We start from the raw sequence: 144179 nt of genomic DNA, 5'->3' as shown, positions 1-144179 counted from the left end.
GGTAATATACCGACGTCACATTGTTCTATGCATTAAATAAATAACTGATTGTTTTTGCTGTATTCATAAAATTACTCTGCTCTTGCATGTTGAGTACGTGAACAAGATAATTGTTGTAACGTGTGGAACTATACACTCCTGTAACGTTAATTTATGGTAATATGTTGTTCTAATCATTTCTCTATAGATGACTTTGGTAAGACATTTATATTTGTTGACTTAGAGTAAAACGATCAAAATAATTAAGAGGTGTTAAGTGTATAGCCATGCACATGAACTGAAGATTTCTTCGATGAAGTGAATGTTTTATATATCAGGAAACAGAGTTTGCGAATGTACCTACCCAGAAGATAACGGTTTGAAAAGAAAAGAACAAAGAATTTCTATTTAAAGTTATACAACTGAATAAGAATGGTTTGCAGATGATGGATGCGGGTTTACCGGCAATCAGTTCTATAAGATAATGCAGCCATCTCTGATTGAGGTGTCTTATCTGTGAGGATGTACCACAACGTGAGAAATATACCGACGTCACTTAATGCTTTCGACTTAAATGAACAGTCATATGTTCTGGCTGTATTAATTTCACTATACTCTGCTCTCGCGTGTTGAGTACTTAGACAATAGACTTGTTTTACCATAAAGAAATATAAACCTCAGTTTATGTTAAGTTAAGATAATATTTTGGATTTTTTCTTTCTATTGAAGCCTGGGGTAAGTTATTTTAATTTGAAGTTGTATAGTTAAGAAAGGCAATATAAACAAGTAAATTATCTAAAGTGATTCACAAAAAGTGAAGACTCCCTCGATTAAGTAAATGCTGCCAAAATGCAATTGTTAAACTAGGTCAATTTACAGACAAGCAATGGTAATGTCTTCATGGGATAAAACAATGTATGAGTTGTGCACATATATCTCCAATGTTAAAAAATATTCTTAGCCAACTATGAAGGTAGAGAGTGTAAAGCATACTACAGTTGAGCGATTAATCAAATAAAATAATCTGCTATAATAATCTCCTCATGTGAGGATTCACGACGACTGGGTTCAAATACAAATGTCACTTTATGCTTTGCACTGACTGAACAGTCAATTGTTCTGGCTGTACTCATAGCACTATACTCTGCTCTGGCATGTAGAGTACTTTAACAATAGACTTGCACTACCATCAAACAATATACATTTCCGTAACGTAAATTCACAATAATATTTTGAATTCTTTATGTCTCTCTATTGAAGTCGGAGGTAAGGAATTTAATTTAAAGTCGTACACAATATTAAGAAGTAAGATATCTATAGACATTAACATGAAGTGAAGAACCTCTTGATGAAGTAAATGCTGCCAAAATTGAATTGTTAAACTAAAGTTAGAACGGTGAGTAGACGATATGTGAGAGTATCCCGGAACTCATGCTCCACACGATAATGTATACACCTGTGAATAATGTTATCACCTATCTGTATGGATTCACGACGACGACGGTAATATACCGACGTCACTTAAAGTCTCAGTACGTGTTTGCCAAATTTAAACTTCGAACTTTCCAGCTTATTGCAATAAATGCTAAATGAAAATGACACCGTTCTATGCTATTTCCATATCAATATTCATCATTTTTATTGAGTTATCTGTCGTTAAACATTTTGAGCTGCATAAAATTCGCCAGATTTATTAACGAGTCCGTAGATTCTACAAACTTCAATCAAACTTTGCAAGCCCCGCCCAACACACCATGCGTCAATCAAATCTCTCTGTTTTGTTTACGACCGTTAGGCCTAGGAATACTTTCACTTTCATGGCTAGCCTATGATAGGTCCCTTCTCTTGAATAGTATCTTTCTTTCGGTCTTACCGATGTATCTTGCGAAATTGTGTCATTCTCTCCATTGTAATGAATGAACAGGTGTTTTCAGACGTTTCCTCCGTAGAATTGGGTCAAAAAAGTGAACGATACGAGTATATATAGGTTACATTTGTGTAATGAACATGCTGATATGGGCGGTCGCAGTGATTTTTACGGTAAATCGTTAGCACCATATAAGGGCAACATAAAATAAATGTCTTACTGTCGATTGCATCAGCTTTTCGACATTAAACCCAGACATTAAACCCAGACATTAAACCCAGGTCAGAGTGCATTTAGAATACGAAACATTGAATCTGCTTCGGAAGTTTGTTTTCCGAAATTCATCAGCAAACACGTATTGAGCCTTTAATTCTTTGCATTAAATAAATAGCTGAATGTTCTTGCTGTATTCATAAAGTTACTCTGCTCTTGCATGTTGAGTTCGTAAACAAGGGAATTTTTGTAACGTTTGGATATACACACTTCAATAACGTCAAGTTAAGATAATATTTTAAATTTTTGGTTTCTCTATAGACAACCTTGGTAAGACATTTTAATTTGTTGACTTAGATTGAAATGATCAAAATAATTAAGAAGTGAATACGTTTATAGACATTCACATGAAGTGTAGTACTCTTCGATAAAGTAAATGCTGCCAAAATGATTGCATTAACTAAGTCATACTATAAACAAACAGTGGAAACGTCTTTAAGTTATAAAAAGATATATGACTTTTGAACAAATAAACGAAAGTTTAATAAATCTTGTAAGCCAATTTGCAAATAGCGAGTAGAAAGTATACTACAGTTTAGTGAATAATCAAATGTAATAATCTGATAAAATAAGCGCAAATTTTAACGATAGTAACACATTTTACACATTTAAATGCATTTGGTAAGAGTCGTTCACTATTTCCCCCCACAAAATGTCATTTGGAAGGTCAGTGTGGATTCACGACTACGGAGATAATGTACCAGATCAGTTAATGCCTTTTTAGTTACTAATAAATCTCTCGCGAGCGTTGCTGGTGAGAAAAATAGTAAGCAAAGGTATTCTCATAAAACTTACAACTGAATAGCAATGGTTAAAATTACACAGGAGGTTCGTAGAATTCACAGCAATGATGCATAAACCTCTGATAAAACATAATGTTATCATGTGAGTTCACTGCGACGACCGATATTCACCAACGTCACTTTATGTTTTGCATTGAATGAATTGCTGATGGATGTAGCTGAAATCATACTAGTCGTCTCTGATCTCGTTTGTTGTTTTGTTATATGAAGTACACAGTACCTTCTTATTGTACGTTATTCAATTTTCCTATGTATTTTTCCATAAAAGATTCGGGTAAGATATTTCATTACTACATTGACAGGCCTTTAACACACCAGGTGCAGACATCGTAGATGAAGTTCGTGATCCCGAAAGTTACGAACCAGTCAATGACGTATATCCAAGCTGTGGAAAAGTCTTCTTGATAAAGATGAACGAATTTTGAATATGAAAACCAACATTTAAGATATTTATCTAAACAACTGACGAAAAATGGGTAAATGTTTCTATGAATAATGAAAAGTGCAAGACTAAAAGTTAGAGGCGATACTATACTCGCAGTTGGACAGCAGGCGATGAAATGCGACGTACTGGCTCCATCAGATCTAACCTAGTTCCTCTCGTATCATACATCACGATGAGGTTGATAATAAGAAATGAATCACACTCTAAAGTTATGTATCTGAATTGTTAAATGTCTTGATGCAAAATAGCGATAAAATAAACTTTACGTGGTGATTAAATGCAAAGTGGAATGAGATGGTTTTCACGGATGTAAAAACACACTCTCTGATTGAAGTTATGGTTATTATGTGGGTTCACTGCAATAGCGGATATGCACCCACATTACTTGATGGTATGCATTGAATGAATAGCCGATTGATCTCATACTTCTAGCATATCGATGACATTTACACAACGACGTCGGATATGCGACTATGTCAATTAGTGATTTGTATTACATTAATAGCTAACTGAGTTGGCTGTAATGCTAACTGTTTACTCTGTCCTCGAACGTTGATCACTTTAACCAGATAAATGTTGTAACAAACACAAGTATATATATCACTAACTTTACTTTCGGTTAATGAGGTTCTTCTTCTGTTTTCGATATCATTAAGTCATCGGTGAGAAATTTCATTTGAATTTATTAGTAAAACTATATCAGTAACTATGTTGACATACATTTAAATACACCAGCAATAAAGTTAATGCCGCCAAAGAATATAAATTAAAAATTGTATATATATATATATATATATATATATATATATATATATATATATATATATATATATATATATATATGTAAATATATATAAATAAATATATATATATATACATATATGTATATATATATATATATGTAAATATAAATAAATAAATAAATATATATATATATATATATATATATATATATATATATATAAATCATAGCATACTTATGTCACAGATCTATGACAGTATATTCCGTTATCGCATGTTGATTAGTATAACCAAAAAAAAAAGCACCCTCCATTATGTTAGTTTAACTAAATATTTTCTTCTTCTGTCCTCTCTTTAGAAATAGAATGTAAGACATTTCTTTTTTATCAAATCTACTTAAACAATTTGGGACATAAAAAGTATACGAATAATTAAATATACAGTGATTATCATACTATGGTTGTTTACAATAGCATATAATCTGTTTTAATGTCGGAACAGTAATAACGTAATTAGCTACGGATCACTAGTGGCAAGCAAGAAGATGGAATGGTAATATCAAAATAAAAAGTGCAAATATTACATCCAGTAGTGACAAACTCTGCATCCCGTTATCCACAATATTCATAATTTGACTGTAACGGGATCGAAAATAAGTGAATAAAGGAGTATCCTTTAAACGCGGTAAGAATGGTGATTATGTGATAGGTGAGATTAGATAAGTTCAACTTCCAAACGATTATGTATAATTTCTGATGAAAGTTACGATTATCACACGAGTTCACGTCGACGGCGATAATGCATCGACGTCACTTAATGCTTTGAATAAGCTGATTGATGTGGCTGTAATCATTACAGTGTATTCTGAAATCGCATGATGGTTACTTAACAACATAATTTTGGTGATATGAAAAAGTATACTTCTTCGTCTTCTTCTTCTTTTTCTTCTAATTCCTCTGTAAAAGTATATGGTAAGACATTAATATCATTTTGAATACTTACATTGAATAACAGTGGTACGGACGTGTACAGTCGTTTAGATGAAACTAAGAATACCATGCCAAAATGAGAGTAACAATCTAATCCAGTATTATCTGTATAAAAATTGTAAAATATTCTTGATGGGATGAAGTGATGGACTAACGTGAAATATATAAACCAAAAGTTAACAATCATTTCAGACAACTTGCAACCTAATGATTAGAATGTTTATCACAGCTCAATCAATAAATAAATATACAGTACAAGAATAAGTTTGAAAATGAAGAGCCTACCTAAGGCTGTGCGGTATAGTTGAAGACTGTCATGTTGACAAAAATAGTAACCACGTGACTTGACTTTAAAAATTTACGTTAACAACTTTCCTATGCTAACATACGGATGGCGGATATCCACTCACGTTACTTGATGTATTTAAAGGAATCAGCAGCTCTTTAAGTTAACTGTCCAAATAATATGCATAGTCAGATCTCTTATGCTGAGTACATGAGAACCGTAACATAATTAGGAAGTATACACTTCAGTAACATACAAAGTTCTTCTTTTGTTTCTCTATAACAGTTGACCGTAAGACATTCATTTTAGTTTAAATACGTATACACAATAGTGTTATAGATCTAAATGCATTCAAGATCCTGTCGCTCGAGTTAACGATGCAGCAATGACAGCGTGAAACAATGTCAGTCTAGAGAAAAACTTCTCCGTGAGATGAAAAGATGAACTATTTGAAATATATAATACCAAAACTTTCACAAAAAGTTCAGACAGCTTGTAAAATAATGAGTAAAATGTTTACTCACAGCTCAAGGAATGATTTGCTGAACAGTACAAGAGCAGCTTTGAAAGCGAATAGCATATTTGTAGCTGGGTGGTAGAGTTGTAGGCATTCAAAGTACTAGTGTCCTCAGATCTAGCAGCAACATTATCATATATCACGCCATATCATAGTATGATCTACTTCACTGTCATGACTACAGTCGCGGTCGTCAAATGTAACTGACAGAAGATGTAATATCCAAGTCAAACTAAAAACATGATATATCTTGATCCAGAGTTGTGATAATTAGAACTTGTCACGACGGTATTGTTGATAAAAGTAGTAACCACATGATCTGTCTTTAGAAATAAAATACAGTAATCGTATTGAATATGTTAAGTGAGAGCAATTGTGATACATCTATCATATCGGTTCACTGCGATGGCGGATATTCTCTCACATTACTTGATGTATTTAAATGAATGAACAGCTCTTTAAGTTTACTGTCCAATAAACCCATAGTCTGTTCTCTTATGTTGAGTACATTAGAACCGTTATAACATGAAGAAGTATACACTTCAGTAACATTAATTGACGTTAACAACTTTTCTTCTTCTTTTTTTCCTTTACCAGGTGACCGTAAGATATTTTATTTTAATTTAAATACGTGTACACAATAATGTTATAGACCAAAATGCAGACACAATCCTGTCGCTCGAGTTAGCGATGCAGCAATGACAGCGTGAAACTATGTCAGTCTAGAGAAAAACATGAACAACTTCTCCATGAGATGAAAAATGAACTATTTGAAATACATAAACCAAAACTTTCACAAAAAGTTCCGACAGCCTGTAAAATAATGATTAAAATGTTTACTCACAGATCAAGGAATAATTTGCTGAACATTACAAGAGCAACTTTGAAAGAGAATAGCATATTTGTAGCTGGCTGGTATAGTTGTAGGCATTCAGTGTACTAGCGTCATCAGATCTAGTAGCAACCTTATCATATATCACGCCATATCATAGTATGATCTATATACTTCACTGTCATGACTACAGTCACAGTCGTCAAATGTTACTGACTTCAGATGTGATTGAAAGGGAAAGAACGACACAGAAGATGCAATATCCAAGTCAAACTACAAAATTGATATATATTGATCCAGAGTTGTGATAATTAAAACTTGTCACGACGGTATTGTTGGTAAAAGTAGTAACCACATGGTCTGTCTTTAGATATAAAAAACAGTTAACGTATTGAATATGTTAAGTGAGAGCAATTGTCATACATCTATCATATCGGTTCACTGAGATGGCGGATATTCTCTCACGTTACTTGATGTATTTAAATGAATGAACAGCTGTTTAAGTTAACTGTCCAAGTAAACCCATAGTCTGATCTCTTATGTTGAGTACAAGAACCGTTATAACATAAAGAAGTATACACTTTAGTAACATTAAATTACGTTAACAACTTTTCTTCTTTTATTTTCTCTATAACAGCTGACCGTAAGACATTAATTTTTGTTTAAAAACGTATACACAATAGTGTTATAGACATAAATGCAATCAAGATCCTTACGCTCGATTTAACGATACAGCAATGAAAGCGTGAAACTATGTCAGTCTAGAGAAAAACATGAACAACTTCTCCATGAGATGAAAACATGAACTATTTGAAATACATAAAACCAAAACTTTCACAAAAAGTTCAGACAGCTTTTAAAATAATGATTAAAATGTTTACTCACAGATCAAGGAATAATTTGCTGAACAGTACAAAAGCAACTTTTGAAAGAGAATAGCATATTTGTAGCTGGCTGGTATAGTTGTAGGCATTCAGTGTACTAGCGTCATCAGATCTAGTAGCAACCTTATCATATATCACGCCATATCATAGTATGATCTATATACTTCACTGTCATGACTACAATCGCAGTCGTCAAATGTTACTGACTTCAGATGTGATTGAAAGGAAAAGAACGACAAAATAGATTAAATATCCAAGTCAAACTACAAAATTGATATATCTTGATCCAGAGTTGTAATAATTAGAACTTGTCACGACGGTATTGTTGATAAAAGTAGTAACCACATGATCTGTCTTTAGAAATAAAATACAGTAAACGTATTGAATATGTTAAGTGTGAGCAATTGTGATACATCTATCATATCGGTTCACTGCGATGGCGGATATTCCCTCACGTTACTTGATGTATTTAAATGAATTAACAGCTCTTTAAGTTGACTTTCCAAATAATCCCATAGTCAGATCTCTTATGTTGAGTACAAGAGAACCGTTATAACATAAAGAAGAATATAAACTTCAGTAACATTAAATTACGTTAACAACTTTTCTTCTTCTGTTTTCTCTTTAACAGTTTACAGTAAGACATTTTAATACGTATACACAATAGTGTTATAGACCTAAATGCAGACACGATCCTGTCGCTCGAGTTAACGATGCAGCAATGAAAGCGTGAAACTATGTCAGTCTAGAGAAAAAACATGAAAATCTTCTCCATGAGATGAAAAGATGAACTATTTGAAATATATAAAACAAAACTTTACAAAAAGTTCAGACAGCTTTTAAAATAATGATTAAAATGTTTACTCACAGATCAAGGAATAATTTGCTGAACAGTACAAGAGCAACTTTGAAAGAGAATAGCATATTTGTAGCTGGCTGGTATAGTTGTAGGCATTCAGTGTACTAGCGTCATCAGATCTAGTAGCAACCTTATCATATATCACGCCATATCATAGTATGATCTATATACTTCACTGTCATGACCACAGTCGCAGTCGTCAAATGTTACTGACTTCAGATGTGATTGAAAGGAAAAGAACGACAAAATAGATTAAATATCCAAGTCAAACTACAAAATTGATATATCTTGATCCAGAGTTGTAATAATTAGAACTTGTCACGACGGTATTGTTGATAAAAGTAGTAACCACATGATCTGTCTTTAGAAATAAAATACAGTAAACGTATTGAATATGTTAAGTGTGAGCAATTGTGATACATCTATCATATCGGTTCACTGCGATGGCGGATATTCCCTCACGTTACTTGATGTATTTAAATGAATTAACAGCTCTTTAAGTTGACTTTCCAAATAATCCCATAGTCAGATCTCTTATGTTGAGTACAAGAGAACCGTTATAACATAAAGAAGAATATAAACTTCAGTAACATTAAATTACGTTAACAACTTTTCTTCTTCTGTTTTCTCTTTAACAGTTTACAGTAAGACATTTTAATACGTATACACAATAGTGTTATAGACCTAAATGCAGACACGATCCTGTCGCTCGAGTTAACGATGCAGCAATGAAAGCGTGAAACTATGTCAGTCTAGAGAAAAAACATGAAAATCTTCTCCATGAGATGAAAAGATGAACTATTTGAAATATATAAAACAAAACTTTACAAAAAGTTCAGACAGCTTGTAAAATTGTGATTAAAATGTTTACTCACAGCTCAAGGAATGATTTGCTGAACAGTACAAGAGCAACTCTGAAAGAGGATAGCATATCTGAAGCTGGGTGGTAGACATAGGCGTAGGAGCCTCATTTGATTGGGGGGGGGGGGGTTGTAACGAATTGCCCGAAAAATATAACCAAAATTTTCGTGCGCTCCACGCGCGTTCCACATGTTAATGTGCATATCATAGACGCATTCTTCATTTATTACATCACATGCCAATAACATACAATCATTTTCCGTGTTATTACCCTTCCATATTGATTATAATTATTGGGGAAGTAGTTACAACAACAATAATAATAATAATAATATAAGTTTTACCAATGAAAAAGCACATTGCAAATGATTCTTCTTCAGTAGGTGCCAGTTGCGGAGCTAGGGGTATTGGTCACGGGGGAGAGAATGGTCTGTAGAGGTGCTTTCGACACTATTTAAGCGGAGCGCCACCACAGGTTGGCGCGGAGCGTACAGACATTTTTTAGTAAAGTTACTCCCTAGATCGCCGGAAATGACCCTTTCCAGGCCTTGCTAATTTGCAGATAAACGAAGAATAAATAGGTGTCATCGCCATTTTCAGAAAATTGCACCAACAAAATGTGACAAATGTCAATAGGTATTTGAGAGCGCAATAAAGAAGTCAATAATCGCGAATAAGTAAAACGTGGTAAAAAGCTGAAAAGGGCGCCAGCAGTCCATTTGAGTCCGTCAGGGGGGCATCCGCCCCCTCTGACTGTATGGACGCTCCGCCACTGGTAGGTGCCCGAAAAATTCTCAGCATGTTGCCCAAATTTGCACCAAAAAAATTGAAACACAGACTGCAAATTATTATTCTTTCAGTAGGTGCACGAAACACTTCTCAGCATATTGCCCAAATTTTCACCCAAAAAATTGAAAAACACATTGCAAATTATTATTCTTTCAGTAGGTGCTCAAAAAATTCTCAGCATATTGCCCGAATTTTCACCCAAAAATTGAAAAACACATTGCAAATTATTATTCTTTCAGTAGATGCCCGAAAAATTCTCAGCATGTTGCCGAATTTTCACCAAGAAAAAAATTAAAAACACGTTGCAAAATATTCTTCTTCCAGTAGGTGCCCGAAAATTTCTCAGCATATTGCCCGAATTTTCACCAAAAATTATGGTTGGGGGCTGCAGCCCCCCAGCTCCCCCTCCTACGCCTATGGTGGTAGAGATGTAGGCATTCAGCGTACGAGCGTCCTCAGATCTAGTAGCAACCTTATCATATGTCTCGCCGTATCGTAGTATAATCTACTTCACTGTCAAGACTACAGTCAGAGTCGTCAAATGTAAATAATACAGTAAACATATTTAATATGTTAAGTGTGAGCAACTATGATACATCTATCATATCGGTTTACTGCGATGGCGGATATTCATTCACGTTACTTGATGAATTTAAATGAATGAACAGCTCTTTAAGATGATTGTCCAAATAAACCCATAGTCAGATCTCTTATGTTTAGTACACGAGAACCGTTTTAATTTGAAGAAGTACACATTTCAGTAACATTTAATTACGTGAACAACTTTTCTTCTACTGTTTTCCCTTGAACAGTTTACGGTAAGATATTTTGTTTTAAGTTAAATACGTTTACACAATAGTGTTATAGACCTAACTGCAGACACAATCCTGTCGTCGCTCGAGTTAACGATGCAGCAATGACATAGTGAAACTATGTCAATCTAGAGAAAAAGATGAGAAACTTCTCCAGGAGATGAAAAGATGAACTATTTGAAATATATAAAACCAAAACTTTACAAACAGATCAGACAGCTTGTAATATATCGATTAAAATGTTTACTCAAAGATCAAGGAATAATTTGCTGAACAGTACAAGAGCAACTTTGAAAGATAATAGCATATTTGTAGCTGGCTGGTATAGTTCTAGGCTTTCAGCGTATTAGCGTCATCATATCTAGTAGCAACCTTATCATATATCACGCCATATCATAGTATGATCTACTCACTGTCATGACTACAGTCACAGTCGTCAAATGTAAATGACTTCATATGTGTTTAAAAGGAAAAGAACGACACAGAAGATGCAATATCCAAGTCAAACTACAAAATTGATATATTTTGATCCAGAGTTGTGATAATTAGAACTTGTCACGACGGTATTGTTGACAAAAGAAGTAACAACATGATTTGTCTTTAGAAATAAAATACAGTTAACGTATTGAATATGTTAAGTGAGAGCAATTGTCATACATCTATTACATCGGTTCACTGCGATGGCGGATATTCACTCACGTTACTTAATGTATGTAAATGAATGAACAGCTTTTTATGTTGACTGGCCAAATAAATGCAATGTCTGATCGGTTATTTTGAGTACAAGAGAACCGTTATAACATGAAGAATTACACTTTAGTAACATTAATTTACGTTAATATTTTTCTTCTGTTTTCTCTCCAACAGCTTTCGGTAAGACAAGACATTTCATTGTCCTTTCAAGGCATATACAGTACCGTTATTACATTAGCTAAAGACAAGACACTTTTGCTCAACTTATTGCTGCAACAATGAAAGCTTCAAACTAATTCATTCTACATACAAAAAAAGCAGTGGAACATTGATGAGGTGGAAGAGGGACAAGCTATGACTGTATATACTCAAGTTTACCACATCTCTTTAGAAAATACAGTCGGGTCATAATTTAATCAATTTTGGATGTCGTTAGTGGCAAAGAGACGGAAAGGAAGGTAATGTCCAAATTCAAAGAGCAGTAGTGACAAACTCTATATCCCGTTATCTACAGTAGGAATAAAATGGACTTTTAACGAACGTCACGGGAGTCAAATGTAGTAAACAAATGATTTTTCTTTAATGCTTTAATTTCTATGGATGCTGATTTCATGGATGCTGAGTGATGTGGCTGTATAATAATAGTATACAAAATTCCCATGTTCATTATTTTAATAAGAGCACTGTTGTAATATAAAGAAAAAACTTCTGTGGCATTTGTTAACTTTATCTTCTTCGTCTTTTGTTTTCTCCCTAACAGAAATTGGTAAGACATTTCATTTCAATCCGAACACCTTAAAGTATTTTGTGGTGGATGATTGCTTTTTGGCTAGTTGCTTAATATGTTCTGCATCTATAGGCGAAAACTTCATCCTCGTCAATTCTCATCTCCATATGTAATGTTTTCTTTTAATTTGTATGATTTGTTTTAAATGCATCCCTCAACAGCAAAATGAATATTTGTCATCATTACAGTATAGTTGAAAATGTCTTTGTTTTTCTTTACAATGTATCCACAGAGGAAAATACTATTCCTATAATAAAGATAAATTTTGATATACAGACTTCTAAGTACAGAGAGTCTTGACAGCTAAGCAAACATTCCAATTGTATCAGGTTTCTGATGAAATCAACAAGAAGATTATAAAAGCCTAGTAAAGTTTCGAAGAGAATTTGCCTAGATGATATCACAGACCTCCCTACTGTGATCCAACTTCCTGGAGTAGTCGAAGGTGTAGCCATGCAACATATTTACTCCGTTAAGCAAAGCAGAGTTGCCCTCATAGAAAATATATCACACAGTGATCACATGGTAATAACAAATAGATCCAATTGACAAGGGAATATAAGAACGTAGGTAACTGCAGATTTCTTGAGTTAGTAGCAAATAAACTGACAAACAAGGAAGTTCATGTCCAAATTAAACGTTCAGATAACAAAATACTCTATATCTCGTGATCCACAGTAGTGATAACTTGGATTTTGCATGACTAGAAATGTTGAAACAAGCGTAAACGACATCATCATCTTTAAATTGCAAGGGTCACGGATGATGAATAAATGAGATAGAAGAGTAGATGGTGTGACGGTTCCAATCGGTAATCCATATACCTACCGCATCTCTGCATGGATTAACTGCGATTTCATTGTTTGTAATAAAAGTATACTCTGATTTCGCATATTGAATTTTTTTAACAATAGATTTGTTACATAAATAAAGTACACTTCATTACGCTTTCATAACTTTTTTCCCTTCTTTTGTTTTCTACATGAAAGGATCGGGTAAGACATTTATTTTAATTTGAGGACTCGCAGCAAAACTATACTAGTAGTGAGATATTATTTTTAAGTAAACAGAAGAGCAATAGCGACGTATACTTACACCTCATGAAGTGAAGTCCCGGCCGATGAAGGCAATAGTACCGAAACTTCTAGAATATTTCACAGTGCAGACAAACAGTCGATAACTTTTCATTCGATGAATCATGAAAGTAATGACTCACAGTAAAATGCAAAAAACAACACTTATTAAACCAGGCGCCAGTTAAAGAAATATTCCAGTGGCTAATGTTAATTGTATGGAGAAGATATGTTTTTGGTGGTATTTTGTGAATGAATCTGGCAACAGAGGAGTGAATGATGTCATCTCGGCAATTCAGCTGGAAATATTTTTGCTTTCTTGAAGTCGTTAAACTCCCTTATACATAGTAGAAATGAATGTACACAAAACTTGCATTTTCATGCAACTCTGATAAGGAAAAAAACATGACAGCTAAGCAAACATGCCAATTGTATCAGGTTTCAAGGAAAAATCTACAAGAAGAGTATTATCGGAAAACAAAAATTTTGAAGAATATTTCACTTTTTGCCTTCATTGCAATCCTTTCCTGTGGAGAATCAATGACATAGGCAGTCAAAAATAGGTTACATTAAATAAACCAAAGTTTGGATTAGGGGAAATGAGATGGGGTTTCCAACGAATAGTATGGAACATTTCTCTTGTTCATGTAAATGTCACAGTGTTTGCCACCTGAATATCCCTTTAAAGAGAAGAGCTTTTCGTTATTTGTAAGGTAGTCGATATACTTATGTACTATGTTCTAATCTGGTAGGGTCCTTGTCCCAGCATATGCTAGTTAAGGGTCAATAAAAACACATGGATTCCCTTATATTCGGAACAGTAAGAAGTGAATTCACTGCAGATGTCTGTTGTGTCAAACAGAGAACACCAATGATATAGGCTACGTTGTTTGATCTAAAGTTGTGCCACTTAAGAAATATATACGGAGAGCCAAACGTTCCATAAATGTCGAAAAAGAAAGTGAAGTGTCCAAGTTAATATATATATGTCCAAATCGATATCAATATGTTACAATTCGATATCAACATGTTACAATTCCATATGAACATGTCGAAACATAATACAATACGTCATTGCGTCTATCAACATGTCAAATTCAACATCAGCATGTCGAAAACTTGTAACAGCATACCATTACTACATTGGTCATGTCAACATTGCTTGCTAGATACAATATTGACGTCGTGCTATAATTTTGGAACATCGGCGCGCGCCAACGTTTCGTTAATGCCCAAAACTGTATCAGTATGTCGAGATTTATATGAGAATGTCCAAAACTTGTGTCAGCATGTTGAGAGAAGGAAATAAAATATTCAAGCCAAGGGGATCACGTTGATGCCTTAGTGCAATTTTTAGACCCTTTGTTTCATCCTCTCTTCCTCATTATATAGTATTTGTTATAGTTAAGATTCATTTGGCTGTGACGGTAAAATAAAACATATTCTAGCACTTTGATTACTTTAACCGGCAGATGTACACTTATTTAGATTACTTTTAACAATACTTTAATGTTTTGTTCATCTCTTTCTCTTTCTGCTGTTTCTTCTCCTTTTTTACCTTTCGTCTCCATGTCCTCCTTTTCAATCGTCATCGTTTTTCTGTTGTTTCTAAAAGTCTTGGAAAATGGTGAGGCAATCTAGTTCAATTTTGAGATGATTAAGACAATTTTAAGTTTAATGAGCTATATCAGTAGCCCGATAATAATATAGTTGTTTATATAAAGTGACACCACTTCCGGGTGAAATATGTACAAGGGAGTGTTAGCTCAGTGGTTAACGCCGGTGCCTTTCAATCATAACGTCCCGAGTTCGAGTAACCCCAAGATTAACGTATGTCATCCAGTTATGCCGGCGTCAAACTGTCCCGAAGTTGACACCAGATGGACACACGATAAAGAAAATGTTCAAATTCGACTCTGATCGTAAAAACATCGGGCCATTCGTGATGGCATCTTAAGCCATCGCATGACCGCCGCTGGAGTTTTTCAGGCTCCGGCAGCAACTTCGTGAACGGTAGCAAAATCTTTGGCATGCCAAAACATTACCGGAAGACCATGCGAAGGTTCATTTTCGTGTTGAATTTTGTGTGTCCATTTTGCCCTTCGTAAGGCCATCGTGAGGGCATATTATCAAATCGTGTCATCTTCGTTTTAACTTCGTGTGATCATCGGTGCCATCTGGCATTTTCGCCTCACGAAGACAATACGAAGGAAACAAGAAGCTGCCCGATTGTCTTATGGAGGCAACACGACTACAGAGTTGTTGACAATTGACAATTCATAATCATGGACGTTAAAATATGAATCTAAGAGGCTGACTACGGTCAGCTTGAGGCTTTGATAAGCCAACAATGGCTTCTTCGCTAGTTCCTGCTTGCAGGAGGATCTAAAATACATACATACACACGTACATACACGCATACATACACGCATACATACATATACTACTAAAATTAACGTTAGATTCAATTCGCATACGGTAGTAGGGAAAACGAGATGTACAAGTCAGTTTTGTACGGCGATGAATTGTTTCCTTCAGCAATCACCTGAGTGAAATTAAAAAGTTATAGTAATGGAAATAGACATGCGTACTCATGATTGCAAAAGGGGTTTCTGGGAGTGTGAACGTTAGAAAGAGAAGCTATAAATGTTTATATGACTTTAAGAATGATAATGATACGAAAAAATAATGAGTAATATGCTCACTGAAGTTTAATGGATATTAAATACACAGGACTCATTTAACAATGCTCTGTTTGGAAATAATGACGTATTTGTAGATTGGCGACAGCCAATTAAGTTCAGCCTACACATCTTCGGATCCACTGCAGCAGGTAATAAAAATGGACCCACTTTACGTTCAGAGTCATAAGAACGTAATTTACTTCCGTGAGAGGTGATAAAAATCTGATCCCGAGCGTTTGAGTACATTTACTAAAAATATTTTTGTAACGTAGTCTATTACATTTGAGTAATGCAGTATAGTTTCAGTGACGGTTTTCCCCTTCTCCTCCTTTTTATCCTTACATTATTATAATATTATTTTCGCTATAGGAGTTGGTAAGACATATTATTTCAGTTGAGGGTTATAGCAAATGCTGCCTTTACAGACATGTGAAGTTAAGCGATTTTCAAATCTAAACTACGGTAGTGGTAAAATGTATTTATTGTGATCCAAAGATGTCTCGTGACTTATTGTTCAAATAAAAAAACGACGTCATCAAAATCACACAATTGTAGATGTTCATATAAATTTAAAGAATTATTGAATGTTAAAATGATTTAACATTTGTGAAAGAGGAACATAATGTTAACCCCTAAGTAATCAAACTTTCTTGAAATTCTAATATGGCGTTTACGAGATGGTCATGGAAGCTTATACATCTTGTACAAATTACACTAAAGCAAATATTTTTTCTTTAATTTTGTGACTTACAATTAACTGCTTGAGTATATGATTGTACTTTGAATTGACATTATAAAAGTTGTATTACTACTGTATTGAGAGTAGTACGAAGCTCTAGATAGGACATGGTTAAATAAATTATTACGTACGTACGTAGTAATACTACGTACGTACGTACGTACGTTCGTGATGTTTGTTACGTACGTACGTGATAAATAATTCGTACGTACGTGATATGTATTACTTACGTACATGATATGTATGACGTACGTACGTGATAATTACTACGTACGTACGTAATATTTATAACGTACATACGTGATAATATTACGTACGTACGTACATACATGGTATTATTACGTACGTACGTGGAAATAAGTACGTACGTAATAGTTACTACGTACGTACGTAATACTCACTACTGATAATTATAACGAATGTAAGCCTCAGTACAAACGTACGTGTTTTTATTTCGTCTTCATTTCAAAGATGGAGAGAGATGAACTTGTTCGTTTGTATTTTAGGCAGATGCATACCTGTAGTGTTAGTCTAACCCTAACGTACCTTGTCTGTCTCCGGCATTTTTTAGTCCGCGGCTCAATCGTATAACTAAGCTTGACTTCTGTAGTTGGATGATTGATACATGCAAGGTACAGCGAACGAGAAGTATAATTATATTATAATATAGTAAAACGTATATATATGCGCGTATCTTGCATGTAGGCCAATATTGAATTATCACATACGTACGCAATATAATTATTTTTCCTATGTCCTCTCTAGAGCTTCGTAGAGTAGAACAGTTATCAGACCTAGGTACATACATGATAAGAAACATAAAGAAAAACTGTTTACGTAGCCTTGCGCATCTGTGGACACCTGCTTTTTCAAATTCTACTGTTAGTACAATTTGCACTAATATATTTCGAGAACGGCATTACGGGATTGAGAAGCTATTTTGTTCTTGTTTGATGCATATAAAACATGATGTTAAATCAAATGATATTCATGTGTATATATATGGTTTAAGGACTATTCATCAATATACATTATTTGTTATAAAGATTGTTTTGACTGTGATGATAAAGTAATACATACGATAAACAATACTTTAACAAAAAGATGTAGACTTGAGTAAAATTACTACAAGTCCATGCCCCCCTCCCCCCCCCCACCCGTCTATCTTTTGTTCTTCCTTCTTCACCTCATCCAAGCTCTTCCTTTTCTACTTTTGCTTACAATACACTTAGACCTGTGTGAAGGTAAGAAAGTGTATTTTACTTTTTTAACACTTACGGTAAAACTATATTCAGTAGATACACGCAAAAGCTATTTCAGCCATTATGTTGATGCTCTATTCATATCCACATCTGGTACCGGTGTGTGCAGAACTCCGTGTAACAGATTTGGCGCCTTTGCGCTGGCTACAGCCAGCTTCTTATTAAAGAATTAAAGGAAAATTATTTAAAGAAGTCACATCAAACATTTGACTTAACTAACTGTTTACATTGTTAATCATAAGATGTTGGTTTTCAGTGTAGCTTTACTAGAATGTTGACCACGTAAACCATGTTAATCCTGGAACCATCGCTGTGTCCTTGTCCATCCCACTTCCTTCAATTCAGCATTAGTTTCAAACTGTTCAACAACGCAATGTTTGATTGGCATTGCAAAGCTTCTGATTTATATGACAGAGGGATGACTTTCCTGTTTAAATGCACATGTGGTACCTTCGAATGTGAAGGGGTGCACGCTGCAAGACGGATTAAAGTATAGTATCATTGTAGTGAACTCTCCATAAAACACACCATGATCATATCTCAGTCCTTATCAACCTCATTAATCCCTCCACATTTCTCCTTTATTAAACCATTGTAGGAAATGTATACAGTACTTACACATGTTTGAGTCTAACCCCAATGGCTGATGGTAAAATAACAATGACATTTGTATTGACACCAGACGTTAACTCCCTTGTCGAACCTTAAATGCAAGTAAGTCAGTAAGTAATAAGTACCAAACGGTTCAATGAAGTACACTTCTGTAAGGTTAGTTAACGTTATTTTCTCTTCTTTTTTTTCTGTATTCTCCATCAACATAAAGAACCGAGTGAGTCATTTTATCTTAAGTTGAAGACGTACAGTTAAATTGAATAAGTAGCAATGTATATATAGAAATTTACATGAAGTGGTCAAGTAAATGCTGCAAAAAATGACAATTGTAAATTAAGTCAATGAACAAACAAACAGGGAAACACCCATGTGTCTACGAAAGCCCATAAGTGCCATTCGAAATATATTTTAATTCATTCGAATACATTTTTAATTTGTTTGTTGCGAATTAATAATTCATTATAACGAATTAAAATTGGTTTCGAGTGACATTAATAACCATTAATGATGACAAATGAACTTCTTTAACTGTAACGGGTAAAAAAATAGTAAACAAAGGAATGGTAATAAAACTAGAGACGGAATTGATGTCACGTGAGTAAACTACAACGTCGGATATGCACTCACGTTTCCCAAATGACACGTATTGAATGAATATACATACTCTGGTGTCGCAAATTGAGAGTGTAGTTGTATGAAGTACACTTCTGTAACGTCAGATATGTTATTTTATATTCTTCAACTGTTGGTTCTATAAAAAGCCTCGGGTAACACTGTGTTCACATGGGAGAGCGTGCCCTATATTAGATCAACGAACGCGTTATCAGCAACGGGTAAACAAGAGCGGCAACGCATCAGCAGAAACTCAGCTAAGCTTCTATTTGAGAAATTTGTTTTGATAGGCAATATTTCTGAGCAGCTTATCTATTATTTGTGCTAATTGAATAAGAAATACGCTAGATAACGGTGTCAGTTCTGTTCCTCCCATCTCATTTCTCCTTGCCTTTGCCCCTTCTTATCAGACATAGTTTGTTACAATATCTATAATATATGTAAAATATCATGCAAACATTTTTTTCATATGAGGCTGCATAAACTGTTGACCCTTTCATGAATTTTGACCTTCACAAATATCAATACATTTATCATCAAAGTAATACCTTCTCATGAAACGGGAGACTTGTCGATGTTACATATCCTTAGATATAGTGGTCACAATAATATCAAGTGGTTTGTCCAACTCAGAATGGGTTACATACATCTTTCCGTTCTTGAAATAAGGTAGGCACAATGTTTTCACTGATTTATCCCGTTCAATTCAGATGACTATTGAACACCGATAAAACCAAAAAAAAGTCCCTGTCTATAATGGGAAACCAACATGCCAAGTATAAGGGTTGCCAATCGGACACACTTTTAGAGATATGGGTGTTACAAGAAGGCAGTGCCAACACACATACCAAAGATATGCACAGGGCCGTGTATATACGGCTCAGCAAATACGGTACATACTCACACATGCTATCATGAGTTCATCGGTTTGGATTGTCATTGATTCTATACTGTCACAAATTTATTACATACAATAGATCGTTGTACGTATTACTAGGGATAAGCTATGCCTTATTTCAAAAGCAAGAACCAACATTATGTACACTTCGTTGTTTTCATTCTTGTAATAATAGAACGAAAATTTAAAAATATTCCTCCGCTACTTCTGCTAAAATGTTATGGATTTCATGTTTGATGCATCTCATGAAAAACGTCGATTCAGTTACATGTCTTTTCTAAGCGTCCGTACCAACCTGTTTTTTCTACATTACTGTGCACTAAGTCTACGCTATATATAGATTAGTTAGATTAGTTAAATGGTGATAATAAAAACGGAATAAGGTTGTTTGCCGGTTTTAGACTATGACCTTTGGTCCTACATGGTCAAGCAACTAAAGGTTTTTTGTTGTTGTGTTGAACAATAAAGGATCAGCATTTAAGTGTAGTTCTTAGACCAAACTAGACCGGGTTCTTCACGGATGCTTCATTAGTATCATATAAGTTTTAGAACACCATAGTTAATCACAGTTGAGAGCTTAGTTCCTTAATGTCTCTTAGTTCCAAATGTAATGTACAAGCAAGTACCGTAATTTTGTACTATATCTTAAGTCGTGCTTAGACACTCTTTTGTGACAAGGGAATTGTATAACATTTTAGATAACTCGGATAATATAGTACCAGTGTTTGATACAATTGTACTTTTTCGCTTTGTCCATAATCTTCAATAATTTGACCAATTAGAGAACTCACGGAGTAAAAAAGAATTTTTGATTGAAGCAAATTATCACAGTCTGAATCATTCTTTCTGGACATGTTAATGTTGAAAATATTAATAATTTCTCTCATAACTTAGTTCTGCGATTTCCCCAATTAAATTATATGTAGTATGAGCTTGGAGTCATTAGGTCGCGGAAGTGGTAAAGGCACATATGTTGTCCATCTTGGGGAGGGGCCTAACTGGAGAGATCCTTGGGTAGGAGGGATTAGATGCAAAAGGGTGCTATCATCTTTGATATTCTAACTACGTCATTCTTGGTTCAAGTTTTTTTTTATTGTTTAGTACAAACCGATTTCAAAAATTCGGACTGGGAAAGTTCCTCCTGCTCCCTCTGCTCCTGTTAGGCTACATAGTAAAGTACATCAGAGATTCCGAGAAGGATAATATATATCATCTCATTGTGAAGGAAAAGAGAGGCATCAATCGTTAATAGTACGAGATATCACGAGATGCACAATACAATGTTAAAGTGCCGTGTGCAATGTAACCTTGCGGTTTTTTTTTATGACGAGCGCGTTATCCCATATGAACACAGTGTTTGATGGTTCATTTTAACTAGAATACCTACATTTAAATTTAAGCAATAAGTAAATATACAGACTATAGTACATGAAGTGATATCACACTTGATGGAGTTTAATTGATGCTTCAGAAAGGAAAACGTCAAACTAAGTCAATGTACAGAAAAATGGTGAAAAACTCTTCATGAAATGAAGAGATGCCCGTCTTTTGAATATCAAACTTGCGAAGTAATGAGTAAAATGTTTCTAATTATTTAATGAATAATTAACAGTACAATACTAAATCGGGCGCATCTTTGAAAATAGTGTAGCAAATTTGGTGCTTAACGACAGATGCATGAGTCAGCATACTCTCTTATAAGATTGAACAGGGTTCATAATCAGACTGCGTTTGGTAATAAAAGACGTATCCACTTTAATATCAATATAGAAAAAGAGTAAATAAATTGGAATGTCTCTTGTGTCAAGTGGACAGACGAAAATTAAACTTTAGTCCAAATCCAATGTTTTGTTGTGATACACTGCACTGATGTGTTTCAATCGCCTTTAAACACAAAATCAACTTCTCGCAACTGTAGCGAGTGAGAAAAATTGTAAACAAAAAAATTATCTTAAAACTTACAATTGAATAAGAATGGTGTAAATAGCAAAAAGATGGTCTATGAATTATGGGTTCCCAAGCAATGATGCATAAATCTCTGATAATTACTGATGTTATCACGTGAGTTCACTGCGACGACGGATATGCATCAACGTCACGCAATGCTTTGTATTGAATGAATGGCTGTTGAATGAAGGGATAATTGATGTAGCTGTAATCGTAACAGTCTACTCTGATCTCGCATGTTGATTACGTTATAAAAGAAATTTGTTGTATGAAGTACACAGTAATGTTCTTATATTACGTTATCCTATTTTCCTATGTCTGTTCCTCATAAAAGAAAGTAAGATACTAAGATACAAATTGTAGCAGTAGCTACATATACGGATTCGTACATGAAGTGAAGACATCGTCCGTGGAGTTCGTGATCCCACCACAATAGTTATAGCCTACATTAATTTAATTTAATAAACATTCTAACGCTGAAAAACTTTTCATGAGATGAAAGATTTTTAATGTTAAACAAGAAAGAACTGCTCTTTAACGTTACAGCTGTAACAGAATGTTGGGCAAATCGGTAATGGTTGGCAGATGGGTAAGATTGGTGAGCAAATAGCTGACAACAGACAAAATCAGGTTCCAAACGATAATGTACACACATCTGATTGCAATGACGGATATAACATATCTGTGGGTTCACGACAACGGCGTATATCCACCGATGTCACTAACTGCTTTTAAAAATGGAGAGATGTTTGATGTGACTGTATTCAAAACAGCATACTGTGATCCCGCAGTAGTCCCGAGTATTCTAGAAAAAATGGTTGTAACATAACGAAATATACACTTCAGGAAAGTTCTTTTACGTTAATAAATGTTCTCCTACTTTATTTTGGGGACTGACTGTTAAAAAATTTGAGCAAAATTACAGTGGAAAACGCTTCAGTAAACTCGGTTATATCATTTCATCTTAGTTTTATAAGTCATTGTTTTGCTTTCTTTGACGTATTCCGTAGTGCTTACTCAAACCATTTATTACGGTAAGTTGATCGTATTCTGTATTCTTTATTCACAAAGCTCTTTGCGGGAGCTTCGATCACTGATATTTATTTTATAAAAGCCAAATTAGACTAGATTTAGCAGGATATTGTTAAAATAAAAGTCATAACGTCATAACGGCATTTGCCACATTTCCGTCACAATACATTCATTGACATTCATTGTAGAGCATGCAAACAGAAATCTGATCCCACCCCTCCTATACCAGAACTTGAAACAGTGTTTTAATGACTCGTTTGGGGAACAATTATACCAATTCTGATCTATTTTCTACTTCGTTAATATGTTTACTCTCCATCTGGCTGTTGTTGCGGAGGTTTGGTCAATAAAACCTCCAGCCCGTTGGAACGTCTACAAAACATTTTGCCTTCACATGGGCAGTTTTCATGCCTTATTTTTGCCAAAGTTACTTTGCTTAAAGATCTGTTTTATTGGTACGCTATAGCTAGGAAAGTTGTGTGAATACGTATTCGACCTGCAATGGTCGTAAATAGACCACAGGCTATAAAATTAGCATGCATAGCTTCTTAAAACAATTAGGCTCTTTGTGTAAACACTGTGTAAGTATGTTCAGGTCTACAGTGTAGTTCATCATACAGCGTTCACACAAAGACCCTCATTACAAGAAAAAATATGTGGCAGACGTTGCAGACTAATTGGTAAAAAGAGGTCATTTTACGACCAAGGCAAGTCGATTACGTAATCTCAAGAATCTTTTCAATGATAGCGTGCTGTAGTTGGGTTCTATACAACATAGGCTACCTTTAAGTTAAATAGGAATGATGGGATGAGGATTCGAACTGCAATGGGTGTTATTATTATCTTTGTTTTTATTATTATTGTTATTATTTTGGGAGATGGGCACAAGGAATGAATGTAAGTTGTATACGAGGACTCACAGACGGAGGTTAGCAGGGTAACATAGAAAGAATATACGAATTTGCAAGCGAATACAATACTGTGATTTTTGTTTGCTAATATTTGTTACTATCTATACTTAAAAAAATTCTAATTAGTAGAATTACTGTTTTCAACATAGTGAAACATCTACTGACTTATTTTGTTTTGCCTTCCCCACTCATCCTGACCCTCCGACATCGCACTCTCTTTTAGTCTCAGTTGAGTGTAAATTTTCGTAATCAGTGCAACGTTTGTTTTATACCTTTCACTTTAGGCGGTTAGATGTGACTGACCATACAGCCTGCTTGACTCTGAATTACAACTACTAGTGCATACAGCATCGAATCGGAACTTTCATTTATCGAAATTATTATCATTTAGTTATATAGTACGGAAATAGTACATGGCCGAGTTATTGTGAATTGAATGGGATAAGCGGGTAGGGGCGGAGGAGGAGATAGTGATGGGTATAGGGTTAAATGTAAATATGAAACGGGTGTAATTGTTATGAAAGGTATACGAAGATTAAGATTAAGATTGAGATTGAGATTGGGAATAAGATTGAGATTGAGATTGAGATTGGGATTGAGATTGAGACTGAGATTGAGATTGAGATTGGGATTGAGATTGAGATTGAGATTGAGTGAGATTGAGATTGAGATTGAGATTGGGATTGAGATTGAGATTGAGATTGAGATTGAGATTGGGAATAAGATTGAGATTGAGATTGAGATTGGGAATGAGATTGGGATTGAGATTGAGATTGAGTGAGATTGAACTTGAGATTGGGAATAAGATTGAGATTAAGATTGAGATTGAGATGGGAATAAGATTGAGATTGAGATTGGGATTGAGATTGAGTGAGATTGAACTTGAGATTGGGAATAAGATTGAGATTAAGATTGAGATTGAGATGGGAATAAGATTGAGATTGAGATTGGGATTGAGATTGAGATTGAGATTGAGATTGAGATTGAGATTGGGATTGAGATTGAGATTGAGTGAGATTGAACTTGAGATTGGGAATAAGATTGAGATTAAGATTGAGATTGAGATGGGAATAAGATTGAGATTGAGATTGGGATTGAGATTGAGTGAGATTGAACTTGAGATTGGGAATAAGATTGAGATTAAGATTGAGATTGAGATGGGAATAAGATTGAGATTGAGATTGAGATTGAGATTGAGTGAGATTGAACTTGAGATTGGGAATAAGATTGAGATTGAGATTGAGACTGAGATTGAGATTGAGATTGAGATTGAGACTGAGATTGAGATTGAGATGGGAATAAGATTGAGATTGAGATTGGGATTGAGATTGAGATTGAGACTGAGACTGAGATTGAGATTGAGATTGAGATTGAGATTGTGATGGGAATAAGATTGGGATTGAGATTGAGATTGAGACTGAGACTGAGATTGAGATTGAGATTGAGATTGAGATGGGAATAAGATTGAGATTGGGATTGAGATTGAGATTGAGACTGAGATTGAGATTGGGATTGAGATTGAGATTGAGACTGAGATGGGAATAAGATTGAGATTGAGATTGGGATTGAGATTGAGATTGAGACTGAGATTGAGATTGAGATTGAGATTGGAATTGAGATTGAGATTGAGATTGAGATTAAGATTGAGATTGAGATTGAAAATGATTATGGTTCATGGTAAATGGTTAATGGTTACTGATTACTAATTACTGATTACTGGTTACGGGATAATGATTAATGATTAATGATGAATGATGAATGATTAATAATCAATGTTTATAATGTTTAGTGATGAATGGTTAATGATTACTGATTACTGATTAATGAATAATGATTACTGATTAATGAATAATGATTAATGATCAATGTTTATGATTAATGATTAATGATTAATGATTCAAGAGTAATGATTAATGATTAATGAATGATGATACATGGTTAATGATTAATGAATGATGATTAATGGTTAATGATTAGTGATTAATGATTAATGTTTAATGTTTAATGTTTAATGTTTAATGTTTAATGTTTAATGTTTAATGTTTAATGTTTAATGTTTAATGTTTAATGTTTAATGATTAATGATTAGTGATGAATGATTAATGATTCAAGATTAATGATTAATGAATGGTGATACATGGTTAATGATTAATGAATGATGATTAATGGTTAATGATTAATGATTAGTGATTAATGATTAATGATTAAAGATTAATGTTTAATGTTTAATGTTTAATGTTTAATGTTTAATGTTTAATGTTTAATGATTAATGATTAATGATTAGTGATGAATGATTAATGATTAATGGTTATTGGTTAATGATTAATGATCTTAGAATATTTACCGTAGTTATTTGTGTTTTTTCTTTAGTCTAATAAACTAGGCATCATGAATAACAATTAATGTCTTCTTTTGTTTTAATGAACGTTTCTTTTGGATACAAGAAATTGCACAAACTTGGTATTCCAAACGTCTGGCACAGGCTGAGTAAGTCACATTATAAACTTGGGGTAGGGGGTAAAGAGTTTTACCATAGAGGAGGGGAGCATCCGTCGGCGTAATAGTTTGCACCAGACAATGTGAAATGTGCCTATAGCATATAGCATAAGTGGATATATTCTTTCAAAATGTGGACTTCAAGCATCGCGAAACTGAAGAGCCGAAGAGCTATTAATGATACGCAAGATTGTTAAATATTAATGATACACACTCTTGTTTAAGTCGTGAGAAGGATTCGTGTTCCGTCGTTCTGTGACATGGTACATGGGTAAGTACAAATTAAGTTACTTTACTGTTAGAGTGTACATCAACTTATTTATTTTATGTTAGCTTGTAAAATATCAGTCTGTTTTCCTTTGTCTCTTTTCATAATTCTGTATTTATAGATTTTTTGTAGCTTATTATAGTGAAAAGTCAACAAACCGGAAGAAATTAACTTACGCTTTAGGGTAGGAGGCTATGGTAATTGTGAATGATCTGCAGAACAGGGTAGATATTAATGATGTAGTCTGGGTAAATATTAAAGATACTCATACAGAGGTAACAATGAAAGACACATTATTGTAATTATTGATGATACATAGGCTAGAGTAAACATTATCGCTTCAGTATGGGGTATATATTGATGAAAAACGGACTAGGGAAAATATTAATCATATAGTCCAAGTTAAAAAGTTATGCAACTTTTACCGTAAATATTGGAGAAAAAAATGAGAGATATGCAGGATGGGCAAAATTTAGGATAAAAACACTTAGGTGAACATTTATGTTACGCAGCCTTGAGTGAATATTAATAATGCACAAGTTGGATCAATATCACTTATAAAAAGCTACAAGTTTATATAACAATGATAAAACAAATACAAATAATTAATGTAGACGATGCACCTCAATGGAAACTATTTCAAAATTTAATTTTTATATTTTATTGAAATAAGCAATTAAGATTATAACTACTTGAATTGTCATTAGTTGAGATCTCTAAGCTTTTTAGAGGATTGACGATATCTGAAATAATTATTCAAAATATCTGAACTAAACGTCCACATATCTTTAAATTAATTCTAGATATCTGAAACTGAATTATCAGCTTGCACATAATTTATAGGCATGCAACCCTTATGTTTTAGAGCAAAAGCTAGTACCCAGTATGGTCTAACGATAGATTATGGTAAAGGTAAAAAAATTACTTTACCAAAGGGTTTTTCCATAAATATTTGTCATATATGCCAAGATACAATTTAAAATCCTACAGAAAAGTGCATGATACAATTCAGAATAACAACTTCAGCACCATGGTGTTTTCAAATGGAGCTATTTTATAGAAAATGGGATACTAATAGGTGAACGATATCTAAATTGGGTGTGGGTCATTGTTCAGTCATAACAATCCGCTCGAAAACGTTGACCATTGTCAGAAATAGAACTAAAATTAGAAAGCAGATAGAAGAGTTAAAATCTAAACAGTTAAGATAAGTACCATGACAGGCCAAGATCTCAGCTATCATGCATGTGGTTGGTAGGATATGCCAGTTTAAAACTTCTGTCAATATATATTTATATACATATATATATATATATATATATATATATATATATATATATATATATATATATATATATATATATAAATATATATATATATATATATATATATATATGTATATATATATATGTATATATATATGTGTGTGTATATATATATATATAAATAAATACATATATATATATATATATATATATATAGTAGCAAAAAGAAGTTTGGGTGATCTAAAGTGTTCCACATAGTAATTCAAACATAATAGTTGAGTAAATGTGTATAGACTGTAGTGCATCAGTGATTAATGATGTAAACAAGTAGTAGTAGTAGTGGTGAGTTGAGTTTCGTCTATCCGACATGCTCAGTGATTAACCTCTGCCACGTATCACGATCTTGCGCAAGATTTATTGCTTCCTCGAAATTGTTAATGTTAACGTCCTTAAATTGCGACATTATTTTTCCAAGCAAGGTAGTCACGGGCCTTCCTACTGGTTTAGCAGTATGTCTCATTGCTTCTCTTAAAGCAACCTATGCTGGAGCGTCCTCCTAGAGTCTTGCTACATGACCGAAAAATCTCAATCTTCTATGTGCGACTATGGATGACCAAGGTGTTTGGTTGGTTGCATTGTAGAGCTCATCGTTTGATAACCAAATGTTATTGGTCCATCTAATGTTGAGAATATTACGAAATAGTCTCCTTTGAAAAGTGTCAATTTTTGCGATCAAGATCCTTCGTTGTGCCCCACAGTTCGCAATTGTACAAAAAAAAAACTCTTTAACAAGCCTCGAAAATCCTAAGCTTAACGTTTCGGCTTATGTTTTTGCTTTTGAAAATACTTGACAGTGTGTTAAAAGCACCTTTGGTTATACCAATTCTTCGGTTAATATCTTCTTCGGTCCCCAGCGAGCTTCCAATAAATTTCCTTTTCTTGTGATTGAAAATTTTCACAGTTTTTGCGCAATTGATTTTCAGGTTCCTTGCTGCCAGTTTCTCAGATAATTTGTTCGTTGTTACGCATTCCAATACGGAGAAATGAATCCAAAATAGACAAGAAATACTCCACTCCCGCGGTAGGCTATAGTATAGGCTACTACAATATGACCGATAGGTCAAAAAAGTTTAAATTCAAAAACTGCACTCGACTAAATCAACGGAAATAATGAATCCAAACTGTTTTAAACACTAAAACAATAAACCTAGATACTAGAGTAAGCGCGACTTGATATGTTCACTAAAATGAGCAAAAACAAGCAAATTTCCGAAGAAAGATGATGCTGACAACACGCTACTCATGTCTTCCGAGTTATCTAAAGTGTTCCACATAGTAATTCAAACATAATAGATGAGTTAATGTGTATAGAATGTAGTGCATCAGTGATTAATGACGTAAACAAGTCAAAGGTTAAATATAAGCAGTTCGGCCATTTCGCATATACCGAAAACATTATCCACGTCACATTGAAACACACATACATCAGGCATATTAATTTGTCAAGTAGAAAACCACACAATTTTACATAAAAGCAAAGAAGATATTACTAGTATGCAACAAGTGTTTGTAAAGACAGATAAGGAACGGTGAATCTGTATGTATTTGTGAGTGTGTACATGTAAGGGGAGGGGGGGGGGTCTCTGTGTGTGTCCATGTCTAAACCTGACAAGTGGCGATATGGGACAAAAGAAATTCCTGTCACCAGTTACCAACCAATAGCGAACAATAGTCATGGTTTGTATAGATAGAGAGTTGTAGAAGAAAGGTAAATGACATCGCTTGTATAGCTAATCCAATAGAAAACAAGTTTTGTTGTGTATGTGTATGTGGGGGGAGGGGCGTCGTTTGTATATGTGTGGCAAGTATGGAAGCTGGTGGTGGTGGCAGGTTGAGGTGGTCACATCATTCAAATTTAATGGGGACATAGGTGATGATCTTTCATGGGCAAAACATCGATAGGAGGGCACACTTGACACAGTGTTTTAATTTTAGTCTATACTACGATGATTTTAATCCGCCAAGTAAATGATTTTCCGAAAGGTAGGGAGAAGAGATATTCGGGTGCCATTTCATTGAATTCACTAGAAATAATAATAAATAAAAATAAATATGACGTTTGGCAATATAATAATAATAAAATAGTACTTATATAGCGCGTTCATCAGCAACTCTGCTCGACGCGCTTTACAGGAATTGAAACAATTAATACACAGTAAACATTTCAAATACAGGAAACATTCAAAAGCAAATAATACAATTATATTATCTAAAAGGTATATACCATAAAAGTTATTAAAGGATAGAAAATACATTAAAGCTTTAGTATTACAAAAAATACTTGACAGGAATTGAAACAATTAATACACAGTAAACATTTAAAATACAGGAAACATTCAAATGCAAATAGTACAAAAATATCGCCTAAAAGGTATATACCATACAACTTTAAAGGATAGAAAAATACATTAAAGCTTTAGTGATACAAAAAATACTTTACAGGAATTGAAACAATACACAGTAAACATTTAAAATACAGGAAACATTCAAATGCAAATAGTACAAAAATATCGCCTAAAAGGTATGTACCATAAAACTTATAAAAGGATAGAAAAATACTTAAAGCTTTAGTGATACAAAAAATACTGTACAGTTTAAAAATCAAAGGCAATTCTGAAATAATATGTTTTCAGCGATGTTTTAAAACTGGCAATGCTTGCGCAGGTACGTATTGAATTTGGCAAGGCATTCCATGGCTTGGGCGCACACACTGAAAATACCTTGTCCCCAGTTTTTGTCTTTGTTTTCATTTCTTGAAGCAGCCCCTGCGATGATGAGCGTAATGATCGGCTGGGAACATAATGTGCCAGGAGATCGCCGAATTAGTCGGGCGAGGCCATGTAGAGCTTTATCAGTCAGAAGATTGTCAGAAGATTGATTTTGTACTTCACTCGGTACTCTACTGGAAGCCAATGTAAAGACCTGAGAATTGGCGTTATATGGTCTCTCCTCTTCACTCTGCAAACTACTAACAATGTTAACAATGTTAATATATGTTAAAGTGTTTGTAGTAAATGTGGTGGGAAATTTGAGAGCATTTGAAACCACCCTGCATGTATGACATATATATATATATATATATATATATATATATATATATATATATATATATATATATATATATGACAATTTTACAAAGAATAACCACTCTTTATAGGCGAGCCAAGTGATTTTACTGCTGTGAATGCGTGTAAATGTGGTCGAGTGGTACGGCGTTCGATTCCTACCTTCGCCTGATGAGTCCCAAAAGGACGAAACCGGTCGTGAAGTGGAAATTTTCTGGTGTGCATTCTTTATTTATTTACTATAATATATATATATATATATATATATATATATATATATATATATATACATCAATAGAAATAAATAGAAAAGCAACTAAACGTTATGTTACATAATATGAAATTATATAATACATGCAATATTTACAGCTTTGGAATAAACAAAGAGCAGATTTTGACATATGCTACATTTGATAGGCACCGCAAACACACAACTAGAACGTTATGGTACCATAGCAATGTGGGCCTAGCGGAAATGGAAATATATATATATAAAAAAGAGCGAATCTATTAACCTTACATTATTATTTAACTTAACCAAGGTAGACGTATTGAAGTTGTGATCAAATATCCATTTTCCTTTTTTTTTTATTTAATTTTTTATTATATTTGCTGGTATATTGCTTCACGCAAAGCTCGACCTATCTAAGATTCGGTTTTTTATTCCTCTTCGAAGATCTCCTTGGAAAATAAGTTCATAGCTGACATAAAATGTTATGTTTTTTATATATTTTATTATAATTATATCTTTTCAAGGAAGCAAATATTGCTTTATTGGAACCGTATTCAGATTTCAGGAAGTGGCTGACAATATTCGAGCTAAACTACACACGGCGTCAACTGTTGTTCATTTCCTTCTTGAGATACAGCATACATGTAGGGCTGGCACATAGTTTCATAGGATTTGTTTCTATATCGTTTTTGACGAGCTAGTCTATAGAACTAAGTCAGTATTTCAGCAAGCATACGACTGTGTTTAAGACAAGATGGTGCGAGTCCTTCTAATATAGTATGATAGATTGTGGGTTCAATATTATTTGGCCATGTTGCCTTTTCAACTCACGTAGGACAGTGCTCCCCTACTTAGGCCGTAAAGTATATGCACTTACCAATCCACCCTTCCCCCTCCTTCCTCTTCCAGATTCCATCCGATTCTGGTCTTTGCTGGGGTTGCAGCTACGGGTGTGTGTGGTTGTGTGTTTGCGTATACGTCTGAAGCACTTGCTTTGGTCCGCGACAACTCACCAAAGTGATGGATATTTGTCATACTGGCTGTGTAGATGTATTATGGTAGGTGAGCCCTATTGTTTTTCGCCATGATCTTATCAATAATAATGAGGTTATGGGGTCAAACGTAAAAATCTTTACAAACTTGGTATTCAGTTGTTGACCAATACCTGGTACATGTAGGCCTAAATGCATTGGGAACATATGGGCCCCAAAATTCCCGGCCCGTTTTTTGGCCGGGTGGACCCATATTTTTTTCTAACTCAAATGCATTAAGGGACACATTCTTTGGTCCCCAATTTTGGGACCCAATACTTTTAATAATTTTGTGAAGTCTATTCCATGAAATTGCGTAATGGCATACAAAACTTTAACATTCCACTAAGCAAGGACTCTTAGTGCCCGTTGGGCTCTTTTGAAAATAAACCCTTCTAGTTGGCTTCTCTTTTTGTAGTACAGCAGTGTTACGACCCGAAGTTAACATCAGATACTTTTTCAATAGGATTAAAGAGTTAAGCCTGCTAAGCATCGCATAAAGTTATCAAACTCACTTTGTTAGTTAAATGAGGAAGGACCCTAGATGACAGTACTATACATCGCAAGACCATCACAAGACCATAAAAGACATCACAGAGGACTTTGGAAGACCTTAGATGACACTAGAATACATCAAAGGACTCGGAAGGCATAATTGGACCATATGATACGTCAGAAGGCCCAAGTAGATCTCAAGAGATGTCAGTGTAATTGAGACCACATCACAGTCCTTAGCCAAAGGCTCTTATTGCAAAATTTAACATTCCTCAATATTTCAGAACGAATTTTGGGTGCAGAATCTCGGAGTCTCCGAAAGTACTTTCGCACACTTACGTGCACTTAAATCTGGCCTGTTCTGACACCTTTGAAAGTGTTGGCTTTGTTTGCTTGATTCAGTTTTCAAGTGAAAAAGATCGAAATTTTCTTTGCGTGATAACTTTCTAATACCAGTTTCTAATACCACTGGAATGTTTCTGTAAATTATCTTCGTGGAAAGTATGATATTACTTAGTTCTATAACTAAGTTAAATCTTTGTTGTTTATTGGGGGGTTCTTTACAGCAGTTAAATGATGGTCTAGCAAGATCCGGCCCATTGTAATTTATCCGTTGATCTATACGTAGACAACACTGGTACATCCACACAATAGATCAAAATATAAGGCAATTTAGAGGTAAAAGTTACTCCTGACGGAAATTTCCGAGCACCGCCTACACATCCTTTCGAAATTCTTTACCCGACGTTGTCAAGTTTCAAACGTAAGCATGCACGGGCGAAGAGGAATGCTTATACTGGAATACGATGCAATCTTTACCTTTTAGGGCATAACACGTCCAAGCTTTTTTTTTCAAGTTTATTGTACGAGTTTTGTTTAATTTTCAATGAAATTCAAATTTAATTTCCGAATAGTCTATTATTAGAAGTCTTATCTTATATGTCCAACAAAGCACAAAACACGCACTACATGACCGCACCTTCATTAAATCACAGTTTGTAAACAAAACACAAGTTGTAACATTTAATTGCGAGAGAAAGTTTTTATGTATATAAAGTATAATATGAAAGAAGTCTGAAAACTGACCGAGAAATTATAATAATTAATATGGAAAAGAGCGGCAAAGAATGTATTGGTCAGAAGCGGGACTCAAACTAGTCTTGTTCAACACCCTGTCATTCCGCGGTTATTTTGCCTGTTACAATTAATATGAGTGCGCCCTCACATCCTCCTTCGAAAATCTGTCAAAACCGCACCACAATTAGAGTAGTGTTCATCCGCTCGAAAAGTTAACCATTGTCAGAGAAAAGAGATAAAAGTACCTAAGGTAAAGCATGTTTTAAGCATGTTATCAATTAATGTCATCGTTTGTTCTGCCTTTACAGATGGTGTGGAAATGGGGAGGATCGAAGGGTTACATGTTGATATTACTCCGAGCGAGCAGACGGAAGGGTGGGGATTCAGTATGTTAAACTTGCTCCTCTTCTAGCTCAAATTCTAAGAGGTCATGATATGAAAAATGGAAGAGCCATGATATGCCAAGATATCAGCTATCATGTGGTGGGTAGGATATATCAGTTGAAAACTTCTAAAAACTATCTATGCTTTGGCAGGTCTTGAAAGTGACGAGTATAGTTTGAAAGTCAATGGAACAATTAATTGTGGTGCGAGACCTTTACAAGATCTTCATTTACCTTGTGTTCGTATCAACAACCTACGGTCCAGATAGTACCATTATTACCCCTAGCCTGCTTACACAAAGACGGATACATCGTTATATAATATTCACAGAAGGCATTAAGAAGAAAAAACTGTGAGAGGATAATTATTTTGACACAATACTTAAATCTGGTGAACGGCCTGGGAATAATTTGTCCCTACAACTCCTTCTTCGAAGAAGGATAAACCAGTGGTAGCCTAAACCCCACACAGGTCCTGACAGTATGTGAAGCACAGGTCTAACTTAGGCTAGCCTAGACCCATTGGTACGAGGATAGTATTACAGGCCCCTAAGTAATCTCAATAATTTGTATGATTTTTGCAACAAATAGTTGTATTATAAATCAATATTATAGAATATTATAAATTAATCTAAGAATCATAGTATACAAATGCCTGGTATGTGTGCATATTTGGTGTGTGTAGAATATTTGGAAAAGTTGAGAAGCTTCTAGAAGAGTTAGAACATTTGAGAAAAATTTAGATCATCTCAACACATTGGAACATGCTAGAACATTGAAGTGCTGCCAAGTGGACATCCCTTGTGCTATCTTTAGAACACTAGGTGAGGATTTCCTGGAAAGGTGAAGTGACCTTTTGGATTCGTTGAACTGAGCTGGAGCTAGGATGCTTCTAGAATGGATGGACATTGCAAGATCTTTCTGGACTTGTGGAAATGCTATGTAAGCACCTGATAGTTGGAGATCAAAATGTTTTAACCATCTTGGCTCCAGGAGTTTTATTACATCTCGCTCAAGTGAATTCTACAATTCCAGTGTGAGTAAATACTCTCTTAGTTTGACAGTGAAGTTATAGCTGTCTTTATATTAGTGGATTTGTCACAAGTTTACCGGCTTCGTAGTCGTCCATCGTTGTGTAGCCATCTTCGGTTCTGTGCCAGTCAGCACTACTTATTGTGGTCTCTGAGTTACCCAAGGTCAGGAATCCAAGGATAACCAAGCTGCAAGCACAACTTGGTCATTTATTAGTAGTCGACCTCTGAAGTGGAAGTCATCAAGTTGGGAGCTGGATTTCTTCAATATTGGACATTCGTCCGCCGACAAGTTTCGCCATTAATTGTATGCTGGAATAATCGCCAGGACTTTTTGTCACTGGACATATGCTGCAGCTCGCGTCGCGGCACACACCAGGTCGTGAGTAAATTATAGTGTAACTTATTAAATCTGTTTTATTGTAAACTGCTTAGATATTGATAAATGATCTTTGTTTGATTTTAATTACCTTGAGCACACAATTAAATAAATACTTATTGTTATATTTAAAGTTAAAAATTACACTGTATTGTTTAGTCATTTGAGTTGTGAACCCAAGAGGAGGTGTATTCTGGCCTTGATCAAGTTGATCGTAACAATATATATATATATATATATATATATATATATATATATATATATATATACATATAGATATATACCTCACCCGTATGATGTAATAATAACGAGAGCATCAATGACGCAGTATCTCAATACTGGAAGTTTTAATTTTGATTCCTAATTTCAAATCTTTGCTCTGTCTCTACAATTATCAATATCAATCATGGTACAACAAATATATAACTTGCATTTAAGCTACTTTGCCACGAATAGTCTCGGCAGGTTACACTTTATCCTGCTAGTCTTGCCTTTAGCGCTCATTGCCTGTTTGTCGAAAGAACGACGTTGCAAGGTTAAGTAATGTCATAGAACACCTAAGAACTTGTTTTTTATGTGGTATCCTTTAGCTTGGGTCAGACTCTGTTGGACTTTTTGGTCATATAGTTTGATGTCATTGACAACGGCCAAATTAGAAGAGGCGAACTCGACCATATTCTTGACGCCCGCCTTGAGAGCTAGGCCTATCGACCTACTGTATGTTACTGTAGACTGTAGTGGTGACTACCATCAAAACTGTGTCCACTGCCAAGTATCAAAACAACCCACGTTTTTCCATCTCAATTTTTCTGACATGAAGATTTCATGGATTTATGACTTGGAAAAAATAATGTAAAAGAAGATTACAAGTTTTTATTTGAAAGTGATGGGTGGCCTCCTCCTCCCCTAATAGCCACCTCAGTTCCTCTCCATTTTGTTATTTTATTTTAATTCTTTGTACATTTTATGTCAAACATCACAGGTTCAAAAGAAAGCTAAACATACTTCTTATAACCTTATACATCTTATATCCTTATAAATAAAACATAACCTTATACAATTTTTATAGTCTTATAAAAGTCGTGATGCTATGGCTGGCTCCTCTTTAATACGTACCCATCAAACAAACTTACCCTGGTCCTTCCTAGGAAAAGCTGTCTGAACATCAGTACAATGCTAATGTGGCTATCACTGAAAGCCTAAAATAGTAATAGGCCTAGGCTAGGCCTATATATATTTTTTAAATGCATTAGACCTAGGCCTAAGTAGCCTTCAAAAGTACAACGATGTGTAAACGTAATTATACAAAAATACATGAAGGGCAATCAAATGAAAAGCTACCGGAACACCAGTACTATCCTTAAATGTATGTTACAAAAACGAAGGCCTAATATTAATTAAATGCACTACGTAAAATTCAAAAGTACACAATGTGTATATGCATTTAGCATGCAATACACTACACCTGGCGTACCTAACTACAGTACAGAAAATTGGTCGCGAGGGTAGCCATTTTCGTATATCTAACATGTAGCTGTCATGAGTCATAGCCAATCTGCTACAAACCAGACTTGGAGGCGGGGCTTAATCATCAAAAACGGACCTTTTTACTAAAAGTAGGGGCGGCAGCTCAGTGTTGTTTTAAGAAAGAAAAATCATTTAAACATCAAATAAAGCAAATAAAAGCCATAAAATGTCATTTACAGCTGGTAAAATTTTTATTCATATCTACCTGTAAAAACAAATGGAAGTTTAAAATGTTAATAAAAAATATAATAAATAGGACCCTATCTTAGACGATACCACTGTTAAAAGACAATTTTATTCTATTCTCTTTCATGAAACATAAAACTGCAGATAACAAACTAATCGCTGAGAAGTAATATGTCACGTGCCCATAATAAACCATAGACATCGAATAATAATTAACAAATGAGCAGGAAAACGTGGGCAAAAGTTCCCTACAAACAAGTTTCGGAGCGTGTGCAAAAACGGTCTGCGACAATCGTTTTTCAGTCCGATTTGGACATAAATCGGTGAAAAAGTCATAGAATGAGATAAAATTCTCGAATAAAAAATAGTAACTTTTGTTGGTCTATATAATATATTCTTGCTCTGGAAATTCCAGAGAAAACAAGCTTTATATGAAGACGCTGAAAAATTTTTAAGAGAAGAGAGAGTCCCACTTACTGTTACAATATCTCTATACATGTAATGTATTGAGATAAAAAACTACTGCATTCCAGTAGCGTTGCAGTGTACGCTTGCCACTGAGGTATTCATCCCGTAGCCTTGTTATCCGTTGCTGCAGGGTGCGCCATTTTCTTCTCCTGTGGGGAGGTGCTTCCCCTCTCCCAGCACTAGCCACAGTGATCTCCAGCAGGTGCTGTTCATCCTTCATTTTCCGCAGGAACAGCCAAAGTGATGGGTGGGCCCGGCCTATGATGTTGTTCCATCTCTGATGGAATCCTGAAGAGAAGAAATCCGTATTATGATCCTGATTGACAGGGAAATCTAACCCATACTAGACAGTCGACTGTAGGGCAGGCAAGTAAGTGTAATAAGTGTGATAAGTCTATTCAATTATAAAATTACAAATATGTTTTCCCCTCATACCCAATGCATGTTAGCCGTGTATCACCGCTCAATGTAATAACAACCCTAAATGTAATACCCACCCTAAATGTTATAAAAATCAAAGCTAAATGTAATAGCTGACCCACCCTAAATGTAATCTGATTTAATGTTAATGCAAAGTCAAAACTTCTATCAACTGACCCTATCAATTCCAACTAGCTAACACATTACAGGACTCAAATCAGGAGCCTCAAAGAAAACTGTAGTTACATTTATCCGTGATTTTTGAAAATATCTCCAAAATTCTCTAAAGTACAGTCTCATTTGATTTTTTTTTCTTTTCTCCCGAATGCCTCAACCTACCCGCAAGATTTTTACATCTCTACAACCGTCACAAAAAAAAACTCTAGCAATTCAACACAGGCATTTAAATGGTATCGAATTTGGGTCAATCGCAATTATATATATTATAAATCACTCACCCTGTTGCAACTGAAGGGAAAAGAGCAATTGGTGTTTCAGTCCACCCAATGCCTAAAAAATAAAACTAGTGCTGCAGTCTACAGGCTCTTCACCCCCATAGGCCTTGTGAACTCTTCCAAATTTAGATACAAGGCACACATTCATGAGAAAAATGGGAATTGTACAAAAAAGGATGCCCATAGCTCAACAAACTCATCTCCCCCCTTGCATAGTAAATGTGTGTAGCTTAACTTTTTTGTACTTTTTTCATGTTACAGAATATCACTGTAGAACAACAGGAAGACCTGCCCATTCCTCCACCTCCCCTAGTAGCAGATGTTGGCACTACTGGTGAAGAACAACCAGCACCCCCCCCCACCACAAGAGACGCCCAGTGGTTCTATAAATATGCGGTTCATGGGGAAGGGGATGCAGCCCTGTACCTTCTCTGGCCCCACCCATGCCAACAATTATAGTTACCTTCAACATGGTTGTTTGTCCGTGTGTCATTGTCTCGATGGAAGACATTCCACAACTGGGCAGGAAAGTTTCCATTGTCGCTGATGTAGTTATTCTCCAGGTATTGAATGAACTGCTGCATTGCAGGGTAGCAAGCCACTAGGCATTGAGTGGAGTTGTTAGTCACCAATTCCCAGAAATTGAGCCTGACAAGGGCAAGTGGCAGGTAGCCGATGGCCATGAACTTCCTGATTCGCTTCCTCAGGCGTCGGCTCCGTCTGTATCTGCCAGCCAAGTCAAGCTGCAGGACCCTCCTCCATAGGCTTTGGCAGAAGCCAAAGTAGCAGCCCGATATAACAGCTTGTCTGAACTCAGTCTCATTGGCAGTAATCAGAGCCAGTTCAAAGTCTATCACAACTCGTCTTGGCCTCAGTCGATGGCCGGATACTTCCTCACTTTGGCTTTGACGTGTTGTAGGATTTGACGGTAGGCGCCAACAGTCCGCTCAGTCATAAGTCCCATAACGAATGAAAGTACTCGGCCATGGTAAAGCCCATAGATAGTGGAAAACTGGGTGTAAGGTGTAGGGCAGGTTTTGAATGTACCATCCATGTACAGTACCCTGCACTGCTGCAATTTTCGGTAGCTGCTATCAGTGCAGAAGACAAGTCGTTATCTTGCAGGCTCAAATACCGTCGACCTCCCCATGTCTCTGCTCATCCATCTGCAATCACCACTTCTTCCACAATATATGGAATTGGAGGGATAAGAAATGCCTTGCAGCGTTCCAACTGGGAGCGAACAGTGTTGAACATTGGCACATCGTCTATCGGCTCCTCTTGAACTACGGTGTTATACACCCTTCTTGTGGGCTGAGATGGATCGTCAGTTACAGCTGTCAGCATCCGACATGTTATTGCCCTAGTTTCGGTTAATTCATCCTCTGGGCCATGATTCATATGTTCTGGGACCTAGAAAAGAGACAGCTGACATGGATGTTGTGTTTATTGTGCCACAGGTCAATCTTTGAAATACTCCATACATTATTAACTAGAAAGTAAAGCAAATGCGTCATGAGTCTGCACAGAGTGCAAATAAATATCAGTTAATGCATCCGTTGAATGTTGGACTGACACATCATCCATAATTTGGGTAGAGTTTGTGCCTGATTCACATTCTTGGTTAGTTCTGCTTTGTTGCATTTGTTGTCGATTTGCTTTTTTTCTTTGCTGGTAACTCCTTTTCTTTGTTTATGGCATGACTGATGTTTTCTGTACCTTTACTATATAGGCCCCAGCCTACTTTTTATATATTTTGTCCAATATGGCAATATTGAAATTGAAAGTCTGATTGATATGCAACTTAAAAGGCTTGACTGATATAAATGTTAATAGGCCAATTGATATGGGAGTTGATAATGTAATTGATATATGCAAGTTGATAAAGTAGATTGATATGCAAGTTTATTGGCTGATTGATATGCAAGTTCATTCGCTAATTGATGTGCGGGTGTATCGATATGCAGGCTAACAAGCTGATTGATATGTGAGTTGAAAAGCTAATTCATATGCAGGCTAAGTGATATGCAGGCTAATTGATATGCACGATGATTGGTTGATTGATATGCAAATTGAAAAGCTGGTTGGTATGCAAGTTGATAGGCTGATTGATATGAAAGTTGATTGGTTGCTTGATATGTAAGTTGATTGGCTAATTGATATCCAAGCTAATTGATATATATGATATATATATATCGCTGATTAATATTCAGGCTTATTGATATGCAAGATCAAAAGCTGATTGACATGCAAGTGGATAGGTTGATTGATATGCAGGTTGTCTGACTAATTGATATGCAGGCAAATTTATATAAAAATTGATTGGTTGATTAATGTTCAAGCTAATTGATATGCAAGTTGAAAAGTTGATTTATATGGAAGTTGAAAAGCTGATGCAAATTCGGAGAATGGTTGACAATAAGACTAAGTAAGCTGGTAGTATGACTAGAGGTTCTTATGTCAAAGAGAAAAAGTAACAAATAACACAAAGTGAATAGGAGGCAATCATAGTCATTGATTGAAACTAAACAAACTTAGAGCAGAGTACAATGCTGGTTGACAATATTATAAGACTGATTACCGTATATGAACTGAGTCCATAGGCGTACGGGACCATTTCAGTTTGGGGGGCAGAACTTTTTGTGCCCGAAAGTTCCCGTGACACTATCTAAGCGGAGCGCCACCATCGGTTGGCGCGTAGCGTACAAGAAAATTTTTGGCACACAATGCCTCTCAGATTGCCGGAAACGGCACTTCTGAGGCCTTGCAAGTTGCATCTAAACATTCTTTATTTTATAATCTCACGTTTTAAAAATTTACACTTCCCCAAAAATTTGGTAAATTAGAAGAAGAAAAAATGGTAACATCACTTTGAAGGGGAAAAATTGGACAGTATATTTTTAAAGCTCCTATTTAGTTACCTTATTTATTACTTTAACACAGTACTCAGCTACCTCCGGAAAAACATACATTGTTCAACGACACATAGGCGGGATAATGTCACTGTGTCGGGTGAGAATTTGTCTCACAAAAAAGTATAAAATATAACAAAGAATATGATAAACCTGTACTTCTAGGCTTGTAGGCACTACCCCCCCCCCCCCACCATCCATGAAAAAGAAAATGTTTCTTATATACTCATGTTGGGGATGTCCAGGTCAAGGGTGGTGGAAGCACTTTTAATCTGGAGGAGGGGGCACCGACATCAAAAGGCACTTTGCAGAATATGGATTGGACTGATGCAGCTTTATATTTAGTACCCTTTATAACTCTTATTGTATTATCTTATTTGTGTATACACATCACTCCATTAACGCCCCCCCCCCCCCAAAGGAAAATATGCATACTAGCACTGCGATATCCAATGCGCAAATTGGGAAACAAGGAACAAGTTTTCTTTTGAGACAAAATGAGGTGAAATCATGCTAGTTGCTAATGTAGGAATCTTCCGAATTAGAGTTTTTTTCTTGTTAATATCCTAACAAATTTTTTCCATTCGAAATAGCTTTGAGTTTGACCCACAGAAATTCATTAAAAGTCACAGGCTTAGCCAGGATTTGCAAATTTGTCTGCACGACTATCTGAGCGGAGCGCCACCATCGGTTGGCGCGGAGCGTACTAGAAAATTTTTGGTTTTACAAACCCCTCAGATGGCCGGAAACGGCCCTTCCTGAGTGTTCATTCTGGTTCCCTGGCCTCTTGCTAACTTGAGGCACCTCAATTTTTATGTAGAAAAAAGGCACATTTTTAACCTGAGGAAAAGTGGGGGGGCACGTGCCCCCTGTGCCCCCGCCCCGGTTCCGCCGCCCTTGGTCCAGGTATACAATTGATTAATTAAAAAAAAAATGATTGTGCAAAAAGCGTGGTAGCCCAGATGAACTGCGCTTACGGTGGTGTTACACGGAAATATTCGGGCATCATAATGCTAAATAAAGAAAATCATGGAATTGTCGGGCAAAAATTTGAAAAGATTCCGGCAAGCTACTGCATATATTTCCAGAGCACAAGAAATTCGGGCAAAAGTCCTGAAAAATTCGGGCAGCCTAAAAAAAAATTATATATATATATATTTTTTTTTTCTCCTCTTAGGCTGCCCGAATTTTTCAGGACTTTTGCCCGAATTTCTTGTCCTCTGGAAATTTGGGGGGCAGTCTGCCCCCCCGGCCCCCCCCCCCCGCCTCGTACGCCTATGACTGAGTCAAGAGTGCAAAGACAACCAGGAAGTTCAACAGGAAACCTGAAAAGAAAAGATTACAAATAAGTGATAAATTGAAGTATTACTGGACTTGTTGTTGAACAGTGTTGAAATCATGTAATGTGTCACTGCTATTTTATTTTTTATGGCAATAAATTGTTAAATGGTGTTAAATCAGTTCTGAAACTGTTGAAATGCAACTGAAATTGTGGAAACAGATTATCGTACCAAGTTTTGAAAGAAATCGTAAATAACTTGGTAAAGCATTCCCTAATAGCCTTACTTGTGTTCAATTGTTAGACAGGCATAGAGGGTTGGGTTTATGTGATCAGAACAACTTTTAATATCTCTTATCACTTCCACATATTTGGGAAGTATTTTCACAATAAACCTCCATGCTGTATTTTATTTCTACTGTAAATGTTTGAGGAAGTTGAGCAACAGTTTGAATTATTGTGGGCTGCAAAAAGTTCATTTGTTTGTAGGTATATTGGTCATTGTCATTTCGAAATTCAATCAAATTGTATAAGTTTCCCCAAAATAAAGCAAACTGATGGTTATTGGGAGTTTCAAGTATTGTGGATGTCACATTTTGTGATTTGGTTCTGTTTTGAGAAACTGAAACAAACCCTCTATACCCCTTTAAAGAGGCATGCACTAATTGTGTCAGTTTACATTTGCAGAAACCAGGTAGCAATTTTTCGGATAAATTAGAACAAATTTATTCCATAATGACAGTATCGCACCATACTTGTGTTGACCCCTCAGTGTGAAGGGACAGTCCCCCAAAATGTTATATATATACAGCCTTCATGATATAGTGGCACTAGAGTACCTTACCATTTTAGGCCACTGAGGGTTAATTACAACTAGCGGGTGTAGTTGTATGTAATAATCGTTGCATCAATAACCATATAAAAACATGCTAGGGAATTCTGTTGATAGCTGAGACAATGCTGAGGGGAAGCCATATGGGGAATTCAGCTGTAAATTAATTGCTAGGTGTTTGCTAATATTTGTTTACATGTCAAAATGGGACCTATTGAGGGTGGGGGAGGGGAATGAGCAGGGAACTGGGAGACTGCGCCCGAGTATGTTTCCCATAGATCTTTTCTCTCTTTTTTCTTTTCCCTCATCAAAAACCCTAAGGTCAAATCTGTGTCTTGAAACTTTTGATATTTAGTTGGGCAATTAGCAGCAATATAATTTGAAGCAAATACACAGTCCAGAGGGTCTGCTAAATAAAGTTGATTGTTTACACAAGCCACTGTAGGCATACTGTCACAGTGACACATTTAATGTCTGGTATCCATCTACTGTCATTTGACTCACTTCTTTGGAACATTATCATACATCAGAAATATCATTTATAGTTTATACCCTAGTCTCCAGACAACAGAAGCTGCCAGGGCAAAATACCTTTGGAGATGGTAGTAGGTCAATCATTCAAGCCTGCAGGTAATGTTAAAAGCTTAATTAAGATTCCCTATTATATGAATGACTAAAAATGAGTTAGTTACAGTGTATTAAGAAGTAGAGTAAGAATTCTAATTTTTTCAGGGATGCAATTTCAAAACAAGAGCCCAAGGGCACTATGGTTCCTTGCTTGTAACTTGGAATATTTACAAGGGAGCAGCACTGTCCTAAAACATTATTGCCAAAAATATCACAAATCCACCATTGGTCCTTTTGAGAACCTGTTGAGGACCAGGTGGCTGATATGAGCAATAGTTGGCTCTTTCTACAGAACTCACAGAATCATCCTACTGTAACTGTACTTATTAAGAATTTTAACAAAACAAAACAAAACTGTGATCTCTAATAACTTCGTACACAAAGGTTGCAGAGGAGTCAACTTATGGAGAATTTAGATCGGAATATGGCCACGAAAATTCATATAATCAACTTGAAAGAAGCTAATACAGGTCAATGGAGGTCAACCTGAGGTCAAAGGTCACCCAAATGCAGGTCGACTATTGGATTACAATAGCGTAACTCTCATCCTTGATGGACATTTGGTTCTCAAGTTATTGCAAAAATACTAGTTTTTGACCCCTAATTGACCTTTGTTGGCCTTCGATCACATGACCGTTAAGTTTGGAAACGATCCCTTACCCCATTCACAGCTTGTCTCAAAATATTAACTGGGTCAGACTTTTGCACTGGGAGTTGTTGCATTTTTAATATTTTGCATTTTTTTATCCTAACTGACCTTTTGGAGACCTTTGCGGGCACCAAAAACGATACGGATCTTCCTCTCATTATGGGCTATCCACCCACTAAGTTTGGTCATGATACATCATTTCCTTATTGAGATATCAAGTACACAAGCCAAGTGTCACATATACACACACACATGCCAAGTTGAATGCATAGGTCCCTTGCTTTGCAAGGAACCAAAAATTCGTCGAGGCCTGACGTCACTAATACACAACCCGATCACTTCTTATCGATGAAGTGGTGTGTTGCAGGATTTTGTCAAGGCATTGGTACTACGGGCGAAGGTCATTAATTAAGTTTCGTAACACATCGGGAAGCGATTAGAAGGGTGAGGCGTACGCTTTCATGCAGATGGGACTCAAAAAGTGATGGGTCGTCCGCCACCCCCCCCCCCACCCCCGCCCATGATACGCCCTTGGATCCACTACATGATATTCACAGGAGATGTGCTCAATTCTCCTATCACATGCGTCCATACACACACACAGGTTATGATAGACCATATATAGTATATATATACAGTGAGAGGGAATATGGAAACGTCAAAAATTGAGTTGTCGTTGTAGGGGTAGGATGAGGCACAAGCCCCTTTCGAAATCTTTGATCCGTCACTGGCTACCCGGTGTATATAGTAGTGATCAGTTATATTTTATACAAGGATAAGCTAAATTGTGTACACCCTTTATAACAAAAAGTTGACTTTTGTATATATAGGTAATGCATAGATTCACAGTAAGATGTGAAGAACATCCTACCATTTTTGTTCATCCTTAGTCATCTGCTTTCCAAAGGGCCATCAAACAAGCTGTTGTTTTTCTGCAATGCTTTCAGGATCAGACAAACAAATTTGGTCTACAGCTCCCTCTATGTAATTGCCAATACTGTCTGTGAAATGGACCAAGATGTGTTTGTCCCCAGCAAATGATAACCGTTTAAAGCCTCTCACAGCTCACTCCCACAATGGCAACCTGTTCACATTGAACCTGAAGACCCTGACATTGTGGACTATCTTCTGGTTCAGAGTCAGCAGCAGTGATGCAGCAGTTACATCCTCTCTTCTGCTGTTTTGGTGAGAGAAATAGAAATCTGATTTTTTTGTCAGGTTTTGATTATTTTACAGAACCTATTGAGTTACATTAGTTCATATAGAATTGCTATTGATCCATGCCAGAAATCATAAACTATATATCTCACCATGTTGATGCTGCAGTGAGTTGTTGATTTATTTCTGAATAGTTTGAAGTATTTATATTCTTCATTTTATAATTTTATTACAATCAATTCAGCATTAGGCAACATTATCATTGTTGAATAGAACCAATGCAGTGTCTACCAACAACAGAACAGAGTTTTATACAGAGAATATTTAGTAGCAGAGATCAGGACAAAGGAAAGGAAATCACAATTATACAAACATAATAACGGAAACTGACATAGTTTTCAGTATCCATGATAGATACAAACTATTAAAATTCAATGTGAGGTTATTAAACTAGTACCTCAATGAAGCAAATTTTGTTTGATCACAACCAAGCATGTTTCCACATGATCATATCAAACTTGTCTTCTCACTTGTGCTCTCAACATCACTTTCTCCTTTATCATTAAGTCTCCCACACCCATTCGGTTTTCAGCACATTAGAAGTAGAATCACATGTATAAAATTGCCATTCAATGTACAAACCTGAGTTAAATTTGCCAGGATCATGTAAGTCACCTTCATGTCGTACTCCGCCCTGTGTATTTCGCGCACTGCTGTAGCCTAGGTTGAAGCGTACATACAATACACACCATACTGGATGCTTCAGATTTTCAGTGAGCAGGACACAATAATACACGACTATATGACTTTCATGTGACTGTAATGCATCAAGAACGAATCCAGACTTTGAAGAACTATATATATATTTAAAAGTCTTAAGCAGTGAATTGTGATAATGGGGTACCTGTAAGTTTCAAGGCTTTCAGCAATTGCAGGATTGAGTTGTGCTTCTTCTTATAAGTCTGTATCTGAAATATCATTCACATCAATGTAATCTTGGAGGTTTGACCTTAAAAACATAATAATGGAGAAGTATGAATTATAAATAGTTCATAAATAGATAATTAGTTCATAAATAGATAATTAGTTCATAAATAGATAGTAATGATATCAATGCACAAACAAAACAAGCAACTTTGTAAAACAATACCCATCAATGCATAGCTGTACATGCATTAAGGTTTCGATGATGCAATCAGCTGCATCTTTTAGGAATGTAATTGCTGAAGTGTGCCTTCTTATTAAAGATATCATGCCTACACAAATACCTCTGGAAAGAAAATACTTTAAATTTGACATATTATCAACATGAACCTAATATGCAGCTGATCTCAGACAGATTTAATACCTCTTATGTAAATGTCGAAAGGTTTTAAACGATCAGCCCACTCAAAATCACTAATTGTCCATTTTCCAAAACTGTATATAAGTCATAGTTGTTTTAAAGGGCCTCTCAAAGTTGCTCCCAACTACACATATCACATTGGAATATTTACTTGAAGAAATTAACAGATGGATACATCTTTATGGTGGCATAAATTAATCCCTTATTTGAAGAAGCATGAAAAGAGCAATGGAAATTGACTAGGAAATTACCAAGAAAATTGAACATAGCAGGTTACACTGAGCTGACAGGGTGGAATCCCAATCCAGCAGAAAATTCCTTGCCCTTTCATGCTTTTTTGGTTTGTTGATTAGTACCTGTATGAGACATCCTCGTCATCTTCATGATGTGTAGTGCCTGATGCAGGGTTGGATGGCAAAGATCTAATATTGGAGGAAGTAGTCTGATGACCAGATGTTGAAGCCATGCTAGTTGTGGATATAGTAGGGGTATGTGAAAGAGCTGTGGGACTGGGTGTAGATGATGGAATTATAAAAGCAGATGGTGAAGGTTGCAACGATGTGGTAGTCTATCTACAGGTATCTAGGATTTGACCTTCACTTATGGTTCTTGGTGTGTTTGATGAACCTGCCTCTGATAGGTTGGTCACATGTGACAAACTGTATGGATGGTCTACTGATGTCACCATGCTCACGGCTGTTGTCGTAGTTGGTGAGGTGCCAGCATTAGGATGAGTTGTGCCTAATGTGGGCTCATTATCTGTGGTCTGCAAACTAGATGTAAAATGAATACCGAGTAAAGAATGCATCTCATTGAATGACAGATAATGGAGATGAAATTTGACATTCAATAAAAGAATTTATTTGCATCACTGTGTGTGCAAGGTATAAAATACTGTTTGTTACAATTAAAGTAACTCAACAGTAAGACAACAACTGATGCAGTATATTTAAGGAGAAGTATTTGTTCCCAATTAATAGAGAAAGAATCTTACAATTGGTAGAATGCAACTTTAAATGCATATAAATGCATGCATATGGTGATTTTCTTGCTTTACAGAACAGCTCTATTTTGATAAGCTATTTAAATCAGAAACCTGCCAATCACATGTTGGAAATAGCACAGGCTGAAACAATTTTTAAATGAAAAGCTTAAAGACTTGTTGCATTTTAATGCATCACTGTTCAGGTTAGGCCAGTAATGGCAGTATGAAGAATAAGTAACAATTTAATAATTATCGTTAAGGCCATTTGGTGTCAGCATAATAAAAAACCGAAAGATGTCATCAGCCCTGTGCTCAGTTAACAGAACTGACAAGTAGGCATACTGTGTCAGTGTGATTCATGTAACCTTATTAAACACATGGCCGTATGGTATATGTTAATGGAAAATACTTAAGCTACAACATACACCAGTATCCAGTTGTTGTGGGGCTTTCTTTTCTCAACAGACCCATTTATCTATTGCATCTACCATAGCCTAGTACTACATTCCTGAGAAATTCACATCACAATATCAGTCTTAGGTTTGCCCAGAGACTCCCACTATTGCTAAATCTCACATTAAGTATTTGTAGAAAAAAGTATCAGGAGGGACAATCAAGTCCCCATCAAGGACCCGGTGGGAGAGAAATAAAATCGAAGATACAAAATATCAGACCCTAATACAATGCTTAATGTACTTGTCCAAAGCATTCCTCAACCCATTCACACCACTTGCAAAACAACTTTCTCAGGCAAACCATTCCATTCATAACCCTATGACTTATGCAGGAAAAAAGGTTATGCCGAATATTAATCCTACTTTGTAACTTCTGGAGTTTTAACTTTAAAGGGTGTGAAGACTTGCAAGCAATGGAAAGTTAACTTTTTCAGAGCGTGCGGTCTTCAATGCCTTTCAGACAATGACCGATGGTACAACTACTAATATTTGCAAACCTGACAAAGTCAGTGAAGCATAAATTGTCATTATATGTGTAGGTGTACTCTATTTAATTGTAGGATCTACCTGTATTACCATAGCCTATAGGCCTAATGATGTATAGTTGTGTGTCTGTAATCTAGCATAGCCACTACTGTGATGTGTGCTTTTCGTTTGGATGAGGCGTTTAATCAACAAGTGGAATGACAGGTTTTCAGCTAGGTTTCTATGCTTTTCAGGCGTGAAGATAAACATAAATGTCATTATCTTACGTATACTTTAATTCATTACCTGATATGCATTTCGTTCCTCGTATGTCTGTCAAAACTGACATTCTGAGTCGTTTCATTTGTTCGCAACGAGCACAGTGTGCAAATCTGCTATACTATTGTGTGGTATTATTCGTGTTTCGCGCAACTGGTAATGACATCTGGACCTATTATGATTCCCACGCACTGATCTGTGTTCCCACGGTTTACGTGTGACGTCACAAATCGCCAGTTGGCCAAACTCTCTGAAACCTACAGCCCGCCCTCTAAAAAATGTCCTAGTTGAGAGAATGGCCAAACTGTTCCTATTATTTCCTACGTCAGTCATACTTTGCAAAAATATACAATTTAGGAGGTTTGCGACAAGTTTGCTGTTCTTTCTGCTAGGAATTTTTTGCAAAGATTTTCACTCACAACAACGGTGAGATTGGAAGATAGAGGCTCTTTCAACCTTATATTTTCAGTGCGCATAACTGAGATCGCTTTGATTTAGGCAGTGCAATGGAGAAATAGCGATATTTTTCGCACAAACATCTGCAGCTAAAAGGCAAGATAAATAAATGGGAAAATAAACGAATCCTGTTAACAGAGTAGCGGTTCAAAGTAACAGTGAGGTACTGTATGGGCTTATGACTCTCGCACACCAAGTACTGTATTTTGGCAAAGATTTTCACTCAACCCAGTTGCAGTGGAAGATAGATGGTCTTTAAACCCTTATATAAATTATATAATTTAATAAAATAAATAAAACATTCAGCAACATTGGCTTTGTGCGCCTTCGCTGGGAAGGCTGCATACTTTCTCTTCCCAACGATGGCTTCGAATCTGTCGTAATAGGATGCGTCCACAGGTATTGTCGAGTTTGAACGAGCCGCACTTTCTCCTTTGGTTGTCAGTTTCGAGAATAATTTGGAAACTTCTGTGGCCTTAGACAACTGCTCTGGAGTTAATCTCAATCCCAAAGGTGGTGGTATTCTAATCCTCTACGTTTATGGGATCAAAGTATTCTGATGTTGCATCAAACTCAAACGGGTCGCAAAATATCATCATCTAATCCTGACAGTGCAACCGAGGCTCTGCATCCTGAATGTCACCATCCACAGCCCCTTTCTTTTTCAAGCTCCCGTACACTATGGTCGGCCTGGACGTAGATGCTCCCGTCTCTCCATTTCTCCTTTCCGGAACTCCTTTCATGCTCCCTTTCCCAAGACTTTTCATCGTTTGGGTTAAACGCACGGTGGTACTCCTATCGAGACAGAGGGGGAGGTGGGGGGGGGGTGGTAGGAAGCTTCCAAAAAGTGTGGGGCACAACATCAGAGGGGCACTTTCTCATTCCACAACCACCACTCGATTTGCTATAAACCGACACACACCGGCCATATCACTTAAATATATATGTGTTAGTATGCTATTAATACTATTATGCTGCACGTGAATAATTAAAATAATATATTAAACTTAACAAAGGCTTAAGATATCCAAAAGACAGTTCTTCAGGGAAACAGGCCGTTTCGGTCGAAGACGAACGGGGTGCTTCTCTCGGTAAGAGGAGATACCCCTTGGAATAAAGTTCTTGATGAATAGCTGGTTCATGAAGGGACATAATCTTTGGTCCCGAATTTGTGAGGCCATTTCGGCCCACATTTTTGGAGGCTCAATTTCTGGGAGCAAATATTATTTTCAGTGGGCTTGTTTGGGCCAAATATTCTTGGAACCATTGAGGCGCAAACGGTTAGTGGGTCCAAGTTTTTGGGAGGTCCAACATTTACAATTGCAACCATTCCACAACCATACACTGGATTGTATTCAAACTTGGAACAGAGTTGTTGGTTAATAGCTGGTACATGTAGGTCTAAATGTTTTGGGACCATCGGGGTCCAAAAAATTCTGGGTTCATTTTTAGGGACATGTGGTCATGAATATTTTAGGCTCATTTGGATTAAACATTGTGTTGGGCCCATTCTGAGAACCAAATCGTTTAAGCCAACATTTTCTGGACCCAATTTTGGATAGGGCCATTGGGCTCTAGTGTTAGCCTTTACTGGACTGTTGCAATGACTGATACACAACACAGATTGTAATATGATATATCATCAAACAAACGTTGAATATATGGCATATCAGGTAGCTTCCTGTACCCTACTGATATTGGTAGAGGTCAACGGCAGGGGCGTAGCGAGCGGGGGTGTGGGGGGGGTGTCACACCCCTGGTCAACGGTCTATTAAAGGGTGTGAAGACTCGCACACAAAGAAACGTCTAATGCCGGTAATTTGACCTAGTTTCTAATGAGGTGTAACAGAAGTGTTAAACACCCCCATCGATCCTAGAAAATACGCACACAGCTTGCTACCTTCGGTAAGTAGACACTAGTTTACATTCAGTAGATGCAGCTGCGGTCAATACCCACAGCACAGTGTACAAACAATACAGCGATGGACATCTCAGGTCCAGGTTAAGATAACACGGTATCACGTTTCATTACTATACTGTCTGCATTTTGTAGCGACACAAACAAAACGTCACTTGCAAGCAACGGAAAGTTAAATTTTTCAGATGGCCGCATGCGGTTTGGGGCGAGTCTTCAATGCCTTTAAAGATGGTAACTCAAACTTTAAGCTGCAATTAATCTGTGAATTCTCCAGTGGTACGATTCCCTTATGTGAATATTGGCCAAAAACAGTTCAGTTAATGAAGGGTCTCTTATAGGACTTCAACAAAACATACCATCACCCAGGAAATAAAATCTGCTTTGAGAGTTTTGCTTTAAACCTGCACTGAAACTAGTTATCTGTTTTCACTGTCTGAGCTATTCAAGGGTCAACAGGTTTGGGCAAAAAATTGCATCATGGGGTCAACATGTATTTCAATTTGGCCATTTACGTTGACATTTACTTTGTCTAAATTTCACATTGGAAGACTTGTTCTTTCTGGATATTCAAATATGTTGGAATAAAACTGACCGTTATATCCTTACCAGTGAATGAAATGGTTGATGTCCACAAGGGAGTGCTACAAATAAGAGCTGGAAATCTCTGATCTTTGCTGGCTCTCACTTAATTCTTGGAATGGCTGGCAAACCCACCCTGCCGGGATGTACCCTTATGCTAATAAAAAATAAAATATAAAAAATAGTTCCCGGTGACTGGACTGTTCCCCAGAGGAGGACAATTCCAATGGGGTATTACTCCTCTGGTCATCGGGATCTTAAACAAGGGCCCCCTCCCTCTGCCAGGGCTAAAGCCTCCTCCCAGTTTTATAAAATCTAAAGGATCTAGGGAACTTTTTAGATTCTGTTTAGCGTAGATTTTATGGATTATTTATTTAATTAAGAGGTCGTGGATAAAGGGATCAAGTAGGAGGGTGTTTTAAAAAAAATGTTGTTGATTTTTTTAGGATTTAAGGATTTTTTGTTACCCAAGACTAATGTAAGTTCTTCTCTCGATTTTAGCTATACTTCGAACGCTTATAGTCGCCGTGAATGAAGTTGAGGGCGTATGTCCTGCAACCTGAGCAGAGCCGTATCTCTATATACGGCTCTGAACCTGAGCAGAGCCGTATATAGAGACGGCTCTGAAGTCTGAACCTGTAGTATAATCAACACGCCTCTTTGAAGGTAGCAGCCACTAAGAGCAGACACTATCATGAGCCACTAAGAGAAAAGGACAGTAAGACATGACACACAGTACTATAACTGCGGTCGTGTGTGTTAGTTTTAACTGACGCTGCGGTCGAGTGTGTTGTTCAATTAGCAGGGGCGTATCCAGGGGGGGCGCAACAGGCGCGCGCCCCCCTATTGGCCGTCACCAAAAAAAAAAAAGTTTAGCAAAAAAAAAAAAAAAAAATTGATGACGACCTTTATGTGAGATGTCGGTGATCGCTCAACCCCCCCCCCCCCCTCCCGTATAATGCTTTATTTTTTGTTTGCCAAAAAAAGGTTCTGGTGAAGTTCGGCGGCATAATAGTTTTAGAAACATAGATGGTAATTGTGTTTGTATTATCACTATAAACACTAAGTGACATGCCAGCCATACTAAATTGTGCATTTTGTGTCCATATTTACTGGAAATGTTGCTTATTATTAAGGTCGAAAAATGGATCACATATGGCCATGGGCGGCGATCCTGGGTGGAGGGGGGATATATCCCCCCATGAAAATGGGTGGAGGGGATGTAATGCACCATATCCCCCCCCCCCCACCAAATGCCAGGGATAAGAATATTCTCATGCCTACATTTATGCATCTTCGTTAATGTACGGCTCTTTTTTAGCTTCATTTCTCGCCTACCATAAACGCAGTGCGATCTTTTCAAATAAAGCGTCTTTATAAAGCAAAAATAGTTGACTTTAGGCTTCATTGGCCCTATAACAACAAAATGTATTATTGCGCCCACGGTATTGATATAGTACATATATGCACCCTCATAGTATTCATATAGGCCCTATAGTAGGCCTACACACGTACATGTTCCCTCGAACAGCTGAGAATCTCATGTAACCAGGGTAATGCTTAATACACGTTTCACCTGGATGCCCTAGCAATCGGTACCTAGGAATGTAACTATGTGTAATTGTGTATTGCATGTGTATAGGCCTATAATAGCCTGCATGAGGCCATTTTCTTCATCGAATAATATAAAAGAGCTCTCGAACATTCTAACGTTGCGCCTGAAACAAGATTGACAGGGGCAATTTTCCCAAAATAACACCCGAAATTAAAAAAAAAAGTATTTTGGATCCTGATTATGAGATATTTCGGACATGACATCCCTATTTTAAAGTTGAGTATATGCCGCTTGGAAACCTCGGGAAGTGCCGTTTCCGGCCATCTAGAGGGTTTGTTAATCCCAAAATTTTCTTGTACGCTTCGCGCCAACTCATATGGTGGCGCTACGCTTAGATAGTCAACAAGGTCATATCCCCCCCCCCCCCCACTCGGAAGTACGGATCGCCGCCCATACATATGACACCATTTTGCATTTCAGCCCTTCTTCGAAAGCAAAAATTGTACACCCCTCCCCTTAGACCCATCCCCCAGGATGGCGATCATTCATGCCTGACGCCCCCCTATTGGAAAATCCTGGATACGCCCCTGATTAGTGCATAAATAAGAAAGTTTTTTTAAATTTTTTTTTTATGGAGCCTACTGAGATGTCCGGTTAGCACCACATTCAAGTAGAAAGGTTCCTCTTCCACGTGGTATACCTCTACTATCGGTAACAAAAATGATTTCTTGACCAAAAGTGGCCTAAAAGTTTTAACCCCGATACAGACCCCTCCTCTAAACGCGCTGTATATACGTTATGTGTAATGATCAGAAAACTGTTAACATTTTTTTTCCCTTCAAAATCGATTAATTTTAGTTATGGAGCCTACTGCAGTGGCGGCGGAACCGGGGGGGGGGGGCTTGGGGGGGCTCAGCCCCCCAATGAAAAAGTTGAGGGGGCAAATGCATGATAAGCCCCCCAATATTTACCAAGGCTCCGAAACGTGCATCTGCCCATTTTTCAATGCATATATAGGTGTTATAATTTTAGTAAATGCTGGGGGGACCCTCGGCCCGTCCCCTGGCTATAGACCACATTACCCCATGCAACCACGTCTTCACGCCCCGTGAAAAGGAGAAGCAGTGAGTGTGAGTTGAGTACCTGTAAGCGCAACACAACTTCGTCTTAGGCCAATGACTTGCCTCATTTCAGCCAGTTCTTCAACATCCCCTGAAGGATATATCCTTCTAATGGTAGCACATTTCCCATGGATATATCCTTCAGGGACATTTCCTTCTAATTGGAGATGTATCTGTCGTAGGGTATATCCTTCTAAAGTGCCTTAAGTGTGATAACAAAAACACAATATTAGCATTTCACCTGTACTCTATAGGGTACATGCATTCGTGACAGTGCTTGGTTCATAGAAATGTGTTTGGCAACTGCACATGGTTTTGGAATTACCCATTTGTTGACATTAAGAAATGCTTTCAGTTTTTCTTATGACATTTATTTAATTATTGCATTTAATTGCAAGTGGTAATTTACTACACTCAAAAACGTCTTTGCGAGTACACTACGAGTAATAGATACTCTCTTAAAATACCATCGAATATACAAATTACAATGTTTTTACAGATTTTTACGTGCAATCTGAGAAATTGCAGGCTTGAGACCCATATTTTAGGGCAAGGTATTCGCAGCATAAAACACTCGGGAAGTGCCGTTTCCGGCCATCTGGGGGTTTGAAAAACCCAAAATTTTCTTGTACGCTCCGCGCCAACCGATGGTGGCGCTCCGCTTAGATAGTCTCCACACATTAGCCCCCCCCCCCAATAATTTTCCCGTTCCGCCGCGCCTGGCCTACTGGCATGTCCGGTTACCACCACATTTAAGTAAAACAGTTCCTCTTTCGCGTGGTATACCTCTAAGTCGGTAACAAAAATGATTTCTGGACCAAAAGTGGCCTTGCAGTTTTAACCCCGATACAGACCCCTCTCTAATCGCGCTGTATATACGTTATGTGTATATGATCAGGAAACTGTTTAAATTTTTTTCCCCAAAATCGATTAATTTTAGTTATGGAGCCTACTGGCATGTCCGGTTAGAACCACATTCAAGTAGAAAGGTTCTTCTTTCACGTGGTATACCTCTACTATCGGTAACAAAAATGATTTCTTGACCCAAAGTGGCCTTAAGGTTTTAACCCCGATTCAGACTCCTATCTAAACACGCTATATATACGTTATGTGTAATGATCAGAAAACTGTTTAATTTATTTTTATTTTTTTAAATCGATTAATTTTAGTTATGGAGCCTTCTGGGATGTCCGGTTAGCACCACATTCAAGTAGAAAGGTTCCTCTTTCACGTGGTATACCTCTACTGTCGGTAACAAAAATGATTTCTTGACCCAAAGTGGCCTTACATGCATGCAGTTTTAACCCCGATTCAGACTCCTATCTAAACACGCTGTATATACGTTATGTGTAATGATCAGAAAACTGTTTAATTTTTTTAAATTTTTTTAAATCGATTAATTTTAGTTATGGAGCCTTCTGGGATGTCCGGTTAGCACCACATTCAAGTAGAAAGGTTCCTCTTTCACGTGGTATACCTCTACTGTCGGTAACAAAAATGATTTCTTGACCAAAAGTGGCCTTAAAGTTTGAACCCCGATACAGACCCCTCTCTAAACGCGCTGTATATACGTTATGTGTAATGATCAGAAAACTGTTTAATTTTTTTTTTTTTTCAAAATCGATTAATTTTAGTTATGGAGCCTTCTGGCATGTCCGGTTAGCACCACATTCAAGTAGAAAGGTTCTTCTTTCACGTGGTATACATCTACTATCGGTAACAAAAATGATTTCACACCCTCCCATAAATCGTATAATTATCAGTATGCGAATTCGTTTACAAGAACTCAGCACAGGATTTAAAATATTCCTTACATGCGTTAACTTCGAACGAACAGGGTTATGTTTATTCACTTGAGATAAACGTAGCGAAAGTCAGTAAAACTACTCAGCAATAACGTTTAAATTTATAACGACTTTATTATATCACGTAGCTCCAGCGTAAATTTACCAAACTTGGACACAATGTAGATAATACCCAAGACTTTTTGTTAATACTCGCTTCCGCTTATGTAAATTACAAATGAAACTGAGTAACTGAACACATGTCATGTGTTAATATTGTGCAGATAGTGAGTTCGCGTATTTGCCACTGATCTACACTAACTAGTGTAGATCAGTGGTATTTGCAGTGCATGATATAGAATCTAACCTCGACTGACCGTGCAAGCACACAATCGATGACGACCATGATGATGGCATAAAGGAAACGAAACACGGACTGAATTTCATGGTAAAATTGTTGTTCTTTGTTTCGTTGTGTCTTAAGGTTATAGTTCACCAAAGTTAAATCATTAGTCCGTTCACCGTTTTGTATATAAGGGTCAACTGGAGGGATTTGTGTCGTTAGAATTGCACACAAGGTAAAACAGGCTAGGCTTTGGTTATGTATTGTCTGCGGTAGTGTGATTGTAAAAACTTGTTCGTAGCTTATATTCGTACGTTAGGCTTTAGCCTGTATAGGTATATTAACGTGAGTGCGCAAACCCGTTACACAGTGATAGTGTTAAACCTTTATGCTTAAACACAAAATACCGAGTACCCATTATTTATTTTTTTTTCATAATCGGGCGGTTCCTTCCGATTATTTGAAAAAGAGAACATATCCAAAATACCAAACCACCTCTGGAGTTGCGCGGAAAGAAAAAAAGATTTTTTTTACAAATTTCCAAAATACGAAAATATGACATCCTACCAGATAGGCACTGTGCCAAGCGAATGGCCTAACCACCTCGACGTGTATGTCACCTGTTAGTGTGAATGGCTTGAAATTCGTTAACAATAGTTACTCAAAATATCAATTTCCTACATTTTGGTGATAACATAGCCCTAGCCCTAGGCTATTGTCTTTGAATGCGGTAGGTCTTAGGGGGTTACAGCCTTATACAAATAAGTTAGAAAAAGTAACATTACTATACATAATGATTTAAAGGTACTTCTGTAGTGTGTATTGGCCCAAATAAAATGCTAAAAAATAAATGCTAAAATTAATATAAGTTTTCCACAAGTACTTTCCTTGCTAACTTATTAAAATGTTCTCAGACATGCTAAATGATTACACAAGATTTTTGAATGTCTGGCATATTTGCCGCCAATGCAGCATACCTTTAAAAACTTACAATTTGTATGGTATAGTATAACCATGTCAATAATTAGAGAACTTTCTTTTCTGCTCAAAGCTAAGGAATTAATCAGTGTGCATTCAGATCAAAATGTATGTATGGGTGAATATGAGCATATATAGGTGATGCCAGCTAGCTTAAGTCATGAAATCACCCAATAGGGCACTGCTGTTAATGTGGAATAACCCTATCGTTTTTGGTGCTTACCATGAATATCAATGAGGAAATGGGGTCAAAACTGAAAATGGTACTTGTGTAATGTTGCTTGGTGATAACATTTATTATGTCTCATTAGCTCTTTTATACCAAAATCAAGTCAGATTACTCAAAATTGTAGCAAGGAACCACTCAATCCTCTGCTATTTTTAATTTTTTTGCAGGTGAAAGATGCCTGGAATGTAAATTTGTCCAGTGTGTCACTAATATACCAATCAGTAAGATTTAATGCCCCGGTAAATCACATCAGATTCATCCATTCACAAGATCCTAACTTTTCTCTAAAATGTGGGATAGGTAGTTGTGAAAAGGTCTACAAAAAACTTGACTCCATCCTTCAGCATTACAGGAGGATCCACAGTTCTCAGGCTACTGAAAATGTTTGGAATAACATATCTGCAGGGAGTGAAACTGATATTGACTTGCATATTGTAGATGATATAAATGTTGATATTAATGTCTGAAGAAGATTTAACAATGAATGACTGCGTCAGAGCTTCTATAACGACCAGATTGCTTACCAAAAATTTATATCAGCATTACGACATTATTTTATCACCATATTGTGCAGACGAACAGCATTGGGTATTATTCATTTACAAAGTGTCATCTACTTTACATGTCAATGTATTAGACCCCATGGGTTGTGCTTTGCCAGTGAATACAAAACGTGCACTTGGTCGTTTCATGGTCATAATTGCCTGCCACCTTTTTGCGAGGAGTTTAAAAAGACCACATTATTTTGATAGATCATATACTCTTTTGCATAAATGCTTTCAGTATCCAACTCAATTAGATGGGTGGAATTGTGGAGTTCATATCTGTATCGCAAGTAATTGCATACTTTTCAACAACGCATTTAAATTTAAAAGTAACCAAACTTCCATGACAAATTAACCTGAGAAGACTAATGTATAAAGAAATACAAGAGAATAGAGTGATTCTATAAATATTATATGTGGATTATTTTGCTAGCAGTACCGATGTAAAATGTTACAAAGACTGCAATTTCTTGCGTATCTAGTTGTATATATGATGTATGCTGTTGATGAGAATATCACAGGAAAGGATAATATAGCACTACTTAGCAACCGATCAATATAAGTAACCTTAAAATTAATTTTCATCCAAATTGTTTTACATTGTCATTTCCCTTGTCTGACCATTTTATTATGTCTTAATTTTTGTTAGGACATTTTCTGTAAAGTTGTATCTTGTGGATTGAAGATTAAGCGGTTGCCATTGCAATTGGTTTTATTATCATTTTCCTGAATAACACAGCAAACGGACCAGGTAATAAGTATTGTTCCATATATGGTATGATGGTTTATGTAGCATTTTTGATATGATGGAGTGTGTTTGTTGGTTAGCTGTGTGCATACGCTTGCAAAGAGTTGAGTTGAGAGAGGAAGATTTCATCCTTTGTATGTTGATGTAACAGTATGTTAACATCAGTGAAAGAAATGTGCACGTTTATTAGAGAGTATTGTTCAAAATTATTAATGCAATATAACAAGAAACGCTTCCCTTAACTTTAGAAAGGGTCAATAGTGAGTTAAGACTGGCTTAAACAGTGGCGTAGCTAAGAATTTGTCTATGCGAGGGTGGTGGGTGGGGCTTAATCGCATTATGTGTGTGGGTAGGGTGGGGAGGTGAGTTTAACCAATTACACTCTTCATGAGGGCCAACTTGTGAGCTGTTCTTTTGAGATGTGGTATACTGTCTAAATTATGAAGTGTTTGTGTTTTAAATAGGGAAGGATTATGATTATTTCCAATAGTGTGGGTCATTTGGAGGGGTGTGGGTGCCCTTGGCAACCGACCCTCATTGGAGATATGCTACTGGATGTAACTAAGTGTGAATATAGGGTTTGCCATGTCTCATAGAGAGTCTGTGTAACTTATAAGACGTTTTATTGTTGCGATAATATTACAAATTATACTTTTACAAAGAGGTAACGAGAAGAGAGATTAATATCGTCAGTCATTCTTTAGAACCTCAAGATCATAGGAATGCAAGATGAATCGTACTAAAGTATCCGATCGTATGTTAAATGTACAATGTATTCCACACAGACTTCATGTTGGTTATATGTGGTCTTTTTGGCATGCTGCAAAAAGGTAAATGACTAACTTCTTTTGAAAGAAAATACAGTACGACGAAAAGTTATCAATTTTGTTTGATTACATATTTTGCCTTTATAGTCTGATATTTCGGTATAGGTGGAGCACAGAATTAGATTTGCTACAAAGAGAAGCTATGGAGCACAAATAATTAGTTTGTTCCGACAAGAAGGACAAAACTGCACCATAAATAAATCTAATCGAGAAATCATTTTTGTTACCGATAGTAGATGTATACCCCGTGAAAGAGGAACCTTTCTACTTTAATGCGGTGCTAACCGGACATCCTAGTAGGCTCCATATCTCAACTTGATCGATTTTGAAGAACAAAAAAAAAATTCAAACAGTTTAATGATCATTACAAATTAACGTATATACAGCGCGTTTAGAGAGTGGTCCGTATCGGGGTTAATCCTTTAAGGCCACTTTCGGTCAAGAAATCAGTTTTGTTACCGATAGTAGAGGTATACCACGTGAAAGAAGAACCTTTTACTTTAATGTGGTGCTAACCGGACATCTCAGAAGGCTCCATATCTCAACTTAATCGATTTTGAAGAACAAAAAAAATTCAAACAGTTTAATGATCATTACAAAGTAACGTATATACAGCGCGTTTAGAGAGTGGTCCGTATCGGGGTTAACACTTTAAGGCCACTTTTGGTCAAGAAATCAGTTTTGTTACCGATAGTAGAGGTATACCACGTGAAAGAAGAACCTTTTACTTTAATGTGGTGCTAACCGGACATCTCAATAGGCTCCATATCTCAACTTAATCGATTTTGAAGAACAAAAAAATTTAAACAGTTTAATGATCATTACACATTACGCATATACAGCGCGTTTAGAGAGTGGTCCGTATCGGGATTAAAACTTTAAGGCTACTTTTGGTCAAGAAATCAGTTTTCTTACCGATAGTAGAGATATACCACGTGAAAGATGAACGTGTTTACTTTAATGTGGTGCTAACCGGACATCTCAATAGGCACCATATCTCAACTTAATCGATTTTGAAGAACAAAAAAAAGTTAATCAATATTTAAAAACTAATTTAGGCCAGTTTTGGTAAAAAAAATCGGCTTTCTTACCAATAGTAGGTATAACACGTGAAAGAAGAAATTTTTATTCATAAAGTGATGCTAACCGGACCTCCTAACTAGGTCGACAACCCAAATTAATCGATTTTGAAGTAATAATACGTTTGGATCACAACACATTACCGCGCATTTTGAGCTAATTTTCGGGACAAACTAAAACGAATGACAATTGACTTTGTACAGGGTTAATTAGCATTTGCGAATGAAGGCGAATGACAACCAATGACACCGAATTACAACGAATGACAACGAAGGACAGTATTGAGAAGAGATAGAATGATTAACGGACTGGAGTAAATGCGGTTATTGGTTTTCTGCGCAAAAATGATTTGAGGAAAATCGCATATAACGTGGTTGCAGGGTTTTGGTGTAATTTACGGATAGAAACCACAGGGAAAGTTTTTGTGTGAGAATGCGCTTGAGTGCTGGGCTTTTTACCTCTGTAGATTTATATAGAAAGATAACTGAAGCCGTTTCAAGATTATAGTATTGTTAGTTTCTAACAATTAATATCGGAAAAATGACGTTAAATTTACTTTTTAATATCAGACTTACAATTTCGCTTACTATAAGGTGCGTTTTTATCTTGTCCGTACTTTACTAGATCTAGATACCCACGAAGTCTGAACTGTGATATCCGGTTGAAGCAAATGTCTGTGCTGTCATTACTGTCATTCGTTTTAGTCAGCGCACTTTTTTAGTGTGTACAACATATTGTCATTCGTTATGTGTAACGCAATTGTCATTCGTTTTAGAAACACCCTATAATTTTCCCATTTGCATCCCACTCCTGTTAGGATCGAACGGTTTGTAGCCATCGAATTTATTAAATCAAAGTGTTACGGACTGTTTTTTCATACCACTTGTAAGAGGAATAACTTAACATCGTCATTGTACCTCTGTTGACTGTTGCATATTCTCATAAATTAATTGTTTAGACATTTGAAAAAAAAAAGATAAAAAATGGTATAAAAATTGCCGTAATTAACGCCTTTCTCCACAAGATTTGGTAGGATCACAAGTTTCAGTTCAATATGGATGCAGAAATCTTCCACCATTAAATTCCAAAATTATATCACATGAAAGAGCAACATCTTATCTCTCATATGGTACAATTATTGGCATTTTACAGTATGCATAGCGTTAATTATTATCGCTATAAAACAGGTACGAAAAAGGAATGGTCTTGTTATTGTCGGCTAACTTAGGCTGCCCTTAGTGGCTGCTGGGGATCCACGTTTCCGCCACAGCGTACCCAGCGCTCGTCATAGTGTACCAACATCAGTGGCCAACGGCGTGTATCGTTGATGTATACACTATTGGCTGCTGTTAGTGGCTGCTGATAGTGGCTGCTACGTTCAAACAGATTATAACACAAGTTCGAAATTGCTGCAAGGCAATAATGACTAGAGATAACGGCATGTGATACTTGGATGAAGTCTTCATCGACTATCCAGTAACTGTTTTGTTTCAAGATATTTGGTGTGCCAAGGTAAGGATATATCTTAATGAAGTAACTGTTTGAGTTCCTGCTACGAAGCATAATATAAATAAAGTATTAATTTACCATCCACGTTGTTTGCAGTAGCCTTAAGTTAGGCCTAGATACTTCATCTAAGTTACTGCTTAGCCTTGTGTTGTGCACACTGTAGCCTAGGCTATGTCATGTTCGACGTCGGCTCTATTCAATTCTGCTATAGTCCCTCAAAGGTATGTGTTTAGCGAAATGTCGATATAGATAAGTACATGACGACCGCATGATAGTGTCAGGAATGCAGTGTTTGTCATGTTGGAGTAATTATAGAATACCCCGCAACTGTCGGAAAACACCTTTCTGAAAACGAGGAGGCTCAGTTGCAAGGAACCAAGTGCATTGGCCTGAAAACAACCCTACGTTAAGTTGTGTCGCTGAATCGTACACATGACATAATGACATACTTATCAGAGCTCTTAAAACTTGTTCATTTCTGGGATTTTCTTATCATCAAAATACTTTGTGGTTCGTTACTGTGGAGTTATTTATTGTTTGTTCCTGTCATCTGTGTGTTTTTGTGTTCAATCTGTTATCCCACGCTGCCTTTGGTTTTGTTTTTGTTTCAGTGTAGTGTTGCTACGATAATCGTTTTCAATATCGGTATCGGCCGATATTTGCAATATCGGCAGCATATCGGTATCGGTAAAATTTTGCCTAATTGCCGATAACAGCAAACCGATATTGAACTATTTTTTTCACAGCAGAGCTACTTATTTATACTTGCAATGATTTGTTAATCTGCCCAAGACGATCCATTTCTTTAGCGTCAGTTAAACTCAGATTCATTTTCGATTAATATCCATGGATACCTGACCCTCCTAAACCTATAAAACACGTCTACGGCGCGCGAATATAACCAATGACCTTCGTGAACCTTGGCCTACACATAGCATTAGTGCAGCATGTATACACTGTACTGTACTAACCATTCATTTTCTCAAAGGCCTCCGTGAAAACCTTGAACATGATGCATAACTGCACTTGTTCAATTTTCCGCGAACACACTGCCGATTTCCCGCCGGTGTTCGCCCAGCGAACACGCCGAGCACGCGTAGCGTGCGAGCATAAAGGCGTAGTGTCCAGGGGCCCGCCTTAGGGCCTTGGTGGGGTCATGGGGTAGAACCCCTTGTGGGGATCCTGGGGGATAAAGCCCCGAAAAATTGAGTATGCAAAATACTTTTTTGATTTAAATTGTCACGAAACAGATGAAAATTTTAAAATGACAAGTTAGAGTAGCTATATTATGTTATAAAATGAAGAGAGATTTAATCTGTCTTTCAATCTTTAAAAAGTGCAACTTACAAAATTTCCGATATTATGAAACAAACAACGTTCAGCAAAGCCCTGTCTCTAGACTGCCTAACAATGAATAGCGTGCACAATGCGTACATTTTTACAACTGCGGTGTTTAACCCTATACCCAACTACCGCCGTACATGTGCTGCGAATTTTCCCAGGTACCTTCCCAAACACACTGTGAGCTCATCCCCTTTGTAACACCTGTTTGTTAACATTTTTTGGCAAGTTGCCAGGGAACTTTTCAGTTACGTGAGATCCGTAACCGCCGAGATGGTTAGGCTATTTGCTATACAATTAACTATGGTAGGATATTATTTTTTCCGTATTTTTGGAAATTCTAGAAAATACTTTCTTTTTTCACCCGCTTAAAAACAGATGTGGTCTTACGGTATATTCATAAATGGATGCACTAGAGCCTTGTTTACATGACATTAGTTGCATTTAGTACGATATGCCAGTTTTGCGTGAATTTTTCGAAAGTGTTTTGCTCGATCTTTCGTAATATTTGAAAGGTGTACCACCTTACTTTCCGTACACAATTGGTCATTTCTCTACTGATTTTCAGGTTTTTTTTTTCTCTATACGGTCAAGTGAATAAGTTGTACATTGAGTAGAAACTCAATAAATTATTATTTTTACATTGTGATCAACAGTTCGTAACCTAATAAGGATGCAATTTTGCAAGCATACGTTAACACTGTAGCTACTTGTATGTCATTACGATGTTAAGGCTCACATTTACTGCGTCCATTTTATTATCGCGTGCAGCGCTGCAGTGAAAAAGATTCTGGTTGGATTTCAATTATCATTCTCTTTTTCAAAATCAGGAAAAAAGTCATTCTTTTCAACTTAGGACAAAAGGAAAACAAAACACCATATTTTGTTGTTTACTTGAAGATTTATTTGTGAATGTATGCATGACTATAGTACGATTTTGCCTTCATTTTGTCTGTTAAAAAATATCGGTATCGTATCGGTATCGGACCGATATTGGGATGATAATATCGGATATCGGCCAAAACCGATATTGGTGATATCGGCGCAACACTATTTCAGTGTTGTCTGTACATTTTGGGTCTGAAGCGTGAGTGCATCCTATCGTTCTGTATAAAGCCTCTGTTGAGCCTAAGCTGCTCATTGTGAGTTTTCATTATTCTGTGTTTATTGGTTTCTTGTGCCTTAGTGTAGTCGATATGGATATGCCTGAGCGTTTAGTCTGTTATGATGAGTGCAATACTGTATGTGGATCGAGTTTGAGATTCAAATATTTGCAAATATTACCTATAATCCGAATGTACTACAAGCTAGATGACCGAATGACATTGATATGTGTGGCTTCATTATCGTGGAAGAATAAAAAATAACACCCAAGTTTGAGGGTCAATTCGATGGTCTGCATAGAGTCGGTTTGAATGTAATATATATATATTGTTGGGTGTCCTCTGCATTTATAAGCATGGTATTGTAACTCTTGGTTCCTGATTTCATTTGGACTGTAAGTACTGTATATTAACTAAACCACTGCGTGCCAAGAACAGAGCCCTGTGGAACAGAATAATCTAAAATAACAGGTTTAGAGGTTGCTTCTCAGATACAAACATACTGTACTGTGGTCTTTGTGATAGGTATGATATGCACCAATCTAGGGCTTTTTCCTGTATACCGAGGTGATCTCTGAGATGACAAAGAAGAATATTGTGGTCGACAGTATCAAGGTGGCGCTCAAGTCTAAAAGAACTAGAGCAGTGGCATATGCTTTGTCCAATAATGAGAGGATGTCTTTATTTAAACATACAGTGCAGACTGCATTTATTTTACAAAATTTCTATAGCGCCTTATCCAATCAGAAATTGCTCTAAGGCGCTTTACAGTAAAATACAAACATATAAATATATAAATCGTTAATGTAAGGTATAAAAAGGGTAGAAAATTTGTTATATACAATCTGACAATAAATTGTATAAAAACTGCAAATGGGAAATCAAAAATTATACATACAAATTCTTAAAATTTAAAATATATATGTGTAAGATTAAAATTTTAAAAGCGCTGTAAATGCAAAATGGAAAATGCGTTGTAATACTGTGACAATATAAATAGTATAGAAAGCACGGTTAATGTAATGCAGATCTAAATAGAAAGGTTTTTGACTAGTCTATATTTTTGGCACACTTAGCTTCCTCCGATAAACTGTTCCATAATGTCGCAGATGAGTAATCGAAACGCCTGTTTCTGTATGTAGAAGTTTTAATGACAGGTTTGGTAAGTAAGGACTTGGATTCTGAGCGTAGAGATCGAGTAGGCTTGTATTTATGTATTAATTCAGAGAGGTAGATAGGGGCTAAACCATTAAGTGACTTATATGTACAGAATCTTATAATTGAACCTGCAATGAATAGGCAACCAATGTAAGTCACGTAATACAGGTGTAATATGCTCATGTCTACGAGTGCGACTTACAAGCCGTGAGGCGCGATTCTGAACTCGCTGAAGGCGATCGGTCAGCTTGTGAGGCAGGCCATATACTGTAGCAGGGCATTGCAGTAATCCAGTTTGATGTCACAAGGGCATGGATTAAAGTCTTACACGCATCATCTGAGATATTCCTGTACCTTCTAATAATATATACCTTCTGCATAAGTGCAGACTGTCCCATGGTATGGCTTGTATGCCGACTAAAAGACATCAGATAATTTATTAGTAGTTTTATGGTCATTAATCCGAGAAAACACTACGGGTTCGTTGGTTTTCCTGAAGAATTTGAGGTTAGTAATGAGACAATGATTTTTTAAACTTTATCCAGGCCAATTTTGTGTGGACGAACATGTGCAACTTTCTGACTCTCCAGAAAGGATCCAGTTGACAGGGACATATAAACAATATTGGTGATATAAGGAACAAACACATTGATATTCTGCTTGATCATATGCTGGTATAGATCACATGTTTCATTATAATATTCTCTACCTCCATCTCATTTGTCGGTACTCGGTAGAAGGAATAATAGAATACATGATGGAGTCACTTCAGGTTGTGATCATGTGTCAGAAGTGAAGGACTTTCTATGCTTTCAATATTCTCTTAGAAGTGTGAGAAATGATCAGCAAGAGCTTGATCGGAATCAAAATTACTGTAGGGAGGACTGGTCCTTTGTGCTTCTGTAGGAGTTTATCAACAATGCAAAATAACTCCATCTGATCACCAGAGCTATCACTGACTTGGGATTAATAGAAGCATACTGTATGTTGGTCTTCATAACCAGAGTGTTCACAATATCACATTGATTGCTTACTGTATTCTAACTATTCTTGTCTTGGTTTTTCAAGTTTTCCGTTCATTTTCCATTTACGTTTTTTTGAAGTGCAAATCGGTTCAAAGTGATTAACATTCTTGTTACATTTTTTAGGATTACCTGCAATGCAGCTACAGTAAGGTGACTGACAGATAATCCTTTGAAAAATCTGCAGTTACACTTTTTCTATCCAATGCAACACTTTGCTTGCTGTGGGAGCACAACCACCGGTCCACACAGTACCCAACAGGTACAGTGCTGATAATTGATTTTGTAACCAGAAGGTTGTTGTTAGAGATTTTACTAAGAACTGTGTATTCATGTCGTTCAGAGTAGACCCCAAGGCTAGGCACGTGTATAACCAGTTGACAGTTCTGTGATACTTGCATTTATGTTGACTGAGTACAAGTGGATGTCTTGAGTAGGTAGATTTTGAAGGAATTTTACAGGTTGCCACATATAACATACTGTATTTTTAATTAGGTTGTCAAAATGGGCCAAATTCAGTTGTCTGAAAAATAAGGCCTACATAAGCATAGTATGAACAACCATACACCAAGTAAAACACCACATACTATAGTGTCACTCAACTATAGAATTTTCACCACAAAAAATAAATAAAATAAATTACATTGTCTAGAGGGAGTTTTGGATCAGAGTGAATTGTGTGATTGTCCCCTTGCATTCCCTTCCTCCGTATATCGTCCTGGCATCTTCAATGTCATCCCTGTTCTCTTGTATAATATTTACTTATGTACAATCCCTCCCTTCCACATTGTGTAGTCAACATTGGTATCTTAAATGCAACAATGAAGGTACACAAGTTTGTGATTACATTACTAAGTACTGTTGTGAAACAAATTATCCACTCATGGGAGTCTTGAAAGGAAACCAATGTGCTTGTAATATTACACCTAGAGTAGTTGGAGAGATCATTTTTACTATAACGAAGGGGAAAGTCTTATTTGACACTTCCCTAGAATAAGTGTGAATAACCTGTTGTGTTTGTTGATGGTCAAAAATTACCTGTGGTCAGCAGAATTTAGAGAGCTCTTTATCATTGAAATTACAGCTGAATTTGTTTATGGTACAGTATTATAGATGACACTTACCGTATAAATATTGTAAGTTAGCACTGGAAGATTTAATGTCACTCTGGCTTAAACAGCTATTGTATCTTGACTCATTTCAGTGTATTATTTACAAGGATTGTGAAGATTATGTCGGATAAGCAGAAAGTAGACAAAGCAGAGAAAGATTCTTGGAGAGTGAAAAGCTTAGAGGAGATCAGGGAAGAAAGAAAGAAGAAACAGGGGTTGTTAGATGTTACAACAGATACAGAGCCTGTAATTCCAATGGATTCAGTTATAGTACTGGAATCTGCTTCCAGTGACCATGAGGAGGATGGAGATGAAGGGCAGCAACGTGCCTCTTCTGGAGAAGAAAGGTATTATTACAGAGTTGCATGTTCCTTCTGCTTAAGTACATTTTACATAAATGCTAATATAGCAGAGCTACTGTACTTATGTACAGTATATTGAATTGTAACATAATAATTGACTTTGAGATGTTTCTTGTCTATTGGCCATTAGTCATATATGTTACTTTCTACTACAGTATCTAGGAGGCAATATCAATAACTACTGAAAGGAAATGTCAGTCTAAATGTTATCATACTAGCAAAGACATTAATAGGCTGTATGCACAATGATAACTTTATTCTGGGTACTGTACATACTGTTATATTGTGCTTGTGAGACTTCACAACCATGAGATATGTATATTGTGTTACAGTTTACTGTGAAGGGTTGTTTTTAGCTCATACCAGCATGCTGGTGTGAGCTATTGTTACAGTGCGGCGTCTATCACTCTATCCGTCAACAATTGGTAAAACCGCTCCCACTCGCACAGTGTTTAATGGAATTTCATGAAACTTGGACACAATGACCATTGGGTATAGGGCCATCAGAGATGGTCCGAAATTTGCGGTCAAAGGTCACTTGTGGGCCGTAATGGGCCATTTTGTGGAAATACGCAAAATGCTTCTTCTCCTACAAATTCCATGGTACAGTGTTGAGGGTTTGTCACGATAGTACTATGGAAGTTTTACCTTCAGGGTGTTCATGAATTTGAGATCAAAGATCAACTAGGGGTCTTTTGTGGCCCGGGCCGCGGCCCTATATTTTCAAATTGCTTCCGTTCGTACAGTGTATGGCCAGTTATAATGAAACTTGGTCACAACGTTCCTCGGGATGAGGGTTACGAGGGGTGTTCGGAAAGTTGAGGTCAAATGTCATTTAGGGGGTCATAGGGGGTCATTCTTTGTAATATTTTCAAATACCTCAATCTCCTCAAGATTTTGATGGATCACATTCAAAGTTGAACTGATGATTGTTGGATTGTGTATGAATAAGGTGATGCCTATTAATTTTTGGTCAAAAGTTAATTAATTACAATTAATCCCCATTGTTTAAAAAAATCTGAGCCTTCACCTTTTTGCCAAAGCTCTTTTAATTTGTCTCCCAGTCTCTGCAGTGTTTGTTTACATTTGTGGTTAAGCTCTGCAGAGGCTGTTAGTGGAATTAAAGCAGGATTGGGAGTAGTTATTAACTGTTGAACTGTAAGCATGAGAGCCCTATAGCCAATCAGCACTTGCCGATTCTTTGAAGTCTTTGAGCCTGAGGTATGTAGGCAGCCAGCCAAAATTTTGGGAAGGCGTGCTTGTGAAATTATGTCTGCTCGGGTAGAGGGGAGAAAGTTTAATAGGGTAGGTCAGTGGTATTGTTTGAGAGAGTGGGTAAAATAGGATTTAAAGGGGTAAAATAGGAATTATAGCCAGTGGTGTGGCCAGGATTCGGCTAACGGAGGGGGGGTTATCGCTGTTTTAAGCTTGGGGTATAAATGTTTGGCCTCATGGGCCCAAAATTGGTGGAATCTGAAAAATGGCCTGAAATTTGGTGGGCAATAAAGTTGTGTGGGCCCTACATTTTTGAGCTCGAAAAGGTATGAGCTCTGCACCATTGGTGCTCTAGTATAGCTTTAATGACTTTCCAATGTTCATTTTGTAATCCTTAAAGATTATATTTGGAAAGGTATAGTGGTAACTCAGTTGTTAGCAGTACTGTTCTTCAATGAACATTGCCAAATGTATAGTTTCTGTTGAATGTTTGTTTGTTTCAGGATTGAAGATGATGCTTTAAATATTCAACCTCCTCAACGACAAGCTCACAAGGACCACAAATCCAGAAGAAGAGAAGATAAAAGAAAGCATTCTCACCGAGACTCTGATAAAAGAAGAAAAGGTAAGATGGCAAGCAGTATGTTATATTGTCTTGCTTCAAATTGTCACTCATTTGATGGTGAAAGAATCATAGGATACTAAGATAACTTGACCATATCCTTTCTAGGAAATCCTGGGGTACGATATTGGGGTTAGTATACTGTACCTTTACTGTACCTTTAAAGAGGTGGAAATATGAGGGCCTCTCAGGAATATTGGTCAAATGCAGAAGTTAAGAGCACCTCATCTATAAACAAGTATTTGTCCAAGATAAATATCCAATGCAAAAATAAAGGTAACTGGAAGAGTGGCAGTCACATTTATTTTCTTAAGGTTTTCAATGTGAAATACAGAATACAAAATAATTCATTGACCTGGTCTGCTTTGATAGATCAGGGAGTCATTGACCGACATTACACTTGCATATGTAAACAAATGACGTATTTTGAAGCTGTTTACTAATGAAGGCCAGACAGGTAGACATTAAAGTATTCTTGACTTTTGTATAGATTCCAGAATAGTCAAGGATACTTGTAATGATGTGAGGACAGTGCATGCAGTCCACAGACGTTTCTGAGGACACTGTTATACCTGTTACAGTATATACAATTTGTGGATGCCTGGTCACCTTACATTTAGAAGATGCTGAAATGTTTCTTCTTTCATCTCTTTTTGATACTGTTTAATAATTTCTGCATAATGTATATATAGGTTTTGAGGAAGAGATAGCTACAGTAGTTTGTCTCAAATGTGCCAGATTTTATGATGTAAATATTCACCCATTGTTTTTTTTCTTTATGTCATCATCAAGTTGTTTATTCCCAAGCTTTTCAAATTATCTTTAGACAAACATGAACGAAAGCATACAGGAGAGAAACACAGTAAACACCGAGATTATAGAAGAGAGAGAATGAAGGAGAAATCATCTCTGAGAGGTCATAAAGACAAATTAAGTAAAGAGTCTGGTAGGTCTGTCCAGCGACCTGAAGAGGAAAAACGGAAAGACAGAAGAGAATTTATTCCATCACTTGTGGGCTTACGGGGCCCTGGCAGGGACTTCTACAAACCTGAGAGAGACCAATTACTTGGTCAAGATAGGTAAGTTTTCATCACAGATGAGATTTAAAGGATTGGTTCAGGTGTTTGACATGTCTATTTTTTATGAAAGAGCACAAAAAGACAAAAAGAACAGTGAAGAAACTACCATGATAGCATGCTCTGTTAAGGAGATATGACACTTTGAAAATATTAAAATTTCTTTGAAAACGACTGGTGTAGAATGACTTACTGTGAGGGTGTGACGTCACATCCTCACTTCCTTAACATTTGTGAATATATTTCTTGAAAAATTATTTACATTTTTTAACACATTTGAAAATAATATAATCAAAAATTCTTCAGATGTTTAATCTCAAATACTTCATTTGACAAATATGAGATCTCCTGACATATCTTTTGGTTGAAAGTCATGAAATCTCACACAAAGACTTTTCAGGAATGTGAGGATATGACATCACAGCTAGTCAGATTTCAGCAGTTTCTACACAATCTGATAAAACTTTACACTTGAATATCTCTTTAACCGAAAAAGATATTTGAACAGTTTTTTCACCATTGTGTTTCTTTTATTGTCCTCTTTCATATAACGTAAACATGTATGACAACTGGACCAATCCTTTAAATAGTGTCCCTAATAGATAGGAGAAATAATATGCAATCTCTGGGCTATGCAACATATTCCTGAAAATAAGCTGTCTAACAATTTAAGTAGCTGGAATTATCTAAATCAGTCTGGTGTTTTATGTATTGTCATAACAGAACTGAAAGAACTTCCTTAAATTCTCAGAGTGAATTTCAATGAATGAGGAATAAGTCAGGAAGGATGAGGAAAATGTAAGGAAAATGTAGTTGTCAGTGATACCTTGCAGTGTTGTGAACGTTGTGGATATTTTGATGTAAAAGAACAAGTCTGTTCTTTTTGTGTGATGTAAGTCATACCATACTAGTTCACCTCCAACCTGATCTACGTCCTGTCTAAGCTATTGATGAAGCTGGTGCATTGGTTGATACCAATCTCTCATTAAGGAGTATGATTTGCTAATCATTAAATAATGTTATAAGAGTAGTCCTAGGTTGACATTTTCATGGGCAATATTACATGGAAATCCACCATTTCAGATTGTATGGATGGCATTTTTCTGTGTAATGTTTTGAGAAAACATGAATTTTAATAACAAGTTCAACAATTTTGATGTTATGGGATTGCCTAGTAGAATATAGTGTTATTGGTCATAGACTGGAGTGAGGATTTTGAAAGGAGACGTACGTTGATATATGACAACGATCCGTCCTTAAGCTTTGCAATATCTGTTAATTTGAAACTTCAGAAAGATTGTCAGATCTGACAGGTTGGACCACCAGGAAGAAATATTTGAGAAACAGAAAAGGGATGAAAGGCAGCGAGAAATTCACTGGAGGGAACGATCGGACAGTCGAGACCGGCCCCGTGAGTCTTATCGAGATCCAGGAAGAGGAAGAGACATCCAACGTGATCATGAGGAGAGGAGAAGAGAAGAGGGTGAGCTGCTGTCTAATATTCTGGTTCTTTAAAGGGTGTGAAGACTCGCAAAAAGAAACGTCTAATGCCGGTAATCTGACCTAGTTTCGACTGAGGTGTAACAGAAGTGTTAAACACTACCATTGCTCCCAGAAAATACACACACAGCTTGCTACCTTCGGTAATTAGACACTAGTGTACAGTCAGTACATACAGCTGCGGTCAATACCCACATCACAGTATACAAACGATACAGCGATGGACATCTCAGGTCCAGCTAAAGATAACAATTAAGGTATCAAGTTTCATTGCTGTCAGCATTTTGTAGCGACACGAACAAAACGTCACTTGCAAGCAACAGAAAGTTAACTTTTTCAGATGGCCGCACACGGTTTGGGGCGAGTCTTCAATGCCTTTAAAGGAGCAAAACAACTAGTCATTGTAGAATCTAAACTAGCATGTCTGTGCAAGTAACCAGCTAAACAAATTAAAATAGAATGAAACATACTTACCATTGCTTTTCAAGGGCTGGACATTTATAATGTAACTAACTGTGAGAGGCAAATGATTCGTTTAGTAAACCAATAATGTTAACATGGAAATAGTTGTCATTTCTAATCATGCAGGTCCTAGACAGGTTGAAGTGTCAAGAAGAATTGTTTCCTTGGTAGATAAACGAAGCAACAATGTCAGCAAGTTGCGAGCAGATAAAGAAGGAACCTCCTCCTCCCATCAAAGAGACAGAAGCTTACTGAGGAAGGCCAAAGAAGGTGAGACATTTTCTGCTCATTGGAGACAGAAAATACCCCATTTTTTATCTCAATATGTATACTACTTATGGAAATGATTTCACAGTGCATTTCTGGTCACTGTTTTCTATTCAGCATTTGACCTGATTAACAATATCTTTTGAAAATTCATCAAGATATGCGATACATAATAGAAAATAAAAGTTACTTATTTTGATAGCAGAAATCAACCAAGAAGACCCCTTTTTGTTTCTATGTGATGGTTGTGCATGTCACTTAAAGTGCTGCTCCTCGCTATAGAATAACTCTTAAGAGGCATGTACACTACAGACATTTCTGTTACTCAGTTACAGTAAGGCCCTTTAATAAAACCTGCATGTCTTGAACATGTGTTTATCCTATATATATTCAGTATGTCACTGATATCTATATCAAATCAAACAGACATATTTATCTACAGCATCTTGTCCTAGCCCACTGCCTCAAAAATATATTGCATTGACTACTCCACTCTGGTATTTATATTATACTGTAGACTGGGGATATTTGTGTAAAGCATGGTAGCCCCATGTCTAAACAAATTTTGTTTTCTCATTGTTAGTAAAGTAATGGAACATCTTACTAGGAGCATGATATCATTGAAAGAAATGAAACAGGTAGCTAACGTAGCTTATAGTTTGGTAATAGCTTTGCAAACTTTTCGAGAGGGTGTATTAGATTGTGTGTATATCTTAACCTTAGGCCTATGCAAATCTGATTGTAGTTTAAGTATTAATTTGAGATGGAATAAAGGCCTATGCCATTGACAAGTTAAGTCATTCAGTATTCTGAGCTGGCATATTATTTTCTCAAAGGTTTGCAGATGCAGAATGTCATAAATTGTCCTCTCTTTTGATAGGATATGGTGGACTTCAAGTCGCCAATAATACATCACATTTGGAAGATGGCGTGTATCTAATATTTACCTGTAGACCCAAAGTTACAATGTTTAATATGTCAGTTTGCTGTCCTAGTAATGTCCTGTTATCTGTTTATTGCTGGAACAGTTTTGTGTGTTCCTTTTCAGTCCCTTGAAACTGGCTGAGGTTGTCATTGTTATTGCTGGCCATTTTTATGTTGCATGCATGATATGCAAGTCAAAGGTTGACTGATTTTTTTTTGGTAGATACATTTTGGAAAATGTTTTACAATATATGTATTATTATCATTTATGTGATATAAGTTCTAGGATTAGGTTGGGCTTTCCTTTAGTTATCAGAATATGTTGATAAATGTTAACTGTAATCCACAATAGAAAATATATTGCAGTCACTATTAATAATCTGTAGTTCTGATTTGTATTGATTCAAATACGAGTAGAGCTGCCATTGTCTGCTATTAGAGAATCATTGTAAGAATGCCTTGTACTGTACCAATCACAACAGGAACCGGTTAAGACATCAATTGGTCTTTTGGCCATCAGTTGCCACAGGGATGGGATCACCAATTATTTCTTATTATTAATTATTTTTTTTTTAAGGTCTTGCCAAAATAAAATTGGAATGTCTGTATTTGAGCAATTCCATGATTTTCAGTCCTCTGTTAAATGCAGTTTGAAATGTTAATATGTTTTGCCTCAGAAAATTTGAAAGAATCTGCTAAAGAAAGGGAACCAGAAAAAAAACCTGACAAAGAAAAAGAGACGATCGATGAAGAAGAGAGACCTGTCAGTGATTTTGAGTTGGAAAAAGAGAGTCATGGGCCTGAAGGAGAGCAGCAGGAGGGGGAGGAAGATGGCTCATCAGAGGAATCAGGTGACTCAGATGGATCAGGTAGGTAGAAGAAATGGCCAAGAGGATGGCAAAATGGAGTGACCACTGCATATATGACTAATAGATCAAGTAGATATTATGAGGAGGGTGAATGAATAAGAGAATGACATCACTGATTGACCATTACATAAGGGATCAATTAGATGAACAGAGAGATGAATGAGAGGGTGGTATCACTGATTGACCATTACATATGATTAAGGGATCCAGTTGATACAATATACAGAGATATGCACTGTATAGAGGGTGGTATCACTGATGACTGATAGTAATGTATGTGTTTTGTCATACTTCTAATAAAATAAAACTGTTAGCAAACTGCTTATTCACTAGAGAGCCTGTGTAGGAGAATGTGTAAAAGTAGGTTGGCCTGGGACAAAAACACGCACAGAATGTTCTGTGCGTGTTTTTGTCCTTTCTGTTACTGTTACTTGTCATTAAGCCTTTGAAGAAGATCCTGCTAGGATCGAAACGTCAGGCCAACTTACTTTTACACATTTCGTCATACTTGTTATGATCTCCATCAGATGACTCAAGTGAAGAGTCTGAATCTTCTGGTGAAGAGGAAGGAGAAGAAGACAAAGAAGCTGTAGAGAAAGAAGAGGGGGAAGCTTCTGCATCAGATGAGTCTAGTTCAGAGGAGGAGGGTTCAGAAGAGGAAAGTGAAGAGGAGAGTGCAGAAGAATCAGAGGGGTCAGAGGAGTCAGCAGAGGTGGCTACTGCTAATGGTAAAACAATAATTATCTTTTCAAATTGTTCTGTTCTAGTAAAAAATGGCAGGATCCTCATAGTAACAGCATTGTAAACATGTTAAAACTGCTAGATTTCTTTTAGAATAGGACCTGGAATATGTGAAAATTTGTATGCAGCAATATATATCAAGAAAGGCCCCATCAGATTTCCAATACAACAGATTTTTTGTCTGTTTCATAATAATTATTTCATTATATATGGGCCAAAGCCAAAACCTCCGTAAGTGCGAGGGACGGAATTTGATAAACGATGTAGTAGGTTAAATAAAGAGAGTAACATACAACATAATAAAACAATTGAAACATATTCAAAATTTAACATGTTGCCATAGCAACAAACATTAATTGGCGCGAGGGACGGAATGATAAAAACTGGGTGTGCATTCACTCCAAACATTTGACGTATTATTATCAAATTTAGGAGGAATCTATATCCAATCATACCATATATAACAAGATCAATTACTCTTCTGATATTATGTGAAATGTGTTTTAAAAATCTCATAGCTAAATTAGGTTACTCTTTAATTTCACAAAAAAAGTCAGCGCGAGGGACGGAACGCGAGGGATGGAATTGATGTCTATGTTGATTAATTAGAGAAAAAGCTGTTGTAAATTCTGTTTGTCATTGCCAAGCTCCCACAAGCAGTTGGAATATTATCACAAATTACACAATCCAATTAATGAACACACATTCAAGGAACAGATGGGGGTGGGGGTGGTGATTGGCGTGTGATGATGGGTGAAATGTAGGTAAATTGGAATCAAAATTAAAATTCATTCCATCACTCACCACTCAAATGCCTTGGTGAATAATAATTAAGGCACCTCCATCCACCACTTCCCCCAAAATGAGGAATCTTAAACCCAACACAAATACTAAATCTATTTTCCACCTTTATATTGTAGGTGAATACAACAATGTGGGACAATATATAATTTTTAAATTTGGAATACTAATTTAGTGTACAAATTCAACATTTATACTTCATACAAAGTCACCTTTTTAATTCAAATTGTCAATTCACATATTCATAAACAAAACTCTGCTTAGATTCGGATCCAAACAGCATATGAACGAGTTAAAAACTTCTTCCCCCATCATGACATTAACTCATTAAGTTGTCATTAACAAGAAAAATGAACTACTGTACACAACATACATCAATGCAATTCAATATAAATTGGAACATTAACATGTCAAACTCTTGGATATGATGTAGATTTGGAAATCAACAAACAGCTCACCAGTGTGCAAGGAATTGATATGAATGCTTACAATTCATTACACAAATAATGGTCTCTGGTTCAGCATACAGGGAGAACAGGGGCTATCTTTCCTTTCACCATATCCCTTGAATACCACAGTAGGTCTTTTGCCTCTGGCCACTTCCAATACTTCCCTGTTTTTGCCATGTCATTAACCTGTGAATTACTGACAATTATGTTTTCCACCTCACCTGGATACAACTGACCATCATATTCAACTATCACCCACTTTCCATGGTAACTGATCATTGTTAACCAGCTGACTACCAATTTGACCTTGATCCCCATTCTCCTCAACCTGACCACTGTTTTCCACTTTATTCAGATTAGGATCTGGTTCCTGATCATGGCTCACGACTTTCAACCCCATCATTAAAGTCATACAACTGCTCCCTAAGCATCTCTTCAACTGGTTCACAAAACTGACTCTGTAGGAAGAAAGTCAGTTTGCTCTTACCATTACTGCATGTACGGTCAATAAAATGGACCTTGTGTGTACCTGGTACTTCAGGTACTTTGTCTGGCATAGAAGGCATGGTAATGCCATATGCAGCTACATAGAATGTATCTGTTGCATTCACTCTATGTTAGCATATTCTGCAAACTGCTTGGCACTAGTGATGACAGTTTTACCTGCTTTGACATCACTGTACACACTTGATTTTATCTTTCCCCCCACCCCATCTACCGGGTCGGGTGAGATTTGAAATAACGCCATGTTATACGATTGTCACATGGGTACTGGGTGGCAAGGAAGGTAAAGCAATATTTTTATTTAAATTGACTAGCACAGCCGTCGGACTAAAAGTGAACCTCATCCAGATTTGGAACAAATTGTTGGACCTTTTCAATGATAGCTTTATTGCAGTGCAAGCCCAAGAACTTGTCATGTGACATGTAATCACTGATGACACAGTAGGTTTTGCACTTCACTTCCTCACCTTCAGCATACCATGCACAAACAGTGTACAATGTGAAATTCTCGTGGCCAAAGTATGCCGACTGTATTTCATTCTTTTGGGTGTAAGCATAGTTCTCGCTGAAGTCCACTTGGATGATAGCACTGTTTGTTCCTGGAAGTGCCTTCTTCAACTTTGCAAGTTCAGCATACTGTCGAAATCTGCTATAGTTGTGTCGTTGAAATTTACGCGTATGTTCTGCCAACTATTTCTATTTGCAACAGATTAGGACTACAGACTTGTAGCACCAAACTGTAACAAAATTCCGTCCCTCGCACTGAATTCCGTCCCTCGCGAAAATGTTGATTACCCATAATGCACCATTCATATTTTTGTTCAGTTTCTTTCATCACTACAGATGTTCAAGTCACTGATAGTTGATACTTTGCAGATTTTTATGCATACTGTACTATTTCCTCTCTCGAAAAAAAGAAAAATTGTGTCAAAAAATGCGAGGGACGGAATTTTGAACCGTTTTTTCCTATTTTTCTTCATTTTTATTCAAAAAAAATTCGAAACTTTTCCAATTAATAATTTGCACTAGAGACGAACATCAAATTACAGAAAACCAAATTTACCTCACCCATCCTAATTTTCAGCTAGGTCAATTTGACTAAATTCCGTCCCTCGCACCTAGTGCGCATCTTTTTAGATTTCAACCACCTCTATATCACTGATAACGAAATTTTTTGGATTTTTTTTTTTTAATTCTTAAGTGTCAATTAGTACTGCAATGAGCCCAAAATAAATTTCTCCCAGAGAAGTAACTTTACTTTTGGGATTTGAGGATGACCAATATTGGCTTTGGCCCATATATTGTTCTTTTATCAGAACTTTCTGGCTTTTTTTCAGGATCTGTGCGATATAAGACTATTGGACACTGTTCACATGTGTAGTCTGCATAATTGTACATTTAGAAGTTTTTGTACAATGAGTTGAGGCAAAACAGTTTTTTGTGATTGGTGATAGAGTTTCTTTAGGCCTTTTCTTTGTAGATCTTTTTCTGTATGAAGTAAATAGATTATGTCAAGAACCAACACATAATTAGATCTTGATAGTTCATTTTCTTGTAATGAATATATAATAACCAAAGTTCTTGTTTATTATGTCTTAAAGACTTAGCTAACTTTTTCAGCAGTTGGTACATTATTTTGTAGATATGCTCCGAAGCAAGAAGATGTTATCAGCCAGTAATGAACCTGATGATAGGAAGACAATAAACAAGTTTAAATCTCGAAAACATTGTTAGGTTGAATTACATCTCAGGAAAACAACAATTTTACTTCTGTAAAGTGTGAGCTACTTTTGCTGTGAGTGTTGTAGGTCTAGTATAAACAGGCACACTGAAGAAAAATTGAAAGGAAGTTTGAAATTAAACAATATTGAAAATGTGTTGGTAATAGTTATGAATGTTGGAAAAATCAAGATCGTGGTACATATTGTCTCTGATTCTTTTACCATCAGATGCAAGTGCGTCAAAATTTGATGGGTCGCCGAAGAAGGATGATAAAGAAGAAGTTGAAGAAAAAGAAGAAATGGAAGAAGAAGAAGAGAAGTTTCTTCCAGCATCTCCAGACCATTCACCAATAGAGCTGAAGGAAACACTGCCAGCATACTACCCAGCTCTGGCTGGATGCAGAAATGTGGAAGAGTTTGAGCACCTGAACAAAATAGAGGAAGGAACATATGGAGTGGTGTACAGGGCCAGAGAAAAGAGAAATGGTGAGTAGTACTACAAGGCTACTTGGTCAAGAGACTTATAGGACCAGGACCATTCATTGTTAAATGTTTGGCATTAAAACTGGAAGGTGAAACTGCCACGATTTGCGATGAGTGATGTCATGGGCTGCGATGAGTGATGCCACGAGTTGCAATGAGTGATTCTGTGAGTTGCGATGAATGATGCCGTGAATTGCTGTGATTGATGCCACGAGTTGCGATGAGTGATGCCACAAGTTGCGATGAGCGATGTCATGAGTTGCGATGAGTGATGTCATGATTTGCTCTGAGTGATACCACAAGTTGCAATGAGTGATGCCATGAGTTGCGATGAATGATGCCGCGAATTGCTGTGATTGATGCCACGAGTTGTGATGAGTAATGTCATGAGTTGGGATGAGTGATGCCATGAGTCGCAATGAGTGATGCCACGAGTTGCTCTGAGTGATGTCATGAGTTACCATGAGTGATGCCACAAGTTGTGATTTGTGATGCTACAAGTTACGATGAGTGATCCCGTGAGTTGCGATGAGTGATGCCATGAGTTGCTCAAAGTGAGAGGTCAATTTGATCTAGACAATGTTGAATCATATATGATATTTGTTTGATAGCCCTCTGTTAGAGGATGTATCTTTTTTCCCTTTTATTTATGAGAACAGACAATGTTACACCAGAATTTGGCAGTTGTCTATGCTACTCATATTCATTCCACTGAGTTAAGAAAAGTCATGAGTTGATAATATTTAACATATTTCTTCATCTGTAGATGAAATTGTTGCCCTGAAACGGTTAAAAATGGAAAAGGAGAAAGAAGGTTTCCCGATAACTTCACTGCGAGAAATAAATACTTTGCTGAAAGCTCAGCATGTCAACATTGTCACAGTCAGAGTAAGTATTGTTAGCTGCTACTGTATTAATGCATAGCTGAGTTAAATAAACCATGACTCTTGCAGGAGGATAGCTGCTACTGTATTAATGCATAGCTGAGTTAAATAAACCATGACTCTTGCAGGAGGATAGCTGCTACTGTATTAATGCATAGCTGAGTTAAATAAACCATGACTCATGCAGGAGGATAGCTGCTACTGTATTAATGCATAGCTGAGTTAAATAAACCATGACTCTTGCAGGAGGATAGCTGCTACTGTATTAATGCATAGCTGAGTTGAATAAACCATGACTCTTGCAGGAGGATAGCTGCTACTGAAGTAATGCAAAGCTGAGTTAAATAAACCATGACTCTTGCAGGAGGATAGCTGCTACTGTATTAATGCATAGCTGAGTTGAATAAACCATGACTCTTGCAGGAGGATAGCTGCTACTGAATTAATGCATAGCTGAGTTAAATAAACCATGACTCTTGCAGGATGATAGCTGCTACTGTATTAATGCATAGCTGAGTTGAATAAACCATGACTCTTGCAGGAGGATAGCTGCTACTGTATTAATGCATAGCTGAGTTGAATAAACCATGACTCTTGCAGGAGGATAGCTGCCACTGTTTTGATGTATAGCTGAGTTTAATAAACCATGACTCTTGCAGGAGGATAGCTGCTACTGTGTTCATGTATAGCTGAGTTTAATAAACTATGACTGTTGCAGGAGGATAGCTGCTACTGTATTAATGCATAGCTGAGTTGAATAAACCATGACTCTTGCAGGAGGATAGCTGCTACTGTATTAATGCATAGCTGAGTTTAATAAACCATGACTCTTGCAGTAGGATAGCTGCTACTGTATTAAGGCATAGCTGAGTTGAATAAACCTTGACTCTTGCAGGAGGATAGCTGCTACTGTATTAATGCATAGCTGAGTTTAATAAACCATGACTCTTGAAGGAGGATAGCTGCTACTGTATTAATGCATAGCTGAGATTAATAAACCATGACTCTTGCAGGAGGATAGCTGCTACTGAATTAATGCGTAGCTGAATTAAAAAAATAAACCATGACTCTTGCAGGAGGATAGCTGCTACTGTATTAATGCATAGCTGAGTTGAATAAACCATGACTCTTGCAGGAGGATAGCTGCTACTGTATTTATGCATAGCTGAGTTAAATAAACCATGACTAAGGTAGGATGATAGCTGCTACTGTATTAATGCATAGCTGAGTTGAATAAACCATGACTCTTGCAGGAGGATAGCTGCTACTGTATTAATGCATAGCTGAGTTAAATAAACCATGACTCTTGCAGGAGGATAGCTGCTACTGTATTAATGCATAGCTGAGTTGAATAAACCATGACTAAGGTAGGATGATAGCTGCTACTGTATTTATGCATAGCTGAGTTAAATAAACCATGACAAAGGTAGGATGATAGCTGCTACTGTATTAATGCATAGCTGAGTTTAATAAACCATGACTCTTGCAGGAGGATAGCTGCTACTGTATTAATGCATAGCTGAGATTAATAAACCATGACTCTTGCAGAAGGATAGCTGCTACTGTATTAATGCATAGCTGAGTTGAATACCATGACTCTTGCAGGAGGATAGCTGCTACTGTATTATGCATAGCTGAGTTAAATAAACCATGACTAAGGTAGGATGATAGCTGCTACTGTATTAATGCATAGCTGAGTTTAATAAACCATGACTCTTGCAGGAGGATAGCTGCTACTGTATTAATGCATAGCTGAGATTAATAAACCATGACTCTTGCAGAAGGATAGCTGCTACTGTATTAATGCATAGCTGAGTTGAATACCATGACTCTTGCAGGAGGATAGCTGCTACTGTATTAATGCATAGCTGAGTTGAATAAACCATGACTCATGCAGGAGGATAGCTGCTACTGTATTAATGCATAGCTGAGTTAAATAAAGCATGACTCTTGCAGGAGGATTTGGCAAATGCTGTGGCACACCTTTTACAGCAGGGATTGATTGATGGTGTTGTCATGCTGTTCTATAATTTGGTTTTAAGATAGTTTGCTCGTTGTGGTGCTATGATTTCATAGAATAGATCTAGGTCTGGGTAGGATTGGGTGGGTCGTATTTTCTACTCTCAGACTGCTAGCATGAGACATTCCTCTCTGTCTGTAACTTGTAATTGGCTGCCTAGGGTAAGGGTTTATTTCTCCCATAGTTGTTTAGCAGTTTGATTACTTGTTTTAGCAGGTTGTATTTGTGTGTATATTGATAACACTGTGATATCCCTATCATTCTCTATTTGCTGGAAGCTTACATTGCTTTGGTGTATTTACAGTACTTTGGTCCGGGACTGGTTCAGAGAATTTTTCTTTGCTCTTGTCTGCATCATTACCTGTATGTAAAATGTCACTGCCCTGAGTACAATATTTACCAAACAATTGGCAAATAGGCTTTAAAATTGCTGCAAAGGCAGGACTAATATATGCTATTAATAAAATTACAAAGCTGAATTCATGGCAATGAATGGGGCAGCACAGAAAAGCATACCATTTAAAGTGAACTCAGTTTGTTGTTTTGATTGATTGATTTCATTTTTGGCTGTTATTCATCATTGTATCAACTCACTCACAATATGACAACAGGGAACAACATGTTGTGTTTTACATGTTATATTTGCAGGAAATAGTAGTCGGCAGTAACATGGATAAGATCTACATAGTGATGGACTATGTTGAACATGACCTCAAGAGCCTGATGGAAACCATGAAACAACCATTCACAATAGGTTAGTATATCTCTCTGTGTATTTATCACATGTTACACTGTATTTATTGTGATCAATGACTAGCAACCGTGGCCTCACTAGACAACCAACTAGTATTGCATATTAGTAACTTGTTCATTAATTTGATTTGGTTCACTGATCAGTTTTCATTTAAATATTGGAACAGTTTATACTTGTTTAAAATTTCTCAGTTGCTTCTTGCATGGGATTTAAATCAATACAAGAAATCATCCATATCACAACAATTTATGATATAAAATGGAACCATTAATGACTCACATTTGTTTGGTGAAAAGCAAAAAATTTTAGTTTGATGAAATGCTGTCCATTTTTTGAGTAACACCTGACACGTTTGGTAAAACAGGATGAAATTGGTGATCGAAGAAAGAGAGCTGCTTTAAGATTTTTGAAGAAACATTGCCTTAGCATGAAGGTCAGTGACAACATATTTAGTTAGATTTAAGATCTCAGCTTTCTTATGTCACAAGGATAACAAGAAAAACATTTCATTTCATGGAAACTTATTTGACATTTTCTTCATTCTTGTTGATAAGGTGAAACCAAGTGTTTAGTGCAACAGTTGCTGCGAGGAGTCAATCACTTGCATGAAAATTGGATATTACATCGTGACCTGAAGACATCCAACCTCCTCCTCAGCCACAAAGGAATATTGAAGATTGGTGACTTTGGGTTGGCCAGGGAGTATGGTTCACCATTGAAACAATACACTCCAATAGTAGTTACACTATGGTATAGAGCTCCTGAACTACTATTAGCAATAAAGGTGAGCACAATACACCCCAATAGTAGTTACCCTATGGTATAGAGCTCCTGAACTACTATTAGTAATAAAGGTGAGCACAATACACCCCAATAGTAGTTACTCTATGGTATAGAGCTCCTGAACTACTGTTAGCGATAAAGGTGAGCTCAATACACCCCAATAGTAGTTACCCTATGGTATAGAGCTCCTGAACTACTTTTAGCAATAGAGGTGAGCCCAATACACCCCAATAGTAGTTACCCTATGGTATAGAGCTCCTGAACTACTATTAGCAATAAAGGTGAGCACAATACACCCAATAGTAGTTACCTATGGTATAGAGCTCCTGAACTACTATTAGCAATAAAGGTGGGCACAATACACCCCAATAGTAGTTACTCTATGGTATAGAGCTCCTGAACTATTAGCAATAAAGGTGAGCACAATACACCCCAATAGTAGTTACCCTATGGTATATAGCTCCTGAACTACTATTAGCAATAAAGGTGAGCACAATACACCCCAATAGTAGTTACCCTATGGTATAGAGCTCCTGAACTACTTTTAGCAATAGAGGTGAGCCCAATACACCCCAATAGTAGTTACTCTATGGTATAGAGCTCCTGAACTACTATTAGCTATAAAGGTGAGCACAATACACCCCAATAGTAGTTTCCCTATGGTATAGAGCTCCTGAACTACTATTAGCGATAAAGGTGAGCACAATACACCCCAATGGTAGTTACCCTATGGTATATAGCTCTTGAACTACTATTAGCGATAAAGGTGAGCTGTTTATTTCAATATATCTCATTAGCTATTGGTTATTTGTTACTAGTAGGATATTGTCCTTCAAGATTAATCAGTATCAGTGAAAGATATTTTCACAAAATAAGGTATCAGTCCGTTAACTCCAAATGATGTGCCCTCCATATCAAAATTAGCTTCTGATGCCACTGAGCTTTGGATATGTTTGTGAACGTGTAACTACTGCTGTTATGGTACAGAATGAATTAAAAATAATTTTCATTGTGCAAACAAGATAGTCTTGATAAATAATCTGTAGCATGTAGAAGGACTTGAATAAATGTTTGTCGGAGTTGATAGAAATTTAGAGTAGTCTTGAGTAAGCATACCCATCACCAGTGTAATGTAGAGTAGTCTTGAGTAAGCATACTCATTACCAGTGTAATGAAGAATAGTCTTGAGTAAGCATACCCATCACCAGTGTAATGTAGAGTAGTCTTGAGTAAGCGTACCCATCACCAGTGTAATGTAGAGTAGTCTTGAGTAAGCGTACCCATCACCAGTGTAATGTAGAATAGTCTTGAGTAAGCGTACCCATCACCAGTGTGATGTAGAGTAGTCTTGAGTAAGCGTACCCATCACCAGTGTGATGTAGAGTAGTCTTGAGTAAGCGTACCCATCACCAGTGTGATGTAGAGTAGTCTTGAGTAAGCGTACCCATCACCAGTGTGATGTAGAGTAGTCTTGAGTAAGCGTACCCATCACCAGTGTGATGTAGAGTAGTCTTGAGTAAGCGTACCCATCACCAGTGTGATGTAGAGTAGTCTTGAGTAAGCGTACCCATCACCAGTGTGATGTAGAGTAGTCTTGAGTAAGCGTACCCATCACCAGTGTGATGTAGAGTAGTCTTGAGTAAGCGTACCCATCACCAGTGTGATGTAGAGTAGTCTTGAGTAAGCGTACCCATCACCAGTGTGATGTAGAGTGTCTTGAGTAAGCGTACCCATCACCAGTGTGATGTAGAGTAGTCTTGAGTAAGCGTACCCATCACCAGTGTGATGTAGAGTAGTCCTGAGTAAGCGTACCCATCACCAGTGTGATGTAGAGTAGTCTTGAGTAAGCGTACCCATCACCAGTGTGATGTAGAGTAGTCTTGAGTAAGCGTACCCATCACCAGTGTGATGTAGAGTAGTCTTGAGTAAGCGTACCCATCACCAGTGTGATGTAGAGTAGTCTTGAGTAAGCGTACCAATTACCAGTGTGATGTAGAGTAGTCTTGAGTAAGCGTACCAATTACCAGTGTGATGTAGAGTAGTCTTGAGTAAGCGTACCCATTACCAGTGTGATGTAGAGTAGTCTTGAGTAAGCGTACCCATTACCAGTGTGATGTAGAGTAGTCTTGAGTAAGCGTACCCATTACCAGTGTAATGTAGAGTAGTCTTGAGTAAGCATACCCATTACCAGTGTAATGTAGAGTAGTCTTGAGTAAGCATACCCATTACCAGTGTAATGTAGATCATTGATGCAGAGAAACATTCATGAGTAATCTGATAAACCAAAGAATGTCAGAAGAAGTGTCTTTAATAATGTTTCATTTGGAAGATTAAAATGGTGTTATTGTTTTGTGACCTTTTCCTCAACAGGAATATTCTGTCAAGATTGACATGTGGTCTGTGGGATGTATATTTGCTGAGTTCCTGACTATGAAACCTCTCTTCCCTGGCAGATCTGAAATTGATCAACTCAACAGGATCTTTAAAGTATGGAGCATTCTTTACTTACTCTACTCACCTTATCTGCCCCTTTCTCTCCAGGGCTCTATCACTTTCTCATTGGTTTCGATGATAATCATAACCTTTGTAGTCATGCAGACGGATGAGTATGTGTGTGTGACGCCTTGCTTGTAAACACGATATCTCAAGTAGGGATTCTTGGACCAACCTCACATTTAATGTGTAGGGATACCACATTGATTAGAAGAACCTTGTTGTTTTTAGAGGAGGTGAAAGGTCATTTGGGGTCACCAGGGGTCAAATTGTGAAAACCTTGTAAACATGATATCTCAAGAAGGGAAGCTTGGACCAATCTCATATTTAGAATGTAGTTGTGACATGTTATGTACAAGAAGCCTATTGTTTTTTGTGGAAGTCAAAGGTCATTTGGAGTCACCAGGGGTCAAATTGTTTAAAAGTTGTTTTATAATCTACCAAATCTCCCACCAACCAGCCTACCAGATAAAATGTTTGTTATGCCTCATTAGAATAGGAGAGGCTGTTGGCAATTGGAAATTAGCTTAAGGGCATCCATAGATATGAATCAAGAAGTCTCCACCAAATCTCCATTGACTTATATGTGTCGTTATCTACATCTCTGCAAACATGCCTCTATACAAAGGTGTGCAATGAAACGTTGTACTGTTTGTACATGCTGAATGTATTGAACGATATCATTGTGATGAAGGTATTTTATCTTTACTTCCTTTGTTGAAGTTTTCCATCATCTTTTGCAATTGTCAAGATTCAGTGCTAAATAAAATCTTCATGTTTGGATGTAGTAACAAACCAGACGCTGTTAACAAAAATTAACTGTCGCCAAGTTAGATGTTTAAGAGGCAAACCAGACGCAAATTCTTGGGGACCAAAGGGTTAAATTCGCACATGTACCACATTGAGTAGAAGAAGCCTTTTGTCTTTGGTAGAGATCAATCTGTATGCTTAATACAAGAAAAGTTTTTATCTCGGTCATCAGCTGCCAATGTGAAGATTGTTTGTCATATCTCAATTCTTTTTGCTGTACTACTTAGATTGAAGTATGTTGTTCATCCTGGCTATATACTCTACAGCCTAGTGTGTCACAATCATATAAGATTATTCATGTAGCATCATCGAAACCATACTGCAGTTTTGCTGTCTGGTTAAAATTGTCTGTTCTTTTTTCTGTTTTGATCTCTTGAAGTAACCCAAGTGTTAGCATGATAGTACAGTGTGTGCAATCATATCATCTTAAGTAGATTATTCTACTAACAAAGATGGGAGGCTTACTATGGCTCAAACAATGTATTAATAAATTCTTCTTAGCCCAGTGATTACATATCTATTACTTTACTAATTTGTGGTATGCTTCCAGCCTGTTAAACTTTTCTGTACATCTTGGTCTTTATTGTAGGAGCTTGGTACACCCAGTGAGAAAATTTGGCCAGGATACAATGAACTCCCTGCTGTGAAGAAGATGAGCTTTACAGAGTACCCTTACAACAATTTAAGAAACCGATTTGGAACATATCTGACTGACCTGGGCTTTGATTTGTTAAATAGGTGAGTCTTATTCTGCTTACACACAGAATTACTGGTATGGCTCCAAAGATTGCTTTGCCTCCGATTAAGGCAATATTTTATTGTGCATTAAACTTGACTGTATTTGTATAGGCATATGTCTACTGTTCTAACCAAAAGAATGTTGATCTATGAGTAAATGTAAAGTTTTGTAGCTCACATGTGCATATGTGTACAAGCCTAGGAGTCAACCAACATTTGTTGTGTAGTAAAATTTCTGGGAATACATCAAGACAGTGACAGAAAGAAATACATTTCAATATGTTTAAGCAGGCCATGTCCTCTAAACTTGGTATGGTATGTTCTCCATCATGATATTAGAATCCTAGTAGACTAAAATGCAATAATAATACAGTACACCATTAAGGACAAAGAAATTATAAATTTCAATAATATTCTGTATTCTAAATGACAACAATTGGTTAAAATAAGTGAGGAGTTAAGTACAATTCAGCCATGATATTGCAATAGTTACGTTATCTCTTAATTCTTATCTAACAAAGATTACAAAAGGCTGTGTATTCCTAACAGTTCAACATGTTTGAAAGACATCAATGTTCTTTGTAGTATTATCTTATGAATGAGTAGAAAACTGTCATGTTGTAAGAAAATCATCCAATCCTGAATCCTGTTTTTGAGGCTGATGCCACTTAATTGTAACAATGCATTTTATAATTAATCATTTGAGTTGTCCATCTCAGGTTTTTGACATACAATCCAGCCAAGAGGATATCAGCAGAAGATGCATTAAAACAGGAGTATTTCAAGGAATCTCCTCAACCAATAGATGAGTCCATGTTTCCAACATGGCCAGCAAAGAGTGAACAGTCAAGGACAGCTAAAAGGAGCCCTAAGGCTCCAGAGGGTGGAATGCAGTTTAATAAACTGGTAAGTAATGACCAAATAAAAGAGCATATCCATCATTCTAATAGTCAGTTACAGACAAAATGTCTAGTAGCCACTTTGTAACCTGCACAGGCTTCAAACTTTATTATTGAGTAGCAAATACTATAGAATGTGTAAGGAACCTGTCTTCAAATTGTTTTGAGACATTTTATCTTTGGATTTGTCATTAGTTCTACTCAAATGACTTAAGACATATCAAAGTGGCCTGTGGGTGTAATGAATCAGAAAATCTGAATAAAGTATCTTTGAATTATTGAGGATTTGATGCCTACAGGAACCTTGGTTATTAATCAGATTAAGGTTGAATTTGATACTTCCTTGCTGTTAATAATGACTGTTTGCTTCTCATTCCAGGGAGATGATGAATCTGAGGGATTTAGACTTACACTTCCAACACATGGAACATCAGCTGTAGGACCAGGATTTCACCTCAAATTCTAAAACAAACTGAAAGCGGTTCAGTCGCAACGGGTGAAAGAAAGGATCTATTTCGATAGGCAGCAAGAGGCCAAAGCATCAGTACCTAGAACCTTGTCTGTAGTACCATTCCAATCAAATATATTTGCAATTTTGTGCATGTGGTGTGGATATGAAAGTACTGAAGAATAAACTCATGTAATCCTGGCAAAGTGTAATGTGTACTGATCTTTGCGATTGTCAGTACATTGAATGCTTGCCTCTATAAATGAATTTTGTCGTGTTGAAAATATGGTGAACGTATCATGTCATCAGTCAAATTCAGTAATCAAATGGTAGAAAAGATGTAAAAAATTAGTGGGAGTGAAGTTCTGCAACAGAAGGTGCTGAACATCTGGCTTTGCTACCAGAGAGTTAGTGTTTGGTAGAAGGCACAAAGTAAGGAACAGAACTCAGCTGAAGAGAAAGATGTAACTGGGTGTGAAACCTAAATCCATACAGCTTTATTACTAGCAAGTCTCAGAGTGTTTGGACCTGGAGAAATGAAGCAGCAGTGATTGTGAAGCAGTTGGAATCGTCTTGGTTGGCCAAAGCTCCTTTGCTGGATTCTGGGGAGGACACTTATCCTCAGACTAGATTAGCTTTGAGCATATATGTAAAGGAAGCAACTCCTGCTTTGTGCAACTGTAACCATGATAAATTAAATGGTTTTACCTGTTGCAAACTTCTAGCCATAAAACCAATCATCTGATTACATCTGTAAGATGACCGGTGAAGTCATTAAGCCTGTCTTAAACTACTGCATTCATCTGTACTTATTATCTACTAAGCATACCTTCTGGTTTCAGAACATTTCATTTGTTGATTCAGTAGAAGGGGTGAAGCTGTACAGATGTGTGCTGTATCTACTTGTGGCCTTAATGTTTCAGAAAAGGATTAAGACAGATATTGCTCAGTTCGAGCAATGATTTTTGTTCTTGCTTCTTCTGTTGGCTTTAACTAATTTTTTTATGAGATTTATGTATAAATTCATCTGTTTGTTAATTGACTCATTTTTAATAAAAGCACAAAGAAAAAGGAAATAATTTGTCACATGTTGTGCTGTAGTTTAGTTATATAAGCTGTTCTTATAACAGTGGTCTTACATGTAGTTAGTTCTCTCTTGCCTTAACGTGCTGATCTCTTAAAGCTGTAGGTTGCAATGTGTTGTAACTTTATGGTCAGGCCAAGCCTAGCATACTCATACATAATTGGATAACCTGCAATGTAAGTGATCTATCTGGTTATAACCAGCTGGTTGCTCCTACTTGGCCAGTGACTTATCAGCTGTTTCCACCAAAGAGGATATTTTTTAACAGAGTTTTTCATTTGTCACATTAAAGTGTTGATTCTGCCAGTCTGGCAACAAATATTGAGACAAAAAAAAAACAACATGCTGATCTCAAAAGGAACCTTTTTTGATGGCGTGTTTAAGATACATCTGCTGGTAAACACTATAACTCAAACAATACATTGTAGTTAAAGTTTATTCCTGGTAAAGCCTTGAAACCTTGTAGACTTAATAAGTAAAAGATTACAGCTTGGCTAAATGCAACAACTTCAAAACTTACACTTGACTGAACTTCATATAATTGGATTTGCCTGAGGGCAAAGATCGTTCTTTATGGAGAAGTTAAAGGTGACTTGAGGCCAACAGAGGTCAAAGTCGGAAAACCTTATAATCGTGATAACTTGGTATATAGATCCAGTGTGCGCACAGTGAATACAAGAACAGTGTCCTTTATGTCGGTCAGAGGATATTTTAGGTGAACAGAGGTCAAAGTTTGAATATCTGATAACTCCATAAACAATTCTTGGATTAAGTTCATTCTTGGTATGTGCATCCATCTTAATTAACTCTATTTCTTTTTGAAGGAGTTAAAGTTCTTTACTGGTCATTTGCGGTCAACATGTCAATACTTTTCAATTGCAAAAACTCCAAAATGAAAACATAATTACCTTCATACGTCTTTGTATACAGATTTACCTAAGTAACTTAAAAGACGTTAATGTTTTATGTAGAGTTCAATGGTCATTTCAGGTCAACAAATCTGAAAACCTAGTAAGATATGCAATACCTGTAAAGTATACAACTAGGATGAACTTAATAATCCATGGGTAAATATGAGTGCAAACATCTTGCTGGTAACAGTAGTCAAAATTTCAAACATTCTCTTGTAATGTTTGCAAGGAATCATTAAGCCTGTAATCCGTAAATCAACAAGAAGATTATAATAGCCCAATTCAGTAATGAATTTGCCCAAAATTCATGACATATCAGACCAGGCTCCTAGTGTGTCAGTCAAATAGGTTGCATTCAATCAACCATATCTTGAGTAAGGGGTAGATACTTAGATGGAGTCTTCAACTAGCAGTGTGGAATTTTTTGTCTCTTCAATATTAGATTCACATTGCCTGTCACCAGGAATCCTTTGAGACGATAACTTCCCGAAAAACATAGTCGATTTTCTCCACGTTAATGACTCGACTAAAGCTTACTCATGGATTATTTCTAGTCGCAAAATGGATTAACGCATTAACACTTAAAAAAGGAGAGTGTGATAATGCCTTAAATACCGGCAAACATGCGATAAAATGAAAAGTTCACAGGTCGGTCTGACTATGTATACTAGGTCTGCACCACATCTTTTTGTAATTAAGTAGTCTGCAGGCTGTTCGACTGCGTTGAAAAATAGCCGATTGGTAATAGTTGGATCTGGGCAATTCACATTAAAACAAAATGGCTGCCCCCGTTAGCGACGATGATGCCAAGACAGAGGAAGATTTCTATGCGATATTAAACGTTCGTAAAGAGGTAAAGTAATCATTGTATTCCGTTTAAATAAAAATTTATTTGCGAATTTAGCTTCATCAGGTTCGCGTAGCTTTCTATTTGTCAAGTCGACGTGACATTTACCGCATTCCAAACCTGTAGGCTTAGGCCTCCTATTCCCAAGTTGTGTAACGTTAGGCCTAAGCTAGCTGACTAGGCCTAGGCTATGCTGATATGCCCAGGCCTAAGTAATAGTATGTGGTCCCAATTTCGTTCGGGTCCTCACTTCGCACACCTCGTAGATCTTTCAGCAGGTACCATGTTAACGCATATCAGTCCAAAACATCCACACATGAACATCAAGCACATCACTACAAATAACACTTGCATCAATCAAATAGGCCTAGGCCTATATAGCCTTAGGCTAGGCTTAGCTCTACAGGGTCAGCTCCACAGTACTACGTATAGTGCTACAGTAGCTTAGACAAGCCTTCCGATGGGTAGATGAGGCCTAATTGGTCAAATTTCCTTCATACTAAATTCATTTTTTCATAAATTTAATGTTGTCAGAGTTAAAGCCTAGTCCTACTGTAATAACAATCAAAACATTTTGCCTGTTGGCACTGAATCGTAAGTTGATCGAATTTCGGACACTCCATGATAGTGGCTCTCCATGTCGACTGACATTAAATGATAATAAAGAAAGTTCAGTTAGTTAAGTTAAGTAGAAAAAAGGATCAGGAGAGACACCCAAGTCATCATCAAGGACCCTATATAGAAGAAAATAAAAAAACTGAAGACACAGCACTAAGACCCGATTACAATGCTTCAAGTGCTTGTCCAAAGCATTATTAAACCCATTCACACTTCTTGCAAGTACAACTGGGACATTCAGCCATCTTATGCTTTCATTTAGAATGCCTGAGAACAATTTGGAAAGTAAAGACCTCTAGAAACGTTCTTTTTGAAAACTAGCTTTAGAATATCCTGTAACCTGCTCTGGATGAACACTAGTTATCAAATAAGGAAGAAATGTTTTGAAGAGTATGAATATGATCACTTTAACATATAAACAAAAAAGGAAGTGAGATAGTGGTACGTTTTCCATGCTCATGGATATTGTATTTGAACTCCATGTATAGAACTGCACAGGTGCAATCATTGTGTGAACAACATCATGTAACACTAGTGAATTACCTAACTACAAGCAATATCTGGTAGGTTCATAGGGGCAGTGTTCCAAACATGGAATGCAGGAACTGATACCCAAATAAGGCTAGGAGTCACCATGCCTCCTTTGTGGACCTTTCCATGATAAGTATAGCAGCTTACATTAAGCAGAAACTTTGTCTAAACTTCAAATGACCCTATAATCTTATGTTCCCTGCATTTAGAACACATGTACAGTACCACTGTCCTATTTCCATCTGCCACTGGGGTTATTTTATAACATAATTTGCACACATGGTGTCTGTCTTGGTCTCATTTGTCAATCACCAAGACTGTATCACAGAAATTGACCTCAGTGTGTTTACCAGCTATTTCTGCAGAGCAGATGTAGGCTAATGTCTGATGTTATTTTTCATTTATTTATTAGCCTTATTAGGCCACATGAACTGCCAATCTGCAAAGTATACAAGTTTGTTAAGAAGGTTAAACCAATTTAGCTGCTATCCATAGCTGTCTGATAAGTTGACTTTTTGTCAAAACATCAACAACATTTTCAGTGGTTGAATGGTGACTGCACTACAGGTTTACAATGTGCTGACAAAATATGTGTTTATTAAAGGAACAGAAGAACTACATCAAATATATATTTAAAGTTAGCATCAGTAGACTGTACAAAGGGCTGCCATTCTATACTAAGCAGTTTTTCATTTTGCATCATGGAATTTTGAATAATTTGTAACATGTTAAGTTAAAAGAATACAGTCAAATAATTGTTTGAAGCAAATTCTCCCAAGTTTGTAAGAGAGTTGGGGAGGGCCCCCCCCAATGGGGGGGGAGGAATGACAAGCATCACTCTATGTTAAGTGACGATTTTCTGAGCGCTGATATTTGGAGGTAAGTTTGATCATTGTTCCTTACCAAAGTGGCATATTCCTGGTTGTTGAAAGTTAGAAAATATGAATGCAACCAACTTACAGTAGCTTTGGCTTTATGATGGAGGCAGCAGTTAAATATTATTATAATAATGGTAATTATTAGTTATTAATAATCTTTAACAGGCAAATGATGAGGAACTGAAATCATCCTATCGCAGGCTTTGCATGTTTTATCACCCAGATAAGCATGAATCAGAGGAGGACAAAGCTGCTGCTAAAGCAATCTTTACAAAGGTCCAAGAAGCATACACAGGTAAATGATTAGTACTGTACACTGTACTGTACAATCAGTATTAAATGAGTAGTAATTACACTGTACTGTACAATGAGTAGTAAATGAGTAGTACACTGTACTGCACTGTACAATGAGTAGTAAATGAGTAGTACTTTCACTGTACTGTACAATGAGTAATAAGTAGTACACTGTACTGCACTGTACAGCACTGTACAATGAGTAGTAAATTGAGTAGTTTACTGTACTGTTCTGCACTGTACAATCAGTATTAAATGGGTAGTACACTATACTGTACTGTCCTGCACTGCACTGCACTATACGATGAGTAGTAAATGAGTAGTACACTGTACTGTTCTGCACTGTATAATGAGCAGTAAATGAGTAGTACTTACACTGCACTGCACTGTACAATGAGTAGTAAATGAGTAGTACACTGTACTGCACTGCACTGTACAATGAGTAGTAAATGAGTAGTACACTGTACTGCACTGCACTGTACAATGAGTAGTAAATGAGTAGTACACTGTTCTGCACTGCACAGTACAATGAGCAGTAAATGAGTAGTACACTGTTCTGTACTGTACTGCACTGTACAATGAGTAGTAAAAGAGTAGTACATAGCACTGTACAATGAGTAGTTAATGAGTACTTAGTAAATGATATGCCTCTTTATATATTATACATACTTAATACAGTAATTATCATTAAGATAAATGGAAAACTGCATACAAGGCTTATTGTGAAACTTAAGATTTATTTTCTATTATAATTGACTTGCATAAAACTCATAAGTGAGTTTTTCAGTTATTACTTGTAAGTTGTGTTTCTGTAAGCTTTCTACACATGTCCAACAAATATTAATGTATAATTGCTTGAAAGTACTTTCCAGAAGCATAGCAACGTCTGACCAATCAGTTTGGTGTCACAAACATAACCAGGCAAGCTGTTTTAGATAACTTTGATGTTGATGTGAAGTATTTCACTTCTCAACAACTTTCATCACAACATCATGGTTTTATGTATGGAACACAATGATTATAATTGGTACTACCCTGTCTGTATATGGAATAAAGGTCGGTAAACATTTCATTTCGTAGCCACCATATTAAACTTCTCACTGAAATATGTAAGAAAACACTTGGATTTAAGAACTTTGTTTCCATTTTTATGTCAGTTTTAAGTCAGCCAGAAAAGCGAGCCATTTATGATGTCTACGGTAAGAAAGGCCTTGAAGCAGATTGGCAGGTGGTCCCTCGTACAAGGACTCCGGCAGAGATAATTGAAGAATATCAGAGATTGCAAAAAGAGAATGCAGAGAGAAAGCTTCAACAGAGTACCAATCCTAGAGTAAGAGTCTTTTTTTCCATCCTCTGTCCTTCCATAATTTTATCTAGTTCCTTAAAATTCATCTTGGAATACTGTCAACATGTAAGATCAAAGGAATTTCACAAACATCATAATTATCTGTAATTTTATCAATTTCCATGAATTTCTTTCAGGTAATGTTATGTTCGTAAACTTGAAGGTTTATTTGATATCAAATGATATTTTGAAAGAATAGGGATTTTCCAAGGTTTGTTCTAAATGTTGAACACTTTCGGCAAATACTGTAAGCTAGTTTTCCGTCGGATAACCTAAGCAGGGTTTTAAGTTGTCCGATGTGATTTCGGTCGTATCTGACGACTGTTAATTTTGAGCCCTGTTATGTAAACCTAGATTATCTGAACCTTTTATGCTGGAATAAAGATCTGGATCATCTGGTTTCCTTTTATCCTGGCATATAGATTTGGTTTCCTTTAATCCTGGAATATATATCTGGTTTCCTTTTATTCTGGAATATAAATCTGGTTTCCTTTTATCCTGGAATATATATCTGGTTTCCTCTTATCCTGAAATATAAATCTGGTTTCCTTTTATTCTGGAATATAAATCTGGTTTCCTTTTATCCTGGAATATATATCTGGTTTCCTTTTATCCTGGAATATATATCTGGTTTCCTTTAATGCTGGAATATAAATCTGGTTTCCTTTAATGCTGGAATATAAATCTGGTTTCCTTTTATCCTGGAATATATATCTGGTTTCCTTTAATGCTGAAATATGAATCTGGTTTCCTTGTATTCTGGAATATAAATCTGGTTTCCTTTTATACTGGAATATAAATCTGGTTTCCTTTTATTCTGGAATATAAATCTAGTTTCCTTTTATCCTGAAATATATATCTGGTTTCCTTTAATGCTGGAATATGAATCTGGTTTCCTTGTATTCTGGAATATAAATCTGGTTTCCTTTTATACTGGAATATAAATCTGGTTTCCTTTTATTCTGGAATATAAATCTAGTTTCCTTTTATCCTGGAATATATATCTGGTTTCCTTTTATGCTGGAATATAAATCTGGTTTCCTTTAATGCTGGAATATATATCTGGTTTCCTTTTATCCTGGAATATAAATCTGGTTGCTATATTCAAACTTGAGCATGTTATAACACAAACACAAATAATTGTAAAATGCAAAACTCTGAAAACTTGAAGTCATTTGATAATGTAATTGTAGTACTTTTACGATCCATTATAACACCAAACTACACTTCAAGGTACAAAGCTCCATTATGCAATTATTTTTCCTCTTGTCTTGCCATGTCTGGCTAATGCAAGTTTTATTGTATATAATATTGTCTCTGACTTTAGGATTTAACAGATCATCTATCACATATAAAATATCACTTGCTCTGCTCATTAACATACCAAGGTTCAACAATTAATATCCTCTCAAAGTTTCAATAGATCATGTGATTGTGTGGCATCTTGCCTAATGGTTCAGATGTCTTGCAAGTGCTTACTGCAAATCTCCCCTCACATTAGTCACATATGCATTCAATCTGACATAACAAAAGTTGATGTTCATTTAATGTACTTGCATCTATCTAACAGGGTTCGGTCACAGTAGGCATCGATGCTACAGAACTCTTTGACAGCTATCACTATGATGAAGATGAAGACTTGTATGTAACACTATAGTTTAAATAATTCATTCTTGTCAAGCATGTTAGGTCATCTCATCAATATCAGACCATTTAATTATGAAACATTTAAAAAAAAACAGGAGCCTTTACAGTGTAAAAGTCATTATGTAATGTAATGTTGAAACTTGCTCTGCAACCCCTCCCACATATTCAATTGAAGCAAACATCATCCGGAAATTATGACATTTTGTGTGAAACTGTTCACTTAAATGTTCACTTATCTATGTGCTCATAAGTTATCTATTAGTTTTCCCTTTGTGGCTGCTGTGAAAAATTTTACCAAAGTTTCAGCCATAATATTTGATGTAGTATACTTCATTTCTTTCCTTTATTGTCAATAGCATTCCTCATATTGAGGTAAAGAATATGTCTATACATCAGTCTATTGATGCACCACTGACAGTCTCGGAAACAGCTACATTCTCAGGCACACTCTCCACACAAAATGGAAATGGCACAGGAAATGTCTCGGCCTCCTGTAGAAGTGTCTTGTCTAGTAAGACGTGGGGTGAGGTAAGTTTTGTTTTTGCTATTCTGCTTGAAACTCTCCACTTCCATATCCTGTAAGATTAATAAAGAACTACACTTGTAGATAAGATATGCACCGCTTTTAATCATAAAGTTAGCATTACCTGTATGGTGTGATGTTAATTGTATCCAGTATTCTTTACACTTTTTGTTGATGCACTGTTTTCTGTTGACTTTCATCACTCTAGGAAGTATGACATCACTATAACAACAGTATTAAGACATTAACATTCTCAAATGCATTGTACAACCTTCAGTGGCTTAAACAGTAACATTTTCTATCATATGTATTGAATACAATATTCAAACTAAACTTCAACTACACACACTCTATTTTGCCATAACTTGGCTTGGGGTTTGGCAATGTATTGACAGGAGCTCAGCCAGTTTGATTATATGGAAGTGGGAGTGATACGACACAAGTGGTAAGGTATTGAAATAAGATGAACATAACAAGAGCAGAGACTTGGTAGTGTTTGTGTATGGTTCATACTGAAGGGACTATAAAGTGAACCATGTGTGGAAGGTACTAGAAGACTGGCTTTGTCAGTCTGTGTCAGCATAAAAACTCAAAGGATGTTACACAAATAGGAACACTTCGCAAAATGATATTCCAAAATTCCCAAAAGGCCAAATACATAACTAAATTGTTAGCTTTTGATGATAATCATAACCTTGGCATTCATGATGGTGTGTGTGTGTGTTTGTGACGCCCAGCTTGTAAACTCGATGTCTGAAGAAGAAAAGGTCGGACCAATTTCATATTCGGCATGTAGGAGTATCACATTGAGTACAAGAAGCTTATCGTTTTTTTGTGGAGGTCACTATCTTGCTTATTTGAACTTGCTTTGTTAAATGGTCATTGTGCTTCCACAGACCATATCATCCTGTCGGTACCTAATATAACTTAGATGCATTTTGGAGATGAATGCATTTAGGCCTGACATAGAAAAGAGATTGCTGTGAAGCACTTTAAATCAAAAGATTGAAAGCCTGTTTTCTATTTACTATCCATTTTTATTTTGGATTTTCAGTGTTCAATTTCAGCTGGCACTGGTCCTGTCCTGGCTCTGAAAGTCTTCCACAATATATCAAGGAGAAGGTTTGTCATAATAAAATACTATCACTAGACAACAACTGTGTTTAGAAGTTCACTGCCCAGACAGAATAACCACAATCAAATAAAATACTATCACCAGACAACAACTGTGTTTAGAAGTTCACTGCCCAGACAGAATAACCACAATCAAATAAAATACTATCACCAGACAACAACTGTGTTTAGAAGTTCACTGCCCAAACAGAATTACCACAATCAGAGAAACACTCTTTAAGAATTTCCTTGTATTCCACGCAGCTCTATGTATTCAATCTGAATTTTTTAGAATAGTATGACTTTTGAGGTGAACACTTTTTGGGCTCTTTTCCATTTTCTTTATTGATTTAAGTTGATTAATTTATAAAATGGTGTCTCTCAATTTGTCACAGTGTACGATCCCTTTTATGATATGTATACATATTTATACTAGAAACTAGTAAAATTCAATTGAATTCAAATATAAAAACATGAGTAAGCTTTAGGCATGAATTTGTCAAGAACAAAGGGAATATATAGATCTGATACATTTGAATGTATATTAGCTGCATTTTGAGGTACAGATTTGTGTACAATTAAAGAAGTTGAATACATGTAATGTTCTCTCTTTGTATCTTGCTTAGCTTTGTGACTTGCAGTGGAATATGTCAGGTGGGTGGGAATGGCTTGATTGCTCCAGGACTGGTCACAGGTGAGATGCCTTCTCTTATACTCTCAGCCTAGTTATTCATTATTGTTTCAACTATTTTTTCAAATATTGCTTTTACTACATTTGCTCATGGGGAAGGGCAATTTCATACTTCCTACTAATGTTCATACTAATGTTTCTCAATTACTCTTTTCAAAGGTATAATATAATTGTACGGTTAGATTTTCTGAAAATTTGTAAGACCTCTTTTCTGAAAACTTTGTTTGTACACGGATATGCCATTACTAGTGTACCTTTTAGCACACGGCTGGCAAAGGGTGAAATGTTGCCTCACATATTGAAACCTTGCAGGAACCAGAGTTCTTGACCTGAAGGAGTCGTTGTAAAGTGTTTTTGGCCATTTTAATTTGGTTACATTTTAAATGTGTGTACTGGGAAATATTAGTTTTGTCATTGATTTTCAAAAGCTGCAACTTCATTCACAACAAGTATTTGAAAGGGTGATCAGGTGCCTGAGATGAGCTATCATCAATGGATGGAGATGATTAATGGAAGTACCAGAAATATCAGGGAAATAAACATTTGCCACAAAATTTAACATTTTGTAACAAGACAATGTGATTGGTAGAATGTGTTTGTGATGACTATTGTCAAATGGCATCTCATCAAAGTAACAATGGATTACTGTGCCTGTTTATGTAAGAATATTGTCGTTGGTTATATACAAGTGGTTTATGCATCAGTAATAAAGTGCTGTTACCCAGAAACATTTGGAACCTTTGTTTCTTTTCTTTCTCCTTATTTTGATTATATTTTTTTTGGCACAGTGGCTAGCCGTCAATTAGACAAACAGACTGTTGGATATTTGACCTGGAAGTGGGGTATGCAATCTTCAATGAATGCCACTGTAATGAGGGACACTAGCAGTAACCGTTTCACTGGACAGATACAGCTTGGATTACCAAACACATTTGTACTTGCCTCATACACTCAGAAGTTTCCGGGACATGATGCACAATTGACTGGAACAATCAAGTAAGTGTCACAGAGTACAAATCAGAACTAATAGAAACTTGCGGAGCAGATCAAGAAAGTTTTGACTGCTACCAATTAGAAATACTTTGAGTTATATTAGGAAAAGATTTAAGACATCCCCACAATTGTACTTAATCGAAGCACTTACCTTAAATACTTTGTTGTTTGTTTGTTTTACTTCCTGTTTGAATAAACATGTGACAAATGGTTCTATTAAAGTTGATTCATGAATGTATTGTTTATAAGAGCAGTGCATAGTTTGAAGTAGTAAAGAATGCAGCCAGAATCCTACAAAGATCAATATTGGTACAAGCCTGCAAGCACAAGAGGTTGCAGTATGATGGTTTGCCAGTTCACTTAGTCCAATATTACTTTCCCATAAGAGGGTCATGCAGTAGTCCTCATAAAACTACCCCAAGGAACTGGTATTGACTCATAAACAAACAAAATGAAAAAATTCATACCAATTGTAGTATGATACTTGCCTATTAATGTGAGATGATTTTGTGGACAGGTGAACCATTCTTTGCCCTTTCTGTTGTTCTACAGAGCTAGTGTCTTTGGTACCTACATAGAATACGGAGGAGACAAGAAGGTATCGACTCACAGCAGATTAGGAGCAAAGATTGCTGTAGGAGTTCCTATGGGTGTAACCCTCAAGATAAGGTTAGTTTATTCTTCTCTGAGTTTAGCTGTAGATGATGCTACTTTTCAGTTTCTTATTCCCTGCTGAGCATCTGTGCAACCTTGTCCCAAAGCCTCTCTGGTTGGTGAAAATATGAAGCAGCTTATTTAGTGGTATCACTGGGTTTATACTGCCTTTGTGTACATTCTATTGTTTACAATCTCAAGAAGGGAAACTTGGATGAACCTCAAGTTTGTATGAGGATGCCTCGTATTGATTTGAGAACATGGATTGGTTATAGTGAAGATCAAAGTTCATTTGTGGTCAATTGTTAAAACCAACAACTTGAGAAGGGAAAATGTTATTACAAAATTTGTCTGTGGTTTCTCCACTTAGAGTTCAATAAAACTATACTTGATTAAAGGGGTCATCAGAGGTCAAAGATTCAAATCTCTTCAACATATCTCCAGAATGGAATCTTGGGTGTACCTCAAATTAGGATGTGGTGGCCCCATATTTAGAAGATGAGCTGTTTTGTTTTTATAGAGGTCAAAAGCCAGTTGAGGTCATCAGAGGTCAAAGCCTTGAAAACCTAATAAACATGATATATCAAACAGGGAATTTGAGATTAATCTTACAGCCTATATCAGGTGTCTTCATAATGAGAACCAAAGCCTTATAGTTTTTAGTTCAATTTGCATAACCAATGGAGTATAGCAAGGGATTGGGTGCATAAGTTGTTCAAGAGTATGAGGTAAGTGCATAATTTTTTAGATCATTTTGGAAAAAATGTGCAATGTTTTAAACAGATCATCTTGGTAGGGTGAGCTTTAATTTAATTCAACCAATGTAAGTACAGTTACTAATGGGGTAAAATAAATTGTACCTAACCCCCCTAACCCTTTGTTGTCAGAGGTCATATGAAGTTATTAGCAACCAAAAGGAAGAATGATTCCAACCTGCAGCTTTCATAAAGGTTGGCTCACATTTTTAGCAAGCTAGATCTGAACAAGTCAGTTTGTGAAGTGGCACAATCAACAGCAGCGAAAAATACTGTAGGTTGGAGGTCATCTTGACCATGTTCCAGTGTAAATGAAACTTGGTTGCAGCACATGTGTCATTTCTGAACACACCATCTCAACTTCAAAATTAAGGTAGAGCCTCAGGAAGGTTGCTTTTCTATCACCGTGTATTATAATATTGCCCATCAATTTAGGAATTTATGACACAGTACAGGATATATGTCAGAGGTCTTCTGGAGAATATTGCAGTGAAAACATAAGATTGGTTGCAATTCATGGCTATATCTCGCAAGCAGACTTTGTGCCATCGCTTGAACAGACATGTAGTCTTAAGCTCCACTTATTTGATTAAGCCTCAAGGTACATCACACTGTATGATAACAGTGCACATCAATAAGGGAATGCCTGAATGTCAAGGAGCAGCTAATTAGATCATCAATGGAGGTGTTCTTTTCAGGTCACTCATGTAAATGGAATCCATCTGGAGTCTCCTCCCTTGTCAACCCTCCTCACCCACTCCCTGACAGTAATTCCTCTTGAATTAGATGTTTTGTAGGCTTAGATACATCTATGGTGAATGCTTTTGTAGTCCAATCTTATGATATTATATGAACATTTGGAAAAGGAGACTGTATTCCATCATCAGTAAATATTTCTTTTGAAGTACTAGTGTTTGGGACACAATTCATTTGGTTTTTCTTGTATTCTTATCTCATCTCCCTACATCATACATGTAATGTATAGGGAGATGAGATATTGTACTTCACCCCACATCAGAAATGTCAGGAAGTGTGTGTGAGCAATAAGTGTGTCACAAACTCCTCCTAGATCGTTAGTCTGATCAAGTTCAAACTTGATGAGTAGGTGCATGACCATATAACATCATGCTTGCATGATATATGATGTCAAATGTCAAGAAACCTAAAAATTGGTTTTTAGACATTTTCTGCTTGTCCACTTATAAAAAAAGGTCAATATACCACATGATATATCAAGAATGATGGGACAATTATTAAAATAGGACAGATTTAAATGTTAAGGGTCGGAGTCAAACGTTAATTTGGTCTAAATTCCAAGTATGATAACGTTCAAAGCTGGTGGGTAGGTGCCAAAACTCATACCTGCGTGATTGTGATGTCAAAGGTCAAATACCCGGTTAACTTTTCTAACCATTACCTGCTAGTCAGTATGTTTGAAAATCATTAAACCATAAGAAATGTAGAGAATAATGGGACATGCATTTTAAAATAGTGGTTCTTAAGGGTTAAGGTCAAAGTGGAATGTACTGTAGGTCAAAATGGTCTAAAATTTTAGAAGAGGTGTGTCGCAAACTCCTAAACCGTATGTTCGATCATGTTCAAACTTAGTGTGTAGGTGCCTGATCATTTAAAGTTGTGCCTGCATGATTGATGATGTCAGAGGTTAATATACATTGGGTTTCAGCCTTTTTTCTGCTTGTCAACATGTAGGAAATATCATTAAACCACAATATGTGTAGAGAATTATCAGACAAATATTAAAATAGAACTTACATGGTTGCTACAGTTCAAGGTCAATGTAGGTCAAAGTGGCCTATGCTTTGCGAAAAAGTGTCGCAAACTCCTACACTGTAAGTCTGTTTAAGTGCAAACTAACTGTGTGAAGAAATGGCATACTGTTTAGCAAAGTTAGGATGCCAGGGTATAGTCATGAAGGAGATGAGATCTGCAACTCCATGGTTTGCCATCTTGTGTTCTCATTGTAATGTGTTTTATTCTCTTCATATATCCACAGACTGGTTCGAGCCAACCAGGTTTTCCTATTTCCAGTCCACCTCTCTCAAGAAATTTGTCCTCAGGCAATTTTATATGGAACCCTAGCACCTATAGCAATATATTTCTTTGTCAAAGCTGTCATTGTGACACCATTCTTGAAGAAGCAGAAGGAAAGGTAATTACTTTAATAGATCAAAGGGCTGAGATTTAACATTTATGTAATACAGGGTTTGTGAAGGAAATCCCACTGATCCAATCTGCATGCCTTGTTCCTTGGTTTAGATAGAAAATATTGCAGTTTATCTTATTATTAGGAAATGCATCATTTGAATGCACCGTGCAATAATTCGTAGTATGCCATATATGGGCAAACCTGCTACTGCATATATGTAAGGGTGTGATCAAGTAAATTCGTCACATCAATGAATGATTACTATTATGGAGGTGTCCTTATTGCATCTGTGACATACAATGACAGCTTTGATTTGTTGCCCATTTATGGCATCACAAATTTGTGCACAATCTTAGCAATAGAAGGAGCCATCAAGTTTGGAACTATCCCTTGAAATCCTTATCACTGAGACGAATCACAAATAGACAATAAATTATGTGATATAAATATAAAGGTTGATTACAGTGAAACAAAGCTTGCATTTTTACAGCACAGCTTATAAAGGGATTATAAAATAGGCGGTCTGCAGGCCACTTCGAGCCTCTCAAAGATATCATTTTCAATTTGCAAAAAGCAAAAGTACTTGAGAACTTCGGATGTATTATGTGGTCCTAATGTATTTTTGAATTCATGCTTCTCGTTGCTCCAGACTTTTTTGAAGCTTGGGTCATCAGCTGATCCCAGATAAATATTTATGATTGGTTGCATGGATCAATATATAAATATATATATATATATTTTTTTAGTGAATTAGAAAAGCAACGAGCAAGTAATACGGCTGAGAGAGAAAGAAGAAAACAAGAAGCAGAAACAGAGGTGAGATGGTTTATTCTTCTTTGCTCTGGTTTAATGATAACTGCTACTGTCCCAGTTATGATTCCTCATACATATGTGGTTGTGTCTGCATTGGAGATGGTTTATTTTTCTTTGCTCTGGTTTAATGATAACTGCTACTGTTCCAGTCATGATTCCTCATACATATGTGGTTGCGTTCGCATTGGAGATGGTTTATTTTTCTTTGCTCTGGTTTAATGATAACTGCTACTGTTCCAGTTATGATTCCTCATACATATGTGGTTGTGTCTGCATTGGAGATGGTTTATTTTTCTTTGCTCTGGTTTAATGATTACTGCTACTGTTCCAGTCATGATTCCTCATACATATGTGGTTGCGCTCGCATTGGAGATGGTTTATTTTTCTTTGCTCTGGTTTAATGATAACTGCTACTGTTCCAGTTATGATTCCTCATACATATGTGGTTGTGTCCGCATTGGATGTCAAATTTTGTAGGAAGCCAGCATGAAATTGTGTTTCTGAATATGGCAACTTGGATAGATGTCATACTTGGTATGCAGCAATACTAAGTACAGGGAATAGAAGGTTCATTCTTTATTCCTTAGGATAGCAAAATTAACCTATTGGATGGTGATAGCTTGCATGTGTGTGTATGACACCTTGGCTTGTAAAACTCTCTAACCCAACAATCTGTGCATTAAGCACACATCTCTGTAGAGCATCTAAAGCCATGTTTAGACATATCACACAGGTTTATGACCTCAGGCATCTTGCAGTAACCACTTTACATGGTTGCTGACTTTTTAAAATGAGCATTGCATGTAAACAAAAGATAATAATGTACCTTAGTAATACAAGGTACCAAGTTCAGCACTGACCAAGTTGGGACTGACACACTTGACTGAACACTTTTGTAATGGTCTGTGCTAATGTAACATGGATAACTCAAGCCTGCATGTGACTGACAGATTCCTTATCTACTAGTAAAGTCATGACTTGCCAGGTTCAGATAGAACTGGACATGATAAAATTGTTTATGGAATTCCAAAATTGTAACAGTGTGCATTCCCTAAAGTTACATTCTTTACAATATAATACCCTTGTGGTAATCATTCTTTTTCTTTTATGAGATCAAAGGTCATAGACAGTAAGCAAATGAACATGTTGAGCTTTGTATAAACAGTGATATCATGAGATAACATTGTCAGATTTCACACATCGCATGCGCATATACCAATAGTGAGGTTGAGAAGTTTGTGGAGCTTGTCATTTGTATGAAGCTATTAATCAGTGGCATCCATGCAGTACATTCTGTAGCTCAGTGGTGTTACATTCAATTACAGATCAGGGAAAACCGTCCAATGCATAAATTTAGTAGCTCAGGAGTGTTACAGTCAAGTACAGATCAGGGAAAACCGTGCAATGCATTCAGTAGCTATTTTATTTATATACTGTCTGTAGCCCATGCAATCTTCCTTCACTGATAGGGTATACTTACATACTCTGTTTTGATACTGTTTGTAGCCCATGCAATCTTCCTTCACTGATAGGGTAAACTTACATACTCTATTTATATATTGACTGTAGCCCATGCAATCTTCCTTCACTGATAGGGTATACTTACACACTCTTATTTATATACTGTTTGTAGCCCATGCAATCTTCCTTAACTGATAGGGTTTACTTACATACTCTATTTATATACCCTCTGTAGCCCATGCAATCTTCCTTCACTGATAGGGTATACTTACACACTCTTATTTATATACTGTCTGTAGCCCATGCAATCTTCCTTAACTGATAGGGTTTACTTACATACTCTATTTATATACCCTCTGTAGCCCATGCAATCTTCCTTAACTGATAGGGTATACTTACATACTCTATTTATATACCCTCTGTAGCCCATGCAATCTTCCTTAACTGATAGGGTATACTTACATACTCTATTTATATACCCTCTGTAGCCCATGCAATCTTCCTTCACTGATAGGGTATACTTACACACTCTTATTTATATACTGTCTGTAGCCCATGCAATCTTCCTTCACTGATAGGGTTTACTTACATACTCTATTTATATACCCTCTGTAGCCCATGCAATCTTCCTTCACTGATAGGGTATACTTACACACTCTTATTTATATACTGTCTGTAGCCCATGCAATCTTCCTTCACTGATAGGGTTTACTTACATACTCTATTTATATACCCTCTGTAGCCCATGCAATCTTCCTTCACTGATAGGGTATACTTACACACTCTTATTTATATACCCTCTGTAGCCCATGCAATCTTCCTTAACTGATAGGGTTTACTTACATACTCTATTTATATACCCTCTGTAGCCCATGCAATCTTCCTTCACTGATAGGGTTTACTTACATACTCTATTTATATACCCTCTGTAGCCCATGCAATCTTCCTTCACTGATAGGGTTTACTTACATACTCTATTTATATACCCTCTGTAGCCCATGCAATCTTCCTTCACTGATAGGGTATACTTACACACTCTTATTTATATACTGTCTGTAGCCCATGCAATCTTCCTTCACTGATAGGGTATACTTACACACTCTTATTTATATACTGTCTGTAGCCCATGCAATCTTCCTTTACTGATAGGGTTTACTTACATACTCTATTTATATACCCTCTGTAGCCCATGCAATCTTCCTTCACTGATAGGGTATACTTTCATGCTCTTTTTCAGATAAGGCTTATGCAAGATGTAGTTCAAAGGAACAGAGAAGTTGAAACTTCCAGGCAAGGCTTGATTCTTGAGAAGGCCTGGTACGGCAAATTAGTTTCAGATGTCACTGCAGATGGACCAGATAACATTAGTGTTATTGATGTAACCATACCACTACAATGTCAAGTGAAGGACTCTAAGCTACTGCTCACAGATGTATCAAAGGTAGAGCAACTGCTGGTAGAAATATTCAAATATTTATGTCATTTTTGTCAATGCAATTAAGTTGTACTAATCACCAGGGAGTGATTTCTTTAGTTCTGAATACTTCTCCATTACTTTATAAAACATAGATACATTTTTTTATGTTATGTATTTGCAGGAAATATGAGTTGAGACTCAGTACTTCCGTGCCGGTTATCCATAAATAACTTATAATTAAATTATTTTAAGAACAACACATCAGTTTAATGTTAATATTTCTGCAATCTGGATGAATGTTTGTTGCTGCACATATGGCAATCATTTATTGTAACTTCATTGAGTATATGAATTTAATACTGTGCTATATTTGTTTGCTCTTCAATGTCAAAATGAACATTTAAGCTGAACTTTTGTGCATAATTCTTAAAGTTTAACAGATTGTACATAGACAAATAATGTTTATATCTAATGTGAGAAAGTATCAATTGAATTTAAGTATACATAATTTTCATATTTACTAAGAATTTAAGAACAAAAAGTTCATGGAGGCACGAATGATCCTTATCGCAAACAACAGGCATGAATTGTTTCGAGAGTTATCCCTTTGATAAGATTAACATGTCTATGCATTTCCATTTTTCTCTAATAATATAATTTTCATTTCAGACCAGCTTGCCAGGATTCTATGATCCATGCATTGGTGAAGACAAAAGTCTTAAAGTACGTTATTATTTTAGAGGGAAACTACACGAGTGCACAGTACAAGACAATGAGCCTCTGAGAATACCCAAGCAATGTAAGTGCTTTAATAATTCATCTCTGGACCCACAGGTATTCTTTACTGTGTGTTAGTTTTACCTCACAATTTAATTATTTGTTATCATAATACTATAAGTAATGAAGTATAAAGTCGTTGATGTGACATCTTCAACAGGGCCCTTAATGCTACATCATCTATGAAAGGAGTGAGGTTATTTCCATGCCATACATACTGCATATTAAGGCAATCTAAAGCAAAGGTACCTTTACCGTCATTATAGCATGTATGTGAGGGTGTGTGTGTGAAGTCTCCTAACATTTCAGTGTATTGAACTTTGGCTTGTTACTTACTGTAGGCAGCAATAAATCTATATCTGCATGTCAATAGGTCTATAGTAAAGTGAGGCCAAAACTGAAATTCATGTAAACTTGCTATCTCAAGAGTTGGGGGGGGGAGGGGGGGACAAGTTGTTGATACATGGCATCCTTTGCAGGTGGCTTTCCCATAGTGAGTATCTGGCAGCACTGTAAATACATCTGGTAAAAGTGATCCCTGTTTCACCATTAGAGGCTATGGTCCACTTGCAGAGCATCAATCAAATCGCCTACTGATATTGTGCAGTGGCCTCTGTATAGAGCCATGTGCAACTATCATGGACTGTGTCAAGAGATATCCTACTGTATGTTGTGGCTATAGGATACATAAAGGGGATTCGGAAAAGAAACAAAACATGGCCATTGATTAGCATATTCTGGCAAATTAATATACAGTAGTTCATACACCATGAATAGCTTATATGTATGTCACTGAATGATCATGCACCAACATTCCATGGTTTCTCTCCATTACAACTGTCTTGAGATGAAGCCGATCTCTTACGCATTCAAAATCATACCCATACTCAACCTACACTCAGAGTCAGTATCTGAAGTGTTTTGGGAAAATCACATATCAAAGGACAGCAAACATCTTTAAACGCTCAAAAGAAATGGTACATATTGCAAAGTATTACCCATGTCATGTAAGAAATTCCCTCAACAAGTAGATCATGATCTAAGGTGCATCGCTCAGCTGATATGAAACCTTTTTTTAATTATCTGTATCAACAAATCAGTACTATCCAACCATTGTGAGAATAGGACGCAATAAAGCCTAACCACCTTGGAAATTACCTCATGATTAAAAGTTTATTACTAAAAGGGTTACAAAAAAGTGTGAAAGGCACTTTGATTCTTAACCTATAGGCTATAAAAGACTAATTGGTCACAACTTCATTGAATTTGTATAGCCAAAACTTGGAATATCCAGGTTCCAGTAGTAAGAAAGTTATGTGATTTTGCAGAATTTTGTCGGTCTGTAGAGCAGGGGATTTCAATCTATGGAAAATGCATTTATATTTGTCCTATGACAGGGTACACTGTACTGTTGTTTCCGCAATTGAGCAATTGCTAGGCAAACGATTGTTGATAAATGACCATTGTTAATATTTGGTTAGTTGTGAAACACATAATATGGAGAAAAGTATCATGCATTAAGTCAGGAAGTTCTCTCACTTTTGTATTTTAGTGTGAAAGCAATTATGATCCCTGAGTACTAAGGGCCTTCTTCTGAATTCTTTTTCGGTCATTGTGTTGCATGAAGAACGAGTCGCGGCTCTTCTCGGAGTCAGCAGGCCACATGTACTAGACTCCAAACTTTAGGGAGTTGCCCCGGCCTTGACTGGGCATGGCCCAACTGAGATTTTATAGACAACTAAGCTAGTAAAACTACTGGTAACATTACACTTGCTCCAACTATAGAGCACATGGGAAAAAGTAAGCCTTCAAAAGCCACAAAAAAGCCTTTCAATTTCTCAAAAGATCCCTTGAAATAGAAAAGTTAATTCAGACCCTAGCATCTAATTACCTTGTGTGTTTAGTACAGGTCAATCATTCAAACTGCATCCAGCAAGAATGGTAAATTTGACAAAGTGTATACAATCATCCTTGATTGTACTAATGACTCACAAAAGTTTTCTTGTTTTTGGTAGAGATCAAAGGTCATTTAAAATAGAGATGATGGCAAAACTTGAAACTTTGTAAACATGATCTCAATAAGGAGAATGTTCACAAATGTTACCAGGGTATGCAACTTGCCCATAATGAGTATAAGACCCCTTTGTTAGGGATCAGCTGTTTATTCAAGTTATTTGAGCAACTGGAACAGAGTTCTATATTTGCTTTAAATTTACCAAAAAGAAGCCTAAAATTGTTTTTTGGACTTTCCAGTTTATGGCACAGTGGAGGTAGTACACTGCTTGATCATCAAAATATGAAATCTTGTTACTGTGTGTGTACATGATACTATTTCTTCTATGGGTGTACCGTGTTTCATAGAATGTGTGTTTAAAAAATTCTCTTTGAATTTGGCTACTTGGATTCTAGTCTTAATTTTCCAAACATGGCAAGTAACCTCAGAGAAGGTCGTTACCCAACTCTGGTTACAATAAGTAGTTTTTCGTTTTAGTTTTGTTTTTCGTTTGATTGCAACTATTCAGATATAGTTTACAGTGTATAGTATTTTAATATCATAATATAGAGTGATGACTTGCCATATTCCATATTTTACAGTTACTGTTTGAGTAATTTCATGGTCAGAAAGTAGTCATGTGTCCTTGCTCACACCATTCATTACTTTGTTCTCATGTTTTAAATGTACATATCTGTTTTTACTTCACAGCTCATATGGTTGACACAAGGTGATGACCCTCTGATGCAGTTTAAATTACTACAATGCTGTAAGGTTGATGAAATCCCAATGTCTGTGACTTTTGAATTGCCAACAAAGCAGCCATACATATGTATGTCATGGTCCCTCAGTTTGACAGAGTTACTACTTTCATGAAAATGAATCATCTGCAAGAGTCCATAAATCTTTTACGACTCTTGCAGTTTGTAAGTATGGAACGTTAAGCTGTCTCACAAGCATTCCTTTGTGACCAACGGATTCCATCGATTTCTTTAATAGGGTGTGGGGGGAGGGGAGGGGGGATTGGAAGAAAGAACAGCATCCTTAAGGAGCAAGTGACACATTTCCTGATAGCTCTGTATGTATGACCAAGTTATGCCATAGAATCTGATATTGACTGATATCACTTGGTGGGAGTAGTATTTCTCTCACTCAATTAATGGAAGCAAGCAATTGTATTGATCCTCAAGCAACCTATCATTGCCTGGCAAACACTGATCAGGCGTGACAGTCCAGCAGCTCTTTAATCATGGTTGCCTTTAATTAACATCCAATGTTAAAGTATTCAAAGCAGACTTTGAGGGAACAGTAGTGCTTTACATTTTGGAGTGTTCTACGAACAGAAAATACATATGACAGACGTAATCACTCTTTCTTTCTCATGTTTGACATCCATTTTCTGTGTTTGACCTCCATTTTGACAGCCAACAGAAACCAAGAAGTGATGTGGTTTGCACTCACTGAGGTGAACCAACATATCAAGTATAACATTCATAACATTTGTCATATAAATATTGACTTATCATGTGACAAGATTTTCAGAATTTCACTACTGTTGGTCTCACATGACCTTTGCCCTACACAATCAACAATATGGATCGTGTACACACTTAAGTTCACAAACATACTGCGTATGAAGTTCATCAAGCTCGGCTTTCAGGCTTATCATGTTTACAAGATTTTCAACAGACTTTGACTTACTTTTACTTCAAATGACCTTTGACCTCTACCAACTTCAATGTTTCTTCGAGCAGGTCTTTCACTCTGACCATGCATTAGTCTTGGCCGCGAAAAGTGATGTGAACAGGTTTTCAAAGGTAGAGATGTGGCCTTTTGGCTGAGATCATGTGTAGTATCTGTTCCCTTTCGAGGGGAATAGTGACACATACCTGACGATGATCACACAGTCAGTCTTAATGCAAGGGGACTGGGGTTGAGAGCGGATCAGTCATTCGGTAGTTTGGTTTTCGTGCCCAGGTACTTCCCTGGGTGACTTGGAGGGGGCCAGAAATTCAAAATTTCGCTTAATTAATTTATGGCAGCAAGCAATTGTATTGATCCTCAAGCAACCTATCATTGCCTGGCAAAACCTGATTAGGCGTGACAGTCCAGCAGTTCTTTAATCATGGTTGCCTGACACTTTGTTAATTAACATCCAATGTTGAAGTATTCAAAGCAGACTGTGAGGGAACAGCAGTGCTTTACATTATGGAGTGTTCTACGAACAGAAAATACATACGACAGATGAAATCACTCTTTCTTTCTCATGTTTGACACCCATTTTCAGTTTCAGAAACCAAGAAGGCCAAATGACTTTGTAATTCCTTGCCACATTTCACATTTGAATATTTCATGTAACACTGTACATAATATATTTCCAGTTTTGACCATTGCTAAATTCACATCATTGGCATGGTTTTAGCATTCGAGTGGACCAATTTACAAGTAGCTTCCAAGTGGCTTTGGTGTGACTAAATGTTCAATATAAGTAATATTTAGTTCAATTGTAATTACTCTACACATGGTGAAAAGAAAAACCTAAAAAGATATGTTTGTAACATTAATAATAATCTCAGGTTTGAATTAAACTTGCTTGGTCTGGAAGGGTTGCCAGCAAATGGCACAAATACAATAAAATATACAAATCTTGTCCAGGTCGGTAATGGTTCTTGAGATACAGAATTTTAAGATTTTCACCTTTGCCATCTGCTAACCTGACATAACTTTTGACCCCACAAAAAACACTTGGAACTCATACTAATTATAGGGAAGCCAAATGCCAAGTGTCACACCTGTCAGCATCACCCATCTCGAGAAATCATATTTCCATCTAATGCATCACACCACTTCATACAGACAGATTTTGAAAGCAAGTTCTGAGGCAAGAAAACAAGGGGAATAGGCAGTAAAAGGTGCAGCTATTCACCAAACCCATTGAAAAACACAAAAACCAATTGTCATGTTCAGTTGTATGAATAAAGACACAAAAACATGAAGTAAATTATTCTACATCTATTTTCTAAGGTATATATCCGACTCCCAGATTCATACGATTACTCTTTAAACAGACGATAAATAAACAAACTGTTCTAGTCCCTCCTACTGAGTGATATACCACCGCAGTGTGCTTAGGTAACCAGTCAGTGTACCGTAACTTATTAGTTACTGCAGGCTAAATCACCACACCAATATCCCCTGTTACCAAGCAAATGCAGTATTCATTTTCATGTTAAACAATTAGACAAAATTTAATAAGCTAATTCAAGATAATTGCATGTTTTCAATTTATTTATTTTATAGCATGAAATGTTATTTCTGTTCAATGTGTAAAAGATTGTTCTTCAATATTTATGTTCCGGCAGCATGTTGGGTAAATTTAATAGGTTGATTCAAAGGCAATGGAAAAGACAATAAAAAAATAGACTGTGATGCTAATTCCTATTTAAATCCTTATAGAATTACATATTTCAAAGGATGAAAGTAAAACAACTAAATATAATGGACCAGACAATGCATTGTTACCAATAACCGGAAAATGTGATACCTGAAGACAATGTTCGGCCATTGTGAAGAATTTCTCAGGATTAGCCTTTTATGTAATTCTTAAATTAATAGCATGCAAAGTATACAAGGACCCATTACAGGAACACCAGCAGGCACCAGGTACATTGTTACAGTACACTTATCAGTTGGGCATTCCTTAACAAGCTAAATATCTTCATGAATCTCACCAAACCTGCAGGGAGTAATCAATCAAGAAAAGGAAACAGTTGCTACAACAGGCAGATATTGATAATTTATCACATATGTCCCTAAATGATTGCCTGGCTGTGTGTTATTGTTGTATGTCAATGATTGGACTATATAATTTATGCCATGATTTATGCAGATTTTTCACACTATTTTGATTTTTATCAGTCACAAAAGCTGAACTAATTAAACTATTCCTCATAAGCAAAGAGCCAGACTAGTAGAAATGCCAGTTTATTCCTGAATAAATATCAAAAGATGAGAGAGATTTATTAGTAGCATGTAACAGTTATGACCTCCAAAGCACTATTATTCTGTTTGTTGTACCAACATCAGTCCTACCAGCTAGGTAATTCAGTAAGAGTATCCACAATCCTGTTTTGACGTCGGGATTTCTCAGCTGCAAACACCAGCAAATGACTGGCCAGCGAGTCATCTGGTCCACTCAATATCAGAGATGGATCATTTGTCTGCAGAGGTAAACAGAACCATAGAACAATGACAACAACCAGATTGTGATAAAGGTAATTGTCATCTCAAACAGCCAACAAAAATATTCCATTAGAGAGATTCTTTTTTTCCCACACACAAGCCTGAAGACCTGATCAAATCATCAACCAAATGTGCTTCAACTTTTTATGGTTTTCTTTATTCATTAAAAATGTTTATTTTTTGTAATGGAGATGGGTTTTGGAAGAACTGACTCTGAAATGTTGAACCCCTTTTATGTGAATTAATCATGGCATTGGTTTCAGTGTCTACATTATTAATACTCTACATTGCTCTGTCATGTATGCTATAGCTGATGGTTGGGTTTGTGTACGTTGCTCTGTCATATACGCTATAGATCATGGTTGGGTTTGTGTACGTTGCTCTGTCATGTACGCTATAGCTGATGGTTGGGTTTGTGTACGTTGCTCTGTCATATACGCTATAGATGATGGTTGGGTTTGTGTACGTTGCTCTGTCATGTACGCTATAGCTGATGGTTGGGTTTGTGTACGTTGCTCTGTCATATACGCTATAGATGATGGTTGGGTTTGTGTACGTTGCTCTGTCATATACGCTATAGCTGATGGTTGGGTTTGTGAACGTTGCTCTGTCATATACGCTATAGCTGATGGTTGGGTTTGTGTACGTTGCTCTGTCATATACGCTATAGATGATGGTTGGGTTTGTGTACGTTGCTCTGTCATATACGCTATAGCTGATGGTTGGGTTTGTGTACGTTGCTTTGATATATACGCTATAGCTGATGGTTGGGTTTGTGTACAATGCTCTGTCATATACGCTATAGATCATGGTTGGGTTTGTGTACGTTGCTCTGTCATATACGCTATAGCTGATGGTTGGGTTTGTGTACAATGCTCTGTCATATACGCTATAGATGATGGTTGGGTTTGTGTACGTTGCTCTGTCATATAAGCTATAGCTGATGGTTGGGTATGTGTACGTTGCTCTGTCATGTACGCTATAGCTGATTGTTGGGTTTGTGTGCATTGCTCTGTCATATACGCTATAGATGATGGTTGGGTTTTTGTACGTTGCTCTGTCATATACGCTATAGCTAATGGTTGGGTTTGTGTACGTTGCTCTGTCATATACGCTATAGATCATGGTTGGGTTTGTGTACGTTGCTCTGTCATGTACGCTATACAGTAGCTGATGGTTGGGTTTGTGTACGTTGCTCTGTCATGTACGCTATAGCTGATGGTTGGGTTTGTGTACGTTGCTCTGTCATATACGCTATAGCTGATGGTTGGGTTTGTGTACGTTGCTCTGTCATATAGGCTATAGCTGATGGTTGGGTTTGTGTACGTTGCTCTGTCATATAGGCTATAGCTGATGGTTGGGTTTGTGTACGTTGCCCTGTCATGTACGCTATAGCTGATGGTTGGGTTTGTGTGCGTTGCTCTGTCATATACGCTATAGATGATGGTTGGGTTTGTGTACGTTGCCCTGTCATATATGCTATAGCTGATGGTTGGGTTTGTGTACGTTGCTCTGACATATACGCTATAGATCATGGTTGGGTTTGTGTCTCTGTAATCCCGGGGATTATCTAGTGGGAGACTCACCTGGACGGCTTTAACAAAAGAATGGAATGTAAAATAGTCTGCGCCGTCATGTCCTTGTAGGCTGGATTTTTCTGGTGGAGCTGATGGCAAAGTTATAGTCTCTTGTTTTCCAGAGAGGAAGTCATAAACCTGTAATGCCTGGTTGTCAAATCTGATTTCACCCTGCATAGAAATCAATTATGATAAAAATATACACTTGTGACTGATCAACCTAACATTCTAGTACTTGTTGTCTTACTAAATAGCAATATTGTAATGGAGAACATTGCATTGAGTACAGATATTGTCTGTTTCTGAGTATGACTGTTTAAGTATACACAAGTTTTTAGTAGTAAGATACTTTATGGAGTGTTAGCTCAGTGGTTAACACTGGTGCCTTTCAATCATAAGGTCCCCGGTTTGAGTCACTCCAGTTACAGAGTTGTTGACAATTGACAATTCATAATCATGGACGTTAAATATGAATGTAAGAGACTGACTTTGGTCAGCTTGTGGCTTTGATAAGCCAATGAGGCTTCTTTGCGAGTTCCTGATTGCAGGAGGATCTATAATACGTCAATACATACATACTTAACTTGTCTTTATCAAAGAGAATTTTTAAGCACTTATCAGCTAAGTACTGTTTGATATTTCATTTAAGATGATGGAAACTTTTCCAAACATTGACACTTTCATTTCAAGTGTAAGCAGGATGCATTGACAAAGCAAAAGGAAATGAAACCTAAATTTATAAATATTATAGATTCAAGTTTTGCATAGACTCAAACATTCCATCATGCTATTCACATGGACAAAGAATTAAGCAATACCAACAGCTGGAAACATGAATACACTATGGCATGAGTGACAAGATACAAGTTATGACTCCCAGCTGCAAAACCAGAGGGCCAATTGGATTAGTGATTCCTTGCCAATAGGAAATCATTCTTAAGATATGTGGTTTCAATTTGACACATTTCCATTCTGAAGTTACTGTGTTAACACTTAGGTATAGAATGCTTAATATACATGAGCATTGATTAACAGTATTGTGAACTATGAATAACTGTATCAGTCATCAAAGTTTTACCTAGACTGAGATATCATGTTTACAAGGCTTGCACAGATTGACCTCTGATCTCCACCATTTTTTATAGGGTCTTCATTAATAATTTAATAATAGGAGATCAAACAGATTGATGTCATGTTAACAAGGTCATAAATCAGCTTCATGCATTAAACTTTGGGCATTAATTGCCAGATCCAGACATGTTTTCCTGCTTGATATATTGTGTTTACAAGGTTTTCACTATTTAACCTCTGGTGATCTCAAATGACCTTTGACCTCCACCACAAGCAATAGGGTTCTGCTACTCAGCACACCAAGTGTGAGATTCATCCAGGTTCTGTTATTGAGATATCGTGTTTACAAGGTTTTCAGCGTGACGTCTGGTGACCCCAAATGACTTCCAACCCCAACCAAAACCAATAGGGTTCTTGTAGTCAATATGGGGCATATACATGCCAAGTATCACATTCTTTACTGTTTATCTTCTTGAGATATCGTGTTCACATTTTCACAGTTTGACCTCTGATAATCCTACATGACCTTTGACCTCCACAAAAATAATAGGATTCCTGTACTCAATATTGGGCATCCTCAAGCCAAGTATGACATCCCTCATGGTTACCCTTCTTGAGATATCTTGTTCACCAGCAGCATCACATACACACGCCATCACCATCGCATGGATTCCTTTTGCCTTTGGCAAGGAACAAGAAGATTTTCACACTTTCTTCCATCTGCGGACCTTCAATGACTTTTGACTTTCAAGAAAATCACTACAGATTGTCTACTCACCAATGGCAAACTACACACCAACCTTTAACTTCCTGCAACTTCCTAATCTTGAGGTATTGTGTGAACAATGTTTTCAGACTTAAGCCCAAGCTGACCTCAAATGACCTTTGACCGATACCAACAACAATCCCTAACCAACTCTACCTAAGGGGAACCTGACTAACAAATATGACATGTATCCCTGTTATCCCTCTGAAGTTAGAATGTCATATAAACACCCAAACACACACACCATTACCATCGCATATATTCCTTTTGCCTCCAGCAAGGAATAAATCAAAGGTAAGCATAAACAGCTAGTACACAGTCATGTTATTTACCTTGGTTCCAAATATCTTGACTACTCTTTGACAAGTTCTCTGTGTGTATGCAATCATGGTGAGATTTGCTGTGGCACCGCCTGAGAATGACATGTTCACCACCTGTAATTTGAATGGACAATTTTATCATGGTCAACCATATATAGATATGATAACAGAACATCAAATAATATGCTTCAACACTTATGAATGAAATTATCATTTCGGTATTGCTGTTCCCTAATTTTACAATTTACAGAGAACAAGCAATATAAAATCAGTTTAGGTAAATTGGGTGAGAGAGAGATCATTTGCCACAAGTATCAACAGATCAATAAAAATGTCTTGATTCATGCTAACAGAAAATCTATTACTACTGGTGGTTTCTGCCTGATGAGAACATGAAAAAATTCACATCTTTCATTGGCTGTAGTTTGACATACCTGATTATCACAAACATCATTGTCACATTCGTAAGCACATTTTCCATATGGTCCTGTCTTCAATGCATTTGTTACTCTTTCTAGAGTTGGTTCTTCAGCATTGCATATCACTGAAATTGGCCAACCTTTGTTCCCCTGTGAAATAAATCAACAAGTTATAAAGTGAATGTCTCAAAAGATTTTTTAACGACCTAATGACCCCACGAAATGACCAAACTTTGGCAATACCAAGAAAAAATATACTTAATTGGGTCAACTGTTATAAGAGCAAATTCAAAATCATTGGAATTCTGCATAAAACAATTAACATACCATCCTCTCACAAACACTTAAAATTAGCTTAATTCTAGTCTTGATGGAATTGGGACTACTGTCTAATGAACATGATTGTTCATAACATAGCATATGAACAATAGGTCATAGAATGAAAAGAAACATGTAAATGGTATATTGTAATGTGAACAATTTATTGTGGGGTAGGTGGAGGATGTTCGTGAAATATTGAGTGGATACAATTTTTTGTACATACCGAATTGAATTGCCCAAGATAGAGTTTCTTTGCTGAATAAGGGCATGTCTGTTCCACGTTACATTCTAAACATCTGCTTCCTGCTCCTGCTGGCTAGAAAGAATTAGTTGCCGTTAGAACTGAATTATGGCAACATAAAAAAGTCGCACATATTCACAAATGTGTTAAATTGACCACTTGAGGTCATACGATATTAAACCATTTAAGCACTTGATCATAGCAAGTATTGCAAAGAGATAGGATTCTGGAAATCTGACAAATTGCTTCCTAGATGTATTTAAAGCATGCTACTGTATATGTAGCTCAATGTATAGCTCAATGCTATATGTAGCTCAATGTACCAATGTACTTTAATGGAGTTATATGCTACTCACAGAGTTGCAGTCTTGTTTTGCTTTCTTTAGATTGGACAAATATATTATTCTTACCTTATTTTCCTTTGTGAAATGAACTAAGGATCCAAATGATGATATTTTTTCACATCTGTGGAGAAAGGAAAGAAAAAAACTGATATGCCTTGTTCAAGCAGGAAGTTATGCACATACTAGCGATGTCCAATTGCATTTATTACATTCTCTGACTAATATAATACACCATTTATAACCCTTCCAGCATTATTATACTGGTCCAAATCAGAGATCTACTACCAACTATTGTAGCTAATTAAGCTACAATTGTCCATGTGACACACCTTTACACAGTGATTCTGAGTGGTCAATATCATCAACTTCCTATGATCTATTGATCAACATCAACAAGCTTTTCCATATGGTACAAAACTATTCTTTTCAACATCTACAGCAGTAAATGCTACCTAATTCAAGTACTCACAAATAATTCTTAAAAGCATGCTGTAATTGGTCAAACGTTATATTCACCAGTTTGATATTCATACCTTTTGTTCCCCATCCACCACATGATAAGGTCAACATCATGACAGCATTTTGCCAACAAAGAAAATGTAGATTCTGCTTCATTTCTCCAGTTACCTCTAACATATGAATGACCAAAGTGCCAAAAGCCTACCTAATGGAAAAGGAAATCATGCACTGTCACAAACAAAAACACTTTGTCCATCCTAATTGATTGTAGAGGTAGTTACAAAAGATGGGCATTTGGTGTGATTTTAAAATCACAAACAAAAACACTTTGTCCATCCTAATTGATTGTAGAGGTAGTTACAAAAGATGGGCATTTGGTGTGATTTTAAAATCACAAACAAAACACTTTGTCCATCCTAATTGATTGTAGAGGTAGTTACAAAAGATGGGCATTTGGTGTGATTTTAAAAGAGACACAAACGCAACCATCAACATTGGTCTACATCATAGAGATAACTGTCATGAAGAGCTTGCCCAAACAGCTCTAACATTTCATTCCATTTGGGAGATATCACTGATTTAACATTCCTTCACATACAAGGCTGAAGACTTGATTGTTAGGTCTTCCTTTATTATAACAATGTTGGTTCCCCACATTAGAGATGGGGTTTACAAATGCTGAAATTTAAAAACTTACTGGTTTTGATATTTACGAGTGACAAGCTTACCTGTCTCCCCACAACCTTTATTTTAGCCCTCTCGTTCTACCGTGCCTAGAATGATAATATACAGGTCCGACCGAAATAATGATGGGCAAAAGTCCACACACAAAAACGGATGTCTAAGCGCTTTGGGCGGTCGAATGAGAAGGGCATTGACCGGAGAGGTCCGGACAATGTGGGTGCACAGTGTTTATTCTAGGCACAGTATAATGAGAGTGCTACAGTTGTGGGGAGACAGGTGAACAAGGAGCAAAGTAAATTCTAAAATATCAAAACAAGACCAAATGATGGCATTGGTTTCAGTGTCAACAGTATTCAAAATTCTACCTTGAAAATATGACAAGAAAAACAAAGAGAAAGTAAACTGTTCCAGATCCTACTGGCACTATGACATCATAGATTAACAAAATGGCAGCTGCCAAACACACAAACTTTAAACTTGGATATCTAAGTGGAGAGAAGATTTTTCTTGCCTGTTTGGGGGAGTTGTTCATCAAAAAGAACTCTGTCATACAAGCTGAAGATGATGGTTGGGTTTGAGCCTTACTTAACGGATGGTAACAGACAGTCTGACCACACATACAAAGAAGAAGTGCCTTGAATATTATGATGTCTGTTGTTTAACAGAAAGAGGCTGATGAATTCGTTGGTACACTGACAAAGTGTTTTTGGACACCAACAAGTTTAATAAATCTGGAGAAACTATCACACAGTAAATACGCGCGTACGCGCGTACCATGTATGGAGGGTCATGTGATGTGTTCCAGGGTGGTACTAATATATTACTCTCCCCATTACGCATGATGATTTCACCCAACTAGTACGTAAATGTGTATGCGTGCTTAGAGCAGCAGACGACACCCGTTACCTAGCAATAACCGTGCCTGTAGCCTAACGTGATAGCTATTTTCCCGTCGAGCAGCATTAGGCTCTGTTCCATGGAGAATTCCGTGGTTGCAATGAACTAAACATTTCCCCACAGGACCAAACTCTATAAATACAGTAGCTGTACCTCAACTTCAAGCAATCAACTATAGGCCTATTCAACCAGAATCATTTCAACACAAAAATGTACGTTAGGCTAGTTATTGTAGAGATGTCTGCATTAACTGTAATTAACTTGCCCGATACCATACTAAACATAGGCTACTGTATGTTACTGTTAGGCAGTAGGCACTATCTGCATGTGTGTGCAGTTAAGTCAGGTCTACCGAGAACACTTTCTCTTAACTTCTGCAGAGTTAGCTAGTAAACACACTTAACATGATCTAAGACACCGTCCAGTTCAACAATCCTTTTCGACAAAAAATCGTTCTTGAAATACAATTCAGACATCGACATTTCCCGCTGCAAGCCCAATGTATCTGTACTTGTTCTGTGCCAGCATGTCTAACGTTAGCATATTAGCACTATTTTGTAGGCCTGAAGTACCAGTACCTTCTTATGCCGTTAGTTCCCATGTCCGATCCGTCTTGGTGCAAATCTTTCACGAAGTCACTAACACTATTCTCGAACTGCTACAGAGAAATATCAGTTTGGTACCACCCTGGAACACATCACATGACCCTCCATACATGGTACGCGCGCACCCAATTGACATGAATCCTCCAGATTGATTAAACTCGATGTTGGACACTTGATAATGGTGTACCTAACTATGAGGAATTGCTTTATGTTGTAGGATTCATATTTATAGATTAACATGGGTATAGCCACCTATAGTATCCATTGCATATAAGAACCAGCAAGCCAGCAGGCTTTGTGATTCCTTGCCTTATAAGTTTATATACTGTATGGAATCACCTGGGAATTCAGAGATATTTAAGATACTGTGCAGTAACTTTTTACAAAACGTATCTTAAACAGCATCTCATACCTGTACCAAGTATAATGAGAGCATGGTTGTATACCAAGATAGTGAGAGCAATGAAAAATTACTCTGACATGGTGTAAACTTTCAAGAATTACTTATTAGGTTCTTAATTTTATAACAACAATATCAATTAAGGTTCAAGTATGTGCTTTTCTGTACACCATGTTTTTGCACAAAATTTCATGCTGAAACCAAAGGCATTTTTACTGACCACTTTAACTGAGAAGAAAGGTTTTTAGGGATTGAATTCTGCTAGCCTTAAACAACTATTGACTTGAAGCAAATTAGAAGTCTCTCTTTGCATAGTATTGATGTTTTGACACCTGGTGACTCTAAATGAACTCTGACCTACATCAGATTGTGTACAAACTATACAATACACAAACAAGGCTATCATACCATGCATATAGTTCCTTTCATGCTCTAGTTTTGGAGGTAAAAGCACTTTTGAAATATTCATATTTTGCCCTCTGCTGAACCCAAATGACCTTTGCCCTCCATCACAAACAATTGGGTTTGCTGAACTTATCACAGGGAATCCACATACCAAATATAAGAACTGCACAGGCGACCTTCCTTGAGATATAATGTTTATTAGATTTTCACACTTTTATCCGTCTGTTGACCTCCAATGACCTATGACAATCACATAAAATACTACATTGTCTGCTCACCAACTGCAAGCTACATACCAAGTTTGAACTTCCTGTACTGTCCACTTCTTGTGAATGATGTTTTCAGACTTTGACCCATGCTGACATCAACAACAATCCCAAACCAGTTCTACCTAAGGGGCACCTACATACCAAATATGAAATGTACCCCACTTATCCTTCTGAAGTTAGAGGGTTACGAGCAAGTGTCATATAAACACCCAAACACACACGCCAACACCATCGCATAGATTCCTTCTGCCTTTGGCAAGGCATCAAACATGATTTACTTCGCATAGATTTGACCAAGGTTTGTATCTAAAAAATACATATAAAATTTTAAATATTTACAGGTTCCAAGTGCTGTATATTCACCACATCACCGATTCTTCCACTCATGATAATTTCCTTTATTTTGCGCATTGGTGGAAAGTAGCGTAGAACGTGGCAAACTCCAAGCATGACTTTGTGCTGTTTACAGACATGTGCAATTTCTTTACAATCTTCCTCAGAAATCTGAAACAAAATCACAGCATTGAATTTTCTTCAATTATTTAAAGTGACAAAGTTGACTATCTGATGTATCTACTAAATAAGAATCACAATCCTGCTATTATGGGGAAAGATCACATACTGCTCCTCACAAATCTTTCTACTAGTGGGTGTAATATAAAATGATACAAAGTGAGAATGCCAAAAGCAATAACTCTGGTTTGACTGGAGTACTGTACTTCAACAAGTATTTCTCTCTAGCAGCTATACATTTATGCTGAGCTAATGTTGATGAAACACTGTCCTATTTAACAACCATTCTGTCTTCTGTTACCCATTTATGCTTCTGTTGTGTTGAAGCAGGCAGTTGCATATGATAATCATGTCTTTGGCCCCAATAAGCACAAGAAATATTATTTTGTTATATAGATGTCACAACAAATTGTTAAATTTACACATTAGCTGTAAGTCCATAGCAGATATATACAACATGTGCAGCCTATTGGCTATACAGTTTACACCAACTTAAGATTAGTTTTATTAGTTGCACTAAAATGTCCTTTCAATATGATTAACTTGAAATACTCACTGCCATTGGCTTCTCCAGTAAGATGTGATAACCCTTCTTTGCAAAGCTGACAGTAGGATCCTAGTCAAAATCACAAGAGAAATCAAAATGTAACCTACAAAAATATTAGTGACAATTTAAGTGCTTAATTGCAGCCTCCCAGATACAGAGACATTCATATAAAACCTGATTTATAATTACTTACTAAACTATACAAAACAGTAGGACACAGCTTAAAAGAAGATATATTTTGTGAACAGTTGATTGTGAAGAAACAAATGTACACTTGATATCATCTGACCTGCTAAATATATCCTTGTACTAGGTGCATAGCCAGCCTGAGTGGTGTGAGGGTGCAAGACATATTTTTGTTTCCATATAACAAGTCAGGGATTGTAAGTTTAGTCAACACTTTTATTGATATGACTTTTCATGGGGGTGCGGGTGGGGGAGCACAAAAGTTGGTGACATCTGTCCTGAGGAGGAGTTTCAATGGGAGAGTGCTCTACGAGAAAATTTTGTTGCAGCAAGGGGGCTTAGATGTGAAATGGTGTTATCATTTCCATAATCTCAACTACATTTGTGTATATGACATTGCAACATGTGATATAAAATGAAAGCCATTTGGAAGAAAATTTGGGTGAGGAGGCATGTCCCCATGCTCCCAGTGGCTGTGGCCCTGTTTATATTAGGGACATTATAATAGTACATGTTGATAGGTATACACAGGTATGTTACTTCTATACTGACGCAAATGAAGATGTTTTGTGTTTATTAACGACGACTATCATGATTCATATGATGCACAGAACTTTTAATGAGTTAACTTGTCCAGAGAAATCTCGGTCTGTGTCTCGTGTAGCTCATGAGGAAAGCATTCTGAGAAGCAGATCACACTGTGCCATCCATCAGGACAAGTATCCTATTCACTATCATATATATCATAGCTTCTTCTATCTTGTTTGCCATCCACTGTTTCTTATCTGAAAATGTCTGTGAGCCCCCCCTACCCCCACCCCCTCTGGCTTTGCCTCTGGTTAAGGTATCACTTATTACACATACTGCACCTTATGGTGTCTATCTGGTGTTGCAACTACCACAAATTCAGCATATTTGTCTTTTGTTGCAATCTCTTTCCAATCTCGATGGATATTATCATCAGGAATATTATGGGCTTCCTTCATCCTTCTCAAGGCTTTCTCATTTGGATCAGCAACAGCCACCACCTAGAAAGTAAGCATTATGAAATCAAAGCTTTAAATGCACTCTACTAATAGCAAACATGGAGAGATAACATGTTTCTTCTTTTAAACAATTTACCCTTCTGCTAGGCTTTCTTGTCACATACCAAATAAATGTTCTTTGATCATGTGACTTATAAGAAAAATTGAAAACTAAATGATTTTACTTCACAAGGTAGAAAGAAAGTGATATGAATACATAATCACTAGGTCTCTGTACATGCACAGTGTATCTTAGGTTAAATAACCATATTATTGATCACTTCATTCTTTTTGATGTGGAATTGAAGAGCATTCATGAGTGTATGAGAAAGGAAGTTTGATGAAAATGTCACTTCCTCTGCTCAAGGTTAAGTAAGTTAAATATCATTGAGGACAACAAATACATTTACAGCTCAATTGGCATTATCCACATCAAAACTCTGCTGTTGCCAGGTGCATTCACAAACAATCATCAAATTTGAATAATGCATACAGTAGCTTTACCAATACAGTATGAGCTATGAGGATGTGGTTTTGACCAAAAGATGTTCCACAGGAATATCCCTTAAAAGGCATACTGTAGCTGGTGGTTTATGACATCCTTTCAAATCCGTTCAAATTTATTTTACATTGAATACTTACATTTGTTCCCTTCCATTGATGTATGGCACATTGTATTATTTTCTTTGGAGACTTGGTAAAACTTGATCAAACCTAGCACTTTTGTAAAGGAATTTGCTCATTTTGGCAAAAATTCCTAAGCGCTCACATGACTGCAGGTCACCCTGTGAACACATGTGCAGAGTCGGTTGAGGAAAACTTTTGATCAAGCTATTCACTGCATCACTAACACTACGCCTATACGACACTCTGTCTTACTGTTAAAATCAAAATGCCAACGAATTGTGTAGTAGCAGGTTGCAAAAACACTTCTGAAACCACAATTTAAGTTTCTTGTAAATGTTTCCCAGTCATCAAACCGACAATAAACGTCGCAGGCTTTGGAATCTATCAGGTGCTTGTTTGGTGTTCCCTTCGCTTGTGTATCTGCTTTAGCTAAAGTTGTGACTTTCTGAAAACCTTACATTATGGCAGCGAGACTGAGACATACCCAAAGCTTTATATTTTGTGGATTCGATTAATATTGCATCCAGTGACTGGAAACTTACTACAAACACGATTTATTGCAACAACAGATGAAGAAATATCTGAGATGCAGACACATTTCACAAGGTACAGTAGGCATTTCAATTGCGGCAAGACCTCGATATAGGCCTATAATAGCAGCCAATCTTACCAAATATGACCAGACATTGAGGCAGTTTTAACCATAATTTACTTTTAATTGAAGAATTGCTATCCAAAATGAGTCACAAGTTTACGAACAATTCTTACAACCATTTCTTTCTCTTGAAGCTGCATGTTTATTGGAAGAGTCAAGTTAATAAAAGGTTCACTTTCTTACGTAGAAGTATGTGGAAAGTCCTTTGTTTTTGTTTTGCATTCAGGGTACACTGTGCAGAATGACTTAACACGGTGACCTGTATCTTCATGAGCTTTTAGGCATCACGTTTCTGGTCAGTGAGAATCTGCTAACTTTGACATAAAATTTCTCTAAATTACTGTCTCTTTCGACTAAACGAGAAGCACAGTATTGTTGATGTACTAAAGTATTTTAGAATGAGCCACCCAAACAAGAACAAATTTTCCGCCTCCAGCTACTGTATGCATTTAATTAGATTGAACATCTTGCCAGTAATAATGTTCTACTATCACTAGAACGTACAGTAACATACAGTATTAAACAGCATTTGACTTCAATGGCTATGATATATTCAATTGTTGATTTTTTGTACCTGGAGCCTTTCAGGAAAGTCTAAGGCATACTGGCTGTATCTAAATCCTCTATTTCCAGCTCCAATTATTATACATCTCAGCTTTTTGCGATCTTCAGTCGAGGCAGACATGCTACATGAGAAACAGAAATAAAATTGTTAACTTTATAGGGAATGTAATTGGCATGCACTACACATTTTTTTAGCTCAAGTGTCATGGGCTAACTGAGCAAAGACTGCTCATTGAAGAGTTCTCAAATCTTGTGTAAATCAGCATGTAACAGCTAGCCCAAGCCTGTAACTGTGTGTTGCAACTATTTATGACAATTTACACTTGAGGTAACTTTTAGGGCAGCCTTTGCCTTTCTGTGTTTGTGTAACTAGATCAGCTCAATTGTTTTTTGTGTCCAAAATTATGTTATGAAAAAGTAAACCCCAATTATTTCTTCTAAACCCCCTTGTTGTGCAAAACATTGTTCATGACAATATTTATAACTACTTACATGCTGAACATATATATACACATATGTGACTCTTACATATTTCTGACACCCTCACAAGTCACAGGTATACTATGAGAATGAGATTAACTGTTTTATGTATTGTCACAAATCTCATGTGCAAAATCTTAAACCAGCAAAACAAAATGTACATTACCGTAAACTCAGATTTACATGGAGTTGTTCATATTTTTTGCTATTAGAGTGTTCAAAACATGAATTTTATTTGTAAATTGTTCAGGTTTCAGATACCAATTTACTTTTCTTTTTTTTTTTCTGTACAGTATTTCTTCATGTTTACAACTTAGGTACAGGTAGGTTGGCAGGTCTGCTCTTTCATGCAAACTGCACCGAAAAGGCTTCAAGAACCAGGTCTGGTCCTGGGGACAATTATGTGACCGGGCTTAGTCGAAAGACATATATGGCATGGTCAATTTTATGACCCAGTTTTGGGAAATCTCATTTTTTTACCAGAGGAATTGAAAGTTGACCTACTGTAATTATGAGTGTGCTAGCTGCTTGTCTTGCATCTCAAAATGAACATGAAATGATGATGTAACTTTGCACCTGTGTTAGGTCAAATCATCATTATCTAGTAACATTATTCATGTTACCTTAATCATGTATCAGCTCACATGTTTGTGTTAAATGAAGAAAAAGGAAAATCATACGTAGATTATTCTTTGCAGACTTTTCCAATCATACTTAATTGTCCAATACTGTACCTATGAAAAGCAAAGGACAGTATAATAATTGATTTGAGGACATATATGCAAATGAATTTCAGATGCATTCCACTCTTTTATGTGGTACCAAAATGGCGCCATATTTAGGGAAGATTCTTCTACAGAAATTGTCCACATTTTCCTCAATATATTTTCAAAATATGTAAAAATTTGATGCACAAGTTTTTAATATTTTGCAAAAGCTAGCTACATGTAAGAATTAGCTAGTAAAATAGGACAATGATTACAATTTGCCAGTTCAAAGTCTTAAGTACTGTATGCTATATTATTGACCCCACCATGCTACCTAGCTTTTCCTCTTATTTTGTTTTAGCCATATTAAATAAAATGAGTGTAAATGGGACTGTATCCTAACCCTCTCTGACACTGTGTGGCCTACAGGCCTGACAAAGAATACCTGTAGGCTACCGTAGATTATGCAACAACTACCTATGTAGTATGTATTGACCAATATATAATTCTATAAAAAAGTTCCAGGGGTCCATGGAATTTTATCAAAAATATATGTGAAGTACTGGTGTACATTGTAGGTTAGACATTGAAGAAGCACTCACACACATATAGCCTAGCCTAAGTTATTTCTACACAAAAACACAATAATTAATGCATGACCCATTCTATAGTGGTGGTTGCCTAACTTAGCACTGGGTAAATCTGTAAGTTCTTCGAAATTTTCAGTTTTACAAAATTATCCTACCTTCGTTGATCACGCCTCAAGTTTGGTCACTAATACTGTAGGCTTATAGAAGTTAGAACCTAATAAGGACAGACCTGTAGGCTGTACAGTAGTTCTACTCTACAGTCTAAGTACCACTAGGAAAGATTGTACACGTTACCGTGGAAGAGTAACACTAGCTCAGTTTTGTACGGGAGACAGTGTAGTAATCAGGCTGAGGTTAGTTTCAAGGTGTTTCGACAACACAGTTAGTTGACCTTTAACAACCATTACCGTTTCAGATTCGCTGATAATATTAATCGTTTTAGGGGTAAATTGTTAAGCTTTTGGATGTGTTGGGGAAAGAGGTGAAGATACCAGTTACTTTTAGATCATTCTGGAAACCAAATTCATAAAATCAAGTCAAGAAATGATTTAAACGAAACACTCCGTGAGATATACCAAGTGTTTGAATCGCCAATGTGAGCGAAACACTCAGAATGCAATACCAAGTGTTTGAATCACTGTGCCTTTGGTAAGTAAGCGAAACACTCAGAATACAATACCAAGTGTTTGAATCACTGTGCCTTTGGTACGTAAGTGAAACACTCAGAATGCAATACAAAGTGTTTGGTTTACGGTGGCTCAGTCGAACAGGGTAAGCGATACACTGCAATACCAAGCATTTGAATCAGTTCCCTTGGTAAGTGAAGCACTCAGAATGCAATTGGATTACCAAGTGTTTGAATATTCAACATATGTTGTAAAATAATTACATATGCAATGTGCATGACAAAACTTGATTTTATCAATGATATTAAAGGGTGTGAAGACTCGCGCAAAAAGAAACGTCTAATGCCGGTAATCTGACCTAGTTTCGAATGACGTGTAACAGAAGTGTTAGATACCACCATCGATCCAAGAAAATACGCACACAGTGTGCTAGCTACCTTCGGTAATTAGACACTAGTGTACAGTCAGTACATACAGCTGCGGTCAATACCCACAGCACAGTGTACATAGCAGCTGTGTCCAGATAAAAGCGAGGTCCAGATAAAAGATAACAAGGTGTAACGTTTCATTACTGTCGTCAATTTCTGCAAAGCAAAGTTATTTATAAAAACACTGAGTAACACTCAAATAATAAATTTATATTTGGAAAAGTAGTGGTGTTTCTTGTGTTATTAGGCAATCATCTGTATTTTAACAGGATAGTGTACTCAATTATTTTGTTAATATATAACTGCTGTCCAAAATATAATGTGTAAAGTCGTGTCATTTTATGGTACAGTAGCAGGTAACTTTCGTCCTTTGTTAGACATTAACCAGCCTTGTTTTCGCTTCTCAACCTTTTGGCTAAGGGTCACAACATGGTAGGCCTATATGTAGTACTGTTCCTATTCAGGTAAGATACACAGTACAAAGTAGATCTCTCACCAACCTTAAACCTGATCACGTATAACTTACCTATTTCCCAGCTTTCGGTCGGAGGGGTTCCGATCGTGACATCACCACCATCATGGCCTTACGGTTACAGCCTAGATGTTATGTTACTTGGCATGATTGTTCGCACATTTCTGTCTAAAGTTTTCTTATGTTGAATTTTAAGGATTGATTGTTTCTTTTTTGTCTATTTTCAAAGTTGCCAAATTGCCAAAACATTAATCAGACCTAGGCTACTCACAAGTAGAATACACCAATCCAAGGGCGTAGGAACCGGGGGGCTGGGGGCGCCAGCCCCCCCAGTGAAAAATGTGGAGGGGCGGAAGTATCATTCCGCCCCCCCCCCCCCCCCCGCTTCGCAAGTCAGAAAACCCCTTTTTCATTTCCAAATGAGAAAAAAAAAATCTCATTTGGAGCACCAAATTGCATCTAAGGCCAGGTGAAAATACAAAATTAAGTTTACAAAACGGAGTGGGTGTTGAAGTGTGCTATATTGCACCAAATTGCATCTGAGGCCACCTGGAAATGCAAAAATTCCAAAGGGGAGGGGGTGTCCCCCTCCCCTTAGACCCCTCCCCCAGGTCGGCCATCGATCTTCAGCCCCCTCCCCCACTCAAAAGTACTGTCACGAACGACTTTATTCATTGTACGTGTATTCAGTATATGCTGGTCAGGGTGATAAGTAGGTCACTCGTCGTGACTGACAACTTGTGCGTTTTTTCTGGAAGCTACGAGAAATGATGGCGCTATTCGGTATTAGCGATCACAAATTTCCAGAACATACGGGAAGTAATTTTTAGCAGGTGACCGGATATCGTCGACCAATGAACGATGCACTATCAGTCGTATCTTCGAGACATGGATGATTCTCGATGTTTTTCCGTCAGGATTCCTGGAAAAGAACTTTCGGGAGATTAAACCCGGCTATATATAAGAAGAGATATTTTCGGTGATGAGGAGTTTAGTTCAGAATTTTCCGATCTATTGTATAAAGAAATTCATCTGAGATAAAAGATTAATCGAGGGGACGGACGGAGGAACCGGTGGACTGTTTGTTTATTAGATTGGTGCGTCGTTTAACCGGGACAGGCGTGACTTCGGCAGAGTTTTTCGGAGTTCACCCAGGAGGAAGCCATCCTTGGGATACAAACGTTGAGTCGAATTGGACCAGCGGGGAACGGTTTTGCTCCTGACCAAGTCACGGGATACCAGCCTACGAGGGAGCCTAATCCCGACATCGTTGTTGGTGACGCAAGGAGGTCAGAACAGCTACGAAAGGAACCGAGAGCCGGCACGCGCCGCGTAAGATAAGTTAAGTAATCTTTTAAAAATTTAACGGCCGTATAATATTGTAAAATCTGTCTGTAATATTCCAAATTTCTAGTACCAATAATCCTTGTACAAATCAGTAGAGATCGTATCATTGTAAATATATCGTTTTTGTTAACTTTCAGAAACATCTCAGTAGTCTTTTGGTCCTTTGAGTTTACTTCCCTGAATCTATCTAAAATTTTATTTTTATCGGCTTTGAAGGCCAAGGAAAAACCCGGGGTCGCAACAGAGGGGGCGCTAGAGGGTGCCATATTGTATTATCCCACGGAAGTTGTGACAATTAATGGGGGCCTATCCGGGAATTGTTTAAAAGATAGAAACAAAACGGGAAATTGTTTAAAAGAGAGAAACAAAACGGGGAATTGTTTAAAAGATAGAAACAAAACGGGGAATTGTTAAAAAAATAAAAACAAAACGGGAAAAGTGTAAAACACAAGAAAGGAGTATATCCCGAAGTGACTTACAAACTGAGAAGTTTCTGAAACCATATATATTTGATATATTGTTATTGGTACCTGTGTTTGCCTGACTGAATGATGGATATTAGAGAATTAACTGAGTTGGGGGCTAAAATGGGTCTTACGGGTGGCGAACTCTTAAACTTCGTCAAAGAACAGCAGCAGATCGCTCGTGACGAAAGGCAACAAGAAAAGGCTGAGGCGGAAAAGCAAAGGGCTGAGGCGGAAAAGCAAAGGGCTGAGGCGGAAAAGCAAAGGGCTGAGGCGGAAAAACAAAGAATGTTTGAATTGGCTAAACTTGAAAAGCAAGCTGAGTTGCAGCAAAATAGCAATGGCAATGCCGATTTGAATTCCTCCCGTAGCTCCACTTCAAGCCGCGAGCCAAATAGAATCCCCACGCCTAAAATGCCTCACTTTGATGAGAAGGAAGACCTCGACGCATACTTGCTGCGCTTCGAGCGATTCGCAACAGCGCAAGAGTGGCCAGAGGAACAATGGGCATTAAATTTGAGTCTGTGTCTAAAGGGAGAAAGTCTCCGTGTTTACTCTAGGCTGCCACCCGATGACTCACAAGATTATCAAAAGCTAAAGAAAGCCCTGTTGAAACGATTTCAATTCACAGAGGAAGGCTTCCGTCAGAAATTCAGACGAGAAAGGCCCAAAAAGGGAGAAACATCAATTCAATACATGGCAAGGTTGGAAAATTATATGGCCAGATGGTTGGAAATGGGCGGAATTAACAAAACGTTCGAGGAATTTTCAGATCTCATGTTGCGGGAGCAGTTCCTAAATGTATGCAGTAAGGAATTGGCATTATTCCTGAGAGAACATGACTGCAAGACTTCTAAAGCGCTGTCAGAGCTGGCTGACAAATACTTAGAAGCGCATCACAGGGATCTTGAAAAATGTGTAAAATCCTTCCAAACAAATCAGGGAAATGGGGAAAAACCTGACGGTAACCCCAACAGTCAGGAATACAAAACCAAAATTGTGGACGCGGGTGAAAACAGAAACACGCGTTCAGCCATAAAATGCTTTGTTTGCGGGAAATTGGGGCATAAGGCAAACGATTGCAGGCAGAGGTTTAAAGCGCAATCGGCGGTTGCGACTGAAAATGCCAAACCCGACAAACTAGGATCGAGCGATGCGTCGCAAAAAGATCATCGTAGCGGACAAACCGCGAATCTGTGTTTGATGAAACAAATCAAGGAAAGTGACAGCTATTCAATTAATTTAGCGTGTGGTCACGAGATCCCAATAGTCAGTGCGGCGTGTGAGGAGCCTACCGACATTACTGAGAAAATTTTGTCAGATGTTAAGGAGCGCATGCCGGTGGTTGAGGGCTATCTTAAAGGGAGGAAGGTGTCAGTGTTACGCGATAGCGGGTGTTCTGGTGTCATCGTTAGGAGAGATTTGATCTCCAATGATCAGTTGACCGGTGTAGATCAACTGTGTGTACTGATTGACGGTACAGTGAGGAAGATTCCAGAAGCTAACGTGGCGGTGGACACGCCCTTTTACACAGGATCCCTCAAGGCTCTCTGTATGAAGAGGCCAGTGTATGACTTAATAATTGGGAATGTTCCTGGTGTTCGAGGTCCTGAGAATCCCGACCCAGATTGGAGTGTAAAAGAAGTTCCAAGTGAGCAGTGTGAACCTCACAATGTGGAAGAAACAGCTAGTGTTGAAATAGGAACCAGTGTTGAGTCACGTGATGAACCGGAAATCGCTGCGGATCGAATGATTCCAAGTGATAACGTAGGCGATGACTCAGATATTGGAGGTGCCGTAGAGACACGTGCACAAAAGCAAAAACGAAATGAAAATCTGAAACCCCTAAAAACGGCTAATGTTCCTATGGATGACGTAACACCTGAGCAATTGAGACAAGCTCAGAAGGAGGATTCAACCCTCAAAAATTGCTTCAAGCATGTTGGGAATCCCAGACCACTGAAAGGTAAAAAGGGGATCTCCGAATTCATTTTAAGGAATGATATTCTATATCGCAAAGTTTCGGGGAATGACAAGCCTAGTGACCAATTGGTTGTACCCGAAAAGTTCAGAAATCAAGTGATGAAACTGGCTCATGACAGTATTATGGCGGGTCACCTAGGGATAGCCAAGACAACTGACAAGGTTCAGTCTCAATTCTACTGGCCAGGTGTAGGATCCGACGTAAAGCGTTATTGCAAGTCATGCGATATTTGCCAGAGAACATGTGATAAGGGAAGGGTCACCAAGGTCCCATTGGGTCACATGCCCTTGATTGACACACCATTCAAGAGGGTGGCGGTAGACATTGTCGGACCGATCAGTCCTACTTCCAAGCATGGGAATCGGTATATCCTAACACTTGTCGATTATGCAACAAGGTTTCCTGAGGCAGTTCCATTGCGTAACATAGATACTGAGAGAGTGGCAGAAGCTTTGGTGGACATATTTTCAAGAGTGGGAGTCCCATCTGAGATCCTGACTGACAGGGGTTCACAGTTTACCTCAGATGTGATGAAGGAGGTGAGTCGATTACTGTCACTGCGACAACTCACCACTACCCCCTACCACCCGATCTGCAACGGTCTAGTTGAGAAATTCAATGGTACCTTGAAGAGGATGCTAAAGCGCATGTGTGAGGAGAGACCGTCAGACTGGGACCGCTATATAGGACCACTACTATTTGCGTATAGGGAGGCTCCGCAAGCCAGCACAGGTTTCGCACCGTTCGAGTTACTCTATGGTAGGACAGTGAGAGGTCCTATGGCCATTTTGAAAGAGATGTGGACATCTGAAGTGGACAACCCTGAAACTAGGTCAACATATCAGTATGTCCTAGATTTGAGAGAACGGCTAGAGGAGACTTGCGCTCTGGCTAGATCAGAGTTACAGGAATCGTCGGAGAGGTACAAGAAGTACTATAACCGGAAGGCTAAAAGTCGCAAGTTCAAACCAGGTGATTTGGTGTTGATACTCTTGCCTACTGATCAAAACAAGCTGTTGATGCAGTGGAAGGGGCCATTCACCGTATTGAGTGAAATTGGCGAAGCGAGCTATTCAATCGATGTCAATGGGAAGTCGAAAAGTTTTCATGCAAACCTGCTGAAAGAGTACATAAGTAGGGACAAGTCAAATGTGGTTGGGACTACAGTCATTTCAATGTCTGAGGATGAGGAGCAGGAAAGTTGTTTCGAACTGCCTGCGCTGCAGACTAATCAGAGTGAATCGGCATCGGATGTTGTTGTAAATGACGAATTAGGTGTAGGCCAATCCCACGAGGTTAAACGAGTGTTATCCAAGTTCACTGATGTCCTGACTGATGTACCTGGCAAAACCGATGTTCTCAAATGTGACATCAAGTTAACTACTGATAAGCCAATCAAAGCAAAGCCTTACCCTGTACCACTCTCGATGCGAGATTCGTTACAAGAGGAAGTTAGGAAAATGATTGACATGGGAGTGATTGAACCTTCAAACTCACCTTATAGTTCACCTGTGGTGTTGGTACCTAAACCTGATGGCACGAAGAGATTCTGCGTGGATTATAGGAAGCTCAATAAAGTAACCACGTATGAAGCTGAACCTATGCAAACCATGACAGAGATATTCTCGGAATTGTCGAATGACAAGTACTTCAGTCGAATCGATCTAACGAAGGGATATTGGCAGGTTGAAATGACACAGTCAGCGAAAGAGAAGACTGCCTTTGTGACTCCAGATGGGTTATGGCAATTTAAAACGATGCCCTTTGGATTGGTTGGGGCACCGGCAGTTTTCACTAGGTTGATGAGAACCATTTTGAGGGATGTGCCAAATGTTGTCAATTATCTGGATGATATTTTGATTCATACCGAGACATGGGATGAGCATGTAGAGTGTTTGGAGTTGTTATTTCAGACGTTGAGAGAGAGCGGACTGACAGCTCGTCCGAGTAAGTGTGAAATAGGGTTCACTAAATTGGAGTTCTTGGGCCACACAGTTGGAAACGGGAAGTTGGGCCCGAAGCAGAGTACCCTTGATCAAATCAAAAACGCTCCAAAACCCGAGACGAAAACCCAAGTCAGGTCGTTTCTTGGTCTCACGGGGTATTACAGAGACTATATACCAAACTACTCTGCACTAGTTGCCCCACTGTCGGACCTGACGAGGAAGGGTTCACCCAATAGAGTGATTTGGGGAAGCGCCCAGGACAAGGCGTTCAATGATCTGAAGCAAGCGCTTATTAGTCCACCCCTTCTCAGGCTTCCTGATGTAAATAAGCAATTTGTTCTGAGGACCGATGCATCCGATGTAGGGATAGGTGCAGTCCTACTACAGGAACATGAAGGAGAATTATTTCCTGTAGCGTATGCTAGTAGAAAGTTATTGGAGAGGGAAAGAAATTATTCAGTAATTGAAAGAGAATGCCTAGGATTAGTTTGGGCAGTACAGAAATTCCATGTATATCTGTACGGAAGTGAGTTCGTCTTACAGACTGATCACGAACCACTCACTTATTTAAATAGAGCGAAGTTGCTGAACTCAAGAATTATGAGATGGGCATTAGTACTACAAGAGTATAGATTCAGACTAGAATCAATCAAAGGAAAGTACAATGTTGGTGCAGATTATATGAGCCGAATGTAAGCGGGTTATTCATTCATTTAATCAGATGTAGATGTGTTGATTGTAACACTATTGATTGTTGTTATGCTATCATACATTTATGATTGACATAGTTTTGTCGGATTATAGAATTGTTTATAGTTTATAGAATTTGACATTTATGGGATTGTTAGTTTGAGTATTTTGAGATGGTTATCAATATTCATTAGTTATGTTTAATTTAAAGTTGCATACACGTCCATTTATAGATGAAATATTAAAAATATTTATCTTGAAGGGGAAGTAATTGTCACGAACGACTTTATTCATTGTACGTGTATTCAGTATATGCTGGTCAGGGTGATAAGTAGGTCACTCGTCGTGACTGACAACTTGTGCGTTTTTTCTGGAAGCTACGAGAAATGATGGCGCTATTCGGTATTAGCGATCACAAATTTCCAGAACATACGGGAAGTAATTTTTAGCAGGTGACCGGATATCGTCGACCAATGAACGATGCACTATCAGTCGTATCTTCGAGACATGGATGATTCTCGATGTTTTTCCGTCAGGATTCCTGGAAAAGAACTTTCGGGAGATTAAACCCGGCTATATATAAGAAGAGATATTTTCGGTGATGAGGAGTTTAGTTCAGAATTTTCCGATCTATTGTATAAAGAAATTCATCTGAGATAAAAGATTAATCGAGGGGACGGACGGAGGAACCGGTGGACTGTTTGTTTATTAGATTGGTGCGTCGTTTAACCGGGACAGGCGTGACTTCGGCAGAGTTTTTCGGAGTTCACCCAGGAGGAAGCCATCCTTGGGATACAAACGTTGAGTCGAATTGGACCAGCGGGGAACGGTTTTGCTCCTGACCAAGTCACGGGATACCAGCCTACGAGGGAGCCTAATCCCGACATCGTTGTTGGTGACGCAAGGAGGTCAGAACAGCTACGAAAGGAACCGAGAGCCGGCACGCGCCGCGTAAGATAAGTTAAGTAATCTTTTAAAAATTTAACGGCCGTATAATATTGTAAAATCTGTCTGTAATATTCCAAATTTCTAGTACCAATAATCCTTGTACAAATCAGTAGAGATCGTATCATTGTAAATATATCGTTTTTGTTAACTTTCAGAAACATCTCAGTAGTCTTTTGGTCCTTTGAGTTTACTTCCCTGAATCTATCTAAAATTTTATTTTTATCGGCTTTGAAGGCCAAGGAAAAACCCGGGGTCGCAACAGAGGGGGCGCTAGAGGGTGCCATATTGTATTATCCCACGGAAGTTGTGACAAGTACCTTCCTACGCCACTGCACCAATCAGTTTGAATACTCAGGATCAGGGTCGCAACCATGTGTACTTCATGTTAATGACCTAACTAAACAGTAGAATATTCCTCAACATTGTTTCAAAAGTTGCGAAAGATAGCACCATTTGGCATTTAAGCACCCTCCGATTCACAGAAGTTGCCAAAGGAACCCTCCCCTGGACAAGGCGGTGGAAGCACTTTTAATCTGGGGGGGGGGGGGTGGCACCGACATCAAAGGGCACTTTGCAGAAATTCGATTAGACTGATGCAGCCTTATATTTAGTACCCTTTATAACTCTTATTGTATTATCTTATTTGCGTATACACATCACTCCATCAACGCCCCCCCCCCCTCAAGGAAAATATGCATACTAGCACTGCAATATCCAATGTGCAAATTGGGAAACAAGGAACAAGTTTTCTTTTGAGACAAAATGAGGTGAAATCATGCTAGTTGCTAATGTAGGAATCTTCCGAATTAGAGTTTATTTCTTGTTCATATCTTAACAATTTTTTTCCATTCGAAATAGCTTTGAGTTTGACCCACAGAAATTCATTAAAAGTCAGGGGCGTAGCCAGGATTTGCAAAGTTGTATGCACGACTATCTGAGCGGAGCGCCACCATCGGTTGGCGCGGGGGAGCGTTGAAGAAAATTTTTGGTTTTACAAACCCCTCAGATGGCCGGAAACGGCCCTTCCCGAGTGTTCATTCTGGTTCCCTGGCCTCTTGCTAACTTGAGACACCTCAATTTGTATGTAGAAAAAGGGCACATTTTTAACCTGAGGAAAATTGGGGGAGGCACGTGCCCCCTGTGCCCCCCGGTTCCGCCGCCCTTGCCCCTGGACGACTTAACCCCCATAACCCCTGCCGGGTAAATATAATGTAACAGACTATCGCTGAAGTTCACTGTGTATGTTCTGCTTAGGAAATGATGTTATACATAATTAGAACAATAACACAATCTATTTTATTACATATAACTTTGAAGCGTTAGAGGTATGAAACACCAGAACTGCTCATATATTACACTTATATGTAAGACTTTTGGCAGAGGAAATCATTCATCATCGCAGTTTTAGAGTTCCTTGTTCTGAAAATTCACGTTCGTGCTTCAAACTTGCGTTACGAGGGAATCACTAATAATCTTTAAATGTTGAAGCTTCAGAGGGTTTCCACCGCATCCCCTCGCCACCCATTCCGATTCTTTATTTAAAGGGTGTGAAGACAACAGAAGTGTTAGACACCACCATCGATCCCAGAAAATACACCTACAGCTTGCTACCGTCGGTAATTAGACACTAGTGTACAGTCAGTACATACAGCTGCGGTCAATACCCACAGCACCGTGTACAAACGATACAGCGATGGACACCTCAGGTCCATATAAAGATATCAAGGTATCACGTTTCATTACTGTCTGCATTTTGTAGCGACAAGAGAAAACCTTCACTTGCAAGCAACGGAAAGTTAACATTTTAAAGATGGCGGCACGCTGTTTGGGGCGCGTCTTCAATGCCTTTTAAGTTACCTTTATTAGTCGTTATGGAGATTCCAATACTGTAGCCTTTGTGTAAATCGCCTATAATTTAGAGAACTAGCGCTATTTGTCACTTTCATTATCCGATTCCCCATTTGTATTCACAAAGTTTCTGTAAGGAAATTTTCAGTGTTTTTACACGGCTTCTTTTATTTTTCTTCATTTTAGGTTTCTCCTTTTTTTCACAGCAGTGGTATTAGGTCTGGATTTATTTGATCTACAACTACGTGATACGCCTATTTCAATTGGTTCTGGGTTTCTTGATTTTGGGTATGATACCACCATTAAAAGACCAGTTTCTCCACAACTATTGAGTGAATACTCTTTCGCTGGCATTCACTTGATGTCCTTTGGACTGCAGCTGAAACAGCATGCGTTATTACCGATAGATCCTTTACAACTGTAACCCGGTGTTCGTCATATATAGACTACATAAAGTGCACATCACGGGCACATTTAAGGAGCTATAGCCCCTTAATAGGGCCCGGAACCAAATTTTAATCTATGAAAATATTTATTCAAAATTGTGCAATATCATAGGCCTATAACCAGGGTCGTACATATACCATTTTAATAATTGTATAAAGTTATTACCCACAGAAAATGTCGCAGCTGACTGAGGGACAGGGGCACATAATGATTGGGGGAAATGGCCCATGTCCCTATCCTCATTGCACCGCCGCTGTTTACACAGGTTTTAATAGGAACTTCTTAGCATGGTAATCTTCAATTCGTGTATATTTAAGACATTTTGGATATCTCACGTAGGACAAGGACTCAAATTTAATCACAATTTCATTTTATCTGCACATAAAGCTATTCAAACAGTCTATCGTGACCAAGGGCGGCGGAACCGGGGGGCACAGGGGGCACGTGCCCCCCCCCACTTTTCCTCAGATTAAAAATGTGCCTTTTTTCTACATAAAAAATTTCTAAATAAAACAAGAGTTTACAAAGCGAAACCCACGTCGAATCAAATATTTCGGGAAGTTTTAAATGTTTACTACCACAGGCGTAGGAGCCCAATTTGATTTGGGGGGCTGTAACGACTTGCCCGAAAAATATTACAAAAATTTTTCGCGCGCTACGCGCGCGCGTTCAACATCTTAATGTGCATATCATATAGGCATGCGTTGGTTATTACATCGCGTGCCAATAACATACAATCATTTGCCGTGTTATAACCCTTTCAGATTGGTTAGAATTATTCGGAAAGTCGTTACAATAATAATGATCATAATAATATCAGTTTAACCATTGAAAAACACATAGAAAATTACTTTTCTTTCAGTATTTTCACATATTTCATTTGCTTTCATGCATGTATCGATCGCGTGTGCAGGGACTTGGACTTTATAATGATTTCACCGGCATTTTGTCTTTTTCCTTGTTTCCCAATTTGCACATTAGATACTGCAGTGCTAGTATGCATTGTTTCCTTGAGGGGGGGGGGGGGTGGCGTTGATGGAGTGATGTGTATACGCAAATAAGATAATATAATAAGAGTTATGAAGGGTACTAAATATCAGGCTGCATCAGTCCAATCGAATTTCTGCAAAGTGCCCTTCGACGTTGGTGCCCCCCCAGATTTAAAGTGCTTCCGCCGCCCTTGATCGTGACAATCACACCTATCAAGGTTTCCTATGACAAAAGGACTACTTATTACTGGTATAGCCTATTGTTTACACAGATTTTGAAACGGGGGACGTGTACGTGTGGTAGGTAGTCTTAATTGGT

General features: G+C 37.1%; 5 protein-coding genes across 8 annotated transcripts; 3 read left to right on the top strand and 2 right to left on the bottom strand.

Moving 5' to 3' along the window:
• Positions 1-36273: 36273 nt before the first annotated feature.
• On the bottom strand, positions 36274-39957 carry LOC139976199 (uncharacterized). The gene is made up of 2 exons (XM_071984719.1): positions 39490-39957; positions 36274-38439 (listed from the first exon to the last, which is right to left on the bottom strand). The coding sequence occupies exons 1-2, from the start codon at positions 39707-39709 to the stop codon at positions 38174-38176; spliced, it is 486 nt and encodes a 161-aa protein (XP_071840820.1). The 5' UTR covers positions 39710-39957; the 3' UTR covers positions 36274-38173.
• Positions 39958-57851: 17894 nt separating this feature from the next.
• Positions 57852-92322, top strand: LOC139975736 (uncharacterized). 4 transcript variants are annotated; one of them, XM_071983850.1, is made up of 18 exons: positions 63552-63687; positions 66085-66167; positions 68435-68570; positions 69513-69767; positions 71501-71622; positions 72446-72698; positions 73988-74178; positions 74763-74927; positions 76526-76717; positions 77245-77445; positions 81162-81419; positions 82183-82304; positions 84969-85074; positions 85629-85858; positions 88228-88344; positions 89750-89898; positions 90618-90804; positions 91177-92322. In XM_071983850.1, exons 4-18 carry the CDS (start codon positions 69541-69543, stop codon positions 91261-91263), a joined length of 2607 nt encoding a protein of 868 aa, XP_071839951.1. In that variant the 5' UTR covers positions 63552-63687; positions 66085-66167; positions 68435-68570; positions 69513-69540; the 3' UTR covers positions 91264-92322. The 4 variants fall into 4 exon arrangements, with proteins under 4 accessions (XP_071839952.1, XP_071839954.1, XP_071839950.1 ...); XM_071983851.1 differs by lacking the exons at positions 63552-63687; positions 66085-66167 and adding an exon at positions 57852-57873; XM_071983853.1 differs by lacking the exon at positions 66085-66167 and having other exon boundaries at positions 63529-63687; positions 74784-74927.
• A 1384-nt stretch (positions 92323-93706) lies between these two features.
• On the top strand, positions 93707-114113 carry LOC139975737 (dnaJ homolog subfamily C member 11-like). Its single transcript, XM_071983854.1, has 14 exons — positions 93707-94093; positions 96280-96409; positions 97566-97738; positions 99324-99394; positions 99757-99928; positions 100978-101045; positions 101663-101730; positions 102516-102723; positions 103273-103389; positions 106144-106299; positions 107043-107112; positions 109808-110011; positions 110657-110786; positions 113469-114113. The coding sequence occupies exons 1-14, from the start codon at positions 94019-94021 to the stop codon at positions 113489-113491; spliced, it is 1665 nt and encodes a 554-aa protein (XP_071839955.1). The 5' UTR covers positions 93707-94018; the 3' UTR covers positions 113492-114113.
• Positions 114114-115754: 1641 nt separating this feature from the next.
• On the bottom strand, positions 115755-132243 carry LOC139975738 (uncharacterized oxidoreductase SP_1686-like). Its single transcript, XM_071983855.1, has 12 exons — positions 131827-132243; positions 129905-130016; positions 127893-128051; positions 126847-126906; positions 126117-126281; positions 122592-122722; positions 122125-122179; positions 121697-121789; positions 121168-121302; positions 120746-120847; positions 118586-118747; positions 115755-116977 (listed from the first exon to the last, which is right to left on the bottom strand). Exons 2-12 carry the CDS (start codon positions 130013-130015, stop codon positions 116846-116848), a joined length of 1305 nt encoding a protein of 434 aa, XP_071839956.1. The 5' UTR covers position 130016; positions 131827-132243; the 3' UTR covers positions 115755-116845.
• Positions 132244-133847: 1604 nt separating this feature from the next.
• Positions 133848-140734, top strand: LOC139976084 (uncharacterized). The gene has a single exon (XM_071984519.1). It carries the CDS (start codon positions 135093-135095, stop codon positions 139632-139634), a length of 4542 nt encoding a protein of 1513 aa, XP_071840620.1. The 5' UTR covers positions 133848-135092; the 3' UTR covers positions 139635-140734.
• Positions 140735-144179: the final 3445 nt, after the last annotated feature.

Source organism: Apostichopus japonicus, chromosome 11, assembly GCF_037975245.1.
Source record: "Apostichopus japonicus isolate 1M-3 chromosome 11, ASM3797524v1, whole genome shotgun sequence".
In the NCBI taxonomy this organism is placed as follows: Eukaryota; Metazoa; Echinodermata; class Holothuroidea; order Aspidochirotida; family Stichopodidae; genus Apostichopus; species Apostichopus japonicus.
This window is presented reverse-complemented; position numbering and strand designations above follow the sequence as displayed.

Bases quoted from the DNA above. Each gene is read 5' to 3' on its own strand.
- LOC139975738 (XM_071983855.1), bottom strand. From the start codon at position 130,015: ATGTCTGCCTCGACTGAAGATCGCAAAAAGCTGAGATGTATAATAATT. The intron at 128,052-129,904 runs GTACAAAAAATC...CTTACTTTCTAG, and splicing joins ACTTTCCTGAAAGGCTCCAG to GTGGTGGCTGTTGCTGATCC. The intron at 121,790-122,124 runs GTAAGAATAATA...AATTCTTTCTAG, and splicing joins ATTTCACAAAGGAAAATAAG to CCAGCAGGAGCAGGAAGCAG.
- LOC139975736 (XM_071983851.1), top strand. From the start codon at position 69,541: ATGTCGGATAAGCAGAAAGTAGACAAAGCAGAGAAAGATTCTTGGAGA. The intron at 76,718-77,244 runs GTAGGTAGAAGA...GATCTCCATCAG, and splicing joins AGGTGACTCAGATGGATCAG to ATGACTCAAGTGAAGAGTCT. The intron at 90,805-91,176 runs GTAAGTAATGAC...TTCTCATTCCAG, and splicing joins GAATGCAGTTTAATAAACTG to GGAGATGATGAATCTGAGGG.
- LOC139976084 (XM_071984519.1), top strand. From the start codon at position 135,093: ATGATGGATATTAGAGAATTAACTGAGTTGGGGGCTAAAATGGGTCTT.
- LOC139976199 (XM_071984719.1), bottom strand. From the start codon at position 39,709: ATGGCCATCGGCTACCTGCCACTTGCCCTTGTCAGGCTCAATTTCTGG. The intron at 38,440-39,489 runs GTAACTATAATT...TCTTCTCTTCAG, and splicing joins GACAAACAACCATGTTGAAG to GATTCCATCAGAGATGGAAC.
- LOC139975737 (XM_071983854.1), top strand. From the start codon at position 94,019: ATGGCTGCCCCCGTTAGCGACGATGATGCCAAGACAGAGGAAGATTTC. The intron at 103,390-106,143 runs GTTAGTTTATTC...ATATATCCACAG, and splicing joins GGTGTAACCCTCAAGATAAG to ACTGGTTCGAGCCAACCAGG. The intron at 107,113-109,807 runs GTGAGATGGTTT...GCTCTTTTTCAG, and splicing joins AACAAGAAGCAGAAACAGAG to ATAAGGCTTATGCAAGATGT.